General features: G+C 46.3%; 5 protein-coding genes across 20 annotated transcripts in view; 3 read left to right on the top strand and 2 right to left on the bottom strand.

Annotated features, from left to right (window-relative positions):
* Positions 1-3424, top strand: part of ALKBH2 (alkB homolog 2, alpha-ketoglutarate dependent dioxygenase) — a 32037-nt gene extending 28613 nt beyond the window's left edge. For all 5 annotated transcript variants that reach the window (XM_083710169.1, XM_083710167.1, XM_083710166.1 and 2 more), the window contains one exon: positions 2953-3424. In XM_083710169.1, the coding sequence (XP_083566295.1) occupies positions 2953-3265 (313 nt within the window). In that variant the 3' untranslated portion in view covers positions 3266-3424. The remainder of the gene's footprint in view (positions 1-2952) is intronic.
* Positions 3425-6268: 2844 nt separating this feature from the next.
* On the bottom strand, positions 6269-23550 carry USP30 (ubiquitin specific peptidase 30). Of its 8 annotated transcripts, none has more exons than XM_083710143.1 (14): positions 23390-23534; positions 22688-22934; positions 22486-22595; positions 21065-21244; positions 19255-19358; positions 17983-18081; positions 17378-17420; positions 16751-16848; positions 16195-16254; positions 15988-16074; positions 14855-14932; positions 8776-8959; positions 7656-7764; positions 6269-7289 (listed from the first exon to the last, which is right to left on the bottom strand). In XM_083710143.1, the coding sequence occupies exons 3-14, from the start codon at positions 22583-22585 to the stop codon at positions 7025-7027; spliced, it is 1407 nt and encodes a 468-aa protein (XP_083566269.1). In that variant the 5' UTR covers positions 22586-22595; positions 22688-22934; positions 23390-23534; the 3' UTR covers positions 6269-7024. The 8 variants fall into 8 exon arrangements, with proteins under 8 accessions (XP_083566269.1, XP_083566268.1, XP_083566266.1 ...); XM_083710142.1 differs by having other exon boundaries at positions 17896-18081; positions 23390-23477; XM_083710140.1 differs by lacking the exon at positions 22688-22934 and having other exon boundaries at positions 17896-18081; positions 23390-23550.
* A 5393-nt stretch (positions 23551-28943) lies between these two features.
* Positions 28944-52905, top strand: SVOP (SV2 related protein). 2 transcript variants are annotated; one of them, XM_083710133.1, is made up of 16 exons: positions 28944-29143; positions 31720-31880; positions 32133-32218; positions 32795-32893; positions 36044-36115; positions 37179-37303; positions 38649-38712; positions 39507-39632; positions 40069-40197; positions 41013-41086; positions 45179-45255; positions 45559-45666; positions 46474-46585; positions 48022-48103; positions 49120-49209; positions 49791-52905. In XM_083710133.1, exons 1-16 carry the CDS (start codon positions 29109-29111, stop codon positions 49980-49982), a joined length of 1632 nt encoding a protein of 543 aa, XP_083566259.1. In that variant the 5' UTR covers positions 28944-29108; the 3' UTR covers positions 49983-52905. The 2 variants fall into 2 exon arrangements, with proteins under 2 accessions (XP_083566259.1, XP_083566258.1); XM_083710132.1 differs by lacking the exon at positions 28944-29143 and having other exon boundaries at positions 31331-31880.
* A 1825-nt stretch (positions 52906-54730) lies between these two features.
* DAO (D-amino acid oxidase) lies at positions 54731-74600 on the bottom strand. Its single transcript, XM_083710157.1, has 12 exons — positions 74240-74600; positions 67915-68039; positions 66261-66476; positions 65580-65694; positions 65079-65155; positions 64459-64524; positions 63927-63981; positions 61620-61724; positions 61337-61419; positions 58330-58447; positions 55417-55515; positions 54731-55087 (listed from the first exon to the last, which is right to left on the bottom strand). Exons 3-12 carry the CDS (start codon positions 66452-66454, stop codon positions 54956-54958), a joined length of 1044 nt encoding a protein of 347 aa, XP_083566283.1. The 5' UTR covers positions 66455-66476; positions 67915-68039; positions 74240-74600; the 3' UTR covers positions 54731-54955.
* A 6471-nt stretch (positions 74601-81071) lies between these two features.
* Positions 81072-134559, top strand: SSH1 (slingshot protein phosphatase 1). Of its 4 annotated transcripts, none has more exons than XM_083710094.1 (15): positions 81072-81496; positions 84844-84884; positions 110553-110656; positions 113026-113090; positions 113799-113920; positions 114497-114565; positions 114953-115018; positions 117371-117565; positions 118307-118400; positions 119599-119727; positions 119833-119879; positions 121207-121353; positions 122624-122824; positions 123589-124180; positions 128184-134559. In XM_083710094.1, exons 1-15 carry the CDS (start codon positions 81428-81430, stop codon positions 129441-129443), a joined length of 3201 nt encoding a protein of 1066 aa, XP_083566220.1. In that variant the 5' UTR covers positions 81072-81427; the 3' UTR covers positions 129444-134559. The 4 variants fall into 4 exon arrangements, with proteins under 4 accessions (XP_083566220.1, XP_083566222.1, XP_083566221.1 ...); XM_083710096.1 differs by lacking the exon at positions 81072-81496 and adding an exon at positions 81897-82024; XM_083710095.1 differs by lacking the exons at positions 81072-81496; positions 84844-84884 and adding an exon at positions 105147-105651.
* Positions 134560-140575: the final 6016 nt, after the last annotated feature.

The raw sequence follows: 140575 nt of genomic DNA, 5'->3' as shown, positions 1-140575 counted from the left end.
GGAACAAAAGGACATTCATTTTTGCATTTAACACTTACATTCAAATATCAGTCATAATAATAAAAAATAGGATTCTCTGAGTCCTTGGACTCCCTGCCACCCTTCCATGGGTTCCATTATTAATCTTTTCCCACCTGCATCCTATAAAGTTCTCTATTTATCTTTAATATTCAATTTATACCATTGTTCATGTTACATCGGAAAATAACAGCTGGGCAGAGCTGAGTGGGAAACAGCTAGAAGAAGTAGACAGAGAGAGAGAACGGACTCCCCTTTGCTGCAGAGTGTCCAGCCTTTATCTCCAAGGGCAAGGAGAGCTGATAAGGTTGCTATGCAGAAGGCTCAATGGTTGTGAGATGCCGGGGAGGGAAGCTTAATTGGGAGCACCTTTATCTTGGGAATAGATGCTTCGTTATTTTCCTGTGATCATTAAAGACCCTTTAAATGGTAAGGGGCTCTTGTCGCTTTGTCCTGCTTATCCGCAGCCAAAGTGGGGGGGGGAGAGAAAGCCAAGCCCCCAGAGCCTGACAACAATCTTTTCTGCTCCCTTGGTATTTTTGTACCTAAAATTCCTTTAAAAAAACCTTCTAGTTTTTTCACAAATGTTATTTTAAACATTTTTTTCAACTCATTATAAATTATTTTCCAATGCTTTTGATATCTTACACATCCACCACATATAGTAGAGGGTGCCTCTTTATGCTTCCAACAAATATTTGTAGTAGTTCTATACATTTTTGTTAATTTAGTAGGAGTTTAATACCAACGGTACATCATTTTCATAGAGTTTTCCTTCAACGTACAGCATGCTGTACATTTTAAGTCTTCCCTCCTTAATTTTTCCCATGATGACAATTGTATATTATATCCAATATCCCTTGCCCATTGTATCAATACAGATTTAACAGTATACATTTTAGAAAGTATTTTCACTTTATTTTCCAACAAGTCTTTTTCAAACCTTAAAAATTCTTAATAAATTCTAAAACCATTTATTTTATCCATTCTAAATGCATCATTTAATTGGTGATACTGTAACCAGTCAGTTAATAAGTCTTATATCCTCAAATTTCTCATTTTCAATTGTTCTTCTTTTGTTAACAGCTCTTTATACGTTGCCCGTTCATTTTTTGCATTTAATTTTTTCACAGATTTCACCTCTAGCAGGGAAAGCCACCAAGGTGGTTTTTGGTCTAATAAATATTTATATTTCTCCCATACTACATAAATTGATTTTCTTACCAAATGGTTTAGGAAACCTTTATGCACTTTTGTCTTATACCAGAGATATGCATGCCACCCAAATCTGTTGTCATGACCTTCTAAATCTAGAATGCCTGCATTTTTTAACATTATCCACTCCCGAAGCCAGCAGAGACAGGATGCTTCATAATATAACCTCAAGTCCGGAAAAACCGCCTCTATCCTTTGCATCAGTTAACAATTTATATTTAATCCTTGGCTTCTTTCCCTGCCAGATAAATTTAGAAGTAACTTTTTGCCACTGCTTGAAGTGTCCTGCTGTACTGATAACGGGTACTGATTGAAATAAAAATAGCATTCTCGGCAATACATTCATTTTTATTACTGATATTCTTCCCCATAGTGATAAGCTCATCCTTCCCCATACCTTTAGATTTTCCTTTTTTTCTTTTTAAGTGGCTATATAGTTGTCAACCATACCTCTAAATATTTCACCTTTTCTTCTATTGTCAATTCTGTTGTTCGATGTAAGTCTCTTTTTTATTTAACGGTCACATTTTTTACCAATACTTTCATTTTATTTTTATTCAGCTTGAAAGCTGCTACCTGACCAAATTCAGCAATTATCTCTAAGACCCTTGATATACTTACCATCGGGTCTTCTACTGTTATCACAAGGTCATCCGCAAATGCTTTCAATTTATAAGCTCTGCACCCTACTGTTATACCTTTTATTCTATCATGCCAGGGTTTCTAGAATTGATATAAATAATAATGGTGACAGGAAACATCCCCTTCTTGTCCCTTTTGTTATATTTTTCCGTTATCACATTGTTCACTATCAACATAGCCTGTTGATCTGAATAAGTCGCGTCAATTCTCCAAAGGAATAACTCTCCAAAGTTCATCATTTCTATAGTTTTTTTCCATAAAAATCCATGACACATTATCAAAGGCCTTCTCTGCATCTACAGACATTAAAGCCGCTTGCTTTTCATTCATCTGGCGGCCAGGAAGAAAGCCAGCTTGATCTTGATGAATTAAATCTTTTAACACCATCTTCATATGATTTGCCATTATTGGCAAATAGTTTATAACCATTATTTAGCAGAGATACCTGCCTATAATTTTTTACTGATAGTAAATCTGTATCTTGTTTTGGAATTAATGTAATATATGCCTCTTTCCAAGAATCTTTCCCTGTATTCAAAATCTTATTCATTACATCTTTCAAAGGCTGTGCCAAAAGCTCTTATAGTTTTTATAGTACTTCGCTGATAGACCGTCTGACCCGGCGATTTACCTGTTTTTATCTGGTTAATTAACTGTTGTAATTCCATCACTGTTACTGGTGCATTTAAGTAATTAGTTTTCTCTTCTGAAATATTTGGCAGCCAATGGCCAGTCTAGTCCACCATCCTGTTCTTGCAGTGGCCCAAAAGATGCCTGTAGGAAATCCATATGGTATAGTACAGACTAAGTTGGAAACGAGGAGAGATGTCGTGGATCTTCCCCTGTGGAACCATTGGGGCAAGACCTTCAGGGCAGAAGTCTAGTCGCTGCCCCCTGAACAGAAGGAGCAGGAGACCAGCACCCCAAACCCAGCAGCAGGGCTGGCTTACTGCATTCTGAAGCAAGTGAAATCATGCACATCACTATCTAAAGAGTATAGACCTCCACTCTGCAGGCTCATTTGAGTCCATAGTCTAAAACTACCTAACTGCATCACTCATCTCCCCTCCCTGCCAGGTATAAGGACGGTCACGATCACATGGGGGAGCACAGAGATGATGAGCGAGAGCTGGCCCCTCGCAGCCCCATCGCATCCGTGTCCTTTGGAGCCTGCAGGGACTTTGTCTTCCGGCACAAGGATTCCCGAGGCAAAAACCCCTCACGCTACATTGAGGCTGTCAAGTTGCAGTTGGAGCATGGGAGCTTGTTGATGATGAACTTCCCCACCAACCGTTACTGGTACCACAGCCTGCCCAGTCGCAAGAAGCTCCTGGCTCCGAGAATCAACCTGACATTTCGAAATGTGATGGCGCTGACCCCAGGGCAATGAGAGAGATGGCTCACTGAATTCCTTCCACACAGTGTTCGTTTGTCTCAAGAGTTTGACCATCTAGTTTCTTTGTAGGCATGAATAGAGAGTGTTTCCAAGAGTGTTTTTTATTCCTTTTAGTGCCTTTGTGGTAAAAATAAAAAGGCATTTGGGGTCAAATACTTGGCTGATCATTGGATTTCAGATGTTAGTATGGCCATGGTTCATATGGTGAATGTCCAGGTGGAGTGGGGTGGGGGGGCTATGCTTGCTTGTAAAATGCAGGGGGCTTGAGGATTTCCTAGGCACTTTGGGCATAAGTGGCTAAAGAAAAGGGAGTGACCAGCAGGATGGCCAGTAGCCCATAATCAGGCAAAAGCTGCTTCTATAATCTTCTCTGAAACAAAGCAGTAATGAAAGATAAACCTCCCCCGCCACCCTGATGTATATTTCCTTTGTAATACAGGGCTGGGGAGCCTGACCATAGGCCCTTCTGGTTGGTGGATCCAGGTCCCACCACACCTGGAGGGCCACAGGTTCCCCCAGCCTTGTATCACCAGAGCAACTCTTTAAAAATATTAATTGGATTTTATAGCTTTACAAAAGTAAAAACTGAAGACAGTAAGACAAAAAAACCATCCTGTATTCCCCACCCTCCCACTTCCCTACTCCTCATCCAGAGCTATTCTTGAGTTTATAGAAACTGGCATGCAAATAACCAGTGAGTCTTGGTCCCTTGGAACCTACTCAGAGTTCAGTTTGCTTAGTAGTTATTGTGGATAGGTATTAACGGTAAAGGTAAAGGGACCCCTGACCATTAGGTCCAGTCGCGGATGACTCTGGGTTTGGGGCGCTCATCTCGCTTTACTGGCCGAGGGAGCCGGCATGTGGCCAGCATGACTAAGCCGCTTCTGGCAAACCAGAGCAGCGCATGGAAACGCCGTTTACCTTCCCGCCGGAGCGGTACCTATTTATCTACTTGCACTTTGACATACTTTCAAACTGCTAGGTTGGCAGGAGCAGGGACCTAGCAATGGGAGCTCACCCCGTTGCGGGGATTCGAACCGCCGACCTTCTGTTCGGCAAGTCCTAGGCTCTGTGGTTTAACCCACAGTGCCACCCGCGTCCCCTGTAGATGACAATCAATTTTCTTGCTGCTATTGGGCTAAAAGTCTTAAGTCTTTAACTGAAGGATTCTTTGGATCTTTCCTTCTGTAGGACATTTATTTAGTATTTTCCAGACCATAAGGGAGCCAGTCCCTGGCCTCCTAAAAAGCAACCCCGGAAAGAAGCAAGTGGGTTATCAAGGAAGGAGGAGGAGAGGGGTGTTGCAAGAGGCAGTACCAGGCAAGGAGGGCGAAATCTTGCAGATCAATGGCTTTGTTATAGAATATCTCAAGACAGGGAGTTCTGTTCATCATCCACCTGACGTAGGAGCAAAGGCTACAAAGGTCAGGTCCTTCCAGGTCATGGGGCCAGCATGACTAAGCTGTTTCTGGTGAACCAGAGCAGTGCATGGAAACACCGTTTACCTTCCCGCCGGAGCGGTACCTATTTATCTACTTGCACTTTGACGTGCTTTCGAACTGCTAGGTTGGCAGGAGCAGGGACCGAGCAACAGGAGCTCACCCCGTCACGGGGATTTGAACTGCCGACCTTCTGATCGTAGCTGGTGCTATATCTACTTACAGTCCCATTTACTGGTAAGTTAAAGCTCATGACTAATGGACATTGATTTCCAGGGGTCTCCTCTGAGTAGGACATAGTAGGCTACAACCCATAGTGCTGTACAGCAAGACAAAGGCAAAAGTGGCATCTTCGCTTCAGGTTTACACTCCAGTGATACTGTCTAGAGCAGTGTTTCCCAACCTTGTGCCTCCAGATGTTTTTGGCCTACAACTCCCATCATCCCTGACCACTGGTCTTGCTAGCTAGGGATGATGGGAGTTGTAGGCCAAAAACATCTGGAGGCACAAGGTTGGGAAACACTGGTCTAGAGCAGCATTCCTGGTTCTTTTGGTTGTTAAGGACTCAGTTATGGAAACAGCCATGGCAGATGACCACAGGCAGGAAAGAAATAGCTTGTTTCCTGCCTGTTACAAAGGTTGATGGAAGTATGATACATGCCACCATAACCAACCCACCCTGGGGAGCCCTTGGGGCAATTTCAGAAAAGGGGAGAGGGGTGTGGGTGACTCCTGGATACCTAGTCCTATATTTACTGACTTTGCAAGTCATGAAATAGCCACAGGAAGCTAAGGCTGGGCCTATGACCTCTCAGGGCTGTGCGGCAGAATTCACTCTGGCAGCACAAAGGAAACTTCTCATAGCCAAAAGGCAAAAGTTAAAATATGCAGCTCCTTGAAAAGCAGACTGGTAGATTTTCTGCCACATGGTACTGAAATGAGTAGTAAATCCAAGATCCTATTGTGACTAATTGCTGCCCATGGGAGTCATTGTGCTTGTTATGTACTGAAGTTCTCACCCTGGGCCAGCAGGGGGATACTGTAGATAGTTATGCAAATGAAGGATCGAAAGTGACGTTCAGTGATTGGATAGTTTTAGAAAGTTGCTACAGTAACGTTGTACTGGGGCTCTATATAAGCAGGCTGAATGAGCTCTTCAGTTATGTTCTGGCCACTGAATAAACAAGAGCTGTTTGAAGAATCGCTGTGTCTTCTGATATGTTCACCCACAACTTAACAGTGCTTGTAAACTACAGCACTTTGAAGGGGAAAGAATAATTGCCACAAATCCTAGCCTGAGAGTTTCTGGCAGACTGTGCTTCCACTACAGGTGCTAAGGCCAGGGATGCAGGGTAGCATAAGGGCAGAGAAGAATAACCACCCCAGTTGTCAACACTGGGGTGTTCTCTTTAGGGTGTGTGACACACCTGTGTTTATTAGTACCAGGCCAGGGTCCTTTTAACTAGTTTTATGCAGCAACAAGACCAGTTCACATAGACATGAACAGGTTTTCACTTATACCAACACAAAACTGTTTAAGCAAAAACAGCAGTCTACATTTGGCAGAAACAGGTTTATTCTGTACAAAAGTTTGAAGACTTCAAATCAAGACACAGAGGAGGGTTTTTCCTGGGATGGTGATAGAACCACCCAGAAACAGGAAAAGCTGTTCCATTCCTTGCCAAGCTGGACTCTCAAGAGAAAATGTGACATAATTATCAGCTCATTGCATCATCATTTTGACAAAGTCATTAAAACATCACTGAAGGCAGAAAGAAGCTGGACACTTTCTGCTTTTCTCTTGCACACACATACTTGAGGCTGCCCCGTGAAGAGTCAGCAGTAGATTCCCAGCTACACAGCCAAGTCACGCATTCTCACACCACCGCCTGCTCCCCCTTAGGGATTTTAGGTCAGCAGCCATGTGGTAAGTCCCCCGTCCCCCGCTTGACACAGCCAGTTCTGTCTGGATTCAAAATATGATCAAGGCACTTGTAGGTTCTCTTCTTTGCAACTGCTCATCTGACTGATTAGCGCAAAGAAATTCCATCACAACACAGGAAGTGGGATGCTAGAAGGTCTTTAAGTCTGCTGAGAAGATTATTAACACTTAAAACACACTTTTCTAACGCTGCTGTGCATGGCCACGGGGGGTTAGGGAAGGGCACAATGTTTTGATACAAAGTGCTTGTTCCTGCCACGCAAACACAGACCACTGACCAGGAGTTTATAGGTAGGGGAAGACGTTTGCATGGCAAGACAGAGGGTGTGCCATTGTCCTCAGAAAAGCACACCAGCTGGATCTGCATTCATTTCACTCCTCAGCTCGATGCTCCTGGCTTTGGCGCTGCCGTCTAGAGTGGACACGTTCGTAAAAGAGTAAATAGGCGCTGGACGAAAGGACTTCCTGCAACGTGGTCTTGTGCACCATATCATCTGAAATCCACAACCACTGGTTGCTGGTGGCTAGCATGCTTTTGCAAGTCGGTGGAGATCGGCGATATGTGACAAAGTGTCCTGAGTGCATGTCCCCATGGTGGACCACAACGGCCATCAGGCGGTACAGATATGATGGAGAACTGCCACATGAAGGAAAAACACAGGAAGGCTGGTTTAGTCCAAGGCAGCAATGGTGCCCTTTGTATTGCCATGAGCAAGAGCATTCTACGGAATGGACTACTAGGGGATCCAGCCTTGTTAAGCAGCAACGGCTCCATTTGCAAATTGCTTTCCATGCGCCCGCAGCAGCATCCAGACTTGAGATAAACCAAGCGGGCAAACGTGTGCTGAGCCTGAATAGGTCAGGATTTCACTGCACTTTTGATACGGGAGACCCAGACAGCCAACAGAACATATCAGTGGCATGGTGGAACATTAGAACGACTCTGGAGATTTACTGGTCACTCCGGGAAAAGTTAGAAGTAGTTTCAAATGTTCTTACTTACCTACAGTCAGGTGCTGTCATGTACGGGAAAGCTACTGGGGATGTAAGGAAGGATGGAGAGCAGGTACCATTCATAAAAGAGGATTTGTTGTTGCCCGCCTGTTGCACATCTACGAAAAGACCCCAAAATCATAGTGCATCGCTGTTATTATTAAAACTGGTTGCTTGCTTATTACAGAAGGGGATGCTCCTGTGCCTGGTTTGTACGGTGTCCTTTATTTAAAACTCTGAAAGTTGGTTTGTAAACAGCTACATGGCTGCTTTCCTATGGTGACTAAGAATTGCCTCCAGGCAACTAGGCAGGGAAACCGATCCTTCAGTCGGGGTACAAACTGCTTTTCTGGACTGAGCTGCAAGGCGGCTTTAAACCAGGGGTGGCAACCCTTTAGCCAGAGGGCCACATTCCCTTCTGCTTGCTAGCAATGCGGAGAGCAGATGGCAAAGGGAGTGCAGCAACAGATGTTCCTTTACCTTTGCACAGTTGGCTCCATTCCAGCCATGGAAAAGTTAGGTTTCTACACATAGCCCTCCCTGTCCAGGCAAGATCACATTCCCTCCAGACACAGAGCAGGGCCAGAAATGGGCCCCACACAAGCCCTCTTAGTTCTAGCTGGAAGAGAATCTTGTCCACACATCTTTCCCAGGCAAGCCACATGGAGGTGGACATTAAACCTTTTCATATCTGAGACTGGCATAAAGCTAGGTCTGGCTGGCCAGCCCAGTTGTCAATTCCAATATAAACACACACGTACGCCTTGACCTGCCCCATAGCTGAGGTTAGATGCCACATCTGGTGGAGGGCAGATGGGTGCAGCCTTGTTGACGTGGTCCTATGTATAGGAAGAGCCTGCTGGATCAGGCCAGTGGCCCATCTAGCCCAGCACCCTCTTCTCACAGTGGATGACCTCCCTCAGCAGAGGTTGGATGGCCATCTGCAGGGGGTTGGACTAGATGACCCTCAGGGTCTCTTCCAATTCTATGATAAGGAGCCCAGGGTGGGCCAATCATATTGACCCCCAGTCTTCCACCTCTTAGCTTCTGGAATGAACTGGCTTAGCACAAGGACTAACTCCCCTGCTGGCTCTCTCCCTTCCAAGTCCTCATTCACTTTGCTTGCCTACCGGCTTTTGGGTCCGGTGATGCCTGTGGGCTGCCTGCAGGGTTGGGTTTCTGGGCAGGGAAGCGGTGCTTGTAGACATCCATGATGAGGAACTCGCCAAATTGCACATGCTCGTTTCGTTTCAGGGGCACGCCATGGTTGGACCAGCTCAGCCTTTGTAGGTGGATACAGAGACACTGAGGTAGCTGTGGAGCAAAATGTAAGAAAGGGGTGGGAAGGTGGCTGTCCTAGTTCCAAGATGCGTGGTGGACGCCATAGAGGCAGAGGGTTTCCAGCACAGAAGCCACAGAAGGCTTGATGGTTGCCTTCGTCAACCTTGTGCTCTCTAGAAGCTTTGGACTACAACTGCCAAATCTTCTGCCTCCTTAGTTTCCGGAATACATGAACTACCCCATTTTCTCCACAACTATCTTGCATGGTAGGCCGCCATAGCTGCCTAGGGATTTGAAGCAAGGTCTTCCCACCCAATGAAACACCAACCATGCCAAACTGAATCACTCTTTAAAAGCTTTATTCAAAATCCACCAGTATTTCTAATTTTCCAGACATGGAATGAATGGTGTGCAAGTCGACGTATGTGCACACATGTAATCAGAAATTAGGAGTCTAAGCACCACAAGCAGAAAGTTGGTTTTCGCACAAAGCCCAAAGGCAGGTTATGTTCCTTTGGCTATCCATCGCTTCTCACACAGGTGGGGAGGCCCACAGAAACCACTGTTACGCACTACAGATGTGTTTGAAAAACAAATAATCTATAGGTTTCCAAAACCACCAAACTTAAGACTAGTTGTTTAGTTCTTCAACTAGTAGCCCATATTAATACATACAAATATAAGCATTGCCGAAGCATTTAAGATTACAGTGGTACCTCGGGTTACATATGCTTCAGGTTACAGACTCCACTAACCCAGAAATATTACCTCGGGTTAAGAACTTTGCTTCAGAGCTTAAGAACTACCGCCCTATATCATTGCTCAATGTGGATTACAAAATTTTCACTGATATCATGGCTAAAAGGTTAAGAAAGATATTGGTAGAAGAAATCCATAAAGATCAAGCGGGCTCTCTCCCGGGGAGACACTTGTCTGACAATACAAGGAATATAATTAACATCTTAGAAAAATTACAAGTGAAGATCAATACAAAGGCAGTTTTGATATTTGTGGACGCAGAGAAAGCCTTTGACAATATTTCTTGGAGATTTATGAAGAAAAATTTACAGGGAATGGCTTTGAAAACGGTATAGGTGCAATTTATTCAGAACAAAAAGCTAAATTGATTGTGAATAAAGTAGTTACAGAAGAGTTTAAGATTGAGAAAGGAACACGACAGGGGTGCCCAATCTCTCCATTGCTTTTTATATCGGTCCTGGAGGTTTTGCTAAACATGATTAGAAAGGACCAATTGGTTAAAGGTATACAAGTCGGAGCTAAACAGTACAAATTGAAAGCATTTGTGGATGATTTGGTATTGACATTACAGGAGCCAGAATCTAGTACTAAAAGAGTATTGGAATTCATGAATTTGGTCAGGTAGCAGGTTTTAAGTTGAATAAGTTGAAAACTAAGGTCTTAGAGAAAAATCTAACACCGATTGAGAGAGAGAGGTTTCAGAAAGAGACAGGATTAACATTGGTTAAGAAAGTGAAATACCTTGGAGTTAACATGACTGCTAAGAATGTGAACCTATTTAAAGATAACTATGAAAAATGTTGGACGGAAGTGAAAAAGGACTAAGAAATATGGTCAATTTTAAAGCTTTCATTGCTAGGCCAAATTGCAGCGATAAAAATGAATGTATTGCCAAGGATGTTGTTTTTGTTTCAAACATTGCAAATTTTGGACAAAATGGAATGTTTCAAGAAGTGGCAGAAATATATTTCTAGATTTGTCTGGCAGGGCAAGAAGCCCCGAATAAAATTTAAAATACTAACTGATGCTAAAGAAAGGGGTGGTTTTGCCCTGCCAGACCTTAAGCTCTATTATGAGTCTGAAGGAATGGCTACTTCTTGAAAACACTGATGTATTGGATTTGGAAGGGTTCAATAATGTATTTGGTTGGCATACATACTTGTGGTATGATCAAAGCACATAAAGCGTTTAAAAACCATATTGTCAGGAAAGCACTGTTTAATGTCTGGACAAGATACAAGGATTTGCTTGAAAACAAAACTCCAAGGTGGTTGTCACCAATGGAAGCAAAGGCTCTGAAAAAGCTCAATATGGAGGCCAATTGGCCGAAATATTGGGAGATATTGGAACAAGAAGGAGACAGATTAAAGCTGCAGAGTTTTGAAAAATTAAAAAACAAAGTACGGGATTGGCTTCATTATTATCAAATAATGGAGGTTTATAATTTGGATAAGAAAATTGGGTTTCAGGTGGAGAAATCAAAATTGGAAACAGAATTGTTAGATCCTAAAACTAAGAATTTGTCAAGAATGTATAACTTGCTGTTGAAATGGAATACTCAGGATGAAACGGTGAAATCAGCTATGATTAAATGGGCTCAAGATGTTGGACATAACATTATGATGGCTGACTGGGAACAGTTATGGACCACAGGTATTAAGTTTACGGCATGTAATGCCTTAAGAGAGAATATAATGAAAATGATATACAGGTGGTACATAACACCAGCCAAGCTTGCAAAAATCTATCATTTACCCGATAACAAATGTTGGAAATGTAAAGAGACTGAAGGTACATTCTTTCACCTCTGGTGGACATGCCCAAGGATTAAGACTTTCTGGGAGATGATCTACAATGAAATGAAAAAGGTATTTAAATATACCTTCCTGAAGAAACCAGAGGCCTTTCTCCTGGGCATGGTCGGCCAATTGGTGTTAAAGAAGGATAGAACCTTTTTTATGTATGCAACAACAGTAGCAAGGATATTCATCGCAAAGTATTGGAAGACACAAGATTTACCGTATTTTTCGCACCATAGGACGCACTTTTTCCCTCCTAAAAAGCAAGGGAAAATGTGTGTGCGTCCTATGGAGCGAATGCAGGCTTTCGCTGAAGCCTGGAGAGTGAGAGGGGTCGGTGCGCACCGGCCCCTCTCGCTCTGCAGGCTTCAGGAAGCTATCCGCTAGCTGTGGGAGACCCAGCTCTCCCACGGCTAGCGGAGCGCTGCATTAATCCCGAAGCTTGGGGCGTGCGGAGCTCAGCGCGCCCCAAGCTTCTGGGTGCCGGCAAGGTCTCCGCTAGCCGTCTAGACCTTGCCGGCACCCAGAAGCTTGGGGCGCGCTGAGCTCCGCACACCCCAAGCTTCGGGATTAGCGCTCCGCTAGCCGTGTCTAGGCTGCGGATAGCAGCCTGCTTCCTGGAGCGTCGGGCGCCCTGAAAGCAGAGCGCCCGGTGCTTCGGGAACACATCCGCAGCCTGCTGCCTGGCGGGTGGGGCGCCCTGAAGCAGAGCGCCCCTCGCGCCAGGCAGACATCCGCAGCGTGTGGAGCCCTGCAGGAGTTCCCCGCAGGGCTCCCCACGCTGCGGATAGCAGCCTGCTTCCCGGAGCGTCGGGCGCCCTGAAAGCAGAGCGCCCGGCGCTTCGGGAACACATCCGCAGCGTGGGGAGCCTTGCAGGAGTTCCCCGCAGGGCTCCCCACGCTGCGGATAGCAGCCTGCTGCCTGGTGGGTGGGGCCCGCTGAATCAGAGCGCCCGCGCGCCAGGCAGACATCAGCCAACCCCACAAGCTCAGGGGACAGCAGGGAGGTGCAGCGCCACTATCCCGCTGTTCCTCGACCTAGTTCGGTTTCCCTGACCTGCTTTTGGGGGGGAAATAAAGGGAAATTTTTTTCCCTTTATTTCCCCCCAAAAAAACTAGGTGCGTCCTATGGTCCGGTGCGTCCAATCGTGCAAAAAATACGGTACCCACCCGGGAAGAATGGCAGATGAAAGTGATGGACTATATGGAACTGGCGGAGATGACTGGCAGAATCCGAGACCAAGGTGAAGAGTTGGTGGAAGAAGATTGGAAAAAATTTAAAGTTTATCTACAGAAACATTGTAAAATTCAGGAATGTTAGAAGGATGTTGGAGTGAAGTAATGTGGTATTAGCAGAAATGATACAAAAGATTAGGTAAAAATTGTTTTGTTTTGTTTTTAATGGTTGAAAGCGCAGAATGTAATATTATAATATATTAAGATAAACTAATAGGATAAAAACCAAGTTGGAAAGGATTTCCTGGAATACTTAAGTGAACTAGAATACAAAAAAGGGAGGTGTGAGGAGGTCAGGGAAATAAGTTAATGAAAGATAAGACATGGAAAGAGGGAAATGTTTTTAACTGTCTTTATTTTTCTGTATTTTGTATCTTTTTTGTCTTTTTTCTTTTCTTTTTCATTTTTGTAACTTTTTTGAAACTTTAATAAATATTTTTTTAAAAAAAGAACTTTGCTTCAGGATGAGAACAGAAATCATGCTCCGGCGGCGCAGCAGCAGCGGGAGGCCCCATTAGCTAAAGTGGTACTTCAGGTTAAGAACAGTTTCAGGTTAAGAACGAACAGCATGAATTAAGTACTTAACCCGAGCTACCACTGTACATTTATTTATTTATCTGCTGGATCTCTCAGTGGCCTTTGATACCATTGACCATAAGATCCTTCTGGACCGTCTAGAGGGGCTTGGAGCTGGGGGCATTGCCATACAGTGGTTCCACTCCTTTATGCTGGGCCGTGTCCAGAAACTGGTTTTGGGGGATGAGTGTTCAGACCCCTGGGCTCGCACTTGTGGGGTGCCTCAGGGTTCCGTCCTATCCGCCATGCTTTTTAACATCTTCATGAAGCTGCTGGGAGAGATCATCAGGGGGTATCGGCTGGGTGTTCATCAGTATGGAGATGATACCCAGCTCCACCTCTCTTTCAAATCGAATTAGTGAAGGTGGTGAAGGTCCTGTGTGAGTGCCTGGAGGCGGTTGGAGGATGGATGGCGGCTAACAGATTGAGGTTGAATTCTGACAAGACAGAAGTACTGTTTTGGGGGGATAGGAGGCGGGCTGGTGTGGAGGACTCCCTGGTCCTGAATGGGGTAACTGTGCCCCTGAAGGACCAGGTGCACAGCCTGGGAGTCATTGGAGGTGCAGGTCAATTCTGTGTCCAGGGCAGCTGTCTACCAGCTCCATCCGGTATTTAGGCTGAGACCCTCCCTGTCCACTAACTATCTTGCCAGAGTGGTGCATGCTCTAGTTATCTCCCGCTTGAATTACTGCAATGCAATCTACATGGGGCTATCTTTGAAGGTGGCTCGGAAACTGCAATTAATCTTCTGTGGCAGCTAGACTGGTGACTGGGAGTGGCCGCCAAGACCATATAAAACTGGTCCTGAGAGACCTGCATTGGTTCCCAGTACATTTCCGAGCACAGTTCAAAGTGTTGGTGGTGACCTTTAAAGCCCTGAACAGCCTCGGTCCTGTATACCTGAAGGAGTGTCTCCACCCCTATCGTTCAGCCCGGACACTGAGGTCCAGCTCCAAGGGCCTTCTGGAAGTTCCTTCACTGCAAGATGTGAGATTACAGGGAATCAGGCAGAGGGCCTTCTCGGTAGTGGCCCCTGCCCTGTGGAACGCCCTCCCATCAGATGTCAAGGAAATAAGCAACTATCCTACTTTTAAAAGACATTTGAAGGCTGTCCTGTTTAGGGATGTTTTTAATGTTTAATGCTATATTGTGTTTTTAATACTTGATTGGGAGCCGCCCAGAGTGGCTGGGGATACCCAGCCAGATGGGCGGGGTATAAATAAATTATTATTATTATTATTATTATTATTATTATTATTATTATTATTATTATTATTATTATTATGTTATTATTTTATAATGATTTGAAATTCAAACTTAGTAAGTTGAGAATCTTATTTGGTAAACAAAGAAGGGGGAACATTTTATTTTTTATTTTTCCCTCTTATATTTTAAAAGGCAAGCTGCATAAAGTGTGATATTGCAGGAGGCTGAATTTATTGACAGCATTTTGCTAATTTGGTGTAGTTTGCATACATTATTTTGATTCTTGGTAAAGAAAATAAGAAACTGCTCTTATGGTGATCTTGGAAACTCCATGCTAAGACAGTTTTCTTACCTTCCCCAGTTTTAGCTGTTTGACAAACGTTGTTCTCTGGTTCTCCATGATTTGCCCAGTCCCTTCTTCGGCCTGAATCTGGGAGTGGGTGGGTGGGTGGAGGAAGCCAAAATGAATTATAAACCAACCACATATGGTACCGGCACAGACCACTCTGAGAAATCTATAGTATGATCACATTTTACCTGTAATTAACTTGCGCAATTTCAACCTTGTGCAGTTGAAAGCTGGCCAGCTGAAGTTGCACAAATAAATTGCATGCAAGGCAGAGAGCTTAAAAGGCCCTTTGTGCTGGGTTTTCCCAGCTCATCAAGAGCTTTGAAGCTCGCTGCCTTGCTTATCAGGCAAGTCCTGCTCAGTGTGCAGGCTCTGGGATGCTCTTGCAACATCTCATGGGGCTGCCCAAGTTTTTGCAAGCTCTCGCAAGAGCATCGCAGAGCCCAGGTTCTGTTTGGGGGTGGGTGGGAGTCCTGCCTGGTACACCAGCTCCATAAGATAAGGATGGTTGCACAGGGGAGGTTTGAGTATACATGTTTTGGCATACATGCACCATCCCTGTGCAAGATGCGATCATACTGTACTACTTACTAAATGTACTACATTTGATGTATCCAGGTATAGCAGTCCTGAAGCAGATGGCATAATTCACAAGCACTGCAAATTTTGTATTTTAAGCTTTACTCGGAGGTGGGGGAGAATCCTTTAATCATAGAATCATAGAGTTGGAAAAGACCACAAGGGCCATTGAGTCCAACCCCCTGCCAAGCAGGAAACAAGCTGGTCTTTCGAACCATGGGCAGCTTACCCACATCGAAAAACCAGGATGGTGCCTAGAGTAAGACCATGGAAGGGTTGTCAGCCATTCTAAGAGCCGCAGGTGGGTCATAGTCCCTGCAATATAAAAGGCTCCCCAGAAAAACCATGAATGGGGCGCAGCATCTTCTGCAACTTCAAGATCCACAACATCAGCCAGAAACACAAAAAACCCCAACCATCCTGTTTCTAAGCCTACAAGAGGACCAGGAAGAGAATGGAGTACCTATGAAATAAAAGCATCTTTCAGATGTATCAAGGGGCAATTAATCTGCACCAAATGTACCAGGGGAGGGGGTCACTGCAATCAAGAGACTTACTTTTGTGCAATTGTCACACAAGACGTCCTTGACTGACTCGGTGGAGATGAAGTGGTGGAGGCACTGGTCCAGGGTCAGTGGGTGGCCCTGTGGAGGAGGGGTGGGGGAGTAAAACAGGAAGTGTTGGCACACGTCCTTAAACCCCGTGAGTCAGAAAAGGGCTGTGCTTGGGCAGCTGCAAGGGATTCCCACAGAAGGGTGCCTTACCCACATGGTGGCAGGGATGCTCAGGGAAAGGCTGTCAAAAGTGTCGTATCTGAGGGGACTCTGAAAGAAAAAGAGCCCAAATGTCTCAACGAGGATTTATAACATAAACACCTTACTTCTCGCTCCCCCCCAACTTTCACGATGATGCTCTTTGCCTGCCTGGGCAGAGAATAAAGAGATGGGGGGAGGTCTATGAAACCCTTTTGAAATGAACCCTGCAGTACGAAAGAGCAGAGTCACATACAGAACTCCGCCAACTTTACCCTCTACCCCTTCCCACCCCAACCCCACCCGAAGTTTAAAGAGGCTCCCCTCTCCTGCACTAAAGCACTACCAAGGACAGCAACTCTTCAAAGCAGGTTGCCCATCCTGGAAGCAATAACCCCCCCCCCCAAAGAATAGTCTCAGTTGTGGGGAGCAGAGGGTCACCCCCTTGGCAGCTCCTCTTCAGCCCATCTACATGGGAAGTGACTCAGTCCTCCCTGGGTCTTATCTCCACCTGCCCATTGATCTCCTGCAATCTGTATGCCGCTTTCTCTCACACAGACTTACGGACCTGGTGTTTGCAATGCTTGCAGACCATGTTGCTCGTTAACCTGCCATGAAAAGGATGCTGCAGCTTCCATTGACTCAACACAGGAGGAGGAGGAGGCCCTACAAACCAAAATAAAGGTTGTTCCGTCTGACTCTTCTATTGTTTTGCCAGACACTGTGACTGGTGCCCTCCTGATAATCTTGTATCTGGAAACACCAGGATAGGGAAGCTGCAGTAGCACCATAGGGAAACCATTAGGCTAGTTTAAAGACTTTAGGTGCCGGGCAAAAACGTTCTTCTTCAACAAGGCCTTTGGCCAATAGACATGCGATGCCCTTTTAAATGTCTTTGGGGGGCGTGTATTGGTTTGTTGTTCTTATTTTTACTAAGTATTTTGTGGTTTTTATATTGCAATTTTATGTTGTGAAGCACACTGAGATCTGCGAATGAAGGGTGCTACACAAATTTAATAATGTCATTAGACAAGGTTAAAGAGTGATTCCAATAGCCAGACACCCTTTCAGCTCCTGTCACAGTCGCCCCATGCAGACAACAAAATCAGGCCACAGCCCAAAGGTGTTTGGGTTTTTATATCAGTAGTACAAATAGTATCTGCTACATTTCACCAAATCAGAAAAGTGTTTTTACCTCTTGTCCTGGAGCATATTTCCTTTTGTAGAATTTCTGGCTTCTATACAGACAAATACAAAATAAATTTAGTTTTAAAAAAGAAAACACTTTCCACATGGTGATATCTTTACTACTGCACACTTAAGTGGCAAGGGTGGTATCCAACTCAGTTATACTCAAGAGTAGATCCATTGACACTGATGGGCCTAATGTTAATTAACTTAAGTCCATTCGGAATTATACTTGGCTGAATACCAATCCAGGCAGTACAGGGAAGCACAACTTTGAAAAAACAGCTTAAAAGCAGAATCTTACGTAGGTCTCTTCAGCTGGGCAGCCCACCAAATTATAAGAACATAATAGGAGCCTGCTGGATCAGGCCAATGGAGGTCCACCTAGTCCAACCAGATGCCTCTTTTGGAAAACCCAAAGGAGCACAAGAGCCCTCTCCCCTTCTGTGGTTTCCAGCAACTGGTATTCAGAAGCCTTGCTGCCTCCAACTAATTTTATAAACTTCCATGTCACCTCTTACTCACCTTTTCTCTAGATGAAAAGTCCCAAATGCTGCAACCTTGCCTATAGGAAAGGTTGCTTTGCAGCCCCTGTGTCTCTTGAGTGCTCACCTCCAGAGAATGCACATCAAACAGATGCACGACCCGCAGCTGGTGGTCCCATTCATCTTCCAGCGAGGAGGTGAGGACATGGAACAGCTCGTGAGCATCCTACCGAAAGACCACCAGAAAGCTCAGAATGCCAGGCCAAGCTCACCAGAAAAGTAGACAACAGGGGTAATGTATGTTGCCCTTGAGGTACATTTTTGCAGCTCCCAAGAAAAAAAATTGAATCCTGAAAATTCAGCTTGCATTTTTAGATGGACCTTCAGCAAGGCAACATGGAAGATCAAGAGGCCAGGGTTCCTTCGCAGCAGGTTGGGGGAAAAACATATTTCATGTCTACTGAGCAGATTTGTGTGCAGAAGTTCCCAGATGCACACCTTGCCATCCCCCATCAATGGGATCTGAGGTGGCAGATCTGGGAAAGGCTTCCCTCTGACCTCAGAGAACCACTGATTGTCCAAGACAACAATGCAAAGCTGGGCGGTCTAATAGTCTGACTCACTATAAGGCGGCTTCCCACATATCTGCATGAAGGAGAAGAATTAAAAAAATAGGTAACACTAGAGTTGTGTCTCAGACAGAGATGCAGCGGGCAGGCAGTCTCCTTTGTGCACTGAGTGGGGATGGTTGGCTTTCACACAGCCTTCAGCAAGTTTCAAAAGTACTCAAGGGGTGTGTGGAGGAGGGCAGAAGTGGGGTGAGGTCTGGGGAGAGTCCTGAAGGCCAGACATGGGGGTCTTAAGGTCTGCATTCAGACCACAGACCACAGGTTCCCCACCCTTCCAGTGAGTATTCAGACCTTTTCCCACCCACTTAAAAAGGCAGCGCAAAGTAGTTAAAATAAACTGGGAATGCCGTAAATCAAGGGTGAAGAACCAGTGGCCCTCCAGGGGCTGCTGATTCCAACTCCCATCAGTCCCAGCCAGGACAGCCACCATCATGGGTGAGGCGAGTCAGAATCCACTAAAATCTGGAGGGCAGCAGGCTCCCCACGTCTGCTGTCAACAAAGCCACAATTCTTTAACGTAACACAAGAGCCCTGCTGGATCAGACCAAAGGCCCATCTCGTCCAGCAACCTCCTTCCGACAGTGACCAACCAAATGCCTCTGGGAAGTATCTGGAAAGGCTGCAAGTAAGAGATGAGAGAGCAATAGTCCTCTCCCGCTCGTGTCCCCCAGCGACTGGCTTTTGCTTGTTATGTGCCAGGTGCCAAGGCTGTAGAAAACAACAGCAGCAGAGAAGCATACTCTGGTGCCTTACACCACTTGGGTAGCTACCTGCTCTTCGAAAGAGGAGATCTGCCACCTGTACATCCTCAGGACCTCCAACAAGCAGCTTGCATCCAGGAAGTCATCTTCAGTCACCTCTTGGCAGGATAAAGCTGAATGCATCAAACACAAAATAGTCAATGCAGACCACGCACAGAAATAAATTCACTCATCCTAAACATATGCTCCTCTTATTCTACAGAAAGTTCTCTCCACTTGTGTAAACGGAATTAAGTAAAACCATCTTGCCCAGCATTCTTCTTTCCAGAGTGGCCTTTGGGAAGCCTCCAAGTGGGACACCAGCACAACCGTCCTCTCCCCACTCATGCTCCCCAGCAGCCAGTACTTGAGGCACACAGCCCCCACCCAAGACTGGAGGCAGAACAGTCTTCCTGACTAGCAGCCTTATCCTCCATGAATTGCCGCATCCTCCTTTAAAGCTGTGTGATTTGGTGGCCATCACTACAACCAGTGGGAGCAAATTCCAGAAGTTTAACTGTGTGGAGAATCACCTCCTTTTGTCTGTCCTGAATCTTCCAGCATTGAGCTTTATGGGATAACACCACTGGGTTCTAATATTATGAGATATGTTTTGGGCTCCATAGCACCTTTATAGGAAAGAACAGAGCAGTTCAGATAGATGCTGGCAATGTAATACTTATAATGCCTCTTGTGGGGATGTCCTGTGGTGTCTTCTGTTCGGACAGAAATTGTTGTTCATATTGACTGTTTTGGAAAAATTCTTGATACTTGTGAATGACCATACACAATTATATTCCTATGATGTGAGGACTATCAGATAGGCAACAAAAGTTAATCCTGTGAGCCCTTACAGTTGCAGAGATGTATGCTGGAAGGATAAACACTCACCACGCATTACTCAGTGGTCTGAAGATCTCATTGCCCTTTCTATGATTGAATGTGTATCTTATCTGGTCATTTGGATATCTTGTTGGGACATGTGGTCTACCTATGTTAATATATGTTTTGAAGAGGATTGATTGATTATTCTTATTGTTAATGAGACAGTTCAGGAAAGCAATTGCCATTATTCTTGGTACAGTGGAACCTCGGGTTAAGTACTTAATTCATTCCGCAGGTCCGTACTTTACCTGAAACTGTTCTTAACCTGAAGCACCACTTTAGCTAATGGGGCCTCCTGCTGCTGCCGCACCACCGGAGCACGATTTCTGTTCTCATCCTGAAGCAAAGTTCTTAACCTGAAGCACTATTTCTGGGTTAGCGGAGTCTGTAACCTGAAGTGTCTGTAACCTGAAGCGTATGTAACCCGAGGTACCACTGTATATCTCATATAATATTTGTACATCATTTTACAATCTTAGCTTGGAGGTGCTTTTCCCCATAAGGTATGTGATGCTAAGTATTTGTAGGTCCTCTGTACTGTTTACCTTTAGTCTATTGTTCTTTTTTAAACACTGTTTTCTTGTTTTGAGGTTTGCAACTGTTTTCTCTACTTATGTAACAAATTAAATTAAGACATATAGTGGAACCTCGGTTGTCAAACGTAATCCGTTCTGGGAGACTGTTCAACTTCCACAACATTTGACAACTGAGGCACAATGGGAGGTCAGCAAAATCCACTAAAAAATGGAGAAATGCACCTCGGAAGCCATTTGACTTCCAAGGTGTGTTCAAAAACAGCAGCATTCACTTCCGGGTTGTCGGCATTCAAAAGTCAAAACGTTCGACTTCCGAAGTATTTGACAACTGAGGTTCCACTGTGCTTAATAAAAGGAAAAGAAGTGGCTTGCTTTATGCTTTGTGTTATGCACCCAAAATAACACAAAGGGGCCTTTACCTTTCAGGAGGTGGAGCAAGGTCAGGGACAAATACTTCCCAGACGTCTCACTCTGGCTGACCTGGCACTGAACTGTGAATCCTTCCAGCCACTTGATGAAGGACGGACAAGCAGACAGCCCCTGGAGAAGTGAGTTCATGAAGCATGTGTTTCCCAGGTTGAGAAGACCTGGCACTAGCCCTGGGGGGAAAATACAACACTGCAATTGCTGCAACCTTCTGAACACAGCCTTCCTGCTTTTACTCTCCAGTACCTCTGCTCTGCCCTGCCCTGCCCTGCCCTGCCCTGCACTAAATGCTGCTCCTTGTCCTGTCATTTGCAGAATGCCTCGCCTGACACCATCATCACACAGCTCTAGGCATGAGACAGAAACACTCCTTTTCCACCAGCCCCTTGGCTCTTAATTATATGTGGTCTCCTGGAGTAGGTGGAATGTTTTAATCCTGCCTTTTAAAAATAGGATTGTCTTTTAGATTTTTCTTTGTTTTTCTTTTATGCTGGTTTTAATGTAAATGTTTCCTTTATTACATTGCAAATAGTGTTATGTTATCTTGGTAAACAAGCTCCCAATGAATTTAATAAACGAACAATTTTTCTGCATGTTGTTCTGACTTTATTCCTCCATTTGCACTCCCCGCCCTCCCGCTCCCAATTAAACTTCTTGGACTTACTTCCAAACATCTCTGTGGTCTTGCTCTTCCTTTCTTTCCCTCTACCAGCAAAGGGAACCCGCAGCCCTCCACATGTTGCTGGACTCCCACTCCCATCATCCCTGAGTACTGGCCATGCTTGCTGGGGTTGATTGGAGTTGGGAGTACAAAAGCCTTTGGAGGGCTTCAACTTCCCCATCCCTGCAACTTCCCCATCCCTTTACACTCCCATCATTCTGCACGTATCAGCTGCATCCTCCTATAGTTCAGGGATGGGGAACACCTGCAGCCCTCTAGGTGCTGTTGGAATCCAACTGCAATCAGCATGGTCAGTGGCCAGGACGATGGGAGTTGGCAACAACACCTGAAGGTCCAGTTTTCCCCATCCCTGTTTTAGTTGGAAACCCTTCCACCTGACATCAGTCTTTCTTCCTGCTTTTGATTCTAGAGTGTCAAAAAGCATTTGTTCACTCTGTTTAGTCCCAACTGCTGTCTTCTTCCATTTTGCTTTCCTTCCTCAGGTTTTTAATTTTAAGACAATCATCCTGCAGACAGGGCCTCAGTTATGTTTTAGTTTTCTGTATGGCCACCACTGGCCATTTTAGGCACAACAACACACCTTCAAAAAAGACAAAAGGGCTCTCCTGTTGGGATTCCAGTGGCCAAGGAAGACCCCAATATTTATATGAGACTCTTTTTGTTGGGATCAGGAGATGCAAGGTGCAAACTCACCTGCCCCACTCACTCCTCCCTAGTCTCTGTTTCATTTACCTTTCCTGCGTTTTTTTCTCTCTGTGATGGGGCCCCATAAGACATAGATGCTTGCAGCAAGAGCAGCTGCAATCCCACCAATCACTCCCCAATTCTTCATTACTTTATACCTAAGAAGAAAAGAGAGAGGGGTGAACCCAATATACATCTGTAAACAAACAGCCCAAAATATTACACTGGAACTCCAGAATACAGTCAGTACCTTGGTCGTCAAATGGAATCCATTCTGGAAGTCCGTTCGACTTCCAAAAATGTTCGAAGACCAAGGCACAGCTTCCGATTGGCTGCAGGAGCTTCTTGCACTCAGTCAGAAGCCGTGGAAGCCACATCAGATGTCCGGCTTCCAAAGAACGTTCACAAACCAGAACACTCACTTCCGGGTTTGCGGTGTTCGGGAGCCAAAACGGACACGTACCAAGGCATTCAACAACCAAGGTACGACTGTATAGCTATAATTGGGAGCGGGGGAGGGGGTACACATTATTTGAGATTTTGGCAAGGACACTTTCAATAGGATTTGACATTCCTTTATTGCATATGAAAGGGAACCATCATTTTCAATACAACCCTCATGACAATCCTGGCAAATCTGGAACTATACTTGATAATCAGATAATGCTGATATTCTTGACTTGGACTCCCCCACTCGGCCATCACGAAGATCCCCGGGTGACCTAGGAGGCCAGTCACGGCCTTCTCTCAGGGGATTAAATGAGGAGGGAGAGACGGGGGGCGGGGAAAGGCGGGAGATAAACGCAGAAGCGGGGTGCTGCCCCTGAACCCCGCGGGGCCTCCGGGATCCAGACCAGCATCTTGCTTCCAGTGCCCCCTCCCCAGAAGCCTGCAGGCGCAGAGGTAGACTGCGGCCGCCCCTGCAGGCTCCATGCCGCCCCCGCCGACTGACCTGGCCGCCCCTCCGGCCCGGAAGAGCCGCCTGGCCGCCTTCCTGCCGAGCTCCTCCACCCCGCGGCGGCTCAGCAGCATCCCGCCCTGAAGCGCCCCGGCTGCCCCGGGCGGAACCAAAGGCGTCAGGCGCGCGGGGAAGGGTGACGGCGGCGGAACGGAAGCGGGGCAGCCGGACCTCCCCAGCAACATGCCCGCCCCCCGCTCTCCGCGCGCCCTTGGTTGCTAAGGCGTGCGCCGCTCTGAGGCTCCCGCCCGACGCCCGCGCCCCGCGCAGAGGGTTCCGTGGCACAAAGACAAGCGAAAGGCTGTCGCCAGGATCAGTGCCGGGTCTACGAATAAGCCAAACAAGCTGTAGCTTCGGGCCCCAAAAAAATTAAAGGGGGAAAAAACTTGGATGTACACTTCCACAATTTAAGATAAAAAACAAATAAAACCTACATAATAATTATTTCACTATTAATATACTTCTTAATTGTATTTCACTATTAATATACTTCTTAATTGTATTTCAGTTCAACAATTACTTTGATAAAATACATATTTTGTTACGTGCAAATGGCTTTAGATACCTATTACGTCCATAAATTACCATATAGCATATTTTCAACACAAAAAACAGCGACAATTTGTTGTTGACAAAGGACAGCTGGACATATAAAGGGCCCCATTACCGTCAGTAGCTTAGGGCCTCATCAAACCTAAATCTGGCCCTGTCCTTCACCCTTGATTTTAATTGTTCTCCATATATTCCCGAGGGGAAAAGAGGAAAGTAAAAAGCGTTCCTGATCTGCCTCTGTAGTTTAAATGCACCCAAGGAGAAAGAGAGAGAAAAAGGCAAAGCACTTTAAACAAAACAGAAAAAAAACAGAAAATACATTTTACTTGGGTGTAAGGTCCTAGTGAATTCAAAAGGGGCTTGCTTTTGAGTAGAATCGGGCAGTAAATAGGCAATGCTCCTTATGAATAACAAGCCACATGCATAATATTTGTTAAGTGTTGTAGACTTTAAATGGCCTGTTTTATTGGGCAAAGACATAGTAAAATTCAATTTAAAACAAGAAGAATGCAACAAAGAGGGAACCATTGGGATGGCAAAAGCTGTGGCGTGAAGTAAACTCAAGAATGTGCTGCACCATCTGCTTGAGTCAATTTTTTAAAATTGTAAACCACATTGGCAGGAGGAAGGCAATAAATAAAATCAAGCAATGAATACAATTAACTATATTAAACAGTAGAGTGGAGCTGATACTTAACATCAGAGCTGACAATAACCCTTAATTAAGAGCAGCTGCTGATTCCTAGACAATAGGGGGCTGGGGACTTCCTACATAAACCGCTTCATGTGCCTTGGTAGAAAGGTGGTTGTTGTTGTTTACTCGTTTCCGACTGTTCGTGACCCCCTGGACCACAGCACGCCAGGCACTTCTGTCTTCCACTGCCTCCTGCAGTTTGTTCAAACTCATGCTGGTAGCTTCGAGAACACTGTCCAACCATCTTGTCCTCTGTCGTCCCCTTCTCCTTGTGCCCTCCATCTTTCCCAACATCAGGGTCTTTTCCAGGGAGACTTCTCCTCTCATGAGGTGGCCAAAGTATTGGAGCCTCAGCTTCACGATCTGTCCTTCCAGTGAGCACTCAGGGCTGATTTAGATTGGATAGGTTTGATCTTCTTGCAGTCCATGGGACTCTCAAGAGTCTCCTCCAGCACCATAATTCAAAAGCATCAATTCTTCGGTGATCAGCCTTCTTTATGGTCCAGCTCTCACTTCCATACATCACTACTGGGAAAACCATAGCTTTAACTATACAGACCTTTGTTGGCAAGGTGATGTCTCTGCTTTTTAAGATGCTGTCTAGGTTTGTCATTGCTTTCCTCCCAAGAAGCAGGTGTCTTTTAATTTCATAACTGCTGTCACCATCTGCAGTGATCATGGAGCCCAAGAAAGTAAAATCTCTCACTGCCTCCATTTCTTCCCCTTCTATTTGCCAGGAGGTGATGGGACCTGTGGCCATGATCTTCATTTTTTTGATGTTGAGCTTCAAACTATATTTTGCACGCTCCTCTTTCACCCTCATTAAAAGGTTCTTTAATCCCTCCTCACTTTCTGCCATCAAGGTTGTGTCATCTGCATATCTGAGGTTGTTGATATTTATTCCGGCAATTTTAATTCCGGCTTCGGATTCATCCAGTTCAGCCTTTCGCATGATGAATTCTGCATATAAGTTAAATAAGCAGGGAGACAATATACAGCCTTGCCGTACTCCTTTCCCAATTTTGAACCAGTCAGTTGCTCCATATCCAGTTCTAACTGTAGCTTCTTGTCCCACATAGAGATTTCTCAGGAGACAGATGAGGTGATCAGGCACTCCCATTTCTTTAAGAACTTGCCATAGTTTGCTGTGGTCGACACAGTCAAAGGCTTTTGCATAGTCAATGAAGCAGAAGTAGATGTCTTTCTGGAACTCTCTAGCTTTCTCCATAATCCAAAGCATGTTTGCAATTTGTCTCTGGTTCCTCTGCCTCTTCTAAATCCAGCTTGCACTTCTGGGAGTTCTCGGTCCACATACTGCTTGAGCCTACCTTGTTGAATTTTAAGCATAACTCTGCTAGCGTGTGAAATGAGTGCAATTGTGCGGTAGTTGGAGCATTCTTTGGCACTGCCCTTCTTTGGAAGTGGACCACATCAGCAGGGCGGGGGGGGGGAATCTGGTCATCTGGGCAGCCCAAGACCTCCATCTACACTGCTCAGGCTTGCGCCCCAGGGAGGTCACTTGAGTGCTGCTGACGCAGTGGTTTGACTTCACCCCGGGAGTGAAGTCCAAGACAGACAGGTGCCAACAACTATGTAACAGCCATAACAGACTCACTAACACAGACCTTTCTTGTGCACCTCCAATTCCTCCTGCTCATGCACACATGCTCAAACTATTTCCTTTTTTATCAGCATTCGAAAACTGTCTTTGTTTGCTCTAACGTATCAGGAATGTAGAAGCAGCTGTGAAGTGTGGAGGGGGAGAAGACAAATGATAATTGTGTGCTTCACAACTGCAGCAATGTGCATGCCTTTCTAAAGGGGCCTAGGATGTAAGATTACCTGTCTGCACTCCCACTGCCTCGGTGGGTTCTCTCCCACACTCTGCCCCCCCATCCAGCTGCTCATAAGCTCTCAAACACCTGTTCAGCAGACACTCTTCCACAAAGCTAGTGAAGTTCAGCCACAACACCACAAATACCAGAAAGCTGTTTTGAAAGAGCCATCAAGGTCAATCCAGTAATTAGTTCTCAGAGGGCTGGAGAAAATGCATGTCATTCAAGGCCTTTAGTCACTAGTCACTCTTGCCCTCTCAAAACACTCCATAAAGTGCTATGTGTTGCGTATTTCTTTTATATACAGGGTTCCTGCTGCTTCCTTCTGTTGGCTTCTGTTTCACTCTGCTGGTTTTTACACCTATTTTCATCCCAGCAGCCAGGATTTTTAACCTAAGGTAGCTTTACCACCAGAAACAGATGAACTCCCCACCACCCTGCAAATCATCTTTTGTTCCCCACAATTTCTGAGGGGATTTGGAATGGACAGGATCTGTTTGCATTATCCCAGCAATACATATGTTATCTTAACATTTTAGCAGCTAAAAAGATTCCTAGACACTGGCAGAGGAATGGGGGGGGGGTGTAGGGAGCAGACCGCCCCTGGCACCACTATTCTGGTAGGGTGCCATCATGACGCCCCCCCAGACATGTGCCGTGCACCCCTGCGCACCAGGTGCCACGCCCCCAGAACGTGTGCCATGCTCCCAGGATGCGCGCCATGCCCTCGCCTGCTCTCCGCCCCCCCCCCATAGCGGAGCATGCGGCTTCGCCACTGCTCCTAGATTGGTTTGCTTATCAATATAAACAGGAGAGGACTGTCTCAGAGCAAAAGGAAAAAGGGATGGGGAGGGAGGAGATAAAAACAAAAGTAAACTCAGGGCCAAGTTACAGGTTGTTATAATAACTAGCTGGGATGGAAACTGTTCAGATGGTCTGATGGGATGGTTGCTGCTGTGTATTAATTGAGGCACAGCCAAAGGCAACTGGTATCTCAACAGAACATCCCTGTTTCCCTTCCCTCTCTCTACTCTGCAGCCTCGAGGAAGGGCTCAACTAGCCACCTTGTAAGGTGCTTGGTATTCTGATCCTATTTTTTGTCAATGGAAAGGGGTAACATAGGCAGCTGCCTCAGATACCAGGTCATGCTATATGTCCACCTCACCCAGTATTGTCTACTTTGACTGACAGCAGCTCTCCATGATCTTAGGCAGAGACCTTCCATGCCACTTCCTTCCTGACCCTTTTTAAAGATGCCCAAGTACTGGACTTTCATGCACCTTACAAAGTCTCCTTCCACAACCACTCTCCTCATCTCTGGACTGTCACAGCAAGCCTATCTCATGGGTGGGGCCCTTTTTATTTTACCTTTTTATGGTACTTTTAGAAAGACTTGACACATTTATGGTGGCAGAAGTTTCAAAGACAGAAGGGTATAACTTCACTGGATATAACTTCATGAAACGAAGTGGACCTGAGCCCCAAAGAGAAAACTCTGATTTCTTCTTCATCAGCATTCCCCCCCCCCACACACACTTCTCTGAGCCTTGCAGGCTGAGCACAGTGACAGAGCAGCCACTTTCCACATGAAAAAGTCCCAGTCCCAGATGGCACCTCCAGGTAGGGCTGGTAAGGAGTCCTGCCCCAAACCTTGGAGTGCTGCGACCAGTCAGTGTAGACAGTATTGAGCAAGGTGGACCACTGCTGAGGGTTCCCAGTTAAACCAGCCCTGGAGCAACAAGGACTGGACTCTTATCTTATTCTTAAGGGGAAGGACCATAGCTCAAGGTAGAACACCTGCTTTGCATGCAGAAGTTCCACATTCAATTCCTGGCATCGTCAGGGCTGGGAAAGGCTTCTCCCTGAAGCCCTGGAGAGCTGGTGCTGGTCAGTAGAGTCAGAGGGTCCAAGAGTCTTCCCATGATCTCCCTCTGTCATCACACGAGAACTCCAGTGAAGCTGAACCTTGGAAGATAAAAGAAAGTCCTTCTTCACACAACACATAGTTAAACTATGGGACCCATGTCCACAGGAGGCAGTGGTGGCCACCAGCCTGGGTGGCTTTAAGGCGACCAGACAAATTAATGGAGGAGAAGGCCCTCCATAGCTACCAGGCACAAGGGCTTTGCTCTGCCACCACCTTCAAAGGCAGCAACGCGTCTGAATACCAATTGCTGGAAACCACAAGAGGGCGTTTGGTTGGCCAGTGTGAGAACAGGATGCGGGGCTAGAGGGGCCACTGGCCTGATCCAGCAGCTGCCTCTTCTGATGTTCTTACCAGTCTCCTAGCAAAAATTGGTATCGCACCTTGGAGCTTAGGGTTAAAGATAAATGGGAAGGGAATTGGCCGATTCCTGTGGTCAGACAGAGGGAGTTGGCTGCTCCTGCAGCTCTCTGCTCTTTGTATTTCCTCCTCGTTTCCCTCCTCCTCCTCTTTTTCCTCTCCTCCCCTTTCTCCTCCTCCTCCTCCTCCCCTCCGCCCCTCTTCGGCCTTCTCCCGGGTCCCCCCAGCTCAGATCGGCTTGCAGAAACGGGAGCTGTCCAGCACGGAGACCTCCTGAAATCCTCGCGCCTCTCCTTCCTCCCACCATGTAAGAGAAATGAGCGAGGGTTCTCCAGCCCTGCCTTCGCAATGGAGGAAGATTTATTCCAGCTAAGACAGCTGCCGTGAGTAACCCGGGGAGGGAGAAGGGCTAGAGCTCTGCTGGGAAGAGGGAGGGGCGGGAAGAATAACCCAGGACCTCCAGGAGAATCGCAAGCCGCCCCCAGCCCCCTCCCTGCAGCGAGGTTTCTCTTTCCAAAGGGGGCCATTGGCCTCAAGGTCTCAGGGAAGCCAGCAATTTTCCTTGCTTGCCTACGCAAGAGCCTCGCTTTGTGAATGACTGTCACACCTTTTAAATCAAAACCAGGGGGGTATTTTTAAGATTTCAGAAGGAACCATCCAACCCAACCGATGCTTTTGCAACTAGGGGTGCTAAATATATTCATTCTAGACACCCCCCACCGGCTTTTCCTTCTAACATGATGCCTCTTCTGGAATGGGGAGGGGATCTTCCCTCCTCTTAAAAGAGAGCTTTGTACTGGGGGCCACCAGGTCTGGTGTTGGGCATTCTGAGGTTTGGAAAAGAGGTGCTTTGCGTTGCCGCACAGGGTGGGGGGAGGGTGCTCACTCCGTGGATATGTGCAGCCAACAGTGACACCCACACAAATGCAGGGGTTAAGGTTTCACTGCCTTCTGCTTCTCTGTGACTGTCTGGCTCTGTTTTTGTGGGGGGAGGGAAGAATATTCTTTTTTGCAGTCCAGGCACAGCTTGTGAGAGCAAATAAGATTTCTTCCTTGGCAGTCAGTGAAGACGTCTTTTAAGTATCTTTCAGGCGTTGGTATAATTAGCTCCATTTCGTGGGCATGCGGTTCTGTAGTGCACACAAGAGCACGGCCGTGAAACATTTCAGGAATCAAGACCTCCCTCCCCCACTTCAAGGCAAAGATCAGTAACTGTGCAATCTGAACCATGTCTACTCTTAAATAAGTCCTGTTCAATGAATTCAGTGGGGCTGAAGAGCAGATCCACACCTTACAGTTAAAGCACATGACTACCCCAAATCCAAATCCTGGGAGTCATAGTTCCCCACTCAGCTGCATTGGCAGAAGCCACAAAGACATGGTGTTGCTAAAAACAAAGCGCAGTTAGCCATCTTCTTGCATCATGGACTACAATGCTTATGAAGAACTTGTGGATAAAATATGAATGGGCAAAGGGTGACAACCAATAGTAGAAGGAATGCACTACCATCCTCTCCAGTTTCTGGATATGTTGACCAAGGACATTCACTCTTCCAAAGCAACACTACTAATTAGGAACACAGGAAGCTACCTTCTACTGAGTCAGACCTTTGGTCCATCTAGGGCAGTACTGTCAACACTGACTGCCAGCTGCTCTCCAGGGTTTCAGAGCAGGAGATGTCAGGGATTGAACCTGGGATCTTCTGCATGCAGAACATGTGCCCTGCCATTGAGTTGTCATCATCATCATCATCATCATATATTATTTATACCCCGCCCATCTGGCTGGGTTTCCCCAGCCACTCTGTGCGGCTTCCAAGCGAATATTAAAAACAATACAGCATCAGACATTAAAAATGTCCCTAAACAGGGCTGCCTTCAGTTGTCTTTTAAAAGTAAAATAGTTGCTTATTGCCTTGACATCTGCTGAGAGGACGTTCCACAGGGCAGGCGCCACTACCGAGAAGGCCCTCTGCCTGGTTCCCTGTAGCTTTGCTTCTCGCAGTGAGGGAGCCGGCAGAAGGTCCTCAGTGCTGGACCTCAGTGTCTGGGAAGAATGATGGGGGTGGAGACGCGCCTTCATGCCTCTCCCCCCATTGCACTCTGGATAATATTGATACAGTGTTGTATTTCTTTGCAGGGGTAATTCTCAATTTTAGTTGTGTGCTGGCAACCATGAGAGACAGCGAGATAGAGTCTTTTATGTGGTGGCTCCACACCTTTGGACCTGCCTTCCTCCTCGCAGTGCTGTGGGGGCAGCAGCACTTCAGGCATCTTTGGACGGACTTAAAGCCTCATCCCTTTTTATTTGCCTTCCCTGTGTAACCTTTTTGCTCAGCTTGCTGCATGGAGGCTGGAATATTACGATGTCCTGGGAATTCTGAGTCTGTTTTTATTTATTTGAATCAGTTTTTATTCTTGGTTCTAGCTTGTTTTATTAATTAATTATTTTTAAAGACTTGTAGTTTTCCTCCCCCCATAATATTCTTTTGCAGAAACAAACAGAATTTGGATTCTGTCAGGTTGTCAGGCATCCTTCACCTTCAAAGAAAATTGCTGTGCATGGTTGTTTGACTGCACCAGCTACAACTCACAAGACTGAGCATGAGATCCCTTTGGGATGGGAGATTAATATAAAATTAGGCACAGGTGGAAACATTCACTTCAAGCCTGAAATGCAAGCCCACAAGAAACATTGCTGTGATTTCCAAAGAGAATAAGATGATCTAGGTGTTGCATTATTGTGGAAGACACAAGCAGGGCCCTCAGAAGTTGGGCTCTGATTCCCAGCAGCCTCAGCAGCCAGCATGGCCAATGGTTAAGAGTGTTGGGAGCTCTAGTTTAACAACATCCAAAGGGCCACAGTTTCCTCACCCTTGAGGGAAAGCATTTACGTGATGCACACCTGTTTCTTCTGTACATCCATGCCATGTATTCATTATGGTTCCCACACCACTAGGGTTGTCAAGTTCCGTCGCACAGGGGAAAGTTCACGGTCAGATGAAGATGTAATTTCAAGAGAGCATGAAGTCCAAATTGAGGGTGTCCAGACGCAGTTAGAGGCTGTGGAGCTGGAAGATGGAGGGATGGTGCCAAAGGAGTTTGCAAACCCAACTGATGGTGAGTTGTGTGGACATCTGCTCTCACTCCTGAGGAAGGAGCAAAATGTTAATATGCATTGTGAAAAAAATTAAATACCCCAAAACTTTTCATAGCCTTTCATAACTTCACTTTAACACTATAAATATTTTTTGGTCTCTTTCAAATGGATTGTGGTTGCTGGCCCAAGGACCCCCCTTTTGTCTTTTATGGGTATTGCTATTTTTTTTAGTTATTGTTACATTGTACTATTATATTGTTTTGTTGTTCTAGATACGTTTATGGTGGAAGATGCGGTGGAAGCCATCGGATTTGGCAGGTTCCAGTGGAAACTCTCCGTCCTGACAGGCTTAGCATGGGCAAGTAGAGGTTGCTAGAAATAGCAAAGCCAAGGGGGGGGGCAGGGCCAGGGAATGGTTGGCCCACAAACTGCAACTATTTCTCACCTTAATTTTCCTCAGTTTCCCTGGCCTGGATGATGGGAGGCATTGAGCCAGAGGAGACTGGCTTTGGGATATATGGCTTGATTTTAGGCAACTGCTGAGGCACAAAGTTGCTCAAAGTCACCAGTACATGCAGTTGCCTGGTGCATTTAAGACTATACAGAACCTTTATTCTCAATAATGATGGAATTTACAGGTGGAGAATACTTTTATTTTTACATGTTTTTATTATTTGCAAAGGGGATCTTTTTATGAGTTAACACTTTATTATCGCTTTGGGCTGTGCTGTGTCTTTGTACTGTTATCCAGGCTGTGAGGCTTTATGATGTACATGGTTGGTTCTTTATTTGCTTTCCTTGCGCTCTGTTTGCACTTTGTTTTTGTTGCTAACAAATCAATTATATATATACATATGAAGGCAAAGAGAAATCTGGTGAACTGTCAGGGCAGCTGGTGCTCTAACTACTGCCTTCTTCCTTCTTGCCCTTCTAGATGGCTGATGCCATGGAGATGATGATTCTGAGCATCCTTGCACCCCAGCTTCACTGTGAGTGGCGATTACCCACCTGGCAGGTTGCATTGCTAACCTCGGTAGGAAAATACCAGACAGCTCTTGCATTCTGTAAGGTTTTCCACTCGTTAACTGTGGGTTGTTCAAAGAGTCAAAAACCCCTTTCTGTCCAACAAGCTCACCAGTTTGCAGAACGCCCAAGAGTGTTGAAGGAATTTATTTCTCCCACAAAGACACCTGCGTGTTACAGTCCCTCGCACAGTGGCTTGCTTCACGTTCACCGAATTTCAGCTCTAAACTCTAGCATTGCTTATTGGTGGAGGTTATTCTTCCTTTGGGCAACCTTTTCACTACCCATTGAAATGCAGGAATCTGGGGCTTGGTTAAAGGTGCCTGTTGAGGCTACACACTGTTTTTGCCACAAGGCAAACTGCCTTAGCTTTAATCTCTCTGGAGATAAATCTACAAGGAGTTGGACATGATTGGTAGATCTATTGTCCACCATATTCCAGTGTAGGGTTGTGCTGATGTTTCCTGAACACAAGTCACATCCACACCATATATTTAAACCACATTTAAAGCACACTGCTTCCCACAAAGCATTATGGGAATTGTAGTTTGTCGCCCTGGCTCTTTACCCGTTCCCTTTGACCATTGAGATATCTATATATTTTAGGACCTACTCTAGTTGTGATAGTAATTTGTTTTAATGCTTTATTCTATATTTCTGTAACCTGCCCTGAGACCTACCTTCCAGTGACGGGTGGATAATGCATCTCATCATAGTAACAATGATAATGGTGCTGGGAATGGCAGCTCCATGAAGGGCAAACTGCAGTCCCCAGGATTCTTTGGAGAAAGCCATGCGTCTTAAAAAGTGTTTTAATAATAATAATAATAATAATAATAATAATAATAATAAATTTTATTTATATCCCGCCCTCCCCAGCCGAAGCTGGGCTCAGGGCGGCTAACAACAATCAAAATAGTTCAACATTCTAAAAACATTCATTATAAAATTAATTAAAATTAAATTAATGGCAACCATCAAGCAAAATTCTGTGCAGGTTGCCAGAGGAGGGGGTCAGGCTGCGCCCTGACCAAAGGCCTGGTGGAACAGCTCTGTTTTAAATATATGGTGTGGACATGACCACAATGGTGCCATTAAAAGAAAAATTCTTTTACTCACTTTTCATAGCAAATTTCATTACTTGGTTTGTTACAAATTAAAACAAAACTAGATACCTCACCATTCAGATATGAAAAACAAGGCAGATGATTACAACCAGCCAACTAAAAGAAACTCAAACATGACCCAAACCAAGAGTTGGTGGAAGAAGATTGGAAGAAATTTAAAGTTTATTTACAGAAACATTGTAAAATTAAGGAATGTTAGAAGGATGTTGGAATGAAGTTATGTAGTTTTAACAGAAATGTTATAAAGGATTAAGAAAAAATAGACTGTTAATTGGTGAAAGGAGGGAAAGTAAAGTTACATTATATTAAGATAAATTATAGGACAAAAACTGGGAAAGATGGAAAGGATTTGCTGAAACAGCTAACCGAACTAGAATACAAAAAAGGGAGGTGTGAGGAGGTCAAGGAAACAAGCAAATGAAAGAAGTTATGGGAAGGTTCGTTGTGTTTTTTTAATTGTTTTTATTTTTCTGTTCCCCCCCCTCTTTTTCTTTTTTTCTTCTCTCTCTTTTTCCTTATTGTGATATGTTGTCTTGTTTCTGTTTAATTTGGTGTTTTCTTGTTTTTTCTTTCCGTAACCTTTAAAACTTTAATAAATATTAATAAAAACAAACAAACAAACATGACCCAAAGCATTCACCCAAAAGCTGGCAAATAACAGGGCCTTCAGCTGGTGTCAAAAGGTTTTCAGGGCAGGCACCAGCTGTAATCTCAATGCACAGGGGGTTCCAAAGTTGGGGTGCCCCCAGTGGAAAGCCTCCCCCTCCTCCTGGCCTCAGCTAAAGAAGACAGAGAAAGCCTCACAGGCAGATCTTCATAAACAGGAGAAGCCTCGCTGTGCCTTGTAAGTCCACAAAGTCGTAGGGTTGTGGAGCTGGAAGGGTCATCAAGTCCAAGCAGTGGTCGCAACAGGGTGGTTGGGGGGCGGTAAGCGTGTGCAACCATCGCGCCTGCTGCAGCTGCATGTGGAGGATCCTCCGTGCACGGCTGCAGCCACGAGCAGAGGATCCCGGCACTGTCTGTACGGCGCTGGAGCGGCGCTGACAGCAAACCGCTATACAGCGCATGTGCAGTGTCACTATATACGGCGCATGCATCATACGTAGCGACACCGCACATGTACCCTCCATGTAGTGACGCCCGCCCCGGGGGCCACAGCGCCTTCCCTTGCCCCTGAGTCCAAGGCAGGAATCACAACTAAAGAATCCCCAGCAGGTGGTCGTTCAACCTCAGTTTAATTGCCTTGAAGCAGGTTCAGCAACCAGTACCATCCTCCTTTCAGGGTTGGTGGTTCATTCCCCCCCCCCCCCCGAACCCGAAGAGCCACCCAGGAGAGACACCAAGAGCCAGGTGCAGCTTCTGAACCAGCTCAAGGGGCAGCCCCACACAGAGTGCATTGCTGTAGTCCAAGAGTGTGTGGATCACTCTGGGAAGGCTCTCTCTGTCCTGAAATGGCCACAGCTGGCAGACCAGATGTGACTGGTAAAAGACACTCATTGCGCTGTATGACTGATTCCACCATGCAGTTAGCAGATGATTATAACAAAAATCTGTACATAACCCTCCCCATCTAGCCCCAATGTTACCAGGCCGAATGTTAGCAGGCCAAAGCTCTGAGGTCAGATTTCCCACACCCCTCTCCCCTAAAAACGGAAAGATTGATATTAGGAATTTAGGATGGATATACCCTGTCTCTCACTCCTCACAATATTGCCGTTTTACTGCCAGCCTCTAAGATGCTATCTGTCATCCATTATAACAGATCTCCCATACCCTGTGGGATCATCCAAAAATTGGACATTTTGTCAAGTTGTGGCTCAAAATTCAGATGTTTGTGTGCCAAATTCTAGTTCTGAGATCTTGCCAAACTTGGGCTAAGAATGTTTTCTTCTTCTTCTTCTTCTTCTTCTTCTTCTTCTTCTTCTTCTTCTTCTTCTTCTTCTTCTTCTTCACTTTCTTTTCTAGATGGTTCTCTTAGAACACTCCCAGTTCAGCCTGTGAATAACAAATATCCTTTCCTTCACTTGATGCAGGTGGTGTTTATGGGAATGATGTTCAGTTCCACACTCTGGGGAAACATTTCAGACCAGTATGGCAGAAAAACAGTAAGTCTCCAGCCTTCCCCTGAAGTATTTGCCAGGCAGAAGCAGTTGCTGCCACCAAACTGAGTGCCACGAAGGCCCTCTGTGGTTAGGCAGTGGGGCTTCAAACCGGGTGGTGTACCTCTCTGCCACTACTTGGGACTAATCTTTCCAAGTCTGACTCGGTTTAAATTCAGTTCACTCCTCCCTTCCACATTCGTGGGCTGTAATTACCTTTCTGCTTTTCTTTTGAGTTACAGCAGGGAACCTGGGGCCACCAGATGACGATCATGGGACTACAACTCCCATCACCCCTCACTGTATGTCATACTGTCAGGGGCTGCTGGGAATTGGTGTCCAACAATATCTGGAGGGCCACAGATTCATTTTCCTTGGTGTAAGATATAGTGGATATTTATTAATTTATTTATAAATATAGCTATATACGACTAATTGTTTTTTGGGGAAAAATAATAGAGCAGTTTAGAACAGTTGTACATAAAACCATACAATAAAAACCATTTAAAAAAATGTTTAAATCAGAAATCAGCTAACTATTGTGGCAAGATGCATTCTTAATCGCTGGTATAGGCCTGGAGGAATATATCCCCCCCCCCAGCATGTTGAAACGGAAGGTGCCTGATGAATTTCTAGTGGCAGGGTGTTCCACAGGGCTGGGCCAATGACACTAAATGCTCAGTTTCTCATTGTTGTCAAATGAGTCTCACCAACTCGGGGAACAACCAACAATGCCCCAAAGTTGTTCAGGGTTTTATAGAGAAACACAAGGGCATGCACCTGGTTTAGTCTGAGATGGGCAGCCAGTGGAGACACTTCAAGAATGGGGTCACATGTTATGTGCCATCTGATAGGCATATTCTGCGCCAGCTGGGGCTTCTGAACCAGGCCCAAGGGCAGCCCCAGCTAGAGCGTGTTGCAGTAATCCAGTCTTGATATTGACAACACAGACTTTATGGTTGGCCCTGTAAGAGAAGGAGAATTGCTTTTGAAGTCAGGAAGAAGCTTGTCAGAGAGTACTGTATGGCAGTGGTCTTCTTTCAATTTTGTATTTCTTAATCCAATGCAGGGGTTAAAGATCAGTGTGCTCTGGACCTTATACTATGGTATTCTTAGCGGTTTTGCACCCGTTTACAGCTGGATCCTGGTGCTGAGGGGGCTGGTGGGCTTTGGCATCGGAGGAGTCCCTCAGTCGTAAGTCAATATTCCCATTCCTTGCCCCTCCCTTCCTGGTGGTTTTAGTGCTTTAGAGCCAGTGTGGTGTAGTGGTTAAGAGCGGTGGACTCGTAATCTGGTGAACCGGGTTCGCTTCTCCGCTCCTCCACCTGCAGCTGCTGGGTGACCTTGGGCCAGTCACGCTTCTCTGAAATCTCTCTGCCTCACTCACCTCACAGAGTGTTTGTTGTGGGGGAGGAAGGGAAAGGAGAATGTTAGCCGCTTTGAGACTCCTTTGGGTAGTGATAAAGCGGGATATCAAATCCAAACTCTTCTTCTTCTTTTTCTTCAGTTGAAAAGCTGAGTATGTCCCAAACTTCTTTTGCATTTAGTAACTGCCTTCCATCTTCCCCACCTCAAAGCATTATGGCCATCTTCAGATATCTAAAGGAGCTCAGCTAAACTGCATAGCACTTCCGTTTGGGAAGCCCAACCTTTTCAGCTGCTTACATTTAGCAGCGTGGATCCAGGTGCCTCTGGGAAGTCAAACGTGGCCCAGACAAGGGCAGAATTCAGAGATGAAAATGGCAGAAATAAGTGGAGGGGCAGGAGAGATCAGTCCTGAATAAGGCATGAGCTCCTGAACTGGGAGGATGAGGCATCCCCAAGATGCCCCTGGAATGACTCCAGGCCTGCTTTGCTCTGGTCAGGAGAAGCACTTTGCCTTCCTTCTCCCCATTCATTGGACCTGTGAACATGGATCCTCTGCCCCACAGGAGGGCTGTTTCAAAGCAACCTGAGCAGATCTTTAATCAATGGTTAATGGGCTTCCTTCATAGGCACCAGCATCCACTTGAAAATAAAGCCAGCCCCCACCCCCACCCCTCAGTTTTTTTCAAGAGCCAGAACAAAATCAAACCAAAGCTTTCAGAACCATTACAGAGTGATGAATTTCCAAACCACAAATCCATGGGGAAACCACCAGTTTTGGACTCTGGACTCCACTATATCAGCTGCCAAGCGATGCTTAGCAAGGGAATCTTATTAATGCCATTTGATTCAAACATGTTAGCTCTGCTCCTGGGATATGTTCCTTTTTCTGAGGATTTGTGTGATATATTTTTGCTTTGCATATTACATTTACTGAAGACATTTTTATATCACATTTAGAAGTCATCTGACTCCCCAAAATAGATAATTTATATTTATAATATTTTGTGTGGTTGTGGTGTGTAGGTATATCAGTTGTTTGGCCAGGGGAAATAAAGTTGTATTAAGTTCTTCCCATGTCAGTTCCAGGAGGAAGGACATCAGATTTCCAAACACACACACACCCTCTGTGTGTTCCTTGTGACTTTGCCTCCTCTCTTTCCTTTCTCTCCAGGGTGACGCTGTATGCAGAATTCCTCCCAATGAAATCTAGAGCAAAATGCATTTTGTTAATTGAGGTAGGTGGAAAAACAAAAAGGCGGAGGCTGTTGGCAGGAAAGGGGTTACCATTCTGCTCCAAAAGGCAAGGCCATCCCAGGACAGAGAGCATCCCAAGTGAAGGTTCAGATGTGATCAGGAGACCAGTGGATGCTCCTTCCTTCAAAGCCTTTCCTGGGGTGGGGGAAGGAGGCAGCTGGCCCTCAACCCATTGCTGCTGTGGTTCATGCTTTCAGCCTTCCCACAACTGGGGATTTCCAGATGTTTTTGCTTCTAGCCCCATCAGTCACAGTGAGCACAGTGAACTGTCAGGGATATTTTCAATATGATTTTTTTAAAATCTATTTATTTTTTTAAACAAGAAATACATTTAAATAGCACACAATAACAAGCCCCTCTTGAAATGTGATGCTCCTCAGTCAAGTGCAAAGACCCTTGGAATCTCTCACTGCTCAGTAGAGATTGGGGTGGGTGGTAAGAAAAGAAAAACTGCAAAACTGAATGAAAGTTAAAATTACACATACCTGGGTTATTTTGTTCACATTCCCTGGAAAAAATAAAAATTAATATTATTGGTGTTGGGGTAGTAACATTTTTTAAAAGGTTATGCTTTATGTATAAATATCAAGATAATGTCTTTGAGGTCTTAGACAGTGCCACTTAAAGCTGAAAGCTTACTAAGTATTCCAAATGCCTGCTCTTCAGGCATCGTAGAACATGTTGCAGCAAGGGCCAAGAACAGAGATGTATTGTTATTCACCTGTTGCGATGGGGCTGACATCTCCAAACCCCTTCTGTCCTTCCACACGGGCAGGTCTTCTGGGCCATTGGGACCGTCTTTGAGGTTCTCCTGGCGGTGTTCGTGATGCCCACCCTGGGTTGGCGCTGGCTGCTCATCCTTTCGGCGGCCCCCCTTCTGCTCTTTGCCATCTTGTGTTTCGTAGGTATCCCTTCTGGCTTCCCAAAGTCTTGGGAAGGGAGGGGGGGGACACGGCTTCAGATTAGTCCTGTCCATTTGGTTGGTCTCCTGCCTTTGGACAGAAAGTAATTGTAAGAAATCAATATTTTAGTGTGGCAGCACAAACACTTGACATCAGGCAGACACTTTCACTGTACTCTTTTCGGCACCTGCCAAAAACATTTTTTGGGCGGGGCAAGACTATCCAGATATATACATTATTGACAAGTGTTTTAATCAGGCTTTCAGCTTGTTGGGGTTTTTTAAATGTTTTAGATAGTTATTTTTTTTAAAAAAATAAACTGATAATTTCATCTTTTGTTCTTTTCTTGTAAACCATTTTGAGGTGTATTTTTTGCGATCAATCAGTATATAATTTTTATGAAATGAATAAAATAAATTTATCATACCTTTACAGTGGTTACCAGAAAGTGCGCGATACGATGTGCTATCTGGGAATCAGGAGAAAGCCTTTGCCACTTTGAAGCGGATAGCAACTGAGAATGGAGCTCCAATGCCTCTGGGGAAACTGATCATCTCCAGGCAGGTGAGTGCAGGCAGACCAGCACTCCTGGGGGTGGGACTAGATGACCTTTGGGAGACTTCCAACTCTGCCATTCTAGGGTTCTATGAAACAACCACCCAAAAATCCAGCGAGCTTCAACAAAAGTGTGCATGGATCACTTGACTCAGACCTGGGATTATTTATTTTCTTCATTTGTCTGCAAGACTTGTATCTCACTTCATTAAAATGTCTGAGATGTCTTACCATAAATAATATGCACAACATCAGTAAAAAATATTAAAATAACATATGAAAACTAGCTAAAATAAAAGTGTATTTGCTGTAAGCAGGGGAGGGGAGGCAGGCATATTATGGGTGCCACCTCTGAAAAGGCCCCATCTCAGGTACTCAACTGGGCCATATCCACACCCTGGACATAAAGTGCTATGATACCAAACAGTTATGGCTCACCGCAAAGAATTATGGGAACTGTAGTTTGTTACGGGTGCTGAGAGTTGTAGAAGCCCCCCTTCCCCTCCCAGAGCCACAATTGCCAGAGTTCCCTGAGAAGAGGGACTGGTTGTTAAACCACTCTGGGAATTGCAGCTCTGAGAGGGGAATCAAGGATTCCTTGGGCAAAGCAACATGGATTTAAAGTGGTATGATAGTGTTTTAAATGTATGGTGTGAATGTGGCGCTGCTAATTTCTGACAGCTGGGAAGCTGCCACAGGGACTCATCAGATGATTGAGGAATGCCAGGCAAACTCCTAAGAAATCCATGGTGCCCCCCCCCGGCCGATGTTTTCAGACAGCACCCAGCTTCCCTATATCTATCTATATGTTTGTTTCCAAACAGGAAGACAGAGGGAAGATGAGGGACCTCTTCACCCCCCAGTTTAGATGGACAACCCTCCTGCTTTGGTTTATATGGTAAGAGGAAGATAGAGAAGATTCAGGGTCAGCCTGCCTCTCTGAGATTGATTGATTGATTTATTTTATTTATTGATTTATTTAGACCTACTGTATATAACCCCCTTTCATCATGGGATCTGGTGGCCTGAGGGCAAGTTGGCACATCAGTCGGGTGGCCCTGTGGCTTGGTTTGCACCCTCGGGGCACAGATCTGGCAGCTTTATAGAGTCAGGCGGGATCTCAATTGGCTTCTCAAGCCCCACGATCCCCGCTGGATCTGACTAATGCAGTACCACCACCTGGCCACCTGACGTGGGGGCGCTGCAGTGCCTGGCTCCTTTTGCCAACATCCCTGATGCAATGAGAGGCTGGGGCAGCCAAGGTGGGGGGAAACTCACATGCAAAAGGGGGAATGCACTCTTTAAAAGTGCAGGAGACGAGGCTGTGACCTGATTAAAGACATCCTAGTTCATCCATCACATATGCTCTAGTCAATTAATTGATTAATGCAAATGCTTAAATAGCCAGAGGTGTAAATTAGTGCACCCCACTTATTCTGCTGATTAAAACTTGTGCACTTAAACTCATATTTCTTTAACCGAGCAACAGCCCCACTGCAACAAAAGTGTTTCCCTCTAGTGCGAAAGAGAAAAAAAGGAGAGCCCTTGAAAGCTGTTTTTGTAAGTGCTTGTGTTAAAATTGATCAGGACCCCTCTCTATTTTTGGTCAAAAACATTAAAAGTGCAGCCCAAGGAAAAGGGAATTTAGCAGATGCTGTTTGCTAAATGCTGACCTGCAGGTTCCTTCTTTGACACGGTCAATGCGTTAAACAAGAGGCAAAGGGAATGGGACAGATTCACGGAGGAGGCGATCAGTGGCTCTGAGCCACAATGGCTCTGCTCTGCCTCCAAAGCCTCTGCAGGCAGCTCTGCTTCTGCACAGCAGCTGCTGGAAGCCACGGGAGGGTGGAGGGCTCTTGTGCTCCTGTTCTGCTCCCTGCTTTCCCACAGGAAACTGGTTGACCACTGCAAGAACAGGATGCCGGACTAAAGGGGCCATTGGCCTGATCCAGCAGGCTCTGCTTATGTTCTTATGTTCGGAGGACTAGTGACTGAATTTATGACACTGGATTTGTACTGTGGCAAGCTAACTGCGAATTACGATGGGGACCAAGGTTGCCCCTGGCCACCCCAGCTGACTGTGAGCTTGAACCTAGCTGCACTGTGCACACACATGCGCAATGTCATTCCCCCCGTTGGATCCTGAGCCTGCAGCCCCTCCCCACCCCAGACTCAGGGCCAGGGGCGCCGACTTATAAAAAATATTGGGGGGGCCCATACTGGGGTCCTGCCCCGGGAAGTTTTCTAAGATCCGCTCCCGGCCCGTTGCTGCTGCTGCCGCCCGCCTCGTAGCCCCCTCGCCAGCTGAGGGAGGGAGAGAGACCGAGAAGGAGAGAGATGCGTGGTGGGCAAGGCAAGTGCCCGCCGCGCCTCGCCTCCCACCGCCCCTCGTGCCGGCCGCCCCCTCCCCTCCCTTCCCCGCGCTCGCGCGCTCGCTCGCCCTCCTCACCCCAGCTCTTGGCCGTTCGCCCCAGGAACTCGCCACTGTTGGGGTTGTAGATGAACCTCCGCCACTCGGCCATAGACTGGCTGAAGGGCTTCTCCTCCTCCTTGGCCAGAGAGAGAGAGAGAGAGAGAGGCTGGAAAGAGAGAGGGAGCTCGGCGGTTCGCGGGCGGCGGTTTTTCCCCTGCCGAAACAACAGCGGCTCCTCAGAACCGCTAAGTAACTCTCCCTCAGGCGCCCGGCGGGAGAGCAGAAGAGAGGAAAAGGAAAGAGGGGCTGGGCCAGTCGCACGCACCGAGCAAAACTACTCGCGCCGCCTCTTTTACTACCGTAATAATTATTTGTTTTAACTCATTACTGAATGTATTTTAAAAGGTAACTATCATCAAACAAGGAAAATAAAAAATACCAACATAATTTTGTGATTTTACAAAGCATAATATAACTACCGTATTTTTCGCTCTATAACACGCACCTGACCATAACACGCACATCGTTTTTAGAGGAGGAAAACAAGGGGAAAAAACATTCTGAATGAAACAGTGGATGTATCATTTTTGTGCTTCATGCTGTGGCCACAGACATGTGATCTGATGGTGAATTTGGGGTGACCCAATGCAAAAATCCTGAGGATCCATGCGGATCCATGTTTTGTAACCACGTTTTTGCACCATTGCAGCCCCAGGCAACAGTGGGTGCGTGATTTTGGGGGGGCAGGCTGTAGCCATGGACATGCTATGTGCTCTGATGGTGAATTTGGGCTGACCCAATGCAAAGATCCTGAGGATCCATGTGGATCCATGTTTTGTAACCACGTTTTTGCACCATTGCAGCCCCAGGCAACAGTGGGTGTGTGATTTTTGGGGGGCAGGCTGTAGCCATGGACATGCTATGTGCTCTGATGGTGAATTTGGGCTGACCCAATGCAAAGATCCTGAGGATCCATGTGGATCCATGTTTTGTAACCACATTTTTGCACCACTGCAGCCCCAGGCAACAGTGGGTGCGTGATTTTGGGGGGGCAGGCTGTAGCCATGGACATGCTATGTGCTCTGATGGTGAATTTGGGCTGACCCAATGCAAAGATCCTGAGGATCCATGTGGATCCATGTTTTGTAACCACGTTTTTGCACCATTGCAGCCCCAGGGAACAGTGGGTGCGTGATTTTGGGGGGGCAGGCTGTAGCCATGGACATGCTATGTGCTCTGATGGAGAATTTGGGCTGACCCAATGCAAAGATTCTGAGGATCCATGTGGATCCATGCTTTTTAACCACATTTTTGCACCATTGCAGCCCCAGGCAACAGTGGGTGCGTGATTTTGGGGGGGCAGGCTGTAGCCATGGACATGCTATGTGCTCTGATGGTGAATTTGGGCTGACCTAATGCAAAGATCCTGAGGATCCATGTGGATCCATGTTTTGCAACCACGTTTTTGCACCATTGCAGCCCCAGGCAACAGTGGGTGCGTGATTTGGGGGGGGGGGGGCAGGCTGTAGCCATGGACATGCTATGTGCTCTGATGGTGAATTTGGGCTGACCCAATGCAAAGATCCTGAGGATCCATGTGGATCCATGTTTTGTAACCACGTTTTTGCACCATTGCAGCCCCAGGCAACAGTGGGTGCGTGATTTGGGGGGGGGGGCAGGCTGTAGCCATGGACATGCTATGTGCTCTGATGGTGAATTTGGGCTGACCCAATGCAAAGATCCTGAGGATCCATGTGGATCCATGTTTTGTAACCACGTTTTTGCACCATTGCAGCCCCAGGCAACAGTGGGTGCGTGATTTTTGGGGGGCAGGCTGTAGCCATGGACATGCTATGTGATCTGATGGTGAATTTGGGCTGACCCAATGCAAAGATCCTGAGGATCCATGTGGATCCATGTTTTGTAACCACGTTTTTGCACCATTGCAGCCCCAGGCAACAGTGGGTGCGTGATTTGGGGGGGGGGGCAGGCTGTAGCCATGGACATGCTATGTGATCTGATGGTGAATTTGGGCTGACCCAATGCAAAGATCCTGAGGATCCATGTGGATCCATGCTTTTTAACCACATTTTAAGTGGGGAGGGAAGGAAAAACACAGAAGGGACACGGAGCAGGAGAGGGGTGTGCAGAGAAGCAGCTGGCTAAGAATGCAGGAGAGGGGTATAACAGGAGGAGGGAGGAAAGGAAGGCAAAAGTTTTCCCTCACCTACCCACCCAAGCCAGCCAGCTCGCGCGCGGCTCTCTCTCTCCCCCCCGCATGTTTTCACTCTGCTTGCCTGGAGGGGAGGGGCTTTCCCTGCTCTTTGTTCCGTTTGAGCAAACACAGCAAGGAAACAGAGCAGGGTGGGCAGTAAGACCCTGAGGCAGAAAGCCGGAAAAATACGGTAATAATTTTCTTAAATTATTGGGGGGGCGGAGCCCCCCCAAACGAATTTTTGAGGGGGCTCGGGCCCCCTCAGGCCCCATGGAGTCGGCGCCTATGCTCAGGGCCATGCCATGTTCCTTTTCAATGCACCTGCCTGCCTGCAACACTCTCTCTGCTTCTCTTCACTCCAGGTTCTCCAATGCCTTTTCTTATTACGGCTTAGTTTTACTAACCACGGAGCTCTTTCAAGCAGGAGACCTCTGCAGCTGTGAGTACAACAGGCAGGGAGTTCCAGAGGGCGGCTGCTGCCAGACTAAAATACCATTTTCTTGCAAACGCTGTTACAGTTCCAGCTCCTTTGATCCACGTGGTCAAGTGGGCATACATAGAGAGAGGGGATCTCACAGGTGACACTCACACCTCGCAACTTAAAATTGCAGCAGGGGCACACCAGGCCCAAAGGTGCAAGGATGCACGAGCGCGTGGGGGGGGGAGGCTGGAACGATTTCTTAAAATATCACATATTCACCCTCCTCCTCCTCCTCTTCCTCCTCTTCTTGCTTCATCTAAGTATCCAGCAAGAGAAAAGCAGTGAAGGCCAAGTGCAGCCTGGCATGTGAATACCTGACTGAAAAGGACTACATCGACCTCCTGTGGACCACTCTCTCCGAGTTCCCAGGTAGAGTGCTGGGAAATTAAAGGCTCCGATTAGCTGAGTGGGAAAACTTGCACATTTGTTCAGAATCTAATTAAAACTATGTAGCTTAATTAATTCAACAAAACTGATGAATGTGATCCAGTGACACCAGCTATTCCAAGTCATTCCAGCACCCCTGCCTCCTTCTGCTCCTCTAGGAAATCCCACCCTCACCCCGGGGGGTGGGCAGTATCACCCACTTAGGGAACTGCTGGTGTTGACCATGCTGAGCAAGTTGGACTCATGATCTGACTCAATATAAGACAAATTCCTTTGTTTCTGGATTTGTATCTCATTCTTATGATTAAAGTCTCAGCAATTCTCTTTCTCTCTCTGTTGCTGTAAACTGCCTTGAACATGTGCCAGAGAAACACCAGTTTTTTAAAGAAAGAAAGAAGCAAGCAAGCGAGCAAGCAAGCAAGCAAGCAAGCAAGCAAGCGACCCACTAGATTTCATGCCTGTGCACTAGTCCTATGGACGTTCTGAGCACACCAACCTCAGAATTGCCTCCATGACCCATCTGAATTGGGCGCTGCACAGCAGCCAGAGAGGCAGGGAAGACTTTGAAAATAAGTTCAGAAAAGTTGTTAGCCAGAACAAACAAATCCACAAGCCCATTATCCCAGAAGAGCTTATGTTAGTCATTTATGGCCTGAAAAAAGCAACAGCTTCCATAACTGCTGCTCTGCCTGCTTGACATGAAGGCTGTGGCCATGCACCACGGGTGAGCAGAGAGCTACTCACAAGCCTGCTTCAGTCAGTAACATCCTCCTCCTCCTCCTCCTCCAGGTGTTCTAGTGACCTTATGGGTTATTGATCGGATTGGGCGTAAGAAGACAATGGCCCTCTGCTTCTTTGTCTTTGCATTTTGCAGCCTCCTACTCTTTCTCTGCGTTGGAAGGTGAGCAAAGTGATCCAGACCGGCTGGTGGGGGGAACCCACCCAACCCTGCAAATGCCCCACCCCCACAAGGAAGGCACTGCAAAGCACTTCGGGGGGGGCTGGGACATGTTCAAAGTTGTGCTACAAATGCTTTTACCTAACTGTGTGGGGCTCTCCATACTGGTGTGAGGAGCAGGTAGTCTGCACACCTGCAAATTCTGAACTTTCAGGCAAACCCGGAGCAAAGTATTTCAGAGGTTCCACATGGGGGATACAGAAAGAGCATTATTTGTGGTAAAGGGAAGGTTGCAGACCAGTACAAAGAATTTAAATGGTAGCTTTAGTGATGCTTCTGCCCTCCACTTCCCATTTTTGGTCTTCCAAGAGACCACAGAAAAGACTAAGGATGGTCCTTAGCCTGGGTGACTATGTTCTGCCTCCGCAGTCAGAGGCAGAAATGCTTCTGAATCCCAGTTGCTGGAGGGGAGAGTCCTCCTGTGCTTGGGTCCCGCTGGTGGGTTTCCCGTTGGGGCACCTGGCTGGCCACTGTGAGAACAGGGTGCTGGCCTGATCCAGCAGGTGGCTGTTATTGTTACACACCACCCCCATCTGCACAAGTGGTGCAAGATCTCAGGGTTGGAGGCATGCTTACCAGGGGCTGTGTTCCCTTTTGGGACAATGAGGCACAGCAGAGACTGCAGTGTCTTCGTGATATGGGGTTTTATTTACACTGACATACAACCTGCACCTAGATGCAGTGGCCTAGCTGGGGGGCAGGAACTGGAATTATGGGGAAGGGAATTTAGGGAATACTCCTATTGATGCAGCCCAGCCAATGCAATTCTGGGCTGCATCAATAGGAGTATAGCATCTAGATCAAGGGAAGTAATAGTGCCACTGTCTTCTGCTCTGGTCAGACCTCACCTGGAGTACTGTGTCCAGTTCTGGGCACCACAGTTCAAGAAGGACACTGACAAACTGGAACGTGGCCAGAGGAGGGCAACCAAAATGGTCAAAGGCCTGGAAACGATGCCTTATGAGGAATGACTAAGGGAGCTGGGCATGCTTAGCCTGGAGAAGAGGAGGTTCAGGGGTGATATGATAGCCATGTTCAAATATATAAAAGGATGTCACATAGAGGAGGGAGAAAGGTTGTTTTCTGCTGCTCCAGAGAAGCGGACACGGAGCAATGGATCCAAACTACAAGAAAGAAGATTCCACCTAAACCTTAGGAAGAACCTCCTGACAGTAAGAGCTGTTCGACAGTGGAATTTGCTGCCAAGGAGTGTGGTGGTCTCTTCCAACTCTATGATTCTATGATTCTAGGGGAATCTGAACCCCAACAAACCCATAACATCATGTTCTTATGATACAGCAGTACAATGAGTGTGTCCTGTCAAAATGTACCAGCATCTATCTTCTCAAAACAAAAACACTGTCCTTTTGTCCTTACAGGAAAGTTCTCACTGTGTTATTGTTCATTGCAAGGGCTTTTATTTCGGGAGGATTTCAAGCCGCCTACGTTTACACCCCTGAGGTAAGAAAACGAGAAGCCAAATATTCTGTGAGGAGGGGGCTTGCCCGAGACCAGGATTTGGGGCCGGCCTGAGCAAAGGAGCATCAGTAGCAAGGAGGTCTGGATGGGGTGGGGCAGGAGCATTGTGGTTGGCGGGGAAGAGCAAGGCAGAGACTGTGAAACCAAGCCCCCATAGGGTCTCTGGGATCTCTCCGTTTCCATGGAGCCCATGGGAAAGAGAGGCTTGGGCTGCTGCCTCCTGAGGGCTTGCTGTGTTCGCTGTGTTGTCTCTTTCGCAACAATCCCTTGCAGTTCCGTGTAATTTTAGGGTTGTGGGGGGCCCAGAATGCACTACAGATTCTGAGTAAACATTAGGAAAGACTTTCTGATAGTATGAGCTGTTGGACACCTCAGGAGGTGGTGGACTCTCCTTCCGTGGAGGTTTTGAAGGAGAGGTTGGGAGACCATCTGTCAGGGATTCTTGAGCTGTGATTCCTGCATTGCAGGGGGTTGGACTAGATGACCCTTGGGGTCACTTCCAACTCTACAAGTCTACAATCCTATGATTCATGAGATCCAGTAAGTACCTCCTCAGTTGGCAGCCGCCTCCACCTTTCCCGCTTGCCCAGTGGAACATGGAATGTGTGTGTGTGTGTGGTGATCCCAGGATCTCATGTTGTGTTTTTATTAGCATATGGGACCTGCACACCCTTCTCAGCCATTAGCACCAGCCATGAACGTCTGCTTTTGACCTGGAAGAATCCCTGCCCCAAAATCTCAAATGCTTGAGGGCAGTATGTGTTGGCCCATTGCTTGGGGGCTGCTTTCTGCATATGACCAGAAGCATCCTTTCCCTCCACTGCCCCTTATCACCTTTCTGGTGACTATTCAGAGATCCAGAGAAGTGAGGCATGTAGAATCATAGATTCATAAAGTTGGAAGAGACCCCACAGGTCATCCAGTCCAAGCCCTTGCAGTGCAGGAATCTCAGCGCAAGATGTCCCCATGTGCCAATGCACGTATGAATTTCTCCTTAGGTTTACCCCACGGCCACTCGTGCTCTGGGTCTCGGGACCTGTAGCGGGGTAGCCAGAGTCGGCGCACTCATCACACCATTTATCGCTCAGGTAACAGTGTGTTAAATTCATTCCTTGATCAAGGTGGGTATTTCAGAATGTCCTGGGGTTGCTAGTTAGGGTCCTGGGATGAGGATTTTGGAGGGGAGAGAGAGCTGGGTTGTTGCTACACAGAGGCATAGAGTTTGGACATTAAATTCTACATTTGCTAGGCCTGTTTTTGCATCCTGAACCTTATTCCTAAGAATTCCAGGTCCCCTGTGTGCTAAAGGGAACCTGTGCTACTATGTGCAGCTGCCCCCCCATCAAGTAAATAAATAAGAATACTTGACTAACTGACCAATTGCATCACAGATAACTCAGTTCTGCCCCCCTAACATAAAGCCTGCCCCCCAATTAATCCATGCCCACAGGCATTTGGGTGGCCCCTGCGAGAAGATGATGCTGGGCCAGATGGGCCCTTGGCCCGAACCAGAAGCATCTTATGCTCTTTAACATTCAGCTCATCTACTCCAACCCTTAATGGTGAACCCAGGCAACTCGTATGTGTAGAGCTCTCTGACCCTGAGAGTTGGCTCAGAGGCCCTTCTGTGTCTGCCTTTGCTAACTCCCCCCCCCCCCGCCATTTCCAGGTGATGCTGGAGTCCTCTGTCTATTTGACGCTGATAGTCTACAGCGGCTGTTGCATCCTGGCTGCTCTCGCTTCTTGCTTGCTGCCCATCGAAACCAAAGGCCGCGGCCTGCAGGAGTCCACCCACAGGGAATGGGGGCAGGAGATGTTTGGGCGCGGAGTCCCACACTCAAACTCTGGGTCTCAGGGGTGATGACGCGATGCACTGGCCCAGCCGCAAGGTCGTCCAAGGAGTTTCCGCCCCTCCAGTTCTGGCACCCGAGAAGCAGAATGTCTTGTCACTGCCGTGTGTGTCCAAAAGCAAGAACGCTCCACCTGTGTCCTGGGCGCCTTTTTTCACTCGCACCCATCACTGTCCACTTGTGCAAGGAGAGGTATTAAATCGGGAGAGTGAACGTGCGGGAGAGAGTTTCGGGGGAGGAATGTGATGCAGCCAGGGAAGAAGAGAAATGGGAGCCTTTGCCAAACTGTCTGCACCTTCATGTGGTTGATGACAAACAAGCTTAGTTTCTTGACGCCAAGTGCTCCATGCCAAGCAGGCAGATCGATGGACAGGATTTGGCTCTGCACAAATGCCCTCAATGCCAGGAAGTGGGCTTGCAGATCTGTGCCCCAGATCCCAGTGCAGCCCTCCATCAGTCTCATGCACTTCAGAATTAATCACTTGCCTTGCACTCCCATCAACATCCACGAACGACCATCAGCCTTTGCGAGCTTCTTTGCCAGAGAGGTTCTGAGTCTTAAAGAGCAGCTGGGAACTTCAGCAAATGCTGCTCGGAGAACTCTTCTACTAACCACAAAGAAACAAAGAAACCCACCACTTTGCTTGCCCTAGAGCTGAAGTCTGCAAACAGGGCCATGCATCTGGGATGTTGTTCGCAAGCAGTCCTCGTGGCAGCGCAGAAAGGGGCAGCTGAAGGACTGAAAGGATGTTCCTAAGAGGAACATTAAAGCATCTGAGGCTTTTTCGTTTAGAAACATGGCAACTTGAGGGGGGACAGGAGAGAGTTCTATGAGATTATGGGTGGCATGGATAAATTCAATAGCGAAAAGCTTTTCTCATAATATTTAAACTCAGGATCATCCAGAGAAACTGGGGGGCAGCAGACTCAGCACAGACAAAGGAAATTCATTCCTTCATTTAAAGACCTTGTTGATTTATGGGTTATATGGCTTCTGGCAAATTCATGAAAGAGGCTATTTGTCCTGATGACCTCATAGAACCTCCAGTTTCAGGGACAGTCTATGCCACCCAAAACAATTAGCTGGGGTGAACAAGAGCAGTGGAGAGGCTGTTGGCTTCAAGGCAAGTTTGTGGGTTTCCCAGAGGCATCTGGCTGTCCCCTGTGGAACAAAGGAACGCTGGTCTACACAGATCTTTCTGTTCACCCATCAGAACAGGAAGCAGAATTTCATTTTCTTGGGGTTCATTTCCCTGTCAGTAAAGCCAGTGAGAACCTGCTATTGTGATTCCAGGTGTGTATGCATTCAGAAATACATGCTGTGGCTCTCTCCGTTGCGTCCCAGCCGCTGTAACACTTTGCTGGGGCTGTTTCTGCAGTTGTCTGGTCAGTCAGAGTGATCCAAGGGTTGACGTGGAAAGTCAAGAGCCCATGCATGATGGGGATGGTGTTTGGCCTCTATGCTTAATCCCTCATGTCTTGGAATTTTGAACAATGAAAAAAGTAGGAGTCCTTGCTCTCCAGGAAAAGGGTTCCTCGGCCCAATTCATTTCATACTCCAAGATTTGGAAAACTCCCAAAATGAATGAACACATTGAATAAAACTACCCTGTAAGGAGAAGCAGGTACAAGTAAGAGCCCTGCTGAATTGGGCAGATGTCCATTCAGCCCAGCATCCTGCTTCTGTCAGTGGGCAGCCCATAACTGCTAGGAAGCAGGACATGAAGGCAACTGCTCTCCCTGCTGTTTCCCCTCCCTGCCTGATGTTGCAGAGGTAAATTGCCTCCAGACAAGGTGGTGCCATTTAGTTGTCGTCCATAGCCATTGATAAGTGTATCCCATGTGAATTTGTAGGTGCTTATTTGCATGTGAAAAGGGCTGTTAAGGATTGCAAGGAACATCCACTGACATCAGGGTCCCTTCCAACTCTACAATTCTATGATCAGATGGACTTCAAGAGGCAGAATCCATGAAGATGGTCTGCATTTGTGCAACTGTGCTGTGCCTGTTTCTGTGTGGGTGGTTCTAATCCTACTAATGGGGTTTTTTTTTAAGTCCAAGAGGACTTGTCGGATGGAAATACATTGTGCAGCTTTCCCTTTCTCTGCTGCAGCCAACCTGAAGCTCTTGACCCTCATCTGGTCCCAGAGGCCTTTTGATCTGGGGCTTCTCATTTGGGAGAGAGGTCCCCCCCAACACACATTAAAAGCTTCATAGGCTAGAGCCAGGCAGGACATATGATACCATGGTGGCTGCTGAATTCAAAATATCTGTATGACAAAACCAACCTTCTTTGAATTAGGTATGCTTGTGCTTTATTCAGTCCTATGGAAAAGTATACTGTCACAAATTTTGTTTAACAGAGATGGTCATCAACGTGGGGGTTGTTCTGTTTGAATCCATAAGATTTCACTTGGGTAACAGAAACCAAGATTTAATTTAGTAAAAGCTCTTGACTATTATGGAAATCTGTGTTGTTGTCTTTTCTGGAAAACTGATTCTCTATATAAAATCTGGCATTGATGCCTTAGGCCTACAAACTCCTGGAAACCATTAAAAAATTTAAAAAATCACCAATGTAAAAATATCACTTGGAACTGAACTTAATTGTGTGTTCAGAGTTCTGTTGGTTGTCCAGTTTGTTGATGTGCAAAGCTATTGTGGAGGAAAAGTGATTCTTTCCATACTCTGTGATGAATGGTCTTTGTGTATTGCTCAATGCTTGCTGGAATTGGGGTGGGGGGAGAACACTTGAATGTCTCTACTGCGTTATGTACAGTTTCTAAACTAGGTGTGCATTCATGTTGAAAATAAGACTTCTGTAAAACTGAAGCTTGTTGTACTCAATTTTTGTTTCTCTGTTAATGATGCAAAATCAGATGATTTAATTCCACACTGGATATTTTATGTTGAATAAATGAATAGTTTCTACAATAGTGAGCTTTATGGGAGCTTTTGTGGTTACTCTGTGCCCAAAATGTGGGCCACCTCTCCTCCCTAGGTTTTCAGGACACACCATTCTCAAAAGCCTATTTATGTCACCCAGCATGGATGGACTTGGACCACAAACCACCCAAGAACTGGTGGAGTAGCCCTTCCTCTCATTTACTAGCTGTTTGTCTTTTTTCCATCCCACTCAACAATGACCGGACATTTCCTTCTCCTGTCCTATTAAGTGTGGGGTGTCCACAGGCCATGTGCTTTGTGGTTAACTCCACAGGTTAATTCTCAGCATCTCTAGTTAAAATGACCTCAGGGAGCAGAGTTGGCCAAGAGCTGAGGTCTAGGGGAAGCCCTGTCAGGTTCCATTTTTAACTCCAAAGTTAAGCAGATAGCCCTGGCCTGATGTAGAGAGTAGCCTCATGAGATGATGGAACAACTTGGCAGCAAAGTTTAGGCACAACAAGGTGCTGCTTCAGGAGGACCACATTTAGGGGCTTATCCAGACATGGGCTTGTCCTGTGTCTAGAAAGCAGGGATCCAAGCAGTTTTCTTCATTTCCCACACTTTCTAGGCACAGGTCCTCATTGTTTTGCCCTTGCCCTGCTGCTTCCCCCCAGAAAACCTGCTCTTTAGCGATAAATTGGACCAAACATCAATCCAGAGAAAGCCTAATGAATGTTTGCTCCAATTCAGTGGTAAATATCAGGTTTCCTTGGGGGAAAGTGCTGGGGCAAGGGTAAGTCTGGATGAGCCCTGAGTTATTCTGCAACTAAGGCAGGCAAAGCAGGTTGTCTCAGGAGTGCACTGAAGTTTTATAGTCTGGGCTAGGTGACCACAGCGACTAAGGCCCTGCTCTCTGGTTACTGTGTCTTCCAGTTATCAGGGTGGTGCCTTTTCCTGCAACCATTGGCTTTGTCTTGGCCACAGGACTTCAAGCTGCCAGAGTATCTTTGGAGAAAGTTCCTCAGGTCTTTCCTGAGCCTCTGAGGAGTCTAGAATCCAGTCATTAGAGTCCAATGGCAGAAGTGTCTCCTCAGGGTTCAAGGGATGAGATGTGGGGCTCTGGTGCCAGCAGACCCAGATGGTAACAACTGCATGTTTATTCAAAATCTAGTTGTAACTATTTAGTTCAATTAATTCGACAAAATCCAGTAACATGAACCAGTGACACCAGCTTTTCAAAGTCTGGTAGTCATTTGTACTGCCAGTGCCCAGCTACTGCCCCCTTGCCTCTTAATGACTCTCTGGTAATCCCACTGACCCCCCAGGGGGTGGTACTGCCCAGTTTGGGACCCACTGCCATACAACATCAAAATGGCCTTGTTTTGTAACCCTCTTAAAACCCTCTTATGGTGGGTTAAATGCTCAGACAAGGCAATGTCCTGTACCCTCTCAAAACACCCATCCCTAGAGAGACCTGCTGCACATTTCCAATGTTTGGCAATGTTGAGTCTGGCTATTGCAAAGAACAGTCTTAGCAGCTCCTTGTGACCAAGGGTGGGATTGAAGTCACTGTCAATGGCCAGGAGAGCTAATACCAGGTCTGGGGTTAGAGACTGGTTTCTTATTGCAGAAAGGTCCATGAATATAGACCACAAATAAGCTGTTAATATTTCACACTGCCACCACATATGAAGGAGGGTGCGCTTGTGACCATAGGCTCTCCAGCATAGCAGTAAAGTATCTTTCAGGATGTGTAACAGTCTAACAAGCATCCAATACCAGCATAGTAAAAGCCTGAGGGATGCTGCCTTTATTTTGGCAGAAATTGTCTTAATAGGTAGAGAGGATCATACCTTCAGCTTGCTTCCTTGAATAATCTTTAAGAGTATTATTTCTTTATTTCATATAATTTATATACCAATTGATTGTAAGAGGGTGGGGAGACTCCAAGAAGTTTACAAGAAGAACAAAGCAATACAAGAAAAACAAAGCAAAACAATCTATGAAAACAGTTAAAAACTCGGCTCCTTAATCCTGCAAAGACAGATCCATCCTGCAAGTAAAAGTCAGCGAAGTGGCCTGAACTATTGCCACGTGCTCAGAGGTTGGCATGGGGTGGCTTGGCCAACCTCTTGTCTTCTAGAATCTTCCCAAACAAATGGGCTACCTCCATGGCACAACCCCAGTGGATGGTGAGCCCAAAACCACCATGGCCATAGTTGTGGATCACCTGAGAGAGAAGGAAAAGGCAAGAAAAGAGCTACTTCACCAGGGAAAACAGCAGGAAGGAAAACATTACTTCCTATGGCAACTGAATGTCAGAGTCAATTAATGCACCATCCACACATCAAACACACAGAGAACTGCATTTTGTTTCACTAAATTTCAGTAGGGCTAGCTTACTCATACACAGGACTGCAGCCTTAGAGTAACACCCCCACACCCCCACAAGGATATATGAGAGTCCTAGCCTCAGCATGTGTGAGATACCATGCAAGGCCTGATCCTGTTCCACAAATCAATGCACCATGCACACCATGCACACGGAAAGTTACCCACCTCTGATTGTAACATCCCATGGCGAACAGCCTGGTGTTCTAATCGGACTCTTGGCCGTACGGGACGATGACCGCTCCATTCATGGATGATTTTGGCTTTCTGGAAGCAGCAACATGCATGGTTATTCAGAGCAGGCAATTGTAAGAAAACATGGGAAGTAGGGACAGCAATCCACTTTGCCAGTGCTTATACTGAATCTTCCTGTGGAAGAGCCATAACACAGTGGTAGAAGACTGGGGTGTTGCAACTCCAGCTCAAGGATAGGAAGCTGCAGCTCCCCTCCCCATCAGCGCCAGTCAGCCTGCCATCAAGGGCAGTGATGGCCAAACTTGGCCCTCCAGCTGTTTTGGGACTACAGTTCCCATCATCCCTGACCACTGGTCCTGTTAGCTAGGGATGATGGGAGTTGATGTCCAAAAACAGCTGGAGGGCCAGGTTTGGCCATCACTGGTCAAGGGTGATGGGAGTTGTAGTTCAGCAACATCTAGAGGGCCCCTGCGGGTCCCCCATTCCTGGGCCACAGACTTGGGCACAGCCCTGTCTGAGATCTAGGGATGCCACCTTGGGTTGGGGAAAGTACAGGATGGGGCAGACAAAATAAAGGCAGGTGGGGGGAATGGGAGGAGCTAAAAATTACTTTACCTGGTGCAGAAATGACTTCAAAGCACTACAATTATCAAATGGAAGCTATCAGTAACTGCAAACACTCCAACAGCAATATTGAAAGGAACTCTTCCCCACCTGCTGAATTTCTGCCTGCCAGAATCATGATGAATATAGAAACCCAGCCAAAAAAGAAAAAAAAGGGGGGGAGGAGAGAGAGATAGCAACAAATTCTGCTTCTCTTCCTCATAGAGCTTTGCTTCCAGCATCCTAACAGGGTTCACACAACCCCTCATCCCCCTGAGAGCTTCAATTTGATGCTTTAATGCCTAGGGATGGACAAATTATCATTATTATTTATTAAATTTATATACCACCCTTCATCCAGGCAATTTCAGTGACAGAACCCTAAATGTGAAAAGCCCTCCTCTGCAGACTCCATGCGATCTATTCTAGAGGTGGAAATAAGCCAAGAGACCCTTAAACACACAGTGAGAGGCACAGTGAGACTGAGCTATGAGAATGTTGACCTGTGCTTTAATTTACTTTTTAACTTATTGTTGGTTTTAATTTTTTTAATAACAGTAATAACTTTTTACTAACAATTTCATTGTTTTATTCTTTGTGGTTGCTGTTTTTTAGCAATCAAGCTGTATACAAATATTATGAAATAGGTCTGCCACCAGATACATTACTTGTCTATGCAAACTGGCCTCCATTCATACATTACTTGTCTGTGTAAACATGGTACAAACTCTTTAAGCCACCAGGAGCAAGAGATTTTGGGTATAATATACAGTTTGCAGCATGGGAAAACCAGTGCTTTCTTCTTTAAAATAATGTTTAGGGGTACTCTCATTTTGACTCAAGAAAATCACCATTTTATAGTTCAAATCAGGAAAAATAAATACAGTAAATGGACAAAAGTACAAAAATTCACAAAATGTTTAGGGGTATGCATACTCTTGCATCCCCCCACAAAAAGCACTGGGAAAAACTATGGAGAGAGGATTTGAAATTTATGTGTTATACTTCAACAAAAAATTATATGAAAATGATGTATTGCTGATATTTAACCCCAAGTAAATTAGCAAAAATGTATAGGACAAGTTCAAATGTTTGTTGCAAATGTAAGGAAAAGGAAGGCACCTTTTATCATATGTGGTGGAATTGTAAAGGAATTCTGGGAAATGATATAAAATAAATTAAAAAAATGTTTAAAATCACTTTTGTTAAAAAAAACAGAAACCTTTTTGTTAGGAATTGTAGGTGCAGAGATACTGAAGAAACTGAAAAGACTTTATGTATGCTACAACAGCAGCAAAGATGCTTCTTACCCAGAGTTTGAAAGATGACAAGATATCTACTAGGGCGGACTGGCAGATGAAATTATTGGACTACGCAGAGAGGGCAAGATTAACCAGGGAAAATCAGAACTCAGGAGTGTCAGGGGCTGCCATCAAGGGAGGGGAGAGAGGCAGGAACGTCCAGAGAGCCTCCCCCTTTGTTGAGCAGCTGCACCTTGGCAGGGTCTGGTGAAGGCGAGGCCTCAGGAGAAATGGATGAAGAAAGAAGGGGGGGGGGGTTGCAAAGGCTCACTCAGCCTGAGATGAGCCTCAAAGCGGATCCCAAGGAGTTGTTTTCGCCAGGGGAATAAACGTAAGGAAAAGAGGCGGAGAGGGGGTTTTCTCCGGGCTTTTGTGCTGGAAGGCAAACCGGAAGAAACCACTTCTGGAATCTGCTAGTGATTGAGGCAGACATGGATTTTGGACTTCTGCACTCTACATAGTTTGCACTCAATAAAACCTGTAAAAGACAGGTCAGAGTCCTGGCTGTTTGTGAGCAACCACACACATTCCTCACAAGGAGGATCAAAACTTCAACAAAGAATGGGATAAATATATATTGTACTTGAAAGACCACTGTAAACACTTGAACTCTTTGGCAGGCTTTAAATAACTCTTGCAATGATACAAGATTTTGGATACAATGGAGAATGGTAAATTAGATGGACTTATGCAGTTTAAAAAGTTATTTAAAAAACCCATGGAGGTGAGGAGGGAAGACTTGAGATTCAGAAGAATCTTGTGTAAATTTTAATGTCTTTAATAATATTACTTGTGTGAATGAATTTGTAAAATCAAATAAATATTATTTCAAAAAATAAATAAAGGAACTCCTTTAACCCAAGGGAAACTCAAAGCAGGTTGTGCTGTGCCCGGAACTCCCCCCTGTGTACAGGGAAGGCTTGGAGAGCAGGACGGCCTGCTCAGTCCCCGCAGCAGCACTGACCCACGCTGGTCACTGTACCTGGAGGCTAGGAAGCAGCTGACAGCACCCTTGCCAAATGCGCTGGTGGTCCTGGGGGCTGTTCTCTTGACTCCAGTTTCCCAGCTGAAATATTCCTCCCAATGTCACTGCGTTGCTCCTGCAGCAGAAACAGAAAGGGAAGTGGCAGCGTGTGTGTGTGGAATCGGCCCTAAGCCAGGTTGGAAGAAATGGTGTCAAGCAAGAGTCACACAAGTGTGCCAGGCGGGCTACTGCCAAGCCACAATGACAGTCTACTGCATTGGTGTCAGCATCCTGCTCCTGCTCCTTTTGCCTGTGGGAGAAGTGACACTCTGAGTCTCCCAAGCAATGCTTGTGTGCATCACACCACGAACGTCCCAGGGCTCCAGGATGGCCAGAGGCCCCAAGGAGATCCTTTGGGGGCCTGTGATCATTTAGGCCACATCCACACCATTTAAAGTACCGTATTTTTTGCACCATAACACTCACTTTTTTCCTCCTAGAAAGTAAGGGGAGATGTCTGTGCATGTTATGGAGGGAATGCCTACGGATGGTGGGGGGATCTGCTGCAGTCGTGAGCAGAGGATCCATGGTTCCCCTTCCTTCCCTCCTCCGTGGCTCGCTTTGAAACAGCAAAGAGGGAGAAGAGCCGCTGAGTGGGGAGGAGACAGGGACAGAGAGCCTGCTCCTTTAAAGGAGCAAAGCGGGAGAGGAGCCACTTACACGAGTGTAAGCGGCTCCTGTCCAGTTGGTTCCTTTAAAGCAAGCAGGCTCTCTGTCCCTCTCTCCTCCCCACTCAGCTTGCTAAATAGCAGCAAAGTTTTTCAGCTCGCTAAGCTGGGGATGAGCGGGAAGGAGGGAGAAAAGCAGAGACTGCTTGCTTTAAAGGAGCAAAGTGGGAGAGGAGAGGAGCCTTCTCCCTTTATACCCCTCTTCTGCATTATTAGCAGCATCCTTCTCCACACACCCCACGCGTGTTCCTTCTCCCCTTAAGCCCCTCTCCTGCATTATTAGCAGCATCCTTCTCCACACACCCCACGCATGCTCCTTGTCCCTTGAGTGCTTTTCCTTCCCTCCCCACTTAAAACATGGTTACAAAGCATGGATCCACATGGATCCTCAGGATTTTTGCACTGGGTCACCCCAAATTCACCATCAGATCACATAGCATGTCCATGGCTACATCTTGCACCAAAAAAATCACGTACCCACTGTTGCCTGGGGCCGCAGTGGTGCAAAAACGTGGTTACAAAGCATGGATCCACATGGATCCTCAGGATTTTTGCATTGGGCTACTCCAAACTCACTGTCAGATCACATGTCTGTGGCCACAGCATGAACCACAAAAATCATACATCCACTGTTTTGTTTAGAATATTTTTTTCTTGTTTTCCTCCTCTAAAAACTACGTGCGTGCTATGGTCGGGTGCGTGTTATAGAGCAAAAAACACGGGTACATAGTTTCTTCCAAGGAATCCTGGGAACTGTCATTTGTATGGGGGTTGTAGCTTCGGGGGGGGATGGACAACCAGTGGCGTAGCGTGGGGGTGCAGGGGGGGCTGGCCGCACCGGGCGCAACATCTGGGGGTTAGGGTTAGGGGGCACAAATCCACGGGTTAGGGGGCGCAAATCCATGGGTTAGGGGGCACAAATTACTTGCCTTGCCCCGGGTGCTGATGATCCATGCTACGCCACTGCGGACAACTACAGTTCATGATTCTTTAGGGGAAGCCATGCACTTTAAATGCATGGTGTGGATGTGACCCATGATTACTGTCCTATCTGTTACCTCTGTGTGTTGTGGGTTGGGATGGGCAACAGATCCTGAAATGGCCAAGTGAACAAGGGTTAAGAAAACACATAAAGCACAAGGGGTGGAAATGTTTCAGCCCAAAGGCCAATCACCCTCATAGGGGCCGCATTCCAGTAGTAATTGTAGGCTGGGGTTGAGGGAGAATTTCAATTCTGTTTGCATTTAAACTTGAATGTATCAAATCTGCACCTTCTGAAACAACATGAGAACCAAAGCACAGCCATCCTTCGAAATTTGCACTTAACTGAACCTTGCAATGCAGTTCTCCAGCAAATGTTTGCAGAAATGCGCTTATTAGGTGACAGTGTGCATAGAAATGAATATATTGTGAAAATAACATGCAAAAATGCACCATATGAGGGGAAAGAGTTTGCAAAAACGTGTACATGAGTCAAACCTACAGATAAAAATGTGTTTGTTAGCAGAAATATACATGTAAAATGCTGAATAATTTTCATGAAGGGTTTTTTTAAAATTGCAAAATGTGAACTGAACTTATGATTAGCAAAACCAGAAAGAGAGATAACTGAAATGGACAGCTCCTTCTATCCCTAATGAAAAAAGTGTTAATTAGGAGAAATTTGCACATAAAAAGCTGAAGAATTTTTGTGAGGATTAAAAAATAAATAAAAAATCAGACATTGCTGCAGAAATGTGGAAACTTAATCCAAGGCTGGAAAAATTAGAAACTGAGAGGACTCAGAAGGACAGATCTGTCCATCCCCACAAAGGCAAAAGTGGGCGAGATGCGACACTTATCTTTGTACATTAGGCTACATTCCAGTTGCACAAAAGACAGAAATCTCTGCACCCGGCACCTCACACGCCCCTCCCTCCCTCCAGGCAAGCAAGCAAGCAAGCAAGCAGTGTTGCCCCAGGGGAAGGACACATCCAAGCAGGTTAAAGCGCTTGAGGTGGGTGCCAGCAGATGGTGTGAAGTGAGGGTGCAGACCAAGAAGGGTCCTAAGCACCAAAGAGGCCTGGAAGGCTGCACCCAGACCCTGGGCTTGAGATTCCCCAACCCTGAGCAAGCATTTATTTGGGTCTACAACACAAATGTCATTGGGCTTCCCCAACGAGGAGTCCTCCAGATGTTTTGCAGTACAGCTCAGCAGCACACTGGCAGGGCCTGATGGGAGCTGGAGGAGCAAACATCTGGAAGGCATCCAATTGGGGAGGACGACATTCTGTCATAGTCAGTTATGTTTTCCTTACCCAGGTATGATGTAAGGTGTGTTATAGATCTCAGTCTCAACATCATGGGTGATGATGAAATGCTTCACCCAGGGGGCCTCGACCTAGAGAGCCAAAACAAGCAGAGGCAATAGCAAGGGTGTATTGCTGCATTCACCCCAGCAGCAATGTCACAGATTTGCTGACCCATCAATCCCATCATAGCCCCACCAGGACTGCAGGTAGATATGTGCTTCTTCAGATACAGGCAGCTTCTTCCCTTCTTGCAAGGCAGCCAAAAGAATCCTAGAAAGCCTGGCCTCACCTTGATGACTTGGCCCCGGCCCGGGCATAACTCAGGGTCAGGTTGTAGCTCCCCAGCACGAACCCCTGTGCAGTTGATTATGATGTCCACGCCTTCAGCCATCAACTAAGCAAAAGACAGATTTGTGGTGTTACTGTCTCTGAAGGCAAATGGGAACTGGAATCCAAAAACATATAGAAGGCCAGAGGTTGGCCACCCTGGTTTTCTGTCCTGCTTAGCAAAAAATGCCTAAAGCAGGGCAGAAATTATTGGAGCCATACTCCAGAAATATCTAGAGAGAGGGCAGATGGTTGGGGGTTGTGACGTTAACATATGAGAGTGCTGGAGGTGAAATAGTTAAACAGGTTACCCAATCAGAACCCAGGGGGGTGGAGTCAGAGGAACTATAAAACCAGCGCTGGGAGGGGCAAAGGGGGAGTTTGTTGGGAGTTGGGTGGTTGGTTGGAGTGGGAGTGAATTGGGATAGAGTCTGGGGGTAGGTTGAGAGTTAGTGTAGTGAAATAAGCCAGGAACAGTTAGGAGCTAGGAAGACAAGTAAATATCTGAGAGGTGGTTTAGTGAGTGAGAGCAGGTAGCGGAAGTTATAGGTCTGGATAGGCACCCCATGATTGTAACTGACCGATACCGTTTATGAAACTACACACGCTTGTTAAACTGCAATAAATAAACAGAAGTTTATGTTCCAATGTAACCCTGACGGGACTCAGTATTGTACCAGGTAGGGCCTGGGTGGTGGCAGCGAGAAATAAAGTGGTGGCACAGGGATCAATAGACGGTGAAGCGTCCAGGGATGTCTGGGCTTACAGTCACACCAAGCATTTAAAGCACTAGGTTGTCACTTGAAATAATCAAGGCTTCCCCCAAGGAATTCTGGGAACTGTAGTGTGTTAAGGATGCTGAGAGTTGTTATGAAACCTCCAGAGCTATACGGTTCCCTGTGAAGAGGGATTGATTGTTAATTCACTCTGGGAGTCATAGAATCTTAGAATTGTAGAAAAGGAAGCGACCCCAATGTTCATCTAGCCCAACCCCCTGCAATGCAGGAATCTCAGCTAAAGCATCCATGTAGTTCCGGGAGAGGAAGAGGGGCCTCTTCACACGTCTCAGAACCCTTAACAAACCACAGGTCCCATAGTTCTTTGGGGGAAGCCGTGTCTGTTTAAAGTGGCATCATAATGTGTGGTGTGTATTGTTGGACTACAATTCCCATCATCCCTGACCACTGGGCTGGCTGAAGCTGATGGGAGGAGTTGTAGTCCAGCAATAGCTGGGACCCAAGGCTGGTCTAGTGTCTCAAAGTGGTTTCCCAACGCGGTTCCGAAGGACTCCAAGGAACCCTCAGATATAACCCTTGGCACCTGCCAATGCCCCCTACCCTTCCAATGTTTATAATTTAAAGGAGGTGTTGAGTGGGGAGCACAGGTGCTTCACCTGTCGGGGGGGGGGTCGCATCTGAACATTGCTGGTTTTTCTTTTGTAAAAAGGTTTTTGGTTGTGCTACCAACAGTTTCCAAAATTTCCAAATATGCCCGAGGGCTAAAAAAGTTAGGGACTCCTAGTCTGGAATATCCTATCATCTTTGATCCTGTGTTGTAGACGACACATTGTCCCTTGGCAATATTGAAGAATTTCAACTTTGTCTTTTGTAAACCTTTGTCAAAGATGCCAAAGTTCCAGAATGGCGTTTTACCAGCAACTGACATATTTCTATCCAAGCGTATTTAAGAAAACTCCAGGAGAGGATTGGAATGACCACTGGAGATGCCAGGGGGAACTATTCCAGACTGGTGGAAAGGTTTTAAGGCTGGTCCCACCTTCCAGGGTTATGGCTAATCTGAGTAAGGGGAAGCAACTGGGCCACATTAATTCAGAGAAGCATAGAACAGCAGAGCTGGGAGGGAACCAAAGGGTCATCTAATTCTAATCCAAACCTGTGCTGTGCAATGCAAGAATCATAACTAATTTGTTTTTATATTGTGTTATTCAAAAAATTAAATACAGTTCATGTAAACATATATATGGGTGGGTTGTTATTATTATTTTTACAATCTTGCAGGAATTCAGAATTTATTTATTTATTGAAATTTTGTATACCACTGGACTGTGAAAAACCTCAGACCTCAAAGCTTTCTCCTTCCCCAAAATTCCTTGCTCCAGTTCTGCTCAAAATGCAGCCATATTTAAAGCCTAACGATAGACTCCCCCCTCCCCTCCCCCTCTATCTAATCCTGTCCGCAGTTGGTGGAGAATGGAAATAAATGCCTTTATCAATGCCCCTCCCAGAATACATTTAAATTCCCAACTAACCTCCTGGAAGGACTCAATTTTCCGATGAAAGAACTTGACGCTCTGCAGCTTTAACCTGTAAGACAAATGTTGCCTTGTAAACAACAGGGCGAGCCACTGTAACTGATGGCTAACATTCTGACACTTCTCCAATTCTGGTGACATCCCTAGAAAGAGCCCAGTGAGGTCTTAGCATGCTGGCTGACTGTTGGCACTGGATGCTGGGTGACTATTAGGGCTAGAGGAACCCTGAAAAGCCAGCCGGAGTGGGAGAAATGGAATAGAGTATCTTGACAGGAACCATGGCTGGCTGGCAGCCTCTTCCGGACAAAGGGCACTTGCAGAGCACCTGCTATGCCTGTGGAAGGTTCCATGTTCCGTTCCCAATTCCCAAGGGCATCTCCCGGTAGGGCTGGGAGGGAACTGAAGAGCCAGTCAGTGTAAAGATAATACTGAGCTTGTCAGACCAATGGTCAAACTCTGACAAGGCACCTTCTCATGGTCAGTATGGATATTGTCAGAACAGAGAGAAGAAAGCAAATATCATACACACCTCTTTGTAAGCCAGGGTAGATATCGTTTGCCCTCCAGCATCAGAGCTGTGTTGAACCAACCATAGCTGAAACCAGGGAAATGAAAGATAAGGACATAGAAATGGGCTACCATCTGAAATACAGGGGTCCCTTCACTTATGCGGGGCTTTTGTTCCCGGGCTACATGCAGACATGTGAAATCACATAAAGTGGAGAGGGCGTTGTTGAAAGAGGCTGGAAAGCGACTCTCTCTTAGTGGACTCTATCCATCCCATCCACCTTCCTCAAGTGGCAATGCACCCTTTCGAGCGCATGTTCTGCTTGCCTCTGGTGACTGGAATGTTGAGCTGGGAGTCAGAGGGTTAGTGGTTCCTGGTGCCCGGGGCCACTGTGGGGCCTCTTGGCACTCTCCCTGTTAGTCTTGGAAGGTGCTGGAGGAGGTTTCTGCAAGTCTATGATTCTATAATAGCCGTCACATCCAGGGAGTGTCATTTATGCCACTGGAATTTACCTCTCCCCCTCCTCATTTTAGTCCTGCTCTAGATGGCCTCCTAGCCCACCAGAGAGGTAGTGTCAGCCTTATCTCACAAAGCAAACCATGACACCCAAAACCTAAAGGGAAGAGAGAATTGATCAATACCTGTAGCCAGGGAAGAGCTCAAGCTCTTTCTGTGACAAGGTCCTAAATCCCAAAACGATATTCTTCCATGATGGGTCCTGCAGAGGAGAAAGTATTGTGCCAGTTATAAGGCAACTGAGAGAAGAGTCCACATGTCTAAGATGCTCTGGTCCAGTCACCTTGTTCTCTGTGAAAATTGATAATTTGTACCAAATGGCGTCATTTAACTGTGATTCATGCACCACTTCTTGAGCAAGTCATTCAAGAAATTAGAATAGATTTCACTAACAAAGATGGATGCACCTGAGATGCATTTGGCCTCATGTTCCTACAACTATTGGTTGTGTGTTTCCCCTTCTGCTTTGCAGTGATGCAGAAATAGCCATATTGAGTGTCATACAAATAGGCCATTGAAAGCAATCTCCCATTATCATCTGTCTATGCAATACTCCAGAACTCCTTCTACAAGGAAGACCAAACATCCTTTGAAATAATTGCTCTTTTTTAACATCAGTTACTTACCGGAACTGGCTGTGTAAAGAGATTGTATCCAGAGAGCAGAAACAACCCCATCTTCTCAGCTTCTGGTGAATTAATGTGTTGAAGAAGATAATCAAAAGTCTCTTTATTCCAGAGTCTGTCATATTAAATAATACAGTCAGACAATTACACACTCTAGGATTGTACTGTAAATTTTCCTGCAACTTGATGGTCTACCAGAAAACAGAATGGATGAGTCTCTCGATGCAATGCCTCTCCCAAGACAAATATGCCAATACAATGCCTTTCCCGTAATGGTGGATTGTTTATTGTGCCAGGAATTAGTCCAACCCACCCCCACCGAGGCTGGCATGCTTCCCCTCTCCTCCCCTTCTCCAGTATGTCTGCAAGGAGGAGTTGGGAAGTATTTGCTTTTGATTTCAACTATCCACAGTTTAGCATCACATTCAGACTCTAAACTATGGTTAACCTTAGCTACAGTACCATGTGTTTCAACCAAATTCTAGGCCCTCTGCCTGGTTCCCTGTAAGCTCACTTCTTGCAGGTTGTCACAGAACAAATTCAACTAACCAAAACCAACCAACTGAGAATGATGTTTTGTCAAATACCCCTCTAAGTTGTCTGTTATGTCCCGTGACATTTTCTACCACCGCCAAATGCCAACCCTGACTCCACCGTCCTGTAGAGTGAAAGGGGTCTTACGTTTCTTGAGTGTTTCCCTTGTCGTAGAGATATGGCTGCCAAAGACCCGCTGCCCCGTCGCTGATGGTGTGAGGCGTAAACTGGTCGGCGTAGATCTCTATTTCCAGGGGCTGATCTGCTGAGTGGTATCGGTCACAGATGCAAAGGGCTGTGGACAGTCCAATGATGCCGGCTCCAATCACAGCAACACGCATGGTGGGAGGCTTAAATTCTCTCCTGGGGGAAGAAAATGGCTACAGCTTTGTACACCTGGCATTAAATCCCAACAAACATAGCAGAACTCATTCCTGGGTGGCCATACCTAGGCTTGGTAACTCTATTTGCATCCCCTCCAACATTCCTCAGATTAAAATAAGGACTTTTCTCACTTCCTTGCCCCTCCTTGACCTCCCCATTTTTTGTCCCCCACTATAGAGCATTTCCTATTAGAAGAAGGGCAAGTGCTGCCACTACTACACCAACAAGACAAAGCATACACACACCATCCCCCATCCCAGGAAAACTCCTTAATCCCAATTTTATTTTATTTGGGGTGTCCTGGTTCTTCCTTTTTGAAATATGGCAACCCTAGGATTGGAAGGCACAAAAGCATGCAGGCTGGTGCGTTTCTAGGTCAGTGTGCCACACTCCAGCCGGGAGAGCCTGGCACACCCTCCAGATGCCGCTCCTTCTGCTTAGGGACTAACAATAGATCCCTCTGTGCACAGTAATGCCGGCATGAAAGGGCTGCTTCCCAGTTCTCAAAACTCTGCACCCACTGGCCAGAGAACTTGGCTTCCCTTGTGGCAGAGTCTTGAATGGCTATTCTGTCAGCACAGCTGTTTCTTTCAGAGAAAGACAGCAGAAAGAAACCCTGCAAGTGGCAGAAAAGCTTATTGCCAGAATAACAAAATCTGAGATTTTTTTGGGGGGGGGGGGGACCTGTGCTAGCTTAAAAAAAAGAATTTGCTTTCTTGCATAAGAACAGGAGAAGAGGCTGCTGGATCAGGCCATTGGCCCATCTAGTCCAGCCTCCTGTTCTCAGAGTGGCCAAGCAGATGCCCCCAGGGGAAGCCAGCAGGCGGGAGCCAAGCCCAGGACCCCTCTCCCCTCCTGCACTTCCCAGCAAGTGGGATTCAGGAAAATTGCTGCCTCCCTCCAACCGTGGTGGCAGAGCATAGCAGCCTTATCCTCCACGAACCATCAAACGTGAATATTCTTGGTAATGCTGGAGTTTAATACAAGCAGAAAATGTGTTGCTCTCTTTTGAAAGATAGACTGGACGGTAATTTATAATGGACTGCTGCAAACAAACAAACCAGCGAGGGACTGTCCCAAGGAATGGTCAAATGAAGCCTTTTTCCCTATGAGGAAAGGTTGCAGCTTTGGGGACTGTGAGTAAAGATGAGTAAGGGGAAACATGATAAATAGTGTTTAAAATCACGCGGAGCATAAAGACAGTAGATGGAGACACCCACCCACCCACCCACCCATAACACTAGAACCTGTGGACATCCAGTGAAGCTGAATTCAGGAGATGTTTAACAAGGATTTCTTCATGCAGCACAGAGCTGAACTGTGGAGCACCTTCCCAGAGGGATGGCCACCAACTGAGATGGCTTTAAAAGAGGACTGGGAATTTGTGGAGGAGGAGAGGGCTGCTCTGCTTCCTCACCTGAAGGATCTTGCTGGTGGGCTTCCAGGAGGCAACTGCTTCAGCACTGTGGGAACAGGAGGCTGGGCTCAATGGGTCACTGGCCTGATCCAGGAGGCTCTTACGTTTTTATACAGGGCACCAGGCTGGGGAGGAAGGCCCACATGTAAATTAATGCACATGAACTGCAAGGCATCCGCCCAGAACACAGCCTGCCCATCCCCCACCCCCACAGCTGCCAAGGTGTAGTTTGTGTTGTGTATTGAGTCAAAGGATTTTATATCTGCATTATTATTGTCTGTATTTGCATTAGGGTAAAGTAACTGCCTTTTGGTTCCAGAGGGTACAGCTACTATTGGTTCATTTAAGCTGCTGTATTTGGATCCTCTGTCTTATTGGTTTCCTCCAAAAGGCAGGACTGTGATTGCCTGATATTGTTCCCTCCAAAATGTATCCTTTCTAGCTTGTTCCCTGTCCCTATAAATGTAGCTCTCCCCTCCTCAGTCTTCAGTCTTGTTGCTTTAATAAAGAAGTGTTACTAGAGAACTGTCTCCAGCATATTATGTCAAAAGAGCTGAAATCACAAACCCCACGTCACAACAACTGGCGACGAAGGTGGGATCCGGAAAGCTGAGGAGCGGTTAAACGCAGCCCTGCCTCAGAGTCCGGATTGTAGCTAAGAACAAGACTCACTGGCCAGCTGAGAAGACGACCCTGCCCACAGGACAATGGAGAGTTCAAGGGTATTGGAGCCCTTCCAGCCATCAGAGCCCCACACATGGGAAGACTACGTCGAACGCTTCGAGTTCTTCGCAGTGGCTCAAGGGATCACCGATGCCAGCAAAAGAAGGGCCACATTCCTGAGCTACTGTGGGCTTGAGACCTTCAAGCTGGCCAAGGCATTGCTTGCCCCAGCGAAGCTAAGTGAGACATCTCTCAAAGATATTCTTGCCTGCCTAACAAGCCATTTAGCACCTACTGAGACCAAGATGGCCCGGCGGATGGAGTTTCATAAGAGGCAGCAGCGTGCTGGGGAGTCTGTATCTGCATTTCTAGCTGAACTGCAGAAGCTCGCTCAGCACTGCAACTTCCAAGATCTGGAAGAGACTCTCCTGGATTGGTTTGTCGGTGGTCTGAGCAGCAAGAAAGCCAGAAGATGCATCGTGGCTAAAGAAGAGGTTACCCTTGCTTCAGCCTTGAAGGAGGCCACCGCCATGGAGAATTATGAAAGAGAGGAGCTTGATGCCAGTCGCAGGGTCCCTAAGCCACAGATAGAAGTTGCGCATGCCATGGACGAGCTAGAGGCTACTCCGAGCCAGAGCCCAGTCCGTGGGGTCGAGTCAGTGCGTCAGGCCTGCACAGTGCACAAAGATCACCGAGGCAGGTGCCCTGGTTGTGGCGGAAACCATGAGCGGAAGAGTTGTCGTTTCCGGGATGCTATGTGCTGGACGTGCGGAAAGACAGGTCACATCGCCAGGGTCTGTAGATCGGCGGCGTTGGAAGCGACAGGAGCACCTAGACTGGAGCATCGCAGATCGGCCAGAGCGAACCATGTTCTAAAGGACTGCCACTATGTAACGGAGATCAACAGGAGGGTCGTGCAGTTTCCAGCGCAAGGCAAGGCACACGTCAAGGTGAAGATTGAGGGTCAGCTGTGCGACATGGAGGTGGACTCCGGATCTGGATTCACTATCATGTCGGACCAGACCGCGAGGACATTCTTCCCCAGGGGTAAGTTGCCCCCTCTGGAGCCCTTCCTGGCAACTTTGCAGTCATACTCAGCGGGCCGCATCCATGTCATGGGAATGTGTGCCGTGAGAGTACAGTTCAGGGACAAACAGGCGGTATTCAAACTGGTGATTGCGAAGGGCAGTCGCCCCAGTCTCCTGGGCACTGACTGGTTTCCCGCCCTGGGACTGAGTATATCAGGGCTTAATTCAATCCAAACCTGCCCTGAGATGAGCGAGGCATTATGCAAAGAATTTGCTGGTCTCTTTAATGGAAAACTGGGTTGTTATAAAGGGCCCCCAGTTGACTTCGAATTGGACCCTGGGGTGGCCCCAATCCGACTCAAAGCAAGGCAAGTGCCATTTGCACTGCAACCCAAGATCGAAGCAGAGCTGGATAAATTGGTCAAGCAGGGAGTTCTCTCACCCATGGACTCCGCTAAGTGGGAGACTCCAATCGTCACGCCCCTTAAAGCAAATGGAGAAGTCAGGATCTGTGCTGATTACAAATGTACTATCAATAAGGCACTCAGGGGAAACTCATACCCCATTCCAGTCGTATCACATCTGTTGGCTAAACTGGCTGGGGGCAAGGTGTTCGCCAAAATTGACCTGGCACAAGCTTACCAACAGCTGCCAGTAACCCCACAATCAGCGGAAGCACAGACTATTGTCACACATAAAGGGGCGTTCAGAATTAACAGATTACAATTTGGAGTTTGTGTGGCCCCAGGGATTTTTCAAGGGCTCATGGAACGCCTGTTAAGAGGTCTGCCGGGGGTCTTGCCATTTTTTGATGACGTTTTGATTGCTGGAAAAGACCCACAGGAACTGGTTGCGCGTGTCCGTGCAGTGTTGCTCAAGTTCAAGAAGGTGGGGTTGCAACTAAAAAAGGAAAAATGCAGTTTTGGGGTGCCAACTGTGGAATTCTTGGGGTTTAAAATTGATGCATCAGGCATCCACCCCACAGATGTTAAGGTTAAGGCCATCATCGAGGCACCACGACCACAGAACAAGACGGAGTTGCAGTCATTCCTGGGACTTATTAACTTTTATCATTCGTTCTTACCCCAGAAAGCTTCGGTAGCTGAACCATTACATAGACTGTTGCAGAAAAAGAATGTGTGGCGATGGGGGCAGGAGCAGCAGAAGGCTTTTGACTCTTTGTGAGGAATGCTGAGTAGCAAGAGCGTCCTTGCTCATTATGATGAATCGAAGCCGCTGGTCCTGGCATGTGATGCCTCTCAATACGGCCTGGGGGCGGTGCTGAGTCATAGGGAACCGGATGGGTCGGAAAAGCCCATCTCTTTCTATTCCCATACGTTGTTGCCCACGGAGCGCAACTATGCTCAAATTGACAAAGAGGCGCTTGCAATTGTGGCAGGAATCAAAAAGTTCCATGATTATGTGTACGGTCGTCATTTCTCCATTGAAACGGACCACAAACCACTGTTGGGGTTGTTCAACCCGAACAAACAAACGCCACAAATTCTCTCCCCCAGAATGTTGCGTTGGTCTATATTCCTGAACGGGTTCCAGTACACCTTGACCCATGTGCCGGGGAAGCGGTTGTGCCACGCTGATGCGCTGAGTCGATTGCCCCTTCCTGGCGGGAGCAATGAGGATCCTGCTCCAGCGGAGCACATAATGATGCTGGAAACACTTCCGGGGGCTCCTGTAACGGCTACTGATATTGCTGAGAAAACGAGGAAAGATGCTGTTCTCTCCCGTGTGCTCACTTGGGTGGGGAGGGGGTGGCCAGGTGGTCCGCATGAAGACAAATTCAGGCCTTATGCGACAAGGCAGCATGAGTTATCCATGCATAAGGGTTGTCTCCTGTGGGGAGATAGGGTGATCATCCCAGCACCACTGAGAAACAGGGTTCTTGAGACGCTTCACATGGGACACCCGGGAATGGTCAGGATGAAGTCGCTAGCCCGATGTTATGTGTGGTGGCCTGGAATGGACCAGAACATAGAACAATGGGTACGAACATGCAAGGCATGCCAAGAGGTGCAGCCAGAAGTGGCCAGGGCACCAGTTCACTGGTGGGAGCAGTCCAGATCTCCCTGCACTTAGATTTTGCTGGGCCATTCCAGGGGAAGGTCTTTTTGGTTATCGTCGATGCATATTCCAAATGGTTAGAAGTGGCGATGGTCCCTAGCATGGCATCAGCTGCCGTAATCAAGGTGTTGAGGCAGCTGTTTGCAACCCACGGGTTACCTGAGGCCATTGTATCAGATAATGGGGCAGCTTTTGTATCCCAAGAATTCAGGGCATTCTTGGCTGATAACTTCATAAGAGGGGTCACATCCGTGCCCTTTCACCCATCCTCCAATGGGCAGGCGGAGCGCATGGTAAGAACAGCCAAAGAATCCATTGCGCGCTTAATGAAGGGTAACTGGTCAGCTCGCATCGCGCGAACGTTATTTTTGCAGCATGCGACGCCGTGTACTGCGACGGGCAAGTCGCCAGCTGAGTTGCTCTTGGGTAGAAGATTGGTAACGGTGTTGGATTATGTCCACCCGGATAAAATGCCAAACCGTAATTCAAGAGCAAACCCCCAGGCTGAGACTGACACAACAAGGTATTTCGCCCCTGAAGATCTGGTCTGGGTGAGGAACTATTCACGAGGTTCGCGGTGGGTGGCTGGTGTGGTCACCCGGGCTAGTGGACCTGTGTCCTATTATGTGACCTTGGAAAATGGGCAAGTTTGGAAGAGACATATAGATCAGCTGAGGCGCCGGGCGCTCAGCAGGGAGGAGTCTGATAATTCATCCCTGGCTAACGACGCAGAGCTGCAAGACCAGGGTGAAAATGGCCCAGAGGTGCAATCACCAGGGGCTTCAGCAAATGAACCAGGGTCTGCTAGTCCTCAGGATGACGAGGTACAGGTAGGGGACCCTGAGATGTCTGGGACTCCTTCTGTTCCTGACGAAACCCCTATAGCAGCCCCCCTACCACAGGTGACACCCAATCCAGAACCGGCAACACCTGTTGTCAGGAGATCAAGTAGAAGTTGTAGGACCCCACAGTACCTGAGAGATTACGTCTGCTGTGCTCACTAGGGGGGGAGGGGTGTTGTGTATTGAGTCAAAGGATTTTATATCTGTATTATTATTGTCTGTATTTGCATTAGGGTAAAGTAACTGCCTTTTGGTTCCAGAGGGTTCATTTAAGCTGCTGTATTTGGATCCTCTGTCTTATTGGTTGCCTCCAAAAGGCAGGACTGTGATTGCCTGATATTGTTCCCTCCAAAATGTATCCTTTCTAGCTAGTTCCCTGTCCCTATAAATGTAGCTCTCCCCTCCTCAGTCTTCAGTCTTGTTGCTTTAATAAAGAAGTGTTACTAGAGAACTGTCTCCAGCATATTATGTCAAGAGAGCTGAAATCACAAACCCCACGTCACAACAGTTTGAACTGCTGACAACACACTGGAACAACATTCCAACACTCTTTAACTCAAAGAGCACATGCAGTGGAATGTGCACCCATGGGAAGCTGCTGCCAGTCAGTGTAGACAATACTGAGTTAGGTGAACTAATGGTCTGACTTGGGATAAGGCAGCTTCCTGCATTCACCTTTGTGGGTTTGTTTGTTTTTTAAAGTTAACAGAGAACCTCTTTAGTGCAGAGTACATGAGCAGTGCATGCAACAGATAACAGCCTTCTTTAATGTGTGATGTAGGGGATGGGTGTCCAGGCAGTTTTGTTTGGAATGAAGCAATATGAGGAAACAGCCTGGGGTGGCAGGATCCACAGGGGCAGCACTTCCTGCATCCAGGGTATGCACTGCCTGCCGCAGCTGCTACCACAGTTGCAGCAGTGGCGGTAGCTGCATGCTCCTTGGAGGTTAGATCCACCGCCTGCTTTACAACTCCCAGGGTGAATAGGAGGTCTGCTGGCCTCCCACCCCTAGGGAGGAAATGGTGGAGGGCTGCCCTCTGGCATCTCCTGGGCTCTGCATCTGCCCTGCATGATTCATAGCTCCCCCCTCCCCCAGACCTTGATTCCCAGTTCAACCATTGGGTGAGGTTGATTTGAATGCCCCCCCCCCCGTTTCCAGTGCAGGTCTTCATGTACCCTTTTCCCTGGCAGCGGAGAGGTGCCATTTTGTGGTTCGACTCAGGTGCCAAAATGTCTTGGACTGACCTTGGGTGAAACTATGGGTATTTCAAGTGTTTCCTCATTTTAATCACTGAAATGCTGAGGTTATGCTGGCATTATCAACCTGATTTCCTCTGTCTTCCAAGGGTTTAGGGGAAACTAGCTTGCTATACACCATCATGTCTTGCTTGACAACTGCAAAGACTCAGAAGCAGGGACTTCTAAAATTATTCACAATGGAAGCTGCAATTCTGAAAACTTAACATGTCAGAAGCCACATTTCACCAATTTGCAAAACAGCAGCAGCCCAGGAGATAACTGAATACAGAAAGCACAGCCTGTTTTTAGTTCCTTTCAAGCCAGTTCTTTGCCAGTTCCTACTGCTTTCAAGCCAATCCCCTCGAAGGGCAGAATTCAGAAACAATGAAAGAAAGCAATGTTTTCTGCAAGCACACACAACCACCAGGCAGGCACATTTCTTTTTAGCAAGTCAAAAGAAAAAATAAATGTTACCCTCTTGCTGACAAAATACACTTTCCAGAAATGCTTTTTCACTCAACCATGGCCTCAAGTTGCAGGCAGGCAGGCAGGCAGGCAGGCAGTCTCCAGACTGGATCCTGAGAACGACTTGCAAGGTGACTAGTCACAAACCTTATGTATTTCAGGAGCTTGGAAAGAGGGGTCAAAGTTCCCTGTAGAATGAACATGGGGGAGAATGAGGTGGAGTTTAACCTTCTGTGCTGCCAGAGTTGAAGAGTTGGCATTTCCCCGAGAGAACTCCCTGTTTCAAACTGGGACTCGGTTCCATGACCTGCATTCAGGAAGTGGGAAGAGGGAAGAGCTGGCTGTCAGCTGAAGGGGGAGCAGGTGACAGGAGCAAGTTCCAAAGCAGTAGCAACAGACATGATAGCAGCGCGAGAATAGATTCTGTATGGATTTCCAAAGAATTGGAAACAAGAGTAAAAAAAAATTGAAATCAATCCCAGAACCTTTTCAGACCATAATTCCCTGACTATGGAACTACAAAAAGAAAGCAAAATCTCTTTTATATGGAGATTAAATGATGATTTATTAGATGATCAAAAAATTGTTGAAAAAGCCAAAAAGACCTTGACGGATTATTTTGAAATAAACAGTCATGGGCAAACAAAGTTACAGACGGTCTGGGATGCAAGCAAGGCTGTAATGAGAGGGCTCTTTATACAACAAAACCCATTTAAAAGGAAATTGAGAGAGAAAAAGAAAAAAGAAATATTAGAGGAAATTATGAAAAAGGAGAAACAGCTGCCAAACAAGGCAAATAAAGAGGCGGTAAAACAGGCAATCAAAACATTACAAACCCAATATTCAATGATTATGAATGAGGAAATTAGCTGGAAAATAAAAAGAGCAAAACAAAAATAATTTGAGCACGCAAATAAACCGGGGAATCTGTTAGCCTGGTAGTTGAAAAAAGTGAACAAAGGAACTCCATAAATAAAATTAACATAAATGGCAGAATTACAGACAAGCTGAAGGAAATAAGAGAAGGATTTGTTAAATATTTTTCTGAGCTGTATAGACAAGGGAAAGAAAAAACATTTAAGATAGAAGTGTACATCAGAAATAGCAATATGCCATATTTAAAAGAAGAACAAAAGAACATTCTTAACTCCCAGATAACAATGAAAGAATTACTTGAGGCAATAAAAAGCTCTAAAAATGGCAAGTCTCCAGGTCCGGATGGCTTTACGGCAAAATATTACAAGAAATAAAATGAACAATTAGTGAACCCATTGAAAGATGTTATGAATGAAATATTGAACATAGGAGAAATCCCAGAAACATGGAAACAGACCTATATAAGAGTAATTCCAAAACAAGACGCAGATTTGCTGCAAATAAAAAACTATAGGCCTATCTCCTTGTTAAATAATGATTACAAATTGTTTGCAAATATCCTAGGTAATAGATTAAAAAACACACTAAATAAATATATACATCAAGATCAAGCCGGGTTTTTACCAGGAAGACAAATGAAGAAGAATATAAGGAATATTTTGAATATAATAGAATATTTTGAGGTTAAAAATGAAAAGAAAGCGGCAATGATGTTTATAGATGCTGAAAAAGCCTTTGATAATGTTTCTTGGAAGTTCATGATAAAACTTGCACTTCGTGCTTTCGAACTACTAAGTTGGCAGGAACAGGAACCAAGCAACGGGAGCTCACCCCATCGTAGGGATTTGAACCGCCGACCTTCTGATCGGCACGTCCTAAGCTCTGTGGTTTTACCGACAGCGCCACCCATGTCCATAGATACCATAGAGTATCTTAAATCCACACATACAAAGAAAAAAATAACCTTACATAAATTTACAGTTAAATATTAAATTACTCTTTCCACATATTTTCTAACTAAACTAAGATAAAATAAGATAAAATAAAGTAAAATTCCCATCATTTCCCAATGAATTAACATTTGTAATATTGAATGTACTAATTATTAGCTTCCTCTTAATATATTTTCTAATACTTTCTTACAACATGTTGTACCATTTTTCCTTATTTCTTAATATTTACTTTACGCAAGGGTCACAAGGGTCGAACGCTGCCATAGATGTTATATCACTGTTACATTTTTGTAAATATCTCTTGAACATATCCCATGACTTCATTTCCAGAGAGTTGCGTTTTCACCTGATCCGCCGGCTTCCACCGCTCCCCCCCCCCCCCCGACGCCCTTCGGCACTGGGGCAAGGATCGGAGTTTTGGTGCCGCTGTTCACGGATTGCACGACCTCTCAACACCTCAGACAACCCTCTGAGGGGTGCTTTTTGGAGTGGTGCTTCATCTTAGCACTGCCCCTGACGCTCTGTGAAGTCGGGTCTGACAGAGCTGTCCGCCATAGTGCGGCTACCCGGAAGTCAGTTTCTCAGTACCCTTTGATGTACATGGTATCCTCCTGGACTGATTTAGGGGATACGTATTATAAATAAGGTACTGTATTACAGTGATTGAGTTTGTATCTCCAGGGACATGTCCAGAAAGTAGCAGTGGGTGAGTCTTCCTGAGCCCCCTGGCAGTTGTACTGTTCTCTCCCCAGTGCTCTGTAACGTCTACAATGGTACCTCGGGTTACGTACGCCTCACGTTACATACGCTTCAGGTTACAGACTCAGCTAACCCAGAAATAGTACCTCAGGTTAAGAACTTTGCTTCAGGATAAGAACAGAAATCGTGTGGCTGGCGGCAATGGGAGGCCCCATTAGCTAAAGTGGTGCTTCAGGTTAAGAACAGTTTCAGGTTAAGAATGGACCTCCGGAACGAATTAAATACTTAACCTGAGGTACCACTGTATATGAAGCCTTTGAGAGCCGTCATCAGGAGTTTTGGGGCAATGTGTCACCAGGATGCTGATGACACACAGCTTTACTTGTTTGTAACATCTGAATCAGGAGAGGCTGCCAAAGCTCTGGACCGTTGTCTACATGCAGGGAGGGCCAATCAGCTGTGCTTGAATCCTGGGAAGACAGAGGCTCTTTGGGTGGACGGTTCCCATGTTTGGGAAAATGGGAAGCTGCCTGTTCTGGATGGGGCTGCACTCCTTTTGAGGGAGCAAGGGCAGAGCTGCACCCCAGGGATACATCTTGGTCACTAGGGGCCCAAGGGTCATCTGTGGCTAGCAGTGCTTTTCTTCAGCTTTGACTGGTTCGCAAGCTATGGCTGTTCCTGGACAGGGATAGCCTGACCCCTATATGTGGTCCATGTGTAGATAACCTCTAGGCTAGATTACTGTAATGTGTGCTATGTGAGGCTGCTATATCTGACCACAGCACATCATCAAAATCGCTATACCTATACCTTCAGGATTCATGCTCCAGTTGGTGTTCTGTATCAATTATCCACCACTGAATAAGGCTTATTCATTGAAATGTCTGGCTGTACAAGCTGGCTTTGGGAAATACAATTGCATGCTATTTTATTTTCCTTGATTTGTACAACTACCGTATTGGCCTAAATATAAGCCGCACCTTTAAAATTGGAAGGGGGAGGGGGAAGAAAGAAAAAATATCTGAATATAAGCCGCTCCATTCCTCGCTGCTCCTGGCTTCATACTGGGGGGGGGGGGGAGCCACGCTGTGTTGCCAGTGGCCTTTCCCCTTCCTCGCTCTCCCCCTTCCCGGCCTTGGGGAGAGGACGGGGGACTACATGCGGGGTGGGCGACGCTTTGCCAAGCTCCTGGCACTGTTTGCCCTGTGCTCCTTGTTGTGTACCATAAGGTCACAAATATAAGCCACACTTTAACTTTTCATGGTCAGAATTTGGGGGGAAAGTGCGGCTTATATTCAAGCCAATATGGTACATGTATTCAGCTTGTTTGCATCATTGCATATGGGGATGACTCTACTGGCAACTGAGCTATGATAGCTTTTATAACATTATCATTTTAAAGTTGTTTTGTTTATGCAATAGATTTATATTCAGCTCATAGGTTACCTTAACCTTTCTTGTATCCAAGAATGAACCAAACAACTCAGGTAGGTTGTATCTGGATAGAATGTCTAGTAGGCTTTTATGCCAAGTGGTATTATTTTGTAATGATACAAAGGCTTGTTTAGCCAATAAGGTGTTCGGGGCATCTATGAGGTTGGTGAAAAAACGCAGGAATCTTAAGTGGGCCCTGGCAGACACAGAAGGTAATCCTACTTCCACTCTTAGGAGAGCTGCCGGAGTACTCTGAGGGAGGCCTAGAATTCTTCTGAGATAAAAATTTTGGAAGATTTCAAGCCATTCTAACAGCTTCTGATTCCATCCCCAGAGTTCTACTCCGTAGAACATCTGGGGAATCACTTTTCCAACAAAAGTTTTTAGTGCCGGGGTCACCAGTTGCCCTCCCCTCGAATAAAAAAAGCTGAGCAGAGCACCAATTGTCCTACGTGTTAGAAGGGCTACAGTCTTGAAGTGGGCAAGCCAGCTAGATGTAGCTTGGAAAGTGATACCAAGATATTTAAAGAAGAGACATTGTTCAATTTTGTGTTCATCTAGAGACCATCTAAATGTGTGGCGAGCTCTAGTAAATACCACAATTTTTGTTTTATCATAATTTATCTTTAGAGAGTTTTGAGAACAATAAGCTGCGAGCCCCTCCAGCATGCTGAGTAGGCCCCTTCGAGTGAGTGCCATGACCGCCATGTCATCAGCATATAGCCAATTGTGGAGCCCTGATAAAGTTCAAATTGTGGAGCCCTGATAAAGTTTGGGAATGGATCTTTGAAAAAGACCAAGATAAAAAACTCTGGGTTTTCCTACTGGTTCCCCCAAGTAAAAGCAGTCAAAATCTGTGCCAACTACTTGGTGGAGATCACTGATCCCACCCTTCGGAGAGCTTTCACTATGGCACGGTTTCAAACATTGCCAACTGCTTATCTGACCGGTAGATACACAAAAACCCCAGTAGAACATCGTTTATGTCCTTGCCTTATGAAAATTAAAGAGGATCTTACACATTACTTCCTCTATTGCCCCATTTACTCGGGCTTTAGAGACGCATTGCTGCAAATTATACCCAACTCTATAACCAGTCCTGAAGATAGAGTAAAATTTTTGTTAGTTGATGCAAACCCACGCATTACCCATGTGGTAGCGGTTTTTGTGATTAAGGCCATGAAAGCCAGGGAAAGATTTATGGACGACAATGTAAAGACCCCTTCATCATCTGTTTAACTCGCTGCTCGTTTTCCCTCCTTTTCTATTTTGTGGGAAGAAGGTTTTGTTGGCATAGTATGCAATGAATTTTAATATTTTTAACTATTGTAGTGTTGATTTTTGTGCACAGGCATGGTCCTCACAATAAACGGATTTTGATTTGAACCAAACAACTATGTATTTTTAAAAGTCTGTTCCCAGCATTCTGTCACTGTTCTTTGACCAGGAAACAGAACTATGAGACCAGATGAGGTCTGTGTGCATGGAAAGGGAGGGTGCATAAAGAGTTGTATGTGTTTTAATGTATGTGTTATTTATTTATTGTTGTAAGTTGCTTTGAGTTACATTGGTAAAAAAGTGGCTAACAAATTTAATAAATGCTAGGCATTTGGGCTTGTTTGTGAGAAACTGCTCAACCCAACTAGCTGCAATCGCTACAGCCCTTAGAGGTGAATCCTGCAGGTGAGTCTCTGCCATCAGTTATCTCCTTTGGGATGAGGGAGGAAAGTCGGTCACCTGAGGACCTCAGTGGCTAAGGACTTTATGGAGACTCAGCAAAGCCGATTACATTAATTACTCTATTACTTGCCTGTCTCTTGCTTTTAGCATTGCAGGCCCCTCACACTTTCACAGCCCAGCAACTCCTTTGGTGTGGTGTGCATGCAGCTGTAGATGCCCAGCCCTCTTGGCACGGACGGTGTTGCTGTGGCATTCTGTACAATGTGCACAATCTGTGCAACTACAAACTCACTGGGGGCAGGTTCTTGAGACCAATTACTGTACTGCACTTTAACCTTCTCTGGGTAATCAAGCGGGTTAAAGGGAGCTAACAGTAGTATTCTACTGAGCTTTCAGTGCATTTTTATGTAGAATGTGAACAAATTATATTGACACACCAGGTTAATGTTACCTGGAAAAGAGGAGACTAAGAGGAGATATGATAGCCATCTTCAAATATCCTGCCACATGGAAGAGGGAACAAGCTTGTTTTCTCCTGCTTTGGAGGGTATGACTCAAACCAATGGATTCAATTTACAAGAAAGGAGATTTTGACTAAACATCAGGAAGAACTTTCTGACAGTAAGAGCTGTTCAACAGTGGAACGGTCTCCTTTGGGAGGCTGTGGACTCTCCTGCCTTGAAGCAGAGGTTGGACGGCCGTCTGTCAGGGATGCTATAGCTGAGATTCCTGCATTGCAGGGGCTTGGACCATTGGGGTCCCTTCCAACTCCACAATTCTATAATCCTATGATTGTAATCTGGTGCATTCTTCCTAGCCTTAAAGGATATTTAAAAAAAAGAAACAAGTGGTTGAGGTGGGGATCTTTATTGTTGGGGTAACTTTTGGTGGGTTTATTATTATTATATATTAGTTCCTGTGGTGTATGCTTTTCTAATTTTTCTTACTTCAATAAAAAAAATCAATAAAAATAACGTTAAAATCTTTTCACCTATTCCCATAAAAATTAGAAATAAAATAAAATTCCTTTCACGTTCCTATGAAATAAAAATGAAATAAAAATACTTTCAGCTATCCCAGTGAAGCAAAAAATAAAAATGAAATCCTTTCATATATCCCCATAAAGTAAAATATATTTCTATAGCTGTTTAACTGTTCTTATTTTTATCTGTAAACTGTCAGGTTTCCTATTAAAAAAATGGACAAAAATAAAACAAAAATCCCCTCGCATATTCTCGAGGGGGCGAGGCGGAATCCTCTCACAACTTCCCATATACGTAATAAAAATAAAAATCTTTTCGCGACTTGGCATTGAAAGAGAAATAAAACGTATTCCCAAGCAAATATCAAATAATATCCCTGCGGCATCTCTTCCCCCTCCTGAGTGTCAGTCCTTCTCTCCGCCTCGCGGATCCCGGGCGCCGCCTGCGCTGCTCCGCCCGCCAGAGGAGGCGGAGGCGGAGGCGGAGGCGGAGGCCTTGCCTGGGAAGCCGCCGCGGGAGGAGCAGGAGGACCAAGAAGAAGAAGAAGAAGAGGAGGAGGCTTCGCCGCCGCCATGGCGCTGGTGACCCTGCAGCGCTCGCCCACCCCCAGCGCCGCCTCCTCCTCGGCCAGCACCAGCGAGGTGAGGGGCTCCTCCTTCGGCCGGCCACGCCAGCCCCGCGGGCCTCACCCGCCTTGGCCGGAGCCGGGAGGCCCCGAGCAGCCCCTCCGCGCAGCGTGGCCTCGCTTCGCCAGCCTGGGGCTTCTCCCGGCCCGGCCTCCCCTCTTCTCTGCCCCGGCCCGCGCTGGCCCCTTTCCTCCAGGCCCCGTCCTCTTCCAGGAGACCCTGCAAGGGGCGCCCGAGCCGCTCGCTGGGAAACCATTCGGGGCAGCCGCCCCTTCCTTCCCGCAGCCCCCCGGCGCCTTCGCGGGGCTCGGGCCATCGGCTTGTAATACATTGCAGCCCTTAGAAAAGTTGATGTGCGCGAGGGAAGGAAGCGGTAGGATGGATCGCGCGATGATGTCATATTTGCTGTGACGTTGTGAAATGTTTTTATTTTTATTTCTAAACACCCTTAAAACTTGCCTGGAAGTAGAAAAGAAAGCCAGAAATGGGGCAAGAAATTTCTAGCCTAGAGAGCTCATTTTCTACTTGTGAGGCTTAGCCCATGTAAGGCGCTGTAGTTAACTGGCCAGCCAAGGGATGCCTTGAAGAGCTTAGAACCGACATTTGGCCCATGGGAGGCGATGTGGAGGGAGTGGGACAGACAAGAAAAGCACCCACCATATTCTACACACTTGGTCTTATTCACCTGATCTGCCACCTGCCACTATATTGTGTGGGTTGTGGGATATTCTCAGATCCAAGCTTTCAGGTTAAAAAACTCATTTTCCACATCCAGGATCTGGTTGATCCCCCCCTCCCCCCATCTCCAGGTGGCTCCTGAATACTAGTTGGGCCCAAAAAAGTTTGTATGGTTGCATTCCACGGTTAGCTTTGGTGCTAGTCTACCTTCAACAAGGAAAAGACTTGCCTGCTTGTTGAGCTTGATCTGTGGTTTTCATCAGTGCAATCTGTGCATGTTTCCTCAGAAGTAACTCCCACTGTGTTCAATGGGCCTTACTTTCAGGGTGAGTGTGCATAGGAGTTTCCACCAGTGTACAGAGCTTCAGTTTTAAATGCCCTACATTTGGCAGTTTTGCTGAGAGAAAAACACGAACTCATTGTGATCCCATTTACACAGTAGTATATTGGGAATAATCCTGATTGTAGTTATTGGGATTAAATTTCTGTGCTTGTGAGTGGTGTGTTGGGTTTGTTGCAACTCATTCATGTTTCTTCTCTGCTATCTTTAGGTTGCCTATTGTGTAAGATGCTGGCAGGGCTGGGGGAGCACCTCTTGCCTCTCATCTGTCATTCAAAGTATCCTAGTGATTGGATTTTATTTAGAGCAGCCTAGTGATTGGATTCCAAAAGACAGCATGTGTTTTTTTAGACAGCTTGCTTTGATCAGAGGAGGATAAAAATGTAACTGGAATGAAATGATATATAGCTGCTTTCTAAAGCTCTTAATTGGTTCATCTGTAAAATTTTAAAGTGCATATAACCAAACCTCCATATAGGTGCCTTTTTGAAATATTAAATGGAAGATTTCCTTAATAATACATTCATATTGGTTGCATGTGGTTTGCAGGCACTGACCAGCTCCAGTCCTGTTGACGTCAGCAACTAGCGGCCTCTTGTGCCTTAAGACCATTCCTTGGAACCAGCTAGGGTTAGGAAACCTATGAAATCAAAACACAGGCTGCCACTTAGGAAAGGCCATCTATATTTGTTTCCTTTTCAGTCCCTATTCCAGTAAGACACCATCATCATAATAGTAGTAGTAGTAGTATGTATGTATGTATTTATTTATTCATTTATTTTACCCCGCCCATCTGGCTGGATTTCCCCAGTCACTATGGGCGGCTCCCAACAGAATATTAAAAACACAACAAAACATCAAACATTAAAAACTTCCCTAAACAGGGCTGCCTTCAGATGTCTTCTAAAAGTTAGATAGATGTTTATTTCCTTGACATCTGATGGGAGGGTGTTCCACAGGCAGGTGCCACCACCGAGAAGGCCCTTTGCCTGGTTCCCTGTAACCTCACTTCTTGCAGGGAGGGAACTGCCAGAAGGCCCTTGGAGCTGGACCTCAATGTCCAGGCAGAACGATAGGGGGTGGGTATGCTCCTTCAGGTATACTGGGCCGAGGCTGTTTAGAGCTTTAAAGGTCAGCACCAACACTTTGAATTGTGCTCGGAAACATATTGGGAGCCAATGTATATCTTTCAGGACCAATGTTATATGGTCTTGGCGGCCACTCCCAGTCACCAGTCTAGCTGCCGCATTCAGGATTAGTTGTTGTTTCTGGGTCACCTTCAAAGGTGCATTGCAGTAGTCAAAGTGAGAGCATCCAAAGCATGCACCACTCTAGTGAGACAGTCTGCGGGCAGGTAGGGTCTCAGCCTGCGTACCAGATGGAGCTGATAAACAGCTGCCCTGGATACAGAAATGACCTGCGCCTCCATGGTCAGCTGTGAGTCCAGAATGACTCCCAGGCTGCGCACCTGGTCCTTTAGGGGCACAGTTACCCCATTCAGGACCAGGGAGTCCTCCACACCTGTTTGCCCCCTGTCCCCCCCAAAACAGCACAGTGGTACCTCGGGTTAAGAATTTAATTCATTCTGGAGGTCCCTTAACTGGGAACTGTTCTTAACCTGAGGTACCACTTTAGCTAATGGGGCCTCCTGCTGCTGCCGCGCAATTTCTGTTCTCATCCTGAAGCAAAGTTCTTAACCCAAGGTGCTATTTCTGGCTTAGCCGAGTCTGTAACCTGAAGCATCTGTAATCTGAAGCGTATGTAACCCGAGGTACCACTGTACTTCTGTCTTGTCAAGATTCAACCTCAATCTTTTAGCCTCTCTCTCTCTTTCCTGTTATCTTCATTAGGTTAATCTGGTGATTAAAGCTTTTTTGGGGGGAAACCAACACATTTTTATTGGGTTTTTTTACAAATACAGTAACCATTAAACACTTGTAATTATAGCTTTCAGCCCTAAAAGAGAGGCAAAGATCTAGTCCTTGTCCCCTGAAACCTGTAACATATTATTTCCCTTTTCATATTACTAAATGAAGCAACAAAGCCAGTGTGAAGTTGTGCTGAGGTTGTGAACTCGGCACTTCAGTCAGCTATGAAGTTTGCTTGGGTGACCTGGCTTCTCTGTCTCCCTAACCTACCTCTCAGGGTTGTTGGGGGGAAATAGGGAAGGGGTGGCATGTATGCCCCTCTTAAGCTCTTTGGAGAAAGCATGTGATGATAAGGCAATAAAATGTATGCATGCTATTATTTTATTGAAGCTATTTTTAAAACTTGCACGAAAACCTTTTGAATCATATTATTTTGAGCCTTTAATGCTTAATGCTTCTTGTTCTTTCCCCTTCAGCTGGAGGTTGGCAGTGATGAAGACCGCAAACTGAACCTGAGGTAAGCATGAGCTATTAAACCCTTGCTCCAAAAGTTGTTTCTGGCATCCCCTGCCCCCCTCGCTGGTTTATGTGATCCCATATAAGGTCTTGATTTTGTGTAAAGGACTGGGGAGAATGTTCCAATTTCCAGGTGGATGGAAACTGCTGCTGGCTGGGTCCCTCTTACCCACCCCATGTTCATTGGTCGATTACTGCCATTTGTTCCATGTGAACCTTGGATACGAGTGAGGCCCAATATTAAATGTGACATGGGGCATTTAGGAAAAACATACCTTGGTGGTCTTCCATATTTCTCATTTAAACCCAAGTTGTTTCACTGGTGCAGAGGCATGGAGGGATCTGTGACTAATGCACTACACATGCTAATGCTTCATGTGTAACAGCTCAGAGCCCAATTTAAATGTGAAACTGGAATCTTGCCATGGCGCATTTCCTTACACATGCAATGTTGCATTTGAATTGTGTCTGAGCTAGTCGCATCCCCAGGAAATAAGTGGATGTATTACTGCAGCCTTTTAAGTTAGTCACACACCCCCCCAAAAAAGTTACTACCTTTCAGCCTAAAAAATAAAAATAAAAATGCAGGTTAGAAGCCCAATGGGCTGATAGAATTTATATGGAGTGCTCCCTGTCTCCTACACTAGCTCACTTTCTTTCTGTGTTGGCCACGTAGGAAGGGACTTATCTGTGGCCAGCATGGAAATGCAGCTGTTTGGCAGCAGAGGAGCCGATCTCTCTGTCTACCTGCTGCAAGCCTGCCATGATTCCGTGCTGGGTGTACAGAATGAATGTTAGCTTGTCTAGTGCAGAAACTCAATGGGATGGTGGCAAAGGGGCACAGCAGTCTGTTCTTCCACTGCAAGCCCTCTCGGAGGGGGCTCACCATCCTCTGTGGCCTGTGTGAAAATGCAGTGGATACTTCCATAGCAGCCAGTTTGGTTTCTACACTGGGCCAGGACAAACAGAGCACCCTCCTGCCAAGATGGAGCCAGCTTGTTTTCTGCTGCTGCGGAGTCAAATTAAAAGACTAAGGAAGAACTTTCTGAGGGTAACGGCTGTTTGATAGTGGAACTGTCATGCTCAGAAGGTAGTGGACTCTCCTTCACTGAAGGTTTTTAAAGAGAGACTGGATGGCCACCTGTCAGGGATTCAGGGGGTTGGACTACTCTTGACGTCCCCTCAAATTTGATGATTCTGTGGAAAATACATGCCCATGCACACATAATACTTAAGGAAATAATCTACATATTAAGGGCAGAGGTTTTAGCTCTGATGGCATAGCTTCCTTCTCTGTCTTCTCCTCTAGGATGTCCTTTAGTGCCTTGTGAGTCTTTCTTGCTTTGCATCAATTTTCTCTTTAGTTGTACAACTTATACATGGGTCAGTTGTATTACGATGTGATACTAACAGCCAGCGGACTTCATGCACTTCCGAATTAATTTGGTACTTTTTACAGCATGGCTGTGTGTAAGCCTGTGACTGTCTGTGTTATTTGTTAGGATATCTGCCTGGTGTTTGGGGTTATCAGTGATAGTTTCCACCTGCCAGGGACCCGTGGTCCAGCTTGAGAGAGAACAATGTGCATCTTGGCTGTTTCTCCAGGCTGTGTGGCTTCATATGCAGACTGTATCAGGGCAGGGCCTGGACTGTCGCTGGTTGTAGTTGGATCCAGACCTGGGAAGAAGCTTTCTAACTGGAACTAGATAAATGTTTCGCATTGGAGCTAGAAGAGGAACAGGTTTTAATGTTTTTTTAACCTGTTCTGTTGAACATGCAAGAGCAGAAGCTCCTGGGATTAATACCAGACCTGGTCAAGCCAGAGGCTCTGCACTGGCTGCCAGTCTCAGAGCTGATGATGTATTCTGGAATTCCCATTTGTGCCTCTGAGACATAAGCGGTGTTGTTCATAAAGTCCCTAAGATTTTCTTTGCACTGTGTGAAGCTAAGAAAACCGGACGGTATCTTCTTTCATGCTTACAAGCTAATAGGCACAATACAAAAGGGGGGATTTGATTTACCTTTAAAACTCTTCCTGCCTTGGGACTAGCACACCTGATTCCATATGTACCCGTACATTAGTGTCTTCAGTTGACAGCTTCTGAGGTAAGGTGAGTGGCTTCCTGGTGCTGGTACCTCAGGTGTTTAGACCATTCCGCAGAGAGTCTCCCTTTGCTGATCCTTTGAGTGCCAAGCAAAGACCACTTCATTTCCTCCAGATTTTTGGATATAATTTTAATCCTGTTGCTTGTCTTTTGCTGCTTTTATGTTTTTGTGGCACAGTTCACATGGCACTTTAATCCATAGTTTAAAATAAGTTGTGGTTTAAGGTGATTTGCTCCCCTCCTTTCTTCCTTCAGCATGCCAGGGAAGAAACAAACCAAAGACTGGCTTTGTGTGATGTGTAAACCAGCGGTTGTGGTTTGTTTCCACCTGAAAGGAAACATGAGCAGTACGGCAAGGTTTGTTTGGGGGAAACAAATAATGAGCCCTGATTTGCACTTAATGCAAAGCCAGTATTTGGTTCCTTTCTTCCTGGCATGCTGAAGGAGTGGAAAAGGGGTGAAGCACATGTTCAGCGTGTTTACTATAAACCATAGCTTTAAAGTGATGTGCAAACCAGGCTTGCGGTTCTTAGCCAGTATTTACATTTTAATTGCTTTCTTCTTTGCATAAATGACCCTGGGAATATGATTGAAGGGTGCACGTTTGTGTATATGTACAGTCGTATCTTGGTTTTTGAACACCTTAATTTTGAATTGTTTTGGCTCCTGAATGCCGCACACCCGGAAGTGATTGTTCCAGTTTGTGAACTATTTTTGGAAGCCGAATGTCCATTTGGGCTTCCACAGCTTCTGATTGGCTACAGGAGCTTCCTGAAGCCAATCAGAAGCCATGCTCTGGTTTCCAAACGTTTTGGAAGTTGAACAGACTTCCGTATCAGATTCTGTTCGACTTCCAAGGTACGGCTGTGTCTATATATATTAATCTATCAATACAGTTTTCAGGCTGTGGAACAGCAAAACAAAGAACTTTCAGTTCCAAAAGTTTCCAGTTCCATAATGACCTTGTAGAATGACCACTTGTAGATGCCTTGTTGAATGGCATTTGGTGATAACTGAGACAACAGAGTGAGCCTTCCGTCTCCTCCTGAGGCAGTCAGGTGGAAGAATGGCTGCTGATAAATGAGTACACATAGCTTACAAAGTGAGTTCCCTGGGCTCAGGTTCCAGCCGCATGAGGTCCCCATTTCAAACTACAGAATCCCAGTTAGGTTGCTGCCTTGAATGACTCCTCCTCTGCTGAGCAGCAATTGCCTCCTGGCTCCACTTCTGAGACAAGACAGCCAACCAGGTGCACCTTTATTCAGGGAAGATGGCTGGCAGTCCTTGTGCTGTACTGCCAAACAGCAACAAATAATGCTAATTAAGCATAGGAGCAGCCAACCTTCACTGGCAGAATTCAGTAATTACTGGTCCCTGTTGGCAATCAGGTGACTTGAAATTTTGCATCCTGGTTTGTTGTTCACCACCATTATTGGAGACACTGTCAGATAGGTGGAGGACTCTGTGTCTCTTGAACAGAGAGAACTTAAAGGACAATTTGCTTGAAACTTATTAGTTTAGGGTAAAGGCAAGTAAGTGACATGATAGAAGTTTATAAAATGATGCATGGCATGGAGGAAGTGGACTGGAAAGTTATTCTCCCTCTCTCATAACACTATAACTCATGGACACCAAATGAAGCTGAGTGTTGGAAGCTGCAGGACACATAAAATGAAGTGCTTCTTTATGTATCACATAGCTAAACTGTGGAACTCATTCCTACATGAATGAGATGACAGCGATGGCCACCAACTTCGATGGCTTTAAAAGGGAATTGGGCAGGTTCGTGGAGGAAAGGGCTCTCAATGGCTACTAGCCATGATGGCTGTGCTCAGATGGCAGCAATGCTTTTGGATGCCAGTTACTGGAAACTACACGGAGGGAGAGGGCTCTTGCGCTAAAACCCTGCTTGTGTGCTTCCCGGAAGAGGCACCTGGGTGGCCACTGTGAGAACAGGATGCTGACCTGAAGGGAACATTGACCTCATCCAGCAGGCTCTTGTTATGTTCTTATAGTTTAGAGTTGCTGTGTTGTGCTGAGTCCATTGGGGGGCACTCTCAGTCTGCTTCTTCTGAGATAACTCTCAGGCCCTTGTTTTCTCTGTGATATAGTTTTGTCTAGCTTTTACATCTATCAGAAGGCTGCTGCAGGAAAGATAAGGTCGTTCTAGTAGGCACAGAAGTTGGCTTGAAAGGCAGGCCTTTTCCGCTGCAGGAGTCAAGAGGGCAATTGGAACAGAGCAATACCTGCAGTTGCTCTTTCCAGGAGAGAGCAGAATAATTTGGGTTTCAGTCTTAATTTGGTGTGTTTGTATTTAAAGTAAACCATGCTCACAAGATATAACCAAGCAGTTTTCAATCTTGGCCAAGATTAAATCAGGTATGGGAGGAACCTAGATGTTGCTAAACTACAAGTCCCATCATCCCTGGCCATTGGCCATGCTAGCTGGGGCTGATGGGAGCCAAATAGTATTATGTCAAACATGGATGGAATTCACGGTGCATACAATTTTCTTTCTAGATTCTATTATTTATTTATTTATTTAAACTGTTTCTTTTTATGATAAGTCTCAAAGCAACTCATACATTAAAGAAAAAATGCTGCTTTGTAGCAAGAATTGGAACCAATGATACCAATACTAAAAAGGACTAGTTTGTAGCAAACTCTTTCCTTCTCACAACACAAGGGGATCACCAAACCTCCTAGTTAAAATAGATGCAAAGACCATAGCAGTATTATCACTCCAGTTCCTGGGAGAATAGGAATGTCTTCACTTTGTGCTGAAAGATGTCTGTGTTTGTGCCCAGCAAACCTCCCTGGGGAGAGAATTCCACAAATAAGGGGCTGCCGCTAAAAAGGCCCATTCACTTTCTCTTGGAAGAATCAAAGAATTGTAGAGATGGAAGGGACCCCAAGGCTCATGTAGTCCAACCCCCTGCAGTGCCTTGAGGTTCGCTGAGTGATCTTGGCCAGTTACTCACTCTTAGCCTAACCTACCTCACATAGCTGCTATGAGGATAAAATGGGGAGGAGAAGTATGTAAGTCACCTTGAGCTCCTTGGAGGAAAAGTGGGATATAAATGCAATAAGTAAGTAAGGGCATCTGATGGTTTTGAGGTCCCTGACAAAGCAGTGCATGAGGGACTGCTGTCCTGAGCCATGTTTGGACCTGGAGATGAATCGACAGCCAGCATAGCTGGCCCAGAATTGGTACTGTATGTTTGAATCATCTGCTGTCTGTTGATAATCTGTCTGCAGAATTCTACACTAGCCATGGATTTTGAACTGTCTCTAAAGTCAGCCCAGCATATAACACATTGCTACAATGCAGCCTGAGCTTATGAGAGTACAGATCACTGAAGCCAGGATATCTCCACCCAGACATAGACACCAGCTGCAGTTGGTGGAAGGCAGCCTTACTGTTGTGCCTGCTGTGGTGACAGTAATGGATCTAGGAGGACTCCCAAGCGGCTAACTGTAACCCTTCGTGGGGAGTGGGGTCACATCTATATTTCATATACATTAGGTTTTTCATCCCCTTCCACATTACCTATTCACATAGCCAGCATCCCAATGCATCTCTTATTGCTGAACTCGCAATTGCTAAACCAGGGGTGGGAAAAGATCCTGCTGGAAGGCAAGATCCAGAAGTGACCCACCCTCCACAGGTCACCTGGACAGGTGAGTGGTGCTGGCCACCTGTTAATCATTTGACATATTATTATTTCTTAGCATTTCTATATTTAATCCAAAGGAAGATTCTTCCGTGAACTTTGCTACGCTGATAAGCCCAAGAAAGGTGAATGCGGTTACCCCAAAATGGCCTGGCAGGATCAGGCCTGAGGACCACTGCACTAAATACACGTTAGAACTGAAACATAAGGAAACTAAGAATGGTGAAGGGCTAGACCACCTTTTTGCTACTTGCAAATCTTATCTGTATTTTTTTTTATAGTAATTTTTATTGGTTTTTTAACAAAAAGACAAACAAAACACAAAACAAAAACATATAAAAAACATTTAAAACATGACTTCCCCATACCTCCCTTTCACTGCATCCTTGTTTTACAACTCTTTAGCAACCCTTCAGTCAATTTCTCTAGTAGTTTTCTTTAAATTTCCTTAATGTTAATGTTTACAGCTGTAATTCTCTATTTCTTACCCCTAGACATCTTGTCAGTCCTCAATTTTACAACAATTTTAAAGATATATTTTAAATTTCTTCCAGTCCTCTTCCACTGTCTCTTTCCCCTGGTCACGGATTCTGCCGGTCATCTCTGCCAGTCCCATAAAGTCAATCACCTTTGTCTGCCATTCTTCCAGAGTGGGTAGTTCTTGCATCTTCCAATACTTTGCCAACAGGATCCTTGCTGCTGTGGTCGCATACATAAAAAAAGTCCTATCCTTCCTTGGCACCAACTGGCCGACCATGCCCAAGAGAAAAGCCTCCGGTTTCTTTATAAATGTCCACTTAAGGACTTTTTTAATTTCATTATAGATCATTTCCCAAAAGGCTTTGATCTTTGGGCAGGTCCACCAAAGATGATAGAAGGTACCTTCAGACTCATTACATTTCCAACATTTATTATTGGGCAAATGGTAGATTTTTACAAGCTTGACTGGGGTCATGTACCACCTATAGATCATTTTCATTATGTTCTCTTTTAAGGCACTACATGCCGTAAACTTAATGCCGGTGGTCCATAACTGTTCCCAGTCAGCAAACATAATGTCATGACCGATATCCTGTGCCCATTTAATCATAGCTGATTTAAGCGTTTCCTCCTGTGTATTCCATTTCAACAGCAAGTTATACATTCTAGATAGATTCTTAGTATTGGGTTCTAGCAGTTCTGTTTCTAACTTTGACCTCTCCTTCTGAAATCCTAATTTCCTGTCCTGCTTAAATGTCTCATTTATCTGATAGTAATGTAACCAATCTCGAACTTTAAACTTTAGCTTCTCATGACTCTGGAGTTTAAACTTTTCACCATCTTGTTCTAGGATTTCACAATATTTTGGTCAGTTAGGTTCCATGTTTAATTTTTTCACCGCCTTGGCTTCCATTGGTGACAGCCACCTAGGGGTTTTACTTTCCAACAAATCTTTATATCGAATCCAAACATTATACAAAGCTTTCCTAATAATATGGTTTTTAAAGCCTTTATGCACCTTTACCTTGTCATACCATAGATATGCATGCCAACCAAAGTCATACCCTTCTAAGTCCAAAATGTCTGTGTCTTCAAGGAGTAGCCAGTGTTTCAACCAGCAAAAAGCCGCTGATTCATAATAGAGTCTTAAGTCCGGCAGGGCAAAACCCCCTCTATCTTTTGCATCAGTTAAGATCTTAAATTTTATTCTGGGCTTTTTGCCCTGCCAGACAAATTTAGATATATCTTTCTGCCACCTCTTGAAGCAATCCATCTTGTCTAGAATCTGTAAGGTCTGAAATAAGAATAACATTCTAGGCAATACGTTCATCTTGATAACAGCAATTCGGCCTAACAAGGAAAGTCTCAGCCTAGACCATATTTCTAGATCTTTCTTAACTTCTGTCCAACATTTTTCATAATTGTCTTTAAATAAGTTCACATTCTTAGATGTTAAATTCACCCCTAGGTATTTCACTTTTTCATTATTTCCAAACCAGTTTCACTCTGAAATCTCTCTTTTTCTTCCATTGTTAAATTTTTTTCCAACACTTTCGTTTTCTGTTTATTCAGTTTAAATCCTGCTACTTGACCAAATATCTCAATTAATTCTAATGCTCTTTTGGTACTAGTATCTGGCTGTTGCAACGTTAACACTAAGTCATCTGCAAATGCCCTTAATTTATAATGTTTAGCTCCGACCTGTATTCCTTTAACCAACTGATCCTTTCTAATCATGTTTAACAAAACCTCCAGGACAGATATAAAAAGCAAAGGGGATATTGGGCACCCCTGTCGTGTACCTTTTTCTATAGGTATTTCTTCTGTTACCACATTGTTCACTATTAGCTTTGCTTTTTGTTTAGAATATATTGCACCTATACCGTTTTCAAAACCTTGGCCTACCCCCATCCCTTGGAGATTCTTCATCATAAAACTCCAACAAATGTTGTCAAAGGCTTTCTCCGCATCCACAAAAATCAAAACCGCCTTTCAGTTAATGTCAACTTCTAATAACTCCAAAATGTCTATAATGTTCCTCACATTGTCTGACATATGTCTCCCTGGGAGAAAGCCAGCTTGATCTTTATGAATCTCCCCTATCAGCACTTTTTTTAGTCTTTTTGCCAAAATGTCTGCAAAAATTTTATAATCCACATTAAGTAAGGATATAGGGCGGTAGTTTTTAACCTGGTTCTTTTCAGTCTCTGTTTTCGGTATAAGTGAGATGAAAGCCTCTTTCCACGATTCAGGTGCCTTTTTCCCCTCCATAATTTCATTACAAACTTCCTTCAATGGTTGTATTAACCATTCCTTCAACGCTTTGTAATATCTAGCAGTCAAACCGTCTGGTCCTGGAGATTTTCCCAATTGCATGTTCTGAATGGCACCCTCTATTTCCTGATCTGTTATCTTTTCATTCAGAATCATTTTGCTTTGTTCTGAAATTTTTGTTAAACCATATTTTCTAATAAATTCTTCTATTTCTTGTTCATTTACTGGCCCTTGTGCATACAGTTTCCTAAAAAAGCTTTGAAAACAATTACTTATCTCGTTGGGTTTGTGGATAATCTTTCCATCCATTTCTAAACTTGTCACAGTGTTCAGTTTCTGCCTTTTTTTCAGTTGCCATGACAGAAGTTTCCCACATTTGTCTGCTGATTCAAATGTCTTTTGTCTCATCTGCTTTATTTTCCATTCTATTTCTTGGTTCATCAGTTCCATGTATTGCGTCTGATAATACTTTATTTCTCTCAAAATCTCCTGAGACTTTGGTCTGGACCTCAATTTCTTTTCTGCTTCTTTTATTTTTCCTAAGATTTTTTCTTTCCTCTCATTTTGTTTTTTCCTCTTTATAGAATTCTGTTGAATTAGAAAACCTCTCATCACGGCTTTGCTAGCGTCCCAAATTATTCTTTTCTCCACATCTGTTCTCAAGTTTACCTCAAAATAATCTTTCACTGCTTTTTGGGCCTTCTTGTAAATCTCTTCATCTTTGAATAGGGTGTCATTCATTCTCCATCTAAAGGATCCAGTTGTTGTTAGTTTCATCTCCATCTTTACAGCATTATGGTCGGAGCAGGTTTTTGGGCAGATTCCTACTTTTTTTATTCTTGGCGCCAGGCTACTAGTAACCCATATTTGGTCAATTCTTGTCCATGTCATCTTTGCTTCAGAGAAGAAGGTTCCCTCCCTCTCCAGAGGGTTCCTTGTTCTCCAGATGTCAATCAAATCCATAGTTTCAGTCATTTCAAAAAAAGTCTTTGGTAGTCTCCCTTCCTTAGAAATCACTTGTCTCTGTGCTTTATCCATGTTTGTGGAGACAACTCCGTTCATATCTCCCATCATTAAGATTTTATAGTCCAAGAAGTCCATTAATGTCTCATGCAGCTTCTTAAAGAATTCGGCCTTCCCTTCGTTTGGTGCATATACTCCTACTATCAGAACTTTTTCTCCTTGAATTTGAATTTCAACTGCCAGGTATCTTCCTTGTTCATCTTTAAATATCATTTTTGGAACCAATTTTTCTTTTACATAGATCACCACACCTCTTTTCTTGACTTTGTCTGATGATATAAATTCTTGTCCCAATCTCTTATTTGTCAAAAGTTTCCTGTGTATCCTGGCGATATGGGTTTCTTGTAGGCATATTATATCTAACTGTTCTTTCTTTAAAATGTGAAAAACTTGATTTCTTTTTCGGGGAAGGTTTAGACCGTTACAATTCCAACTCAGCAGTTGCAGAGACATCTTGTTACTGGGTACCTTTTCCACCGACTGCTCCAAGCTTTTGTTCCTCCTCGGTTGGTATTGGGTTAAGTCCAAATGATAAGTTTGCAATATCAGTTGTTTCTCTCTCTCCTGCCGTTCCTTTCCGCAGGTCTTCTAAATATCTCTCCAAAAACTGTTCTTTGTCTTGAATTGTTTTTATTTTTATCTTCTTACCTTTGAAGTTGAAGGACAGTCCTTGTGGGAACTCCCACCTAAATGGGATAGTATTTTCCTTCAGCAGGTCGACTAGGTCTTTATAGAAGGTTCTCACCTCCAAAATGTATTTAGGGATGTCCTTGAAGATCTGTATTTGACAATTCTGGATCACCAGTGCCTTTTGATAATGTAGATTCAATATTTTATCTCTTTCTTCCTTAGATCTCAACGTGATTAGGCAATCCCTTGGTTTCTTGCCCTGTCTCCTGCCCAACCGGAAGGCTATAGTTATCACAAACTCCTCCTCTTTCTCCAATTCGTCTTGCCAAAATTCCTCAAAGTTCTCTGTAAGGAATTCCGCAAGGTTGTCCCCCTCACTTTCAGGAACCAGTCTTAGTTTCAGATTTTTCCCTTTCCTCTCCAGTTCCATTAAGGCCAAAGTTGCATCATGCTCATTCACTTTTTTTGCAATTGGCACAAACCTTTCCCTTGTCTCCTCTGCAGTACTTTTAGCACTTTCAGCGATTTTTCTTGTTTCTGAGCTTTCTTGTATTAGTCGATTTATGGAATCTGTGTTACTTGTCACAGTTGCCATGTTCAAGTCCAATCTCGCTGTCAGTTCTGTCAATTTTTTAGAATTTTCAGTAGACTGCTTTGTCAATGCTTCCAACGATTGATTTATCTTAAGCAGTGCCTGTGTCATAGAATCCATTGATGCAGTTGTTACTTTTTCCTGTGCAGCTGGTACTGCTCCTGACATAGAGCCCCTTTTCTTTTGTGCTTGTGCTTGCTTTGTTTTTGATCTAGTTGATATCTCCTCCACTGGGGTGCTCATATCCAAGGTCGTTCTCACAGGAAAGATTTACAAGTGGAAAATCCCACTGCTTCTTCCTCAATGGAACTGTTTCCCTTGAAACCCTCTAGAGGGAGCACATTGTATCCAAATAGGAATAAGCCACAAAGAAACAAGAAAGCGTAGAGCGACGAAAAAGTTCAAAAGTCCAATTGTAAATCCTTACTTTGTTTCAGTTCAAAATTCAACAGTGTAAATCCACTAAAGTCCCATAATTTTGTTACAGATAAAGTCCCACTTTGTATCCAAGATCTGTCTGACAGATCGCTTTCCCGGTGCCTTATTCAGGCAGCCCAAGTCAGAGGATTTGACAGTGAAAGATTTCCCATACAAATTATTTAATGCAGGTTAAACAATGTCCCAATTATCTTCCCCCCTTCTCCTGCCGGATGGGGGGAGGTCTACGTTCGATGTCAGGTTTGCTGGATTAAAGAAAAGTTTCCCTTTTAAATACAGCTTGCTTTTTCGTTGCTTTGTTAGTCATGCAGATCGGGAAGGCAGACTTCCTTGATTTATACCTTTCCCGTTTTCAGCCGAATGTCAAAATTTTTTAGTGTCCCGTTAATCTTATTCTCTTGTTCTTACTCACGGGTGAAGTTGTCAATCTTTAGTTTCAGGAAGGAATCGGCGCTCTCCGTTGATGGCGACGCGGCTTCACTCCACGGGCTGGGTAGCGATTCTCAGCACCGCGCTCACACCCGGTGCCGCTCCGGATCCTTTAAAAAGGCTCTTTCACAGTACCGGGGGGCGCAAAGGTGCCCGCCGAATCTCCTTGCTCACAGGCTTCTGCGCCTGTGATTTTAGGGGTCCCCCGCTCGCCGTAGCGGGTCAGACCCGAACTCGTGGAGCAGTCCTGCTTCGGAGCTCGAAGCAAGGACCGCCATTAACGCTGGCGCCGACCGGAAGTCTCTCTTATCTGTATTTTTTAGCCAAAGAACCAGAGAAAAGCATTGGTTGGTTGTTTTGTCCACTGGTAGATGGCATTAGGGATTCAAGGTATGAGGAACAGAATATGACAACAGCTGAACAGTGTCAAGCTAAATACAATATGATCGCATCTTTCACCAACACACTGTTGGAGGCAGGCTGGTTGAAATTGCACAAATAAAATCCAGGCAAGGTGGAGAGCCTAGAAGTTGTTTTTGCACTAAGTCCATTGGGGTTACCCAGCATGGAAAAAGCTTTTAAGCTCCCCACCTTGCTTGCTGGGCAAGGCCCACTCAGCACACCTGTTCTGGGATGCTCTTGCAAGATCTCACAGGGCCATATGAGTTCCCGCAAGATCTTGCGCAAACATCCTAAGCCTTCCAGAGCCAGCGCCTTGCCCTCCAAGCAAGGTAGAGAGCTTAAAAGCTCTTTTCATGCTAGGTCTGCTAGGGTTTCCTGGTGGTCAAGGAGCTTTTAAGCTCTCCTCCTTGCTTGCTGGGTGAGGCCCACTTGGCACACGGGTTCTGGGAGTAAGGGGTTCAGACTGAATCACTGGGCAGCTGCACACTTGTGGCACAGGCTTGCTTGAATAAACAGAATTCTACACACTTAAAAGCACTGGAGAAACATTTGTAAGTGTATTATTACATTGCAAACAAAATGGAAAATTAGACTGGGCCATATGCTGTAGCATGAACTGGAGTGTTCCAAGCTACAGGGTGGGGTTGCCTGATCCAGGCCTCATTGCTAATTTACCCTTGCAGAGCAGGAGATTCCACCCCTTCCATTCCGGGTTCCCCTGCCCCCCAGCACTGCACAGAACACAGGCCTTGTGCTGGTTTCCAAGGCCACGCCCACGTGGCAGCCAGTTCCCAACCGCTGTCAGGCTAACCAGATTGCCTCCTCCTTGCTCAGAGCACGCTACAGTCAGGATACTGCAGCCTTGACAGGATGTGATTCAGCATCCTGTTTTTAAGTATCTGATAGAGTCAGCAGCTTCTGCCTCCACTTCTCCTTGCTGACTTCAGCTGCAAGACAACAAGGGATCACAGCCCGTGGGATGGCACAGCATGGCTATTGTCTTCAGGCGTAGCCCCCCCCCCCCCCCCGCAGGCTGCTAGAGCCTCCATTCACTCTACTTTAAGCACATTCACTCAAAGCCCTGTAATTGTGACTGACCTATAACTGTGACCCGAGTCATGGACTCCACACTATGCAACCCACATTTTCCATAATGTGTTCAGCTTCCTAGATTCAGCCTTGAAATGGAGGCAGTAGTTTGCCTGGAATACTAGCAAGTATTTGTTTGGTGCTTGTGTGGTAGTCTTGAAGGCTATATTGTGGCTCCTCCTCCTCTTTTTCTCAGCTGTAGCGCTAAGCTGCGTAAATGTGGCTGGCCCTGATTGTGTGGTGGACAGTGGATGGCATCAGAGAGCCTCAGGGATAGGAAACCAGGTAGCGAAAGGCGGGGTTTGCACATACTTTCCCCCAATCCCTGCATGGGAAGATCGCCTGGCCTTTCTCTGGATACACTGTTGTGCCCAAATTACTTGAACTTGCCAGAGTCTTTCTCTTATAAGACTCATTAGAGCTAAATCCATCTTCCTGAATGTTTGGTGGAGTACTGACTTGCCTCCATCTAGTGAAAACATGTCACTGTCTTGGACCAAGTGAGTTCCAACTGCTCCGACTCACCCCTTAGCCTCAGAGGCCATTGTTGGCCTTTGTTGCCTAGTGGGCAAAGGCCAAAGGGGCAACACCAAGGAGGAGGGCAGGATATGCCACCAGAATAACCCTGTTGTGATAGGGACACATCATGTCATTTCTGTTCCTCTTGAATGAATGTGATTTTTAAAATTGCAAGCATGTTTTGTAAACAGCTTTGAGAGCCGTTTGAGACTGTAAAATGGAGTATAAGGCCCTTCTTTGTGTGCCTCCTCCGTGAGAGGTATGGAGGGTGGCAGTAGCAGAATGGGCCTTTTCTGCAGTGGCTCCCCATATGTGGAATGCTCTCCTCAGGGAGGTTCGCCTGACACCTTCATTATACACCTTTAGGTACCAGACAAAGATGTTCCTCTTTAACCAAGCCTTTGGTTGATTGACATTCCCTTTTAAAATGTGTTGGGGCGTTACTGGGTTGTTCTTGTTTTTATTTTGATTATGTATTTTGTGTTTTCATATTACGATTTTATCCTGTGAACAGCTCTGAGAACTGCAGGTATAGGGTGGTATATAAATTTAATAAATAGTAGTATAAGTAGATAAATAGGTACGGTAAGGTGGGAAGGTAAACGGCGTTTCCGTGTGCTGCTCTGGTTCGCAAGGAGCGGCTTAGTCATGCTGGCCACATGACCCGGAAGCTGTATGCCGGCTCCCTCGGCCAATAAAGCGAGAAGAGCGCCGCAACCCCAGAGTCGTTTGCGACTGGACCTAATGGTCAGGGGTCCCTTTACCTTTAGTAGTAGTAATAATAATATTCTAAATAAATAATTGGCGATCTCCTCTGCACAGGTAAAATATAGTACTTTTTCACACAACACATCATTAACTGTTACTGTAAGATGTTGTAATAGCCACTGGCTTAGATATTGGAAGAGAGGTTTGTCAAAGTAGGGCAGAGAAATAAGCAGGATGCTTCAATAGCATCAAATGAAATAATTTTCTCTGCTGATGAAAATGAAGAACAAATAGCTGATGCCCAAGATGTAAATTATGGAAGTTATGAATTGACATTAGTCAAATCAAGTACACATTCCACTTCTAATAAAAAGTCAGAGTGTAACACATTATAAAAGAGCATCAGATAGGGGATTGGCCTGCATGCCACAACTGCCACTGCTGGCTTGATTACTGAAGAGGACAAGAGGCTTGTAGTTGGATCACATAAAGTCAAGAGGGCCAAAGAAATAGTTGTGAAAGCCCTGGATTAGGAATTGGATCATCTATGTCAGAAGGATGAGATGGACTGCATCTTCTTAATAGCCATAAATATACAAATAAAGTTACACTAAAACCAGACAGTTCAGATCAGCAGTTCCCCAGCATCATCGTAGAACAGTATTATTTCATGTGCAGTGAACCAGGTGGATGATAACTCTACCACTACTCTGGAGAAAGGCTGGGGGGGGGGGACCAGTTGAAGTTATTACTCGTAGATTTTGTGAAGAAGGGCACTGATAAGAGCTTGCAGGCCATTGGAGGTGATACTACAAATGTTAACACTGGCTGTTGGGTAGAGGTCAAGCTTGGTCATAAGCTGATCTGGTTGGTTTGTGCTGTCCACACCAATGAGTTACCCCTGCGACCACTTGATTACAGCAGTCAATGGGAAGACCTTGTCTATCAGCGAGTGGACAGTTAACATTCAAAATGCTAGACTCTGCTACAGAACTTGAAATTGATCCTTCATTCACCAAACTCTCAACTGAGGAGCCTATTGCTTCACTGAGTGACAGTGTTATAAAGGATATATCTACTGATCAAGCACTGTGCAAATTCTAAGCATGATCTGAATGTTCATGTTCTGTTGTGCACCCTCTTTTTGGAGTGCTTGTTCTCCTGGGGTGGTTCCACTTGCCCTCAGCAAGGCATAACCAGAAGACATTCCTTGTGGATTGTGCCTACGCTACTTAAGCCTGTTTGCTTGCTTGCATTCAAATGGCCATCCTTGAAAATGGGTCCTTTGTGTTTCTATCTAAGCCTGCTGCATGATGGGAGATGAGAGATTAAGCTCGACTCCCCCCAAAGTGGGCCTGGGACGCTGCACAGTGTGGCTTTTCTCCTTGTGTGGAACCCTCTCCTGTGGTGTGTGTGTCTTGCAGCTGACAGAAATGTGCAGATTGCAGTCATGATGAAGCAAATCCGTGTCACCATGGCAGAGTTGGCTGGCATTGCTGGCAGTTTGTTCCTGCTGGGAAATCTGCCTTTGTGGGCTCCCTGATTGATTTCCTCCTTCCTTGCCCTGAAAGAGCTTTTGCATCTGGCACCGTGAATGGCCTGCAGTCTCTGAAAACACTGCTTGGAATTCTTGGGTAGTGAACACAGCCTACGCCCTCTTGCTCAAACAATACCCTGCTCAGAAGATAACTTTTGTTGGCAGAGTGCTGCAAGCATTTGGAGTGAAACTTGCCAGCCGCTCTCGCTCACCGCCTGCCCTTGTATCTGAAAGGCAGCGGAGGCCTCATCAGATGTTACCTCCAGAAAGGGCGCTCACCCTCCTGGCCAAAGTGTCAGTGTGCTCCATCCTGTAACTGTCTTTGCTCCTTGTTTCAAGAAAGCATCAAGAGGCTGTTGGTTCTTCCCACAGAAATTTGACAGCAGCTGCCGCTGGTCAGGAGTAGACCAGTGGCAAATTGATGGGTGGAATTGTGCTTCCTTTAAGAGAGGCTATGATGAGAATTCTCTGTGGGGCAGCCTGCCTTTGACACGACACATTCTTAATAAAACTATACTCATTTTGGTATAATCCAGCATTTAATGTTGATCATTTAATTCACACTCTTGAACTGTGTCAGCCTACACAAAAAGCAACAAATTTTAGAGCTTGCTAAGCAGCATAAGACTAGGTCAGCTAGATCCGACCAAAGGGGCCTCCCTTCTGCTTGATCTGAAAGCTGCAGTTAGAGCATAATGCTGCAGCATGACTGCTGACAGGAGTGAGACCTCGTCAGCATAGAACATCTGTGCTCAGCAGTGGTTGCTGATTTGCCACCAAGTCCAATGCATTTGTATTAGTATATAAAGCACTCAACAACTTGGAGCCAATTTACCTGCAAGATCCCTTGACCCAATCCCTTGACCTGACTGCTTCAATCTGCGGAACTGGCATAAGGCCCCTTCCACATTTGTAGGAAACTGATCTTTTAGTGTGGCAGCACTCACACATCAGGCAGGCGTATTCACTGTATTCTTTTCATCACCTGCTAAAAGCATTTTTGTTTATTATTTTATTATTTATTAAATTTGTATACTGCCCTTCAGCCAAAGATCAACAGAAAAATACAAAATGAGAATACAAAATGCATTAAAAAACCTGTAACTCCTCTCCCAAGCTTATCCAGATATGTATAATGTTGACATATGTTTTAATCTGTTTTTAGTTTATCTTTGATTTTAATTCCTCTGTGAATGTTTTAAATAGTAGTTTTTATTGATAACTTTATTGCTTTCTTTTTGTAAACCACTTTGAGGGTTTCCCCCCTTACAATCAAGTGGCATATACATTTTATGAGATAAATAAGTAGAATAGGTCTCAGCCCTTGTTTCTAGTGAGGGCAACCAGATGCCTCTGGAGAGCTCACATCCAGATCAGGGTGAGGGCAGCAGCTCTTCCTTGAGTTCCATGTACCACACATGACTGATGGTCATTGATAGACCACTCATTCATTCATTGGTTCAATCTGCTTGTAAAGCATCTGTTCCAGAGACTGTCAAACATGTTTTGTGGCAGAGGCTAATTCCTTCCAAGTGAAAAAGTACAAAGGAGGGGACATTTAGCTTCTTCCTCCAGTCATGATAGATTGTGCATAGTTCACTAAAACTATACATAGTCCCAATGAGGATGGAAGAAGGAGCTAGTGCATTAAGGCAGCCTTTCCCAAGCTGAAAAAATTCCTTCCAGTAGCACCTTAAAGACCAACTAAGTTAGTTCTTGGTATGAGCTTTCGTGTGCATGCACACTTCTTCAAAACAATTTTTTTTTGTTTTGACTATGGCAGACCAACACGGCTACCTATCTGTAACTTTCCCAAGCTGGTCAGCCTTACAGAGTTTACTGTGGCCAGTAGTTAGGGATGATGGAAATCGAAGTCCCCAAAACATCTGGTAGGGAAGGCGGCTTTAATAATTTAAATGGCTAGATACAGCATGGTGAGTCTGTATATAATCTTTGCTAAACAGTCAACTTATCCATAGCTGATCTGCAGTGGAAACTTGTATACTTTGTAGATCAAGCTTCTTGCGCAACCTAAGTCTTGTTGCTGCCAAAATCGCAGCTGGTTGTGGTTTCTCTTTGGAAAGTGCAGGCCCAGCAGAGCTGAGGTTGTGATACAGTCTTGAGCCAGGGCACAAGCATAACTTTCTTTCTCAGGTAGTTGATTATAGCACCTGTCTGAAACGCTTCTTGGGTGCCTTGACTCAGAAGACTGCTTCTGGCACTGAACTGCATGCTGCAGAAACACCATCAGGAATGCAAATGCCTTCCTTTCTTAATAGAAGTGTTGGGAATCTGCAGAATGGATATGTTGATAATTAGTTCACCATATCTTTGCTGAGGGGACGCGGGTGGCGCTGTGGGTAAAAGCCTCAGCACCTAGGACTTGCCAATCGAAAGGTCGGCGGTTAGAATCCCCGCTGCGGGGTGCGCTCCCGTCGTTCGGTCCCAGCGCCTGCCAACCTAGCAGTTCGAAAGCACCCCCAAGTGCAAGTAGATAAATAGGGACCGCTTACTAGCGGGAAGGTAAACGGCGTTCTGTGTGCTGCGCTGGCTCGCCAGATGCAGCTTTGTCATGCTGGCCACGTGACCTGGAAGTGTCTCCGGACAGCGCTGGCTCCCGGCCTATAGAGTGAGATGAGCGCACAACCCTAGAGTCTGGCAAGACTGGCCCGTACGGGCAGGGGTACCTTTACCTTTTTATCTTTGCTGAATGGATGGCATCTCTCTGAATGACAATGCAAAATCAGCAGCAAGCTTGGGATCCCACAGCAGTTTCTTTGGCAAGCTTAAAGGTGTCACAGCCAAATGTGAGCTCTGGCAATTCAATCCTGGTGTCTTAATTTCCTCTTGCAATTCCCATTAGATGTGGTCTTCCTTGCTTCCTGCTTCCTAGCTATTAGGGAGCTACGTCATGCGTCCTGGACTGGTAGCTTCTCTCCAAAGAAAGTGGAGAGGAAGGTGTTTCTCGAAAAATGGACAGACTTTAGGAAAGAGAGCCAGTGACAGCTTCAGGATTTCTGACAATACCAAGACACAAGTTGTCCAGTTCTTTAGCCCCTCTCTACAAGTTAGGCTGCCTTAATGGGCACAGTCCTGTAAGTTGCCACCATATTTAAGCTCTTTGCCTTGCATGTGTTTAATTTGTGAATTTTCAGCTGGCTGGCTGCCAAGTGTGTAAAGCTGTGATTACACGAGTTCAATGTGTGCAAGTTGTGAGTTGAAGGGCTCGTGCCAAGATGGTGGATAAAAATGGTTTTCTGTTGCTCCAGAGGATAAAACAAACAAAAAAAAGGATTTAGGTCAGGCATAGGCAAACTCGGCCCTCCAGATTTTTTGGGACTACAACTCCCACCATCCCTAGCTAACAGGACCAGTGGTCAGGGGTGATGGGAATTGTAGTCTCAGAACATCTGGAGGGCCATGTTTGCCTATCCCTGATTTAGGTTAAACTTATTTATTTAATTTCTTAAACACATTAGTCACCTTTTTTTTGCCAATGCACCCCAAAGCAAGTTACAGCAATCTAGTCGTCCATCAATAAAACCACCATAAAACAAAACATAGAACAAATCAAAAGTACATTCTTATTTTTAAAAGGCAGGATTAAAATACCCCACCCACTAAAGGAGCCCACAGATAATTAAAATCCAAAAACTTTGTTTCTGCCTTGTGCCTAAAGATGAGGAGAGCATTTTCCACAGGCAAGGAGCCACCAGTGAAAAGGCCCACTCTTGTGTGGCCACCCTCTAGAGCCCCTGTGGAGGGGGCCCACAGAGAAGGGCCTCCAGTGATGATCGCAGGGTCTGGGTCAGAGTATAGGTTCAACGTCCTGCTTGACAGTGGAGCAGACTGTGCTGGAAGGTGATGGGCCCTCCTTTGTTGGAGATTTCTAAGCAGAGGCTGGATTGTCACCTCTTTTCAAGGATCCTGTAGCAACAGGTCTCCTGCATCAGGAGGAGGAGGAGCTTGGACCTTTGAGACCCTATGATCCAGCTGTACAAGTCTAAATTGACTCACCTTCCTTGGAGGTTTTTAAGCAGGGGTTGAATGACCACCTGTCATGGATGTTTTAGCTGAGATTCCTGCATTGTAGGGGGTTGGATTAGATGACCCTTGGGGTCCCTTCCAACTCTGCAGTTCTATAAAATTGACCCAACAATAAATAACAAGGCTGTTGTTTTCCATACAAAAGCCTAATTGTTTGTTTAAAATCAGCCTTATGTTCACCTATTTGCTACTGAAATGGTGCCCAGCAAGGAGGTATGCGAGGTGAAATCTTAACATAATGAGGCTGTTTCACTCTATATGCAGTGCAGAACTGAGGTTTGGGGGGGGGGGGGGAATTTTACTTACTCATCTGTCAGTGTGACACTTCTTAATCTACTGAGGTTCAAATGAATTTGGAGTTCTTTTGGAGCCCAGCTGTTGGACTGTACTTTTCTTCTGATAACAAGAGGTGCTGCTGCTGTTTTACAGAGCCTGAAAAGAAGAAAAGCCTGTAGGAGCTTAATGATTTGATGAGCTTCAGCTGGTTTTCTCCCCCCTCCGTTGCCCTTTCTTTTGAAAGGCCCTCTTTCATCAGGATATGTTAGGGCAAGTGCTTTCTGAGGCAGGATATGGTGGGGGGAGCACAGTGTTCCGTAAAAGCCACCCCTTCCTGGGTAGCATCAACAGACTTGGAGAGTCCTCTCTCCTTCACTCAATAGTTGGTGGCCGTTTTCTCCTCTTCTCTTTTGTCTTGCCAAAAAAATAATAAAATTGAGTAGCGAGAGGATGTTGGTTATGAACCTTTCAGATTTCGCTGACTTCTGCCTGTCTTTTCGACCAGTGCAATGCTTCTGCTGCTCAAAGAAACCCCGTCCAAAATAGTATGTATGGAACGTTACCCCTCCCATTCCCCTCTATGGCTTTGCTTACTTGAGGTTTCTAGGTTCTGTTTAGGTTTCTTCTCCTTAAGTGAAATCTTCTGTGTCGTTGTGTTTATTTCAGATCTTATGTTTTGGTAACTAAAATGCAAAGATGTAAGGTTTCTTTTTGTATGTTGTTTGCAAAATTGCTAACACTTGCATTTTAAGGGAGGTGTATAGCAGCAAGCCTGATTTAAGTTGGTTGGGGGTTCATCATTGCTTATGCTGTCTTGGGGCAACAGCCAGAGAATTACTTTGCAGGCAACTAGTGTGAGCGGAATGTGGTTTGTGTGTGTGTTTGGGATGGGTGCTCAACACAGATGCTCGTGTGGTCCTTGAAAAGATGTTCATTTCCTCCTAAAAACAGTCATTGCAATACAGATTTGCTGGATTGCCCAATATTGCCATATTTGAGGGCAACTTTGATGATGTTTATGTCTGTGGCAGTGAAAATGCCATGTCATTTGCTTGTGAGACAGCTGCTGAAATCCGGAAAGCACGCCTATTTTATTTTACATTTTTCGCTATCAACAAGCTTTTTGAAACATCTTGAGCGCCTTTGCTTTGTCCAGTGGTGACCGCATGGCCGCAGAATCAAGGCATCGTCTGTGGACTTTGCTTTCATTAGGCCTAGCTGCAGAATGATCTCATCAATTCTTGATAAAGCTGCTTGGAGTTTGCGGGCAGTTGGCAATTTCTCTCTCCTCTTTATCATAAACAGGAATTGTGTATTGCCGAGCTTAGAGTGGCAGGAAATGTTAGGAGAGATTGCCTGTCGGGATTTGTGGCTAATGGCATCGCTTTGCTTTTCTGACTTCAGACTTTTTTTATTTAAAAAACTGCCATTGTGCACCAACATATCTCCTTATGTGCTGTCCAATTGTTTCCCACAAAAAAAAATTCGTTGTTGGCCTGTCAATGAGCTCATATTGGTGGGAGGTTGTTAGTTTTTGAGACTGATCTTGAAGAATGAATTATAAATTTGGGGTGGGGGGGACCTAAGTTTTTCTGGAATAAAAAAGATTGTGTGCTTATTTTTATTTTTATTGTGTTGCAGTGTTGTGTCTGCTGAAAAGCCCTCTTTTCTCATAAATCCCAGCTGGATTTAAGCGGGAAGGAGTTGAACGTCCCCTCTATATTTGAAGGACCCCGGTTCAGTTCCTGGCATTTCCAGCTTAAAAGATCTCAAAGTTGGGTAAACCCTTGTCAGAATAACACATTAGAACAGGGTTTCCCAAACTTAGGTCTCCAGCTGTTTTTGAACTACAGTTCCCATAATCTCTGCTCTTGCTAGCTGCGGATCTCCAAAAACAGTTGGAGGCCCAAGTTTGGGAAATCCTGAATTAGAGGAACCTTCCCCAAAGGAGCTGGAGGTGTTTGAGAAAGGCTGCACTAGAGAGCTGCAGCTAAGCACAGCAAGCCAGTCTAGGTTAGGCAGACCTCCCTTTTTTTCTTGAGATAGGACCATTCTTTTACAGCCTTTTAAAATGCAGAATCTCTCACACATGTGCAGTTTTGGCCAGCCAAGTCTGGCGAAATGAATGAGAAATGCACAACAGAACCAGCCTGCCCTTGCCGGTGTCCGAGTTTCTCTCAGTCACAAAGTTTGGGTTCTCCAAGCTTTATTTTTGTTCTTCCCTTTCATCCCATAATTTTTTTCAAAATGTGCAGTTGGAAGATGGCATGAAAAGGGGGTGGTAGTTTCCTCTCTAAATCCCAAAGAATCACCTGCAGTTGAAGTTTTTAAAGAGCAGCTTGAAACTGCGTGCTAAGAAACAGATATAGTGGTACCTCAGGTTAAGTACTTAATTCATTCCAGAGGTCTGTACTTAACCTGAAACTGTTCTTAACCTGAAGCACCACTTTAGCTAATGGGGCCTCCTGCCGCTGCGCCGCCGGAGCACGATTTCTGTTCTTATCGTGAAGCAAAGTGCTTAACCTGAAGCACTATTTCTGGGTTAGTGGAGTTTGTAACCTGAAGCGTATGTAACCTGAGGTAATAATAATAATAATAATAATAATAATAATAATAATAATAATAATAATTTATTTATATCCCGCCCTCCCCAGCCGAAGCCGGGCTCAGGGCGGCTAACAACACTAAAACAGTACAACATTATAAAAACATTATAAAAAGTAATTAAAATCAAAATTGATGGCAACCATAAACTAAAGTTTTGTAAAGATTGCCAAAGGAGGGAGTCAGGCTGCGCCCTGACCAAAGGCCAGGTGGAACAGCTCTGTCTTGCAGGCCCTGCGGAAAGATGTCAAGTCCTGCAGGGCCCTTGTCTCTTGTGACAGAGCGTTCCACCAGGTTGGAGCCGCAGCCGAAAAAGCCCTGGCTCTAGTTGAGGCCAGCCTAACCTCTCTGTGGCCTGGGACCTTCAAGGTGTTTTTATTTGAAGACCGTAAGTTCCTCTGTGGGGCACACCAGGAGAGGCGGTCCCGTAGGTACGAGGGCCCTAGGCCGTATAGGGCTTTGAAGGTTAAAACCAGCACCTTAAACCTGATCCTGTACTCCACCGGGAGCCAGTGCAGCTGGTATAGCACCGGATGAATGTGATCTCTAAGCGAAGACCCCATAAGGAGTCTCGCTGCGGCATTCTGCACCCACTGGAGTTTCTGGGTCAGTCTCAAGGGCAGCCCCACGTAGAGCGAGTTACAATAATCCAGTCTGGAGGTGACCGTCGCGTGGATCACAGTGGCTAGGTCAGGGCGAGAGAGGAAAGGAGCCAACTGCTTAGCTTGGCGGAGATGAAAAAATGCCACCTTTGTTATAGCTGCAATCTGCGCCTCCATGGAGAGGGAGGTATCGAAGATTACACCCAAACTCTTAACGGACGGTGCTGGCACTAATTGCACCCCCGCAAGAGATGGGAGTTGCCCCCTCAGTCCCATGTCGTCCCGTCCCAGCCAGAGGACCTCTGTCTTCGAAGGATTTAACTTCAACCGGCTCCCACGTAACCATCCAGCCACAGCCTCCAAGCATCTGATCAGTGTGTCTGGGGCCGAGTCAGGGTGGCCGTCCATCAACAGATAGAGTTGGGTGTCATCAGCATACTGATGGCAGCCCAGCCCAAAACTCCGGACAAGCTGGGCGAGGGGGCGCATAAAGATGTTAAAAAGCATCGGGGAGAGTATCGCACCCTGGGGCACTCCACACACCAAGGAGTGGCGGGATGACAATTCCCCCCCAAGCGCCACCCTCTGTCCCCGACCAGAGAGAAACAAGCGCAGCCATTGAAGGACTGTGCCCTGGATCCCCACGTCGGCAAGGCGGTGGTCCAGGAGTTCGTGATCGACCATGTCGAAGGCTGCTGACAGGTCTAGAAGAATCAGCAGCCCCGGCCCGCCTCGATCCAGCTGCCTGCGGAGATCATCTGTTAGGGCGACCAGAGCCGTCTCAGTCCCATGACCAGCGCGGAAGCTGGACTGGAATGGATCCAGAGCAGATGTTTCATCCAGAAACCTACCAAGCTGTTCAGCAACCGCTCTCTCAATCACCTTACCCAGGAATGGAAGATTCGAAACCGGGCGGTAATTGGAAAGATCTAAGGGGACGCAGGTGGCGCTGTGGGTTAAAGCCTCAGCGCCTAGGACTTGCCGATCGAAAGGTCGGCGGTTCGAATCCCTGCGGGGGGTGCGCTCCCGCTGCTCGGTCCCAGCGCCTGCCAACCTAGCAGTTCGAAAGCACCTCTGGGTGCAAGTAGATAAATAGGGACTGCTTACCAGCGGGAAGGTAAACGGCGTTTCCGTGTGCGGCTCTGGCTCGCCAGATGCAGCTTTGTCACGCTGGCCACGTGACCCGGAAGTGTCTCCGGACAGCGCTGGCCCCTGGCCTCTTAAGTGAGATGGGCGCACAACCCCAGAGTCTGTCAAGACTGGCCCGTACGGGCAGGGGTACCTTTACCTTTACCTTAAGGGATCTAATGATGTTTTCTTTAAAAGCGGACGCACCACTGCCTCCTTCAGTTCCCCTGGTACCACTGTACATTAAAAGTTCATACAGACAACTGTTCTCACAACCTGGATTTTTCTCACAACCTGGTGTTGTTGAGTCCCTGAATTGGAGGGTCACATCCTCCCCTACAAAAACAGCAGCCAAACATGAAATCCAGTTGGAAAGTTACATAGAAGGCCAGCACCTGCAGCCCTGCTGCCTTTAAAGTCCTCTGCCAGCAGCAAAGCATCACCAGCCCATTATGACAGCCAGCCATTTAAAGCCTGGGACTTTGCTGCTGACTCTCTGGTCTAACAAGGGCTCAAGTGTTTTGAAGAACACAAAGCACAGTCCTTTCGTCACAGTAATTGTCTTGAGATTTCCAGAAACACTGGAAGCGCATGATACTCACTTTTTCCTCAAGGGGAGAGGAACTTTTTTGAGGGAAACAGATAAAAATATTTCCAATGTTTACTTGACTATTGGTATGTCATTTACTTGCTTTGTAGCCTTTGACTTGAGAAATGAATATATGAAACAAATGTACCTTCAGCTTGTTACATATGTTATAGAAAGAAAATGGGAAAATGAAATCATCTTGGTTTATTCTCTCCCCGAGTATCCCCAAACAGGGCACAAATGAAATAATTATGCCATATTTCTAATACAAGAATTGGAATGGGGCTTTATTGTGAAGTCTGTAAATGATTTTCATTTCAATTCTGACAGTGTTTTACAAACCGGTGGGATTGGAGTGTTGGGACTGTCCCCCAGGCCAGTTTAGGTGGAGAACACGTGTGTTGCATGGATTTCACTCTTGCTAGCATTACTGAGATAATCCAGACTTGCGATTTACCCTCATTGCCCTCCCTGTTGCACCCCCCTCCCCGAGCCTGATCTCCTGCATCTGTTTGTGTTCCAGCTTGAGTGAGAGTTTTTTTATGGTGAAAGGTGCTGCACTATTCCTCCAGCAAGGAAACAGCCCTCAAGGTCCACGAAGTCTTACTCACCTTCACAAACATGCTGGTAAGCATTGTCACAGCAAAATGTTTTTTTCTTGGGCTGTCCTCATGACTTGGGCATGATAACCTAGGAAAAATAAACGTGGGGGGGGGGGGAATGCTAACTTAAGGCAGTGGTTTTCTGTAGGTAAAGGTAAAGGTACCCCTGCCCGTACGGGCCAGTCTTGACAGACTCTGGGGTTGTGCGCCCATCTCACTCAAGAGGCCAGGGGCCAGCGCTGTCCGGAGACACTTCCGGGTCACGTGGCCAGCATGACATCACTGCTCTGGTGAGCCAGAGCCACACACGGAAACGCCGTTTACCTTCCCGCTGGTAAGCGATCCCTATTTATCTACTTGCACCCGGAGGTGCTTTCGAACTGCTAGGTTGGCAGGCGCTGGGACCGAGCAGCGGGAGCGCACCCCGCCGCAGGGATTCGAACCGCCGACCTTTCGATTGGCAAGTCCTAGGCGCTGAGGCTTTAACCCACAGCGCCACCTGCGTCCCCGGTTTTCTGTAGACTGATATGTTAAAAATGTTTCTCTCTGGGAGCCAGGGAAGGAGTGCTGGGTCCTGTTTAGTGGCAAACAGCCTGTAGGACAGGGCACCACATGGTCGGTCCTGTGTGGCTGGGAGCTGAGACTTGTATTTCTCCAGATGTCAGCAGTTTCACAGATCCCACAGTGTATCTTACTGAGCTTGCACCATCAAATCGTTAAGCTGAGACTTGTATTCTTGGCTACATGCATCCATTTGCCTTCCTCATACACACTATAAGACCTCGTCTGACTCTCAGTGCAAATCTTAGGTCTGAGTTACAAGATTATGGTGTGAGTAATCATGGTTTGGGCCTGCCAAAGGGTCCAGAGACTATTCTGGGTGATGTATCTTGTTTGTTTCACTTGGAAGCAGGGAAACTAGGCCAACCAGCAATTGACCTGAGGCCAAACTATTGGAACAGCTGGGTCACCTAGAGTGAGCAGCATTTGGCAGCAAGTGAATTGTGGCTAGAGAGTAGACTTTACCTGTTGTAATCACACGCTGAGATACACTTGTAGAGTAAGAAAATAACAAAAGTTGTTTATTATAGGAAGTAAATAACTTGCAGAGGAAGTTATTTCTATTTCTATTTCTTCCTAGTTCTAACCTAACATGCTATTCTAGAAATGACAAAGGCAGTCATGCTTGCTGCTTTTCTCTCAGAGTATAGTTCCAAGGTGACCCCTCAGCTTGAGGTCTGAGAGAGAAGTGTCAGGAGCAGGAGGAAGGTGTAAAGCAGGATGCATCCTATCAGTCTAACGTTAAACAACAAGGAGGTAAAGAAGTAAGCCAATAGGTTAAAGCAGTGGTTTTCGGCCCGTTTGCTGTGGCACCCTGGGGTGCCTTGAATGATGGTCAGGGGTGCCGCAGGCAACACTGGTCTCCGTCCCCCTTTCCTTCCCTCTCTCCTCTGATGCCCTCTTGCATCTCTGCCTCCCAAAGGCTTGCACAGCTGTTTGTTGCATCAGCCGTAGCTACAAGCTCCATGGGCAAATGGTGCCTCTGGGGCTGGCCAGGGGGTGCTGGTTGTCAGGAGTTGAGGCGGCCTCTGAGTAAGCAAGCAAGCGGGCCAGGGAGCCTAGCCAGGCAGTCTGCCAGCCCTTGCTGTTGGGAATGGACAGACAGGTCCCAGGCCCCTGTGGGGCAGTGTAAGGAGGCCCCTCTCTTTGGGGCAGGGGGGGGCAGCTCAGAGACCAGGGGAATCCTAAGGAGGGGAGAGGAAGCCGAGGGAATACTTCACAAGGGAGGGTGTTCCCAAAAGGGTGAGAGGCTGCCAGCTCTGGAGGAAGGGGTTACATAACTGGGCTCCTGAGCCCCACAGGGGTGCCGCCGAAACAATGTAGTTGGTAAAGGGAGCTGTGGACTCAAAAAGGTTGGAAACCTCTGAGTTAAAGGTACAGGGATAGTCTGGGAATGTGGAGGTCCCTCACTTTTCCTGTCTTTACTCCATGCAAACGACTCTTCTGCAAGTTGAGTTGTACCCAAATGTCCAACACAAACCAACTCAGTGCTGGAACAGGACAAGCATCCACCATGGAAAAGGATTCAGGCAGTTGGGCTGGAAAAATGCCCCTTGGAGAGCAGCCGCTTCTCAGAGCAGTTGACGTGGTGCACAGTTGACCAAAGCTAAACACAGCAGTGGTTTGCAGGGGTGGCTCTAATATGAACGATGTTCTGCCATTTCTTAAACTCTCTGAGGCAGACTGGGGAAGTCTAAAGGAATGGGAAGCAAAACCAACGTAGTTTTAGGCATACCATTCTTGAACCATATGGACTTGATGTGGAATATCACACAGTTCAAAGCATCAGGCTAATCCATATCTATTGATGGCTTCTCACTTGTGGATCTGCAGGTGATTTGCCCCAACATCTTCAGGTGATGATCAACCTCCTTCGCTGTGAGGACAGGATCAAATTGGTAAGAGGCCTTGCTCATTCCCCAACTCCCATATGTCTGGACCACAGTCTCTGTACGGTGCTTGAGAGAGAGAGTATGGCAGATCCGCAGGTGGTGCTTAAAATGCAGGATGGTGAAGGCAGCATTTGAAGAAGAGCAGCCCTTGGAATCATTTTACTGGCACAGTAATCCAGCTTGAGCCACAAGCCAGCTCAAAGATGAGTTCAGTTTCTCCCATTGAAATCCAAGGGTGCTGCCTTGTTTGAATTGTGGTTTGAGCATCTGCACTGGCTTCCTACTGTCTCTTGGGCTGCTTCCTAAAAGGCCCCAAGGAGCCTATTTCAGAGCAGGGGTGGGGAAGGTGTAGCTCTCTAGAGCTTGCTGAGCTCCCATCAGCCCCAGGCCAGTGGTTAGGAATGATGGGAGTTGTAGTCCAGCAGCAGTCGGTGGGCCACCACAGGTCTTCCACTGCTCCTTTAGAGAACATTTCCTCACTTCATTAACAGAGCAGGGCAAAAGTGTCAACCGCTTGGTGGGGTGCAAATCCATTTAAGTCACCCTCCCTTTTATCTGCTCAGAAACATACTTAGGTAAGCCAGTACAGAGCTTGTGAAAATCTGGGACATTGACTTAAAGAGGAACACCTGTAACTTTAATAGAACAGAATATGGGCTCTCAGAGGCTGGTGTGAAGGAAGTGGGCACTGAGAACTTTCTTGCTGGTTTTTAGGCTGTGCGTCTGGAAAGTGTCTGGACAGACCGGGTGAGGTACATGGTGGTTGTCTATAGCACCGGACGCCAAGACACGGAGGAGAATATCCTGTTGGGAGTAGACTTTTCAAGCAAGGAGAGGTGAGTGCAGGTTTGAAAAAAAATGCCACCAGCCTGTTGTTTTCTGTGGGGGTCAGTGATCATCCAAAAGAATTGCAGTAGAAGCCACACACGTAAACATAGTCTTATTTTAATGCAAAGGCTTAGGGTGTCAGTGACACTTGAGTTGACAATAAAATATAAAAGATGTTCAGGTGTCATGTGTAGGGGCAAACTCTGGATACCTACTCCCACCCACAGCAAGAACACTCACCAGAAATCTGTGGCTGTTTGCTAAGGTGTCCTTCTCTAGAACACCAGCCCGGGATGTTTGTGTGGGAATTGAAAGGCATCTTGAAGATGTTAAACAATTGTGAGAGGCCCAGAGTTTTGGACTTGAACCAGAGCCCCTAGTCTGCCAGCCATTCACTTTTCTCTGCTTAACCTGCTTCACAAGGGAAAATAAAATGGAGGCATTGTGGCAGGAGAGAGGACCATATATGCCACCCCGACAGAATGAAAATGTAATTAACAAATGCATGAAATCTGGCCGTTGTTTTGTTGAAGTCCACATGTGTTTGAAGCCTGTCAAACATTGTCATTTCTCTTTCTTGGTAGCAAAAGCTGCACCATCGGGATGGTTCTGCGTCTGTGGAGTGACACAAAGATCCATCTAGATGGTGATGGGTAAGAAAGAAGAGCATTTTGGCGGCTAGCAAAACGAAGGCGATGTTAGGCAGAGCAGGTCTGCTGGGAAACTCCGAGTTGTTAGTATAGATATATTTTAGCTACTGTTAAGGGTGTGTCTTTTTGGTACGCGACCAAACCCTCAACTTCTTATTGAATATTGAAGCTCTGTAGTTAGCAATACAACATTATATAGACTTTATGAGAGCTTTGGTTATAAAGCAGTTTAAGAATGAATAGTATTACTAACAGCAACTTGTGATGCATAGCCCTAAGAGTGCGAATGATTTCTTCTTCATAATAGTAATAACCGCAGCGACAGTAGCTTGTGATGCATGGCCTCGGGAGCATAGAGTGATTTCATCTCTCTCTTGGTCTCCTTGCTAGTGGGTTCAGCGTCAGCACTGCAGGAAGGATGCATATCTTCAAGCCCGTTTCAGTTCAAGCAATGTGGTGAGTAACTTTTTTCTTTTTCTTCAGCAGTTGACTCTTCTCGTTCCCTTCTAGACAACAAAATGTAGCCTTTCACCTGCACTCCTGACAAACAATCCCTGCCTTCCACCCCCCAGAACAACTCAATCACTGAATTGCTGCAGTTGCTGGAGGGGGAGGGGGGTCCTAGAAGGCTAGGCCAACTCTTGACCATAAATTATGAAATAACTTAGCTCCTCTCTTTAGAAAAAGCACCAGAGGGAAACTAGATGGTTGAGATGAATAAATTGGAGCCATTCTTCCTTGTCCATCAAATCTGCCAGGCTGCAAACCCACTCTTACATTTTAGGTTTCTAAAGACAGGCTGGGAAATTGAATTTCTGTCCCATGGGAGAGTCTCAACACTCTTGGTGTCTTGCTGAACCAGAGCATGAAGTTGGAATGGTAAATGATTTAGGAAGGCTAATAATGTGAGTAACGGGAGTACCCAGCATGAAGAAAAAGGTATATAAATTGTGCAGAAGCTTTGCAGATGTAGAACACCAAGAAATGAAATCCATCCTTAAAACCTTTTCATAGAACTTCGCAGCTTCACCTTTCCCTAGAACCCTCTCCTTCACTCAGTCTTTTACAAAGCCTTAGTAGGATACAACCTAGGGCAGAGGAGGGATCTCAAGTTATACCAACCCTAGTGATGAAGAACATAGGAAGCACACTTTCTCAGGTCTGCATAGCCCAGCATTGCCTCTTCTGGCTGGCAGTGGCTCTCCTGGGTCTCAGGCAAAGAAGAGTCTTCCACAGCCCTTCCTGGAAAGTCCAGAGATTGAACCCAGCTCCTTCTGCCTGCAAGGGAGGCCCTTTCTAGCTTCTGTGCCTCCCCGATCTCTTCTTTTCACCTCTGCTCAGGCATGTGTCCCTTGCTGCTTGCTAATGTATAATTGCCATGGGGGAGCAGAGGCTGTGATCTATGATGACTTGAGAACAGTTTTCACACTTTCAGGTTATTGAGTGATAACTGCAGCTGTCCTGTGAAAGGCTTGCTGTTGACCCCACATGTTAATATCCTACACCCAGTCTTTTGCCTGAGGCCAAGTGGAACAGAGCCATCTTTAGCCATCTGTTATCTTGTCACCTAACAAGTTTCCACGGGGACTTTTGCACATTGGCTTACTTTCTGTTGTGCTTCCAGTCCAGCTCAGCATGGCCTGTGCCTGTATTGCTCACATGCAAAAAGAGTGCCCAGAGGAGGCCTGGAGAGGGCACCCTCCCCCTTAGAATATTAAGGGCTGGTGCAGGCATGGGCCCAGCCACCAGTGGATTATGTTCTTGCCCTGCACTTAATCGCTTTTGTATGTTACCAAGGCCCAGTTTATAGACACAAAGTATGTGGTGGTCCTGCTTGAAATGCAGGGGTGTGGAAACCACTCTTTGTGGTGAAAGACTGGTGGGAAGGGCCTCCTGAAATTTCAACCACACCAGTGCAAACAGCGGGGGGGGGGGGGGGGGGAGGCATTGCAGCCATGTGGATGGTGTTTCTGGGAAGCATCCTTCCTGCCACCTGATGAAGGCACATGAAGAGGTAGTTCTTGCACAGGGATCCCCACAAATGCCTCCTTGGGTTCCATGGTGCGACAGAGGAGAGAAATGTAATCAACAAGTAACTCACTGTTCCTGCTACTTGGCCTCTGTCGTCCCGTGCCGGGGACAGGGATGGCACAACTCCTGTACCTTTATGGGATGGGAGAAAATTCAAATGTGAAACTTCTTCCATAATTACATCCCACTTCTGGGAAAGCATCACCTAGTACTCTGCTTCAGGTGCCTTAAACTGTTCAGCTTGCATCTTAATTCAGTAAAACCAGTTAGCATGGATTCTGATTTCAAACCCCTTTTTTGGGGGGGTATTTTAGTTGTATTTATCATATGCTTGTAAACTGCATTGAGACTTATGTGAAGGTAATTAGAGGATTTGACAAATTCATGGAGGAGATTAAGGATATCATTGGCTGTTAGCCAGGATTGCTATGCTCTGCCTTCCACAGCTGGAGGCAGTAGATGCTTCTGAATATTAGTTGCTGGAAACTGCAGGAAGAAAGAGTGCTGTTGTGCTTGGGTCCTGCTTGTGGGTTTCCATGGGAATCTGGCTGGTCACTGTGAGAACAGGGTGCTGGACTATTTGGGCTCCCTTTTGTCTGATCTGGCAGGCTCTTTTATGTTCATAATTTATAGATTCAACAGCTCAACCGTAGTGAAACTTTGCCGCTGTTAATGTTTGTTCCTCTGCAGATTATTTTATCAGTCCCTCTGCCTCCCCCCATTCCTGTGTCCTTGCGCTTGGGCAATTTTTCTCTCTCTGGGTTTCCATGCTTGCAGGTCCGCTTTGCAGATCCTCCACAAGGCTTGTGAGGTGGCTCGGAGGCACAATTACTTCCCTGGCGGGATGGCGCTCGTCTGGGCCACGTACTATGAGAGCTGCATCGCCTCCGAGCAAAGCTGCATCAATGAGTGGAACGCCATGCAGGACTTGGAGTCCACACGCCCTGACTCGCCAGCTCTATATGTGGACACGTGAGTCCTCCCCTTTGGGTTTTGGTCTGAGGTGTTCTGACTAGAGAAATCCCACAAATAGAAGGCTTCTTATATTCATAGCCCCGTGAGCTATGCTCTGCCTTCACAGCCAGAGGCACCAGTTTCTGGAAGCCACAGAAGGGGAGAGGGCTGCTCTTGTGCTCGGCTCCTGCTTGCAGGTTTCCCATAATGGGCATCTGGTTGGCCACTGTGAGAAGAGGAGGCTGGACTAGATGGGCCATTCGCCTGATCCAGCGGGCTCTCCTCCTCAGAGTTAAATGTGAAAACCAATCCTGGGCATAAATTGTGCTTGGTGCTCTACAGTTCTGGGGGAAATTATGTGTTCTTTCCCCTCCCCCACCTCAAAACCAGGATGGAACCGTGGAAAGCAAGAAGGGGATAGTATATGTAGGATTTTGATAGGTACTTGGGTGTATTCCGTGAAATACTGGGATGCAGCTCTATGGAGGAACAAGATGGTGGCCAAAGTGTATTTTCACTGCTTAGCTACTGAAAGCACTACGCATCCAGTCTGCTTGAATCTTCAGTAAACACTGACTTTGTAGCCTGAGTTTAGCTTTTCTTTCACATGAGCACTAGTAACTTGATTGCTTTTGCAATGAAAGCAGAAGTTCCTGGGTTCCCAGGGAACAGCTCTTCATTGGGCGTCAGGCCCCATGGTTCGCAGCCCCACAGATTTCTTTGCTGGGAAACTCCCATTTCCCTTTCTTGCCTTTCCAGACCAACTGAGAGGGAGCGGGCAGAACGCCACATCAAGGCCAAACTCCGAAGTATTATGATGAGCAAAGATCTGGAGAACGTAACCTCTAAAGAAGTAAGCAGAGCCTCCGGGGGCCTGTCCTGGGACTGCCTTGCTTCCTTCGCTGCCTAGCAAACAAAATCGGAGGCCCTATATTGTTGTTGTTACTACTATTGTTGCAGTGTGATGCAGTGGTAGGAATGTCTGACTAGGACCTGGGAGAGACCAGGGTTCGAATCCCCATGTAGCCATGAAGTTCTCTGGCTGACCTTGGTCCAGCCACTGCCTCTCTGTCCAACCTACCTGAGGAGGTGGAGAACCATGGACACCTCCTTGTGCTTCCCCCCTCCCTTGCAGATAATTATGTTTAGATAGTTTGAACCTTGAGGATGACTCCGTGACTTACTTCCCCCCCATGGCATTCTAACCTAGTTGTGTTGGTGATCCGTTCCCACAGCTGAGGGGCTTCCCAGGATCTTGACCTTGGGGGCCCCTCCCTTTGGTATCAACTGTAAGGTGCCACCTCACTAGTTGAAGGGTGTTCTGCTCCAGTAGCTCTGAGAACAGTTTCTGCCTAGGAGCCTGAAAGTACTTCTCTCCGTGTAGGCCCCAGACTGCTGATGGGGGTCCTGGCTGACAACCCATGACACCATAGTTGAGCATCTGCACTGACTGCCCATCTACAACAGCTTAAGTCCAGGGTACATCAGGGAGTGCCTGAACCCTGACATCCCAGTACGATCACTGGGATCATCTGCAGGGGCAACGTCATTGGTTGTTCCCCAAGTTGGTGAGGCTCATTTGACAAGAAGAAACTGAGTCTTTGGTGTCATTGGCCCAGCTGTGGGGAACACTAGAGATTCAGCCGGCACTTTTCTATTCCATCAGGTCTATGCAGGCAATTAAGAATACTTATTTCCATGATAGCCAGCTGATTTCTTATTTTAATTTTTTAATATCTCTTTTATGGTATGGTTTTTTACAATAGTTGTAATCTGCTTTTTATGAGCAGCAATACATAAATGTTTTTTAAATAAATAAGTAAATGTGGTACATAAGAAGCTGCTCTTGTCCATCTAGCCCAGGTTCCCCCCTGAGGCTTCCGGAAGAGAAAGGGCCTTTCTTGACTCATGGTGCCTGATCCTCTTAACAGGAGGTGCCAGAGGTTGGACTCGGGGCTTCCTTCACGCTGAGCAGTGACTCCCTTCATGGCCAGTCCGTGTTCAGGTGGATTGGCCACCTTCCTCACTCTGCTACTCTCTCGCCCGTCTAGATACGGAATGAGCTGGAGAAGCACATGAGCTGCAACTTGAAGGAGTTCAAAGAGTTCATTGACAATGAGATGCTGCTAATCCTGGGGCAGATGGACAAGCCCTCTCTCATTTTTGACCATCTGTACCTGGTAAGTTGCCAAGCAGGTGAGCCCAGTCATTTGAAAGCCTTTGCCACGAACGCCTATGTGGTGCTGCTTTTGTTGTGTGTCTTGACTCTAGTGTGGTTCTTCCAGGGTTCCGAGTGGAATGCCTCCAACCTGGAGGAGCTACGGGGCTCTGGGTGAGTACCATGTTTTCCAGCTCCTCAGTTAGCTGGTAATCCCTGGTCACTGAGGCTCTTCTTTTGAAACATCGGGGGGGGGGGGGCAGGGAGGACATGTTGGCTCTGTGCCAAAACCAGCTGCTGTGCATTTTATGCTGACTTGTCAAGGTTTGATGCTGGTGTTTCGGAATTAAGTATTTATTTTTCCACCCTAACTTCGGATTGCAACTTAATACGCCAAGGTATGAACACTGAGGCTCAACCAGGTTAATCTTTGTGTCTTCATTTAACTTTCACAATTGGTTCTAATCAAAACATTTTGAGTTCTGCTGCATTTTAAGGCAGCACAAAGGAGGCCTTGGCTAAGTCGAGGAGAGGTGGCAAATTGGCCAGTTTGATTTTTAACAGGTGGTTTAGAAGAGAGAATTTCATCAAGTGCAGGTTCTCCTGTTGTGGTGTGGCAGCGCTGGGAGAAACTGCATGTGCTAAAAGTCCTCATCCTGCGCTGCTGATTTCAGTCCCAGGAGCCTTGTCCTCTGTTGGCGGTTGGCCTAGATGACCCTTGGAAGCCATTCCAACTCTGATTCACAGGACGGCTGAGCGAGGCTTCTAGATCTCCAGGGAGATTTTCAGTGCCCAGCACAGCTCTTTTTGCTAGCGCATAATAGAGTACATTATGCAAACAAGTAAAATGGCAGAATAGCTTATGGGAAGTAAAGCAAAACGGGCAGATGCCTGCATATGTCATGAAAGATGCAGAACTTGAGGTTTTCCTGGTGCAGAATTTCTGTTGTTACAAACCAGGCAATGGCCTTGTGACAGGGAGAAATGCTGCTGTTTTCCCTGCCCCCACCACCATGATAAAACCACAGTCTCTTATAAAACTGTTGTTACAACAGTAAACAACAAATAACTTGCCCTGATAAAATTACAGACTTTTGTCATGCTATGTAACAAAGTTTCATTTGATTACTCTGAAAGATCACACCACACTTTCGCATGAGTGCTGGGTGGATTCCTGCCACAGCCTGAACAATTTATGTATTCAATAAACATCTGCCATACGTTATAAAAGGAATAGTTTGTGTTTGCCCTTTGCTGCTCTGACCTGGCATGTTAGTTGTTCAGCCAGTGCTATTGACCATACCAAGAATCACTGTTCAGCCCAATTCCGGTTTTCCAGCATCTGGCTATCTCCATATGGGCAGCAGTCAATAGAAGGGCCAAGAGGTCATCATTTGGGTAATCTTGAGCGGGTGGGATTGTAAGTCCAAGTGGCGCTAGTGCAGGAGACATTTCAGCTGTTTTGCACAAACATTGTCTTGATCTGTTCCTATGTTTGCAGCGTTGACTACATCTTAAACGTCACAAGGGAGATTGACAATTTTTTCCCTGGCTTGTTTGCGTACCACAACATCAGGGTCTATGATGAAGAGACCACCGACCTCCTTGCCCACTGGAACGAGGCCTACCATTTCATCAACAAAGCCAAGTAAGCTGATGCACAGAAGGGACACTTTTTCCGCATGCCGTGTTCCGGGAGCGATGAGGGAAGCCCTCTTCTGGATGCTGGGAGAGCCTCACTGTGGTGCGTACAGCCCAGGGCTCTGCCTCCAAACAGAAAGGCAGCTTCACCAGCAAAGTTTACAAGAAAGGCAGGATGGCAGCAGCAGTCATGCCCAGGCAGCTCCATGTCCCTGGTGTCCTGCTGGTGAAAATAAAGGTTCCCTTGCTATCTGTTTTCACTGATGATACTTAGCGTTCATATGGCACAAAGGAACCTTCAATGGTCTCAGTAATCCTTCCAACAGCCTTGAAAGGCAGGTCAGCAGTCCTCCTGTGTTGTTGCACCCAGCAGAGCCAGTGTTTTCCTGGGAAGTCCCTCAGCCACTAGGCTGCACCAGCCCAGAGAGAGCCACCGGCTGGCCTGTCCCCGAAATCACTGGCGTTGGTGTCTTGACAAAAATTGTATAAGCTAACTGTTTATTTATTGTATTTATAATCTGCCCTTCTCCTAAGTTGGGATTCAGGGTGGCTTACAACATTTAAAAACATCATTATAAAATACAAAGGAAAACAAACTAGTTAAAAACCAAGGTATCAGAACACATTTAGAGCCAGCAGTTGAACTACAGTTTGCCTTGACAGCTGCCCAGCGATCAGCATTGTTTGCACCTTAGTTTCCAGAGGCCGTTTTGAGCAGGAAGCTCTCGGCCTGCCAATGGAAAGAGGGAGCCCATATAGCCTCTCAGGAGGAAATCCTTCAATATGGCAGCAGCCACAGATAAGGCTCTCTCTCGTGTCACCACCAGCCATGCCTCTGATGTGGACGGGGCTATTTGTTGTGTGCTGCATAGCGCCTTATGACCCTCTGCTTCATTCATTCTCACACTTGCCCTGCAGAGTGTGTTTGCATTATCCTTATATACAGATGTGGAGCTGAGTTGGAGAGAGATGGAACTGCCTTAACACTCTCCCTCTCCCAACCAGTACATAAGTGGGCTGGGATATGAGTTCAGAGCTCTTACTCACTTACAGAGGCTTTGTGGCCATTGCTATTATGAGCACCTGTGCTGTGCTGCCAGGCAGCCAAAGCTACTATACCCATGCCCTAAATAAATGCTTGTTTGTTGACAAATCAAAGAGGTGCTTGGAATCTTGATTCACAAAAGCTTTCAAGTGTCCCAGTTTGTGCTGCAGAACCAAGAATGGTTGTTTCCCCCAGCTGCCAATCTCCCTCCCTCCCTCCCTCCCCTCTACAGGAAAAACCGCTCCAAGTGTCTAGTCCATTGCAAAATGGGTGTGAGTCGCTCTGCCTCCACCGTCATCGCGTACGCCATGAAGGAATTTGGCTGGCCCCTGGAGAAAGCATACAATTACGTCAAGCAGAAGCGCAGCATCGCTAGACCCAATGCTGGCTTCATGAGGCAGCTCCTGGAGTACGAGGGCATTCTGGATGCCAGGTAGGGCGCTGGTGCTTGGGAGGGAAAGGGGAGGGAGCAAGGTAAGCATTGGCCCCATTGTTCTTCTGTCTGAAATGGTGGAGCTCAGGACAGATCCACACATTCAGAAGAAGGAGGTGCTCATATGCCTCAGACTTAGTGCACCTCTTCTTCTCTTGCCTTTGTCTTTTCTTAACTCTAAAATGGAAAAAAAACAACAGCCATACAAATTACTTTAAAAGAAGAGAAAAGAAAAGGCAGGTGATGAAGTCTTCATGGGCTGCCAGTCTGCTCTGAGCCTGATTCAAGGTTTTATTCATACATTAATTCATTCTCATTTTGGGCATTGCTCACCAAAAAGGCTGTCAGAGGCTTCCATCCCTTAAAACAAGACAGTCGCTGCCCCACAGGCTTGCAAACTAAAAAAAAAAAGGAGAGAAATAAGAACAACATATAACACACAAGGGGAAAGGGACAAGGAGGGAAATCAAACTTAGGCACCCATTCCTAAACAGTTGTTCTTATAATGACCAGCTTGCAAATGCAGGGGGTGCCTGATGTTGTTGGACATTTCAGCAAAGTTTGATGGACTGAGCCCTGCTGCTTGCTGTCTCTCTCACTGAGGCAGTCCTATGGAATGGCTGCCCCTAGGTGACAGCTGAGAGAGAGGAGGCCTGGTGAGGAACTTTGAGAAACACATGATTAATTTATTCTCTCTCTCTCTCTCTCTCTCTCTCTCTCTCTCTCTCTCTCCCCTCCCCCAACCCGGCTGCCTTGCCCCATAGCAAACAGCGTCATAACAAGCTATGGAAGCAACAGCCTGAGGACAGCCTCCCCCAGAACTTGGGCAGCTCTGGTGGCCCAAGTGACTATCTGCTTGACAGTCTGGATGTTGACCTGGATGCTCCTTGCCAGCCCAGCTGTGCAGACCCCCGCACAAGCCAGGAGGCCGTGGGCTTCCACTACTGTTTCAGGCGCCTTTCTGACTCCTTGCCTGTGAACAGAGAGTCACTTTTCCAGCTGGAGGACCTGGAGAGGGACTTTCTCCTGGAGGAGGAGGAGGAGGAGGAGGCAGATTTGGCAGCAACAGAGCTGCCCTTCTTGGGGTTTGTTGATGAGCCTCCAGTGGAAAGGCTGAAGAGCGTGGAGAGAGCAGAGGTCTCTGGGGAGAAAACTGTGGGGGGGAATCCTGAGGTCAGCCTCCTGAAGGCCGGAGCTGTACCCAGGCTTGCTGTCCCGGAAGAAGGAGACCCTGCAGAGGAGAAGCTCATTGAGCGCTGGAAGCGTCACTCATCTGCACAGGAGGAGGAGAGCCGGTGGAACTGTGAGAACCTGAACAACAACAACAGCAAGAGGAGCTGCCCTGAGGATTTTGAGGTGTGTGTTGGACTGAACTGTGGAGCTCAGTTGAGCACATCAGAGTGTTTGGTTGTGTGTATGACTGACACACACACACACACACACACACACACACGGATATTGTTGCATGCCTTGGCATGACCAAAGGCAGATCATGGTAGTTGTTCTTGTTTGGAGTCCTTCAGGAGGTCATTTCATACTTTGTTGCCGTTCACCCTCTCCCTTAGTACGGAAGTCCATGCTTCATATTGTCCCCCAAAGCAGGATCTTCAGGGATGCATCATGTGATGGAATATCCCTCTCTGAACTGTGCTTTCCTTTCTGGGGTGTAAGTAGCCCTTCTTTCCATAGGGGACACAGGCAGCCTGGGAGGGTTGGGTGAGGCCCAACTATTAGAAGAGAACATGTAAGCTGTCTCCAGGAAAGTTCACACGGAGAAGTAGCAGTAGGAGTAGGCTTTTCTTTTCTTAAAAAGAGAATAATAGAGTTGTAGAGTTGGAAGGGACCTAATGGCCTGTCTAGTCCAGCATCCTCTTCTCACAGTGGCCAACAAGAGTCCTGTGGGAAACCAGAGAGCAGGATTTGAGCGCAAGAGCAGTCTCCTCTGACATGGTTTCCAGTGACTGGTATGCAGAAGCAGAGCAGAGCCATCCTGGTTGGGAGCCATTGATATCCCTCTCCTCCATGAATGTATTTACAGTGGTACCTCGGGTTGAGAACTTAATTTGTTCTGGAGGTCCGTTCTTAACCTGAAACGGTTCTTGACCTGAAGACCACTTTAGCTAATGGGGCCTCCCGCTGCCGCCATGCAATTTCTATTCTCATCCTGAAGCAAAGTTCTTAACCCGAGGTACTATGTCTGGGTTAGCGGAGTCTGTAACCTGAAGCGTCTGTAACCCGAGGTACTACTGTAATCCTCTTTTAAAGCAACCCAAGTTGGTGGCCATCTCTCCCTCCGGAGGGAGGAGTTCAGCTATGCGCTTTGAGTGACTGCTTCCCTCAGGCAGTTCAAGACTTTCCCAGTCGGCCTTCTCAGTCAGAAGCATCCTGCCTGGCCCCTCAAGCTCACCCCTTTTTTCCCTGCCCAAGCCAGGTGCAGGAGGAGGCCAGCAGCTGAGGAAATCTCCCACAATGCTGACAAAGGCTGCTATTTCTGTGGTGGCTGCTTCAATGAGGAAGCTCTCTGTGGCTTTGTCTGGCGGGAAGGAGGAAATCCTGACTCACAGGGAGGAAGCTGGGTGCTCTGACACTGGTTTTCTCCACCACTGTGAGTGGCGTGTGCCAGCCAAGAGGTCCCTTGGACCGTTGTCATCCGTTATTTTTAAAAGAGCAAGTTTCTCTTCATTTCTGCAGCTCCTTCTAGCACACTTAAAAACCAGAGAGGGACAGTAGGGGATTCGTTGTATTTTTGCCATCAGGGCAGAACTGAAAAATAGCTCCTTGCTGAGGTGGAGCTTGTACTGTGAACCTGGTTCTCCTGAGTCATCCTCTCCCCAGAGGACCCCCAGTAGTGGTGCTGTGTCACCAAGGTTCCCCCCGCTTCTGGGCTGGGTTGGATGCATTAAACCAAGCCTTCAGACCATGGAAAAATGGTGTTTATAATTCTCTCCTAACTTCCATAGCACCTCTAATTTTTGCTAAGTGGTTTACATCTTCAGTTGCATTTGCCTCCTAGGAAGGTGTGCTGGCATTATTCCTGCTGCATTAAGGGAGTCTAAGAGAGCCCTCTGGGCCACCACACTCCAGGTCCCAAGAAACTCTCCTCCCGGCCACAGCAGCTCCTTGTGAATTTGGCTTCCCTGGTTCTGGAAGTTTCACTTTGACATGCAGAAAGGGGCAGAGGTCCTGTAAGTTCACCCACCTGCCATCAGAAGTTATAGTGACATATGGGGATAACTGACAGGTGGGTTGTCCTGCCCACCTGCCAGAGTTGGCCCTTGGGGCCCATGCAGAATTGAACTCCCTGCATATCAACTGATGGGCAGGGGCTTCGGTCCCTTTCCATACCCTTCACTTGGTCTGCCCCCATGCCTGACATTATGTGTTGTGGGCATGGCTTCAGGAAAGCAGCCTGCTGGCTTACAGGCCGAGGGTCTCTCATTCCTGGCAAAGTATGTCCATGCACTTTGGGCTCCTAGATGGAAATGCCACTCAGTTTTGTCCTTAACGGAAGAACAGCCCCACTGAATCCAGCCAGGGTCCCCAAGGACCGCCCCACGGTGCCCTTTCAGGAGACTGGGCTGCCAAGCCTAGTGGTAGGAGGCACAGGCCACCCCTAGCCTAGTCTGTTTCTGAGAGCAGCCAGCCAGATTGACATCAGAAGTGTGAGCCACAGCCCTCCCTTGTTCTGATTCTGACTACACATTAGGAAGAACATTCTGAGTGTAAGAGGACAATGGAATGTCTCCCTCTGAAGGCGGTGGACCCTCCTTTGTTGGAGGCTTTTAAGCAGAGGCTGGATGGCAATCCGTCAGGAATTCTTTAGGTGTGATTCCGGCAATGTAGGGGGTTGGACTAGAAGAGCCTTGTGGTCCCTTCTAACTCTACAGTTCTATGATTCCACCCCCACCCCCAAGCACCTGGTAATTGAGAGACACAGTGCCTTAGAACACAAAAGGTTCCAATTACCTAGTAAGTAAAAGGGAAAGGGTAAAGTACCCCTGGATGGTTAAGTCCAGTCAAAGGTGACTATGGGGTGCTGCGCTCATCTTGCTTTCAGGCTGAAGGAGCCGGCGTTTGTCCACAGATAGCTTTCCGGGTCATGTGGCCAGCATGACTAAACTGCTTCTGGCACAACGAACACTAAGACGGAAGCCAGAGTGCATTGAAATGCATTTCCGCTGCAGCCGTACCTATTTATCTACTTGCACTGGTGTGCTTTTGAACTGCTAGGTTGGCAGGAGCTGGGACAGAGCAATGGGAGCTCACTCTGTCACAGGGATTTAAACCATCGACCTTCTGATTGGCAAGCCCAAGAGGCTCAGTAGTTTAGACCACAGTGCCACCCACGTTTCCTAACCAGTTGGGCAAAGTCTTTTAAAAATTATTTTTAATACAAGTATTTATAAAAAGTGCAGACAACGTGTAGCATCATAACAGACTTTTGTCCGGTGCAGGAAAGTGGTGAGGAAGACTGCTTCTTCTAAAGCAGTCCAAAACCAACATTTGTGTTTTTCCCTTAGAACTTCTGTGGATTTGATGGACTGATTAGAGCTCATATACTTGATTGGCTAAGCTCTAGCCCTGATGTGCTGGCAGACCTGCTAAACAGCCACTGATAGACCTTCATTCATTCACAATTCATAATTTTATTTCTGTGCCACTATTCTGTGCTCAAAGTGGCTTACAACCAAGAAAATAGGAACACATCTCACAACCAGTTATCACAAGAACAATTTCATAATAGCATAATAGATGTATTAGGAAATATAACAAAAGCACAATATAACAAAAGCACTGTAAATATAACACAGTTGCACTAACCACATTGCATCTCCTGGCAAGAGCAAAAACAACAAGGGAGCTTGGCAGTTTTACTTTGGTCCCAGAAACACCCCTCCAATTACCTTATTTATTGCATTGCTCTCCCACCTTTTTCTCCACAGAGCTCAAGGTGGCGCACATGGTTTTCCCTCTCCTTGTTTAATCCCACCCCCACCCCCACCAAGGTGACAGGCTGTGACTAGCCCAGGCTCCCTTGGTGAGTTCATGGCCAAGTGAAGGTTGGAACTCTCCCAGGTCCTAGTCCGACACACAAACCACTGTTATTACTATTGCTATACTACACTGGCTCAGTCCCTCTCCTGCAGCATCAACTTGGGAGGCTTCCAGGGCAAGGAGTGGGGCAGCTGGAAGTGCCCCTACCATGATGATGTGCCCAGGTCTGTGGAATGGTAGAGCTGGAAATAACCCCAAGGGCCATCTTGTTCAACCCCCCACAATGCAGGGATTGAAGGTTCTGCTTTCCCATTTTTGTTTCATGCCTGGCACCTCTTAACCTGGCCTCTTTTGTCCCCTTCAGCACGATGCCATCTTTGGGATCCTCAGCAAAGTGAAGCCTTCCTACAAGTCTTGCGCCGACTGCGTGTATGCCACTGCTGGTGCCTCAGCCGACACTTTTGGGGAACCGTGTGAGCCCCTGCAGCTGGCCTCCCCCTCCCGCAGTTCCACGGTCTGCACACAGCCGCCGTTCCTCCTGCACAGGACACCCGCGTTTTTGGAGCAGGCATTCTGTGAGTCTCCCCCAAAAGAAATCCACACTGCAAAAAGCATCAGCTTGCCTCCGCTACTAGCGGGGAGTGACTTGCAGAGCGCTGATCCCAGCAAACCTGCAGCCGGCTGGCCCTGCAGTGCTTCCGAGAAGCCCAGAGATGGCCCTAGGGCTCCAGCTGGCCTGAGAAACTCTCTCTGCGAGAGGAGTCCCGTCCTCGGCGATGGGATGAAAGAGGATTCCTCGCCAAAAAGGGACGCCCGGCAGACCAAGGACCTGAAGTACTTGCTCTTCAGCAAGGATTTGGAGAAGCCAACCACCAATAGCTACCTGATGCAGCATCAGGAGTCGCTCCTGCAGCTCCAGAAAGCGGGCTTGGTCCGGAAGCACACGAAGGAGCTGGAGCGCCTCAAGAGCCTGCCAGCGCCTGAAGCAGCTGCTCCTGGGAGGGAGGGCCCTGGGGGCCTGGCGAACGCCAGCATTCCGGAAGAAACGCAGGAGCTGGAGGTGGCCCAGCAGGAGCAGCAGCCTCTTCCCATACCCAGGGGTATGAAAAATGACACTGAGAAGCTGCAGAAAAGCCCCCTGGTAGGCGGGGCGTCTCAGAAGACCTCCACGCCTGTCCTGTGCCGGACGGTGGACCACACAAGCAGCTTCACAAAGGACTTTCTCAAGACCGTCTGCTACACACCGTCGTCGTCCCGGAGCTCCAACCTGACGCGGAGCTCCAGCAGCGACAGCATCCACAGTGTGCGAGGGAAGCCGGGCTTGGTGAAGCAGCGGACCCAGGAGATTGAGACCAGGCTGCGGCTGGCCGGCCTGACGGTCTCCTCCCCGCTGAAGCGCTCCAACTCCCTGGCCAAGCTGGGCAGCCTCAACCTGTCCTCAGAGGACTTGGCGAGCGAGACGGACCTGTCAGCCCTGACGGACTCCAGGGAAACCAAGTCGAGCGAGTCCTCGGTGGTGCGCTGCCAGCCCGCCCTGAAGGCCACTGGAGAGCAAGCCACCTTGCCGCCGGCAGAAGCCGCTCTGGCAAAGTTGAAGGGCAGGCTGTGGATGGGGGAGAGCTGACACATATTTATGACCTTTGTTAAAACGAACTTGTTCCTTTTATAGTTGTCTCTACTAAATGCAGTTTTATCATTTTGCGAAAAGATGATAAAGTTCTCTGCCCTCCCCCCAGTCCCTTCCCATGTGATGCCACAAGTAGTGTGGGGAAAGGGGGAGACTTGACAGGGCTAGCAATCCAGTGGAAAAGGCGCTCGCAGCCTCCCGGCTCAGAAGGCGATGGTGGCATGTGTGACCTGGGCCTCTGCTTTCCCGGGGGGGCGGGGGGCAGAGGGGCAGATCCTCTTCCCCTCCTGTGCTGAAAAAGCAACAACTCTTTCTTGCAAGGTTTCCCTGGCGGCTCAATTTGAGCATAACTTCCTAGTTCAAAGCGGCACTTGAGGTAAGAGCCTAAGACGGAAACACCAAACATGCTACCTCCATTCTTCACGTATTTATACATGGGATTTTTCTTTTAAAAACACACAAAAATCAATCTTGTTCCGAAATTGATGGTTCTCCTTTTGAACAGTTACAGTTCAGTCATTGTTGTTAACACCACTGCACAGATCCCCATTCCTGCCGACTTTGAGTTTATGTGCCCTGAGTGACGGTCTTTCTGGTCTGACTTTACTTGCCTGGCTGAAGGAATCTTGAGTTTCTCCTGGGATGTGGGATGATCATCCTGTGGCTCCTTGCCTTCTCTTGTCATGTGGCTTTGCTAAGACAATTCCATCAATGCTGTTTTGGACGGCAACCTGGAGCCCCTGTTAAAAACAGCAGTAGCTGAATACTGAGTTGTCAACCTTTTGAATTTGGAGCTTATCATAAAGCTATTGTGGCACAAGAAGGGGAAGCCTGCCCCCCCCCCCGATGTTGCCCTGCTCCTTCTGCCACCCCTGAAGAGGGTTGTAGTCCAGCAACACCTGGGGCCCACAGGGCCCATAACCCTGATGTCCTAAGGTTGCTGATCACACATGGAATAAAGGATTGGGTGGCAGTGGTTGGTTGGTTTTTCTACTGTTGACCTACGTTTGGAAATTGGGGAGAGTTTCTGTGGAATCGGGGTCTTTTTCGCTTTTGTCTTTTAATATTTTTGTTAAAATGAACTGTGTGCTTTGCTCAACTTGCAGCAGTCAGAAGGAAGCTGCATGTTTCCTCAGGAACAGATGGTGCTCCCTGCCAAGCTCCAGAGCTGTTTGTGGACTGGGGCAGCATCATCCTTTGTTTTATTGCCTGGGTGCCATGGGGGGGGGTGAAGAAAAAAGACTTCTTCTCGGCGCTTTTCCCAGAGGTGTGTCTCACCAGTCACACAGGGGGTCAAAGGTTACTTGAATCTTGGTCTGCTGTTGCTGCTGGTCTTGCTGACCGAGGCCAGAGTGTCTTGGGGCTCAAGGGGAAGGCCTGTGCTGATTTCTGAGCACCACAAGGGAGGGGACTTGTGCAATAAGACCAGATGTGTGTGGGGGGGGTCCTCTCTGCAATATTCATTGTAATTCAAAGGTCCAGGAGGGATTGTTCTTGGAGCATCCTCCCCCGTGTGCACACCAGGGTTCTCCAGACTTAGTTGGAACCTTCTGGGATGGAGTGCCAAGAGCAGAGGAGAGGAACCCTTCCTTCCCCTGGGAACCCTCACTTGGAGCCTTCCCCACACACTGTTCTGGTCACAGGCCAGAGGTGAGTCTGGTGCAGGTCTTGGAGAACTTCTAAGGCCTCACACAGAGGTTCTCAAGCCAAGGGGAGGGGAGGACTCTTGGCATTTCACTCTTCCTAAACACAGGTCTCGGGCCTGACAGAATATGGTCCATCCCAATCGCCAATCCAGGGCCAAAGAGGGGATTGCCTCATGTCCCAGTTGATGAGCAAGTGCTACTGAGAACCCAGAGTAGGGCTTGCCGCTTGCTGCTCTCCACATTTCATTAGGGCTGGTAAATATTTAGGACAGTCAGTGGGGTCACTCCTTGCAGCCCTTGGGACAGAAGAATAGTTGTGGAAGCCATCATGCCAGCTCTTACCTTTTGAAGTCCATAGCAGAGCTTCCATGTGCATTGTGGGTATCTCCTACTCAGGTCATTGGGGCATCTTCCTTTGCCTGTTGACATGGTACAGATTTCTGCATTGCGAGGGGTTGGACTAGATGACCCTTGGGGTCCCTTCCAGCTCTACAATTCTATGATTCTGTTGCTGGCTTAGGGACACCTCAGAAAGAGATTCTTCTCCAGGTCTCCCTGTCAATCAAGCCTGCAAGCGTGAGATGGTCAGCACCGATTTCTGTACTCTAGCCTCTGGTGTGAATGAAGCTTTGTGGTGGAAACTGAGCAGGCACAAATGGCAAGTCAGACAAGGTGCCAACTGTTAGAACCCTTTCTCTGCAAATGCTGTGAGCCAGAAGCCTTGCTCTTTGCTTGGAAGTATAAGCTTGGAACACACAAAGCTGTTTTCTGTGTATTCGGATTATAAGTATTGTTCCACGTGGCTTTTCCTATCCAGGTACAAAACAGATTGGCACAGGCCAGATGCCCAGCATTCACCCTTACCATGCTGGACCTGTTCCTCTGGAGCCCTTTGACCAGTGTTTCAGGGAGGAGGCCACAGGACTGCTTTGGAGGCCAAATTTGAATTTCAGAATCTTTTCATGAGCTGTACTCAACATATTAATTAGCAGTCCTCCCAGTTCTCAAAAACCCATGGGTGTGTCTCCTCCCGATACAGAGATCCTTGCTTCTGGTTGTGTCTGGGTGGCCAGCAGGTTCCGTGTGGAGTGAATCTGTTGATTCATTAATTTTAGGGCTGGGGTGTTGATTTGTGCAACACTACTTTATGCCGACCATGTCAAAGTACTGTAGAAGACCTTTTCAGGGTTCAAGACTCTTGTAGTGTGTAGCATGAAATGCTTTTTGTGTTTAGTGTTCCTTTTTCATTTTTGTCCACTGCTGAAAGTCATTTCATTGCCACACTTGCTTCTTGCAGAAGTCGCCACCCGTGGGATGATTCAGCTTTGTCGCCTGGCTTTTCTACCCAGTGTAGTGTGTGACATCTGGTATCAACAGGCGACTGCTACCCTCTTTCTTCTCCCCTCACTCACGTCTCAACGCCAACCTCCAAAAGCAGCCTGCCCCCATTTCTCTACAGCCCCAATCAGCTGTGAGTCAAGAAGGCAGCAGCTGCAGAAGGAGACCAACTGACCTCTCATACCCATGCCCTGACCCCAGTTGGCTCACCGGCCACATACTTATTTGGATGAATTGCTGAGCCACCTTTGAACCATTTTCCCACAGTGATGTAGCCACAGACCAGGGCCCACAGCCCTTCTCAAGAACCACCAGATTTGCCGGTCATTGCTGGGGCAACTGTGCATTCCCTGTGCAGCTGGTGTTGCTCCTGGTGGAGCAGTGGGAGCTTGCCTTTCTGGTTGCTTAGCTTCCTCCCTCCTTTGATGTATGATGCATTTTGGCAACAGCAGGTGCTGGGAACCACCCTGCCATTCTAATGCTTATTTGCAATATAGAACTTAAAACTTGCAGCAATATACATTCTTGGAAGCCCTTAAGGCTGCCCAGTGGAGAATAAGAGCACAGCACAGCTTACCAATACACTTTTTAAACCAAACCTTAGCAGCCCTGCTGAAGAGTTCTATTTTGACTCATGAAAGGGGCTGCTGTCTCCTCCTCCTGTCCTGTTCCAGGGAGTTAATTGTTAAGAGTTTAGTTCATGGCCGAAATAGTTCTTTATTGCATATGGAAGACTGCAATGTTTGCTTTTACCCTGGAAAAGTTCAACTGGGGGTACAACCTTGATTAGTATATCTCAGGTTGACATTGTCCTTTAAAAAAAAAAAACATGCAAAGGTCTTTATGCCAATAGCAAGCATCTAGCCCATAGTGCACCATTTCAAAGATTATTATTATTTAAATCAGCAGGAGGTTGCTACCTTATTTAGATGCATGGCATGGTAGCTGGTGGTACTTCTTTTACTTTCTTTTTAAATTGAGTGCCTTGTGGATAGTTTACAAATACTGTGTATTTATGTGAAGTTCTTACTCTTATTTGTCTTGGTACCTCTGATGTTCATGGTGCCCATAGAGCTCCATCTATAATACTTTTAGTTGACATCATGCTTACATATCTGAAGTTACTTTCGTCATTTGGAATGGCTCGTTGACGTCCCATTTGCTACTTCAGAAATTGTCAACAGTGGTTTTGAGTTTTTAAAAAGAAAAAGCTCTTATACAAAGACCCTCTTTCCACACACACTGCACACTTGTTGGATTAATCTATGCAGCGCCAAAGGCAGGCAGGGACTCCACAAGGCATCTCAAAGACAGAAGGAATTTGTCCTCTCCACCAGGTGGATCTCCTGGAGCCTGTGCTCCCTGCCAACATGTGTCCCAGCCTAAAATCTGAAATGCACAAATGGAGACCTTTTAGTTCCTCCAGCTTATGCTCTTCCTGAACATTTTAAATGAGATGCCCCATCTTGATTCTTGTTTTTTCTTCTGTTTTGCAGTCCAAGTCAGCTTATCGTTTGTGTTGGCAATGTACATTGATGGGCTCACTGAAGCATAAATTGGAAGTCTATAGATGGAGCTGCTTCTTCGTAAAATCTTGGCTGGTCCAGATATTGACAGGCCCAGTTAGCACCCCACACTTGGTGCTCTACACCCACCACCAGACGTGGTAAAGGAGAGCAGAGCAAATGAAAGTGGGGTTTATGTTTTGAAGGGCAAAGAATGGCCATTACTAATAGAAAGGCACCTGCTCCATGACACTTCATAAGTTGCATCCAAGAGCTAAGCTCGCCCCCCAAAACCTCAACTGTCCACTGTTAGCAAAGCCCATCACCATCTGAACTGGCCTTATCAATGTGTGAAATAATTCAAGCTGACAAATATGTTCCTGGTACAATGTACATCTTTTTTATTCTAGGGTTGTTGTTTTTTATTTTAAAAAACCAAACCCACCTATGTACACTGTGTTGTGTGTGTGAGAATGTATGTATGTATGTATGTATGTATGTATGTATGTATGACTACATTCACAGTAGGGGATGCAATATGCACTTTTTTTTTACTTGTTAGTAAAAGTGTACTGTATTATGTGCTTCTCATGAAGAAACAAATAATAAAAAATTCTTTACAAACTGCCTGTTTGCAGTCCTTGGAATGAAAATTCCCCTCTGCACTGTCTGCTTTGAAAGCATGTTTTGCGAAAATGGGCACTGCAGATTAGCAGCCCAGCCAAGAAGCCTACAACGAAAGGTTACCGTACCAGCCCACATGCAACCATATTGGCGGCATGAAAAGAAAACTATAGAAAAGAACTGGGCCAAAATTAACAAAATGAATTTCAGTAGGGTTCTACACTTAGGCAGGAAGAACCAGCTGCATAAATATAAGATGCAGTACACCTGGTTTGTCAGTAGTGCATGTGAAAAAAATCTAGGGATCTTAGTAGGCTGCAAGCTTAACTTGAGTTTACAGTGTGATACAGCAACAACAACAAAAGTTAGGCTATTCTAGGCTGCATCCGCAGAAGTCTAGTGTCCAGATTAAGGGAAGTCATATTCCCACTCCGTTCTGCCTTGGCCAAATCACACCTGGAACACTGTGTCCAGTTCTGGGTGCCACAATTTAAAGAGAATATTGACAAGCTAGAACGTGTGCAGAGGAGGATGACCAAGTTGATAAAGTATCAAATGTCATATCACCTATCAGTCTCTCTCCTCTTTCCCAAGCTGTACATACCCAGCTCTTTCAACCATTTCTCATCAGGTTTGGGGTCCAGCCTCTTGATCATCTTGGTTGCTTCCTCTGCAGTTAGTTAAAATCTAATTATAGTGGAGAATCATAAAGTTGGAAGGGACCCTGAGGATCATCCAGTCCAACCCCCCACAATGCAGGAATATGCAGCTGTCCAGACAGGGATTGAAGTTGCAACCTTGGCGTTATCAGTACTATGCTCTAACCAACTGGGCTTCTACATTCATTTTTGCCTGATCTCAGAGAGAGGGCAGTTTTAATAGTGATTTCATGTGTCTGCCTCATTTGCACTCTTTGTGACCTGAGAGTGGCGGCCACATCAACAGCTGGTGCCCCAAAAGGGTCCAGTTCTGATGCAACCTCCTCCCGCTTTTGAAGCCACTCCAGCCACAACAATGAAGCTAAAAGGGAATGCATTGCGCTTGCATAGAACCTGTTGTGTTACTTTCTCATAACACCAGTGTACTTTAACATGTGTGGAACCCCCTTTGAAAGTGTGTCTAGCCAGAATAAACAACTGGCATTCTTGACTCTTTGGCTGTAAACCATGGGATTAAAAAACCTACTTGTAACAATTTCGGGATGAGTCAGCTTTGTTTCCATCTCACAGGGAGTCTGCCCTGTAAGAGACCTACCAAATTCTGCCTTTAAAGGCAACCAGCCAGCCTTTGTCTCCAGGGCCTGGGTGAGGTTTTTTGGAACGCCTGAAATTGTCCTCATGCTGGAAGGAAATAAACTCTCAGTGTTTATCTTAGCCAAGGATTGCCCTGTGCTTTACCAGTCTCTTACTGACCATTTAAAAGTCATCAGCTGAAATGAGGAATGCTTTTAATTACCGTTTGGAGTTGACATGTTTCTGGGCTTGGGCCAGCTGTGCAGGCTGCTCTTGCTGTTGTTCCACAGAGCAAGTAGCCCCCTTTGGTGTGTGTTGACCTTCGCCTAGCGGGGTGAAGACCTGGGGATGGAGAGAAGCAGAGCAGAAGGTCAGTGCAGGCTCTGCAAGCACAAGGTCCCAGGTTTGATCCCTGCTGACATCTGCTGTTAACGTAAGAACCTGAGAAGAGCCCGCTGGATGAGGCCAGTGGCCCACCTAGTCCAGCATCCTGTTCCCACCAGATCCCTATTGTGGAAAACCAGCAAGCAGCCCCCGAGCCCAAGAGCCCTCTTCCCTCCTGTGTTTTTCCAGCAACTCGCATTCAGAAGCATCAATGCCTCCCAACTGGAGGCGAAGCAGAGCCATTGTGGCAAGTAGCCATTCGTGGCCTCTATGAATACTCTAAAAGCCATCCACATTGGTGGCCATCACTGCCTCCTGGGGGAGCCATGCCCCATAGCTTAACGGCATGAAGAAAACTTCATTTATCTGTTCTGAATCTTCCAATTTTCAGCTTCATTTGATATACATGAGTTCTAGTGTTATGGGGGGGGGGGGGTATCTGTCGCCTCCCACTCACCATTTCTCTAAACTAAAAAGTCCCAAACGAAAGGAAACCTTCATGAGTCTTTCATTTAAAAAAAAAAAAACAACCAAAACAGATTTCTAAATAAACCTTGATTCAAGGGTTCTTCTGTAATCCCCAGAAATAGCAGATGCAGAAGCTAGTTGAACTTTTGCATCATTGAAGGCATTTTTTCTTTTGTTTTGTTTTGCACTGGGGAGCAAAAACACTGTTCTCACCAGCCATTGTTAGACAGCATCATAAAACCTAGAATATTCCATGTATCCAACTGCTGGCAAGTTTTATTCTGTGTGTGTGTGCAACAGATTGAAAGTTTATATCCTGTTGTGAAGGTTTCCATGGCAAAGCCAGGCAACAATCAGCAGCCAAATATGTTTTAGTTGACTGGGCAGAGAGGGACTTTTTCCCTCTCCTCTTCTTGTTCTTGAACTGATCAAGGGAGAATTAGCCCACAAACTCTTGTTGGGGTCTTGCACTACTTGGGCTCCAGCTGATGCAGAAGTATTGCTGACACTTCTGGGGGTGTCCCAGTGCCCTCCCCAAGCAGCAGCAAGTGCAGCCACGCCATCCTGTTAACACCGCCCCCCCTGCAGGGATGGCCAGCTAGTGCCTCCTGGAACCATTTAAAATTCACTTATTGATCTATAATATACATAGCAATGCAATTCAGAAATAATCTTAGAGTGCTTTTGAACAATGAAATACAGTAATAAAATAATTTGAAAGCAATGAAACATGCAAGAAAAAAACCTGACACATTATCAGTATCCCTCAGTCCTTAAAGGGCTCTGGACAGGAAAGAGGCAGAATGCCACAAGACATCACCCGCCTCCCCTCAGAAAGCTGCCTTAGACATTTTGATTTATTGTCATGGTTTTATTTTCTTTCTTTTTTTAAAAGACTGTTGTGTCATTTATTATATACATTTCATCTGGGGTCACAAGTCCAGGAAGACTTCTTATTTCTGCTTCTACAACAGAGCCAAATAGGCTGCCTTATTCATTGTTCCATAGGCTGCAGCTTCACCCTCTTCAGACTTTCTTTTCTACATATTATTGCTGAAGTGCGAAACCCATTTGGCCGTGGGGGTTTGGTCCTCTACCATCAGTCATGTTTGCTTCAGTCCCCGTGGTACAAGGCCCCATAAATGTTTGTCATTCTTCCTGATAATGGCTTGCCCAATATCTTTCCAAAATGTATTAGCATAACACACCTTTTTCCTTCTCAAGACGTTCTTATGTGCACTTTGCTGGGCTAAGAAACTCCTAATTTGATCACCAGATTTGTCTGTCCTTAAAAGATCTAGCTGATTTTGCTTTCTGCACTCTGCATCAAACCAAGACAGTATTGGAAATTTTGTATTTTACCAAATTCTGTCTGTGGTTCTCTAGCAGGGCCTGCTATAAACTAAGAGGCTCATACAACAAAAATATAATATTTAGAATATATTGGACCCCATTACATTTGTTTTAAAAAGGGCTCTCTAAGGTATCTAACTGTTGGAGATGCACTAGGGATAATGCTTCTCTAAAACATATGTTTTTTCTTTGTCCTATATTGAAAGATTTTTGGCAGAAGGTAACTGAAACTATCAACAGAACTGTATGGAATAAGTTTACATTTACAGAGCAAAATATCCTTTTGAATTATATACCCAGTACATGGAACCTTACAAAAGGACAATATGAATGGAGTCTCCGTGCCCCTAACTAAAGCAAAAAGACATATTGATGAATTTGAAAAATAAAAATGTGGCAGCTCCCTTCTACGATTGGATTAAAAACGTATACAAACTTGCAACATAAGAACATATGGGCAATCTATCCAGAAGATATTTGTGTTTTGATGAGTTTTGCCCTCTTCCTGCCCCCTGTTCCTTCATTTTCCTCCTCTCTAAGCTCTTTGATGGCTGAAGAACAGCCTTTAATTTCCTAGTTCTAATCTGCTGGAAGGAAGTGATAGCGCTGGGTACCTTCACCTTATCTGATGTTAGACATTGTTTGAAGAAAGTGAGGCACTGGGAGAGGGGGCTCATGAATAATCTGTAGGCAGTCAGGCAAGCCACACAGCTTAGCTATCTATAAATCGGATGATGTTGGGCATAGTTTTGGGAGAAGCGCCGGCTCCCTCGGCCAGTAAAGCAAGATGAGCGCCGTAACCCCAGAGTCGGTCACGACTGGACCTAATGGTCAGGGGTCCCTTTACCTTTACATGCACAAACTGATGGCCAGAGGGTTGTGCAAAAACTGAAGACTGCCTGGGGGTGTCACTTTGCCACTTCATGAGGGCTTCCCAGTGGCAGATAGAAGTGCTTGCTTGGTAATGGATATAATGCTTGCTGTTTAGAATAAAATCTTAAAAATCTTCTCACTCACTCGTGTTTGTATTGCCTCTGAATCTCATTTTAAAAGAACCAGCTTCCATTTGGCAAGACAACAACTTTCATATAAACACAGGTATTTTCGGTACAGAGATTCTGAGAGAGCAGAAAAGACTTTTTATGTATGCTGGCCCAGAATACTACTGGCCCAGAGATGGAAAGAAGGTAAAGTTCCAACCAGAGGAATGGTTGATGAAGGTGATGGACTATGCTGAAACGGTGAAATTGACTGGGAAAATCAGAGACCAGGATGAGAAGAAGTTTAGGAAGGAATGGGAAAAATTTATAGTCTATTTAAGAGAACATTATAAACAAAAACTTCGGCAGGATTAGAGTAATACTTGTAAAAGACAAAATATAATGGAAAAAGTTAATAATAGATACTGTATTGGCCTGAATATAAGCCTCACTTTCCCCCAAAATTCCAACTGTGAAAAGTTAAAGTGCGTCTTAAATTCGCAACCTTACAAAAATTGGCTTTTACGATAGCGCTGCTAAAACAGACCTATGGTAAAACAGAACAGGTGTGAGTGCCTGCAGAATTTTAAGGGTATTTTAAGGGCTTATATTTGGGTATTGCCTTTTCTTCTCCCCTCCCCCCCCCCCCGAATTTTAAAGGTGCGGCTTATATTTGAGTGTGGCTTATATTTGGGCCGATACGATATAACAAATTGGGGGGGGGGGGATAAACTGAGAGAAAAGGGATTGACAATGAAACCAGAGAAGTGAGGGGGGGGGTCAAGGGATTCTGAGAATCCTAAATGTGAAGGTGAATAATATGTTTAAATTGAAATTTGTCATGCAAAACAATAGAAATATTTTATAAAAAAAGAAGATGCTGAGGACCTTGACCAAGGAACTGGTTGAATGGGTTAGCAAGAGTCCTTGTTTACTGATTCTAGTCTCATATTCACAGGACCATAGGTTTGGAAGAGAACCAGGGGTGTCATCCAGACTGACTCCACCGCCAACGCCATAGCAATACTCTGGTTTAGGGTTTGGAGTCATCTCCAAACTGCTTTAGCTAAGCAAGTGAAGGCTTTAGGAAGGTGCGAAAGAAAAGACTCGCCCCTCCTTAGACCCCCAAAAGCACCTCCAAATATTGCTGTGAGGCATTTTTCATTCCAAGCTGACTAAAGTGCTGAGCAGGAGCTGGGGAGGCACTGAGGCGTATTGCTGCAAGACCCTGCTTGTCATCGCCATCACGTCCCATGAAGAGGGGAAGGGGGGGGTCTTCTGCTTGCTGGGCCCAGATGCAGATGCGGAGCTGGGGGCCAGAGAACCAGCCTGACTTCCCCACACAGCAGCAGCCAGACCCCCTGCCAAGACTCTGGTGTTTTTGCTCTGTCCCTGCAAGGGAGTCTTGGAAGCCTCATACCTAGCAAGCCATAAAAGGCAAGGAGTGGAGGGAGAATCGGGGGGGGGGGGGTCTGGACAGCAGCCATTGCACACAGCCCTGCCCCCTCGTGGGCTGAAGGTGTAGAGCACCAAACCAGCTGATCTTTGGGAGAGATTTAAAGGACTTTATTATCAGCAGAGCCTTGCTCCAAAGGGATG

This window comes from Podarcis gaigeae (assembly GCF_964106915.1).
Source record: "Podarcis gaigeae genome assembly, chromosome: 13".
NCBI classification, from domain to species: domain Eukaryota; kingdom Metazoa; phylum Chordata; class Lepidosauria; order Squamata; family Lacertidae; genus Podarcis; species Podarcis gaigeae.
This window is presented reverse-complemented; position numbering and strand designations above follow the sequence as displayed.

Excerpts from the sequence above, each read along its gene's own strand:
- USP30 (XM_083710140.1), bottom strand. The coding sequence starts at position 23,469 with ATGCTGCTGAGCCGCCGCGGGGTGGAGGAGCTCGGCAGGAAGGCGGCC. Across the intron at positions 19,359-21,064 it reads CTTGCTCCACCTCCTGAAAG|CTTTATCCTGCCAAGAGGTG; the intron begins GTAAAGGCCCCT and ends TGATGCATTCAG. Across the intron at positions 14,933-15,987 it reads TGTGTGACAATTGCACAAAA|ATTCAGGCCGAAGAAGGGAC; the intron begins GTAAGTCTCTTG and ends ACCCACTCCCAG.
- SVOP (XM_083710132.1), top strand. The coding sequence starts at position 31,658 with ATGCACACCTGTTTCTTCTGTACATCCATGCCATGTATTCATTATGGT. Across the intron at positions 31,881-32,132 it reads GTTTGCAAACCCAACTGATG|ATACGTTTATGGTGGAAGAT; the intron begins GTGAGTTGTGTG and ends TTGTTGTTCTAG. Across the intron at positions 46,586-48,021 it reads CTCTTTCTCTGCGTTGGAAG|GAAAGTTCTCACTGTGTTAT; the intron begins GTGAGCAAAGTG and ends TTGTCCTTACAG.
- DAO (XM_083710157.1), bottom strand. The coding sequence starts at position 66,454 with ATGCGTGTTGCTGTGATTGGAGCCGGCATCATTGGACTGTCCACAGCC. Across the intron at positions 65,156-65,579 it reads TCTTTACACAGCCAGTTCCG|GACCCATCATGGAAGAATAT; the intron begins GTAAGTAACTGA and ends TCTCCTCTGCAG. Across the intron at positions 61,725-63,926 it reads AAATTGAGTCCTTCCAGGAG|TTGATGGCTGAAGGCGTGGA; the intron begins GTTAGTTGGGAA and ends TCTTTTGCTTAG.
- SSH1 (XM_083710094.1), top strand. The coding sequence starts at position 81,428 with ATGGCGCTGGTGACCCTGCAGCGCTCGCCCACCCCCAGCGCCGCCTCC. Across the intron at positions 115,019-117,370 it reads GTTTCAGTTCAAGCAATGTG|GTCCGCTTTGCAGATCCTCC; the intron begins GTGAGTAACTTT and ends CCATGCTTGCAG. Across the intron at positions 121,354-122,623 it reads CATTTCATCAACAAAGCCAA|GAAAAACCGCTCCAAGTGTC; the intron begins GTAAGCTGATGC and ends TCCCCTCTACAG.